Source organism: Bombina bombina, chromosome 1 (assembly GCF_027579735.1).
Source record: "Bombina bombina isolate aBomBom1 chromosome 1, aBomBom1.pri, whole genome shotgun sequence".
In the NCBI taxonomy this organism is placed as follows: domain Eukaryota; kingdom Metazoa; phylum Chordata; class Amphibia; order Anura; family Bombinatoridae; genus Bombina; species Bombina bombina.
The window spans coordinates 1,083,085,300-1,083,229,478 of NC_069499.1; positions in this window are offsets into that span (position 1 = coordinate 1,083,085,300).

A 144,179-nucleotide genomic window follows, 5' to 3' on the forward strand; every position below is an offset into this window, starting at 1 on the left:
AACAGAATTTTATGTGATACAATTTATATATTTTTATGTGTATTGTTTGATAACTTTGTGTATTATAATACACGCTCATTGTCTCTATAGCCAGCATCACACCTCGGCCATTGGCGCTGTACACAAATTGTACTGTCCAAGAGGGGAAGTTATACCTGGCTACTATACTAGTATTAGGTTAAGGCAGGCAGTAAGGTATACATAGGGTTAATTAGGCTATTTAGGTAAAGGTGTGGCCAGCCTTCTTAAAAGACAGCTCACAAAACATCTACCAAACCTACCGCATAATGTTTTCACTAAACCTACCACCCTTCCTATGAGCACCCAAAAATGAATTCCAACCCAAAAGTCAATAATCTATCATTTGTCATCTTTGCTTACAGAGAGCCTCTTTGAGCAATGGGGATATAAAGACAGACAGATTGCAAATATTTTTCCAGGGAGACAGATAGTAGGAGATGTTGTAACAAGGAGAATGGCAGGGGTCAGTTAGGAGAAGACAGGAGGAGAGGTAGAGACAGGGAGAAAGGTATGAGAAGATATAATGACTGAGAGAATGGCAGTGTGACATATTCTACTGTCCAAGAGGGGAAGTTATAGCTGGCTACTATGTTAGTCTCAGGGTAAGGCAGGCAGTAAGGTATACATGGGGTTAATTGCAGGTCTATGGCACAATCGCAAGACCGGTAAGGAGGCAACGTACCGGCGAGCACCTTCTCAAAAACGTCTAAGAACTCTCGGTACTCCTCTGGCAATTGAGATACCGAAGAAGTGCACAAGACTTTAACTGGTTTCCGAAGACAAGTGGAAATACATTGCGGGTACCACGACAAAATTTCAGACCTGCGCCAGTTGAGACTGGGATTGTGCTTTTGGAGCCAGGGATAACCCAGAACAACCAGAAAATGCAGAGAGTTTATCACCTGGAATTGAAGGGTTTCAAAATGGAGAGCCCCAACAGCCATGGACAACGGAGCAGTTTCGTGAGTAACAAGTGCGGGCTGAAGGGGCCTGCCATCAATGGCCTCAATAGCAAGCGTAACGGACTGAGGCAAAACAGGAATCAAGTGCTTTGATACAAAAGCACTGTCAATGAAATAGCCCGCAGAACCGGAGTCAACAAGAGCCTGGGTGACAATGGAGGTGTCCACCCAGGAAAGGACAACCGTGACCAAAGGTTTCTCCTTAAGTGGTTCCGGGGACGAGGATAAACCACCCAAGGTCTGCCCCCGACAGGACCTTAGATGTGAGCATTTCCCGGCCGCGTAGGACAAGACTTCAAAAGGTGGCGCTGTGACCTACAATAGAGGCAGAGCCCCTCCCTCCTCCTAAAGGCCCTCTCCGCCGCGGAGGGACACGTGAATCCCAACTGTATTGGCTCAGCAGTACCTGGTGACTCGGGACCAGGAGGCATGGGAGGAGAGGGAGGCATGGGTGGGAACGAACACGTAGGAGACAACGGAACAGGAGGCTTCCGCAAGTGCTCCTTGAAAGAGGGCCTCTCTCTGAGTCAATTAGGATAAAAAAAGACACCAATGCCTCGAGATCCTCTGGTAAATCTCTGGCAGCAACTTCGTCTTTAATCGCATCAGAGAGCCCATGAAAGAAGGCGGCAACAAGAGTTTCATTGTTACAACCAACCTCTGCGGCAAGTGTACGGAACTTAATAGCATACTGAGCAACAGATCTTGTACCTTGCTGCATGGACATGAGTCGTTTAGCAGCAGAGGAGGAACGAGCCGGAACATCAAATACCCTTCAAAAGGAGGCCACAAATTCAGGGTAATTTGAAATCACAGGTTTATTAGTCTCCCACAAGGGATTAGTCCAGGCAAGAGCTGTGTCAGAGAGTAACGAGATGAGAAATCCCACCTTAGCTCTGTCAGAGGGAAACACCTGAGGTAACATCTCAAAGTAAATGCCCACCTGGTTCAAAAACCCTCTGCACTGAATAGGATTGCCTCCATATCGCTGAGGTAGAGGTGCAGAACCGGACATGCTCCTGGTAGGACTAGGTGCAGCAGCAAAAACAGGAGCAGCCATAACTTGTAGGACACTTTGGTCCAAATGTGCAGTGAGAGTCAGCAGGGTTTGCAGGGCTAGTGCAAATTGATCCAAGCGGTGATCCTGTTCATCCATCCTGGAAATGATGGCAGGTACAGGTGGATTATTAGCACCATCAGGATTCATGGCCTTTGCGTAATGTCAGGGTGCCAGGAATCAGACTGAGACGAGAAGTGAAAAATAATCACACATTTATTAATAACAAAAAAATAATAAAAAGTCCACAAGTCAAATAACAAGCCAGGAGTCAAAACCAGAGCTTGTAGTCAGATGAGCCGAGTAAGGAGCCACAGTGAATAGTCAGACAAGCCGGAATCAGGAACAAGGAAAACAGCAGAGTCAGGAACAAGCCAGGGATCAGGAACCAGGAAGGACATCAGACAGCCAGTTAATACACAGGAACTCTCACAAACAGGTCTGAGACAACGCAAAGGCAAAGCATACTGAAAAGAGGGCCTTTAAATATTAAGTGATGACATCACAATTCTGAGACTGCATCCTGTCTCACACAGATGATGCACACCAATCTGGCCATAAAAGGAAGTGCAGGAAATGAGCAGCATCCCCCACAATGCACCATAGTTAGCAAGAGAGGTGAGTAAAATGGCTGCCAGCAGCACATGGCAATCAAAACAAGGAAAAACCCTGACAGGACCACAGTCTGTAAAGCAATCTTATTGTTTTGCTTGCTTAATATATAAAGGGACCACACACAAGAACACATTGTTACAGTCAGTAAATGAGCTAGTAACAGACAAATAAACATGGGAAGTTATAGGGAGAATGAAAAGAAGAGTGAAAGATGTAGTGGTAGGTAGAGTGCATCAGCTGTTTAGGAGATAAAGAAGTGTCAAAGGAGTGAATTATACCTAGGTCAGGCACATTACAGAAAGGATAGAAACATAACTATTTTCTTAAAAAACAAAACAACAACCATAAAAACCCAGACAAACACAGAAGCAAACGGTTTGCACAAGATGAAATGTTGATATTCATTGAATGTGTATTAAAAAAATAGAACGGCCGACCAAGATGGCCCCAGCTCACTGAGGATCCTCAAACAAGCTGGACAAATGATACCTCAAAATATCCTAAAACAGCTTTAAACATCGGCTTTACTCAGTAGACTGGCGGACAACGGTGCAGAGGCTCCCACAGTATACATTGACAGCTTCAAAAGCATCTGATGCAAGACAACAGCCACTCGATGATCTGAGGCCTATATTTCAAAGGGCGCTACGTCGCACCTACCTGCTCCAGCACTAGTGGCGATCTAACGATACTGAGACTAGAGCAGCTGAGGACCTGCTTAAAAGATTATTCCGTTGGTTGGAGGAACACATGCAGTAGAAGGATACATTGAAACGGAAATCTCCAAGAACACAGCTGCTGACATGAAAAGTAAGGCACGCAGTTAAAATTTAAATATACAGATGATAACTAAAACGCCAAGTCCCATAGCAAATGTAATCTACATGCTGATTGCTTTAATAAAGGCTTAACCCCTTAAGGACCAGCGACGTACCAGCGTTGAGACTGCTCTATTCCACAAAGCCTGCTGGAGGGAGTGCATTAATAGCGTGTTCTTGCTAGACTTGTGCTATTATGTCCTGAAAAAACCCTTAACGACCAGTGACATACAAGGTACATTGGGGCCATTAAGGGGTTAAATAATATCACTCTGTATAAACAGTTAATTGAAGTTTGCACATAACAGAAAGCAGCAAAATACAAGAAGGGCACATTTATTTCTTGATAAACTGAATACCTTGCACTGATAACGCTTCACTAAGCAATATATCCCAGGCAAAGGCCTAACATAACTTATATACCAAAGATTGCATGTGAATCAGTTGGAACCAGAAGCGACCAGTTTCTGTATTTTATAGAACTTTCTTTTCTCACTGTATATGGCTCACGCTGTTCTTAGCTCACGCAGCTATAATACCAATGTTAAATCTGTAAAGACTGTAAATCTGTAAAGACTGATAAATCACAGAAGCAAACACAAAGTGTACAGAACACAGTAAATACTCTTTTTAAGCATACAGACAAAAACAAAAATAAAAAGGGCTTAGAAATAACACAGGCATCTCCTGAAGAGAATTCATGTCATATGGAGGAAGCTTCTGGATGCTCATCTCCTGCTACTCCTGAGCGAGAGATTGATAGCCCTATTACGTATAAAGCAATGGAGGTTCTTATTGAACAGATCAAATCCTGTATAAAGGACAAATGCACAGATTTAAAAAAGGACATTAATGAATTAGGGCATAGAGTCGATTCTCTACAAGAACATGAATATGCCATATCTCAAAATGTAGCATCTCTCTCTTCCAGTTTCTAAACAACATCAACATAAAGCTGAATTAAAAGATAAACTGGATGATTTAGAAAACCGATCATGACGGAGTAACCTCAGGTTTAGAGGAATTCCTGAATCAGTACCAAGCAATGAGATTCAGAGCTTTTTGCGGGCCTTTTTTGCCATGTTAACCAAAGATAATGTAGACAACATGCCTGAGATAGTTCTAGATAGAGCCCATCGCTCATTATGCTCTAAACCGGCAGATGATATGCCGCCCATAGACATAATTGTCCACTTCCAACACTTCCAGCATAGAGAATTCATCTATAGCTATGCCAGGAAACAACAAGCCATAATGTTCCCGGGCCATCGTCTACAGGTGTTTCAGGACTTATTAGCAAGGACTCTTCAAAAACGCAGAAACTTTTCTATCTTAACCACCCATCTACGCACACTAAAAATCCCCTATAGATGGGGGTTCCCGACATCAGTGATCGCTATCCCTAAACCTCAAAGGCGTCTCTGGACTGAAATGTCTACTAACCAGAACAAAAGATGACAAGCTAATTCCGTTGAATACGACAAGGAACCACCATGAGACTGAGCTGTGTCTATGAATTTTCTCTTTAAATTTTCCTAATAGTGATCTCGCGAACATAAAAATTTGGGTTCGCGAACGGGCGAACCGGGCAAAACGCCATAGACTTCAATAGGCAGGCGAATTTTAAAACTCACAGGGACTCTGGCCACAATAGTGATGGAAAAGTTGTTTCAAGGGGACTAACACCTGGATTGTGGCATGCCGGAGGGGGATCCATGGCAAAACTCCCATGGAAAATTACATAGTTGATGCAGAGTCTGGTTTTAATCCATAAAGGGCATAAATCACCTAACATTCCTAAATTGTTTGGAATAACGTGCTTTAAAACATCAGGTATGATGTTGTATCGATCAGGTAGTGTAAGGGTTACGCCCGCTTCACAGTGACAGACCAAACTCCCTGTTTAAAGGGACAGTCTACACCAGAATTTTTATTGTTTTAAAAGATAGATAATCCCTTTATTACCCATTTCCCAGTTTTGCATAACTAACACATTTATAATATGTTTTTTTTTAAATGTACACTATTGTTACACCAGATATGAGTTGCACTGGGGTGACACTGTGCCCTGGCAGGCAGGCACGGAAACGCACACGTGTGAAGGAAACTGACTGCTATTATTTAACACGGTCAAAAAAGTGTTTTTTTTTTTTAAATCTACACTACTGTTACACCAGATATGAGTTGCACTGGGGTGACACAGTGCCCTGGCAGGCAGGCAGGCAGGCAGGCACTGAAACGCACACGTGTGAAGGAAACTGACTGCTATTATTTAACACAGTCAAAAAAGTGTTGTTGTTTTTTTTAAATCTACAGTTCTACACTACTGTTACACCAGAGTTGCACTGGGGTGACACTGTGCCCAGGCAGGCACTGAAATGCACACGTGTGAAGGAAACTGACTGCTATTATTTAACACAGTCAAAAAAGTGTTGTTTTTTTTTAAATCTACACTACTGTTACACCAGATATGAGTGGTGGCACTGGGCAAGTGGGCACAGTATACTCTGTGAGCCTGACACACACGCTGGCAGGCAGGCAACTGCAATTAGATTACACAGGAACAAAAAAAAAAAGCAGACTGATGTTCTAGCCCTAAAAAGGGCTTTTTGGGGTGCTGTCCTTACAGCAGAGATCAGATGAGTCCTTCAGGACTGTAGTGGACACTGAATACACTAGCCTAGCTATCAATTTCCCTATTAAATCAGCAGCAGCTACACTGTCCCTCCTCTCTCTAAGAATGCAGCTTCCAAATGAATCTAAAATGGATGCTGTCCAGGAGGTAGGAGGGTCTGGGAGGGAGGGTCTGCTGCTGATTGGCTGTAATGTGTCTGCTGACTGTGAGGTACAGGGTCAAAGTATTACTCAATGATGACGAATAGGGGGCGGATCGAACATCGCATATGTTCGCCCGCCGTGGTGAACGCGAACAAGCTATGTTCGCCGGGAACTATTCGCCGGCGAACTATTTGCGACATCACTATTTCCTAACAATCCACTGTTATTGTGCTAGTTTAAATGACAATGGACATATTATTAAGCCTACTGATTAAATAGGCTTCTGTTTGTTATATTATTGAAAGTTTGTATGTTTTAGTTGTGTTCCCATAAACCAGACTAGATTACACGAACTATGCATCTGATTAATTCCTGGCTGCTCCAGACCAGCAGTAAAAGTAAGATAGATATTTTACTGGTTTATGTGATTTTGCCTTAAGACATGCTTGTCCTTGAATGTAATGTCTACCTTACTATCTAATTAGACGCTTTGCTACAAGGTTTGGAAATGTAAGCTTAGACTATAGTAACTAACCAGTTTTGTCTGATACGCTCTATATTAAACTCCTTTTGGTAGCCATCTGATACTACATATTAGCAGGTACACTAGTTTTCAGTGAAATTAACTATAGTGCCGCTTTACTAATGTTTTCCTTTTTTTTTTAAATTAAGTTGCTGTTGAATTATTATGTATTGTTTATAAATGTATGTTCACACCCAGTTTGAAACATTCCTCCCTAAGCTACACCATCAAACAGAGACTGATTGGTCTTTACTAAATTAGGCCTAGATTTGGAGTTTGGCGTTAGCCGTGAAAACCAGCGTTAGAGGCTCCTAACGCTGGTTTTAGGCTAACTCTGGTATTTGGAGTCACTCAAAAAAGGGTCTAACGCTCACTTTTCAGCCGCGACTTTTCCATACCGCAGATCCCCTTACATCAATTGCACGCCGGTTCATAAAGCTTAAGTACACTAACACCCATAAACTACCTATGTACCCCTAAACCGAGGCCCCCCCCACATCACTGCCACTCGATTAAATTTTTTTAACCCCTAATCTGCCGACCGCCACCTACGTTATACTTATGTACCCCTAATCTGCTTCCCCTAACACCGCCGACCCCTGTATTATATTTATTAACCCCTAATCTGCCCCCCACAACGTCGCCGCCAGCTACCTACAATAATTAACCCCTAATCTGCCGACCGCAAAGCGCCGCCACCTACATTATAGCTATGTACCCCTAATCTGCTGCCCCTAACACTGCCGACCCCTATATTATATTTATTAACCCCTAATCTGCCCCCTCAACGTCGCCTCCACCTGCCTACACTTATTAACCCCTAATCTGCCGAGCGGACCGCACCGCTACTATAATAAAGTTATTAACCCCTAATACGCCTCACTAACCCTATAATAAATAGTATTCACCCCTAATCTGCCCTCCCTAACATCGCCGACACCTAACTTCAATTATTAACCCCTTTTCTGCCCACCGGAGCTCACCGCTATTCTAATAAATGTATTAACCCCTAAAGCTAAGTCTAACCCTAACACTAACACCCCCCTAAATTAAATATAATTTTAATCTAACGAAATAAATTAACTCTTATTAAATAAATTATTCCTATTTAAAGCTAAATACTTACCTGTAAAATAAATCCTAATATAGCTACAATATAAATTATAATTACATTGTAGCTATTTTAGGATTAATATTTATTTTACAGGCAACTTTGTAATTATTTTAACCAGGTACAATAGCTATTAAATAGTTAAGAACTATTTAATAGCTACCTAGTTAAAATAATTACAAAATTACCTGTAAAATAAATCCTAACCTAAGTTACAATTAAACCTAACACTATACTATCATTAAATTAATTAAATAAAATACCTATAATTACCTACAATTAAACCTAACACTACACTATCAATACATTAATTAAATACAATATCTACAAATAACTATAATGAAATAAACTAACTAAAGTACAAAAAAAAAAAAGAACTAAGTTACAAAAAATAAAAATAATACAGCCAATAGAATGCGAGCTCTATCTGATTGGCTGATTGGATCAGCCAATCGGATTGAACTTGATTCTGATTGGCTGATTCCATCAGATGGGTCCGCGGTGGAGGTCTTCAGGATGGAGCCGGTCGTCATCGGATGAAGATAGGAGATGCCGCTTGGATGAAAATGGTTGCCGGTCCGGATCGCCTCTTCTTCCCGTATATGATGAAGACTTTGGAGCCTCTTCTGGACCTCTTCAGCCACCGGATAATGGATCGCCATCCCCCGCTTGGGTTGGATGAAGATTTTGGAGCCAGGACGGATCGGTGATATCTGGTGAGGTGAAGACAAGGTAGGATGATCTTCAGGGGCTTAGTGTTAGGTTTATTTAAGGGGGGTTTGGGTTAGATTAGGGGTATGTGGGTCGTGGGTTGTAATGTTTGGGGGGGTATTGTATGTTTTTTTTTACAGGCAAAAGAGCTGAACTTCTTGGGGCATGCCCCGCAAAGGGCCCTGTTCAGGGCTGGTAAGGTAAAAGAGCTTTGAACTTTAGTAATTTAGAATAGGGTAGGGCATTTTTTATTTTGGGGGGTCTTTGTTATTTTATTAGGGGGCTTAGAGTAGGTGTAATTAGTTTAAAATTGTTGTAATATTTTTCTTATGTTAGTAAATATTTTTTTATTTTTTGTAACTTAGTTCTTTTTTATTTTTTGTACTTTAGTTAGTTTATTTCATTGTAGTTATTTGTAGGAATTGTATTTAATTTATTTATTGATAGTGTAGTGTTAGGTTTAATTGTAGGTAATTGTAGGTATTTTATTTAATTAATTTAATGATAGTACAGTGTTAGGTTTAATTCTAACTTAGGTTAGGATTTATTTTACAGGTAATTTTGTAATTATTTTAACTAGGTAACTATTAAATAGTTCTTAACTATTTAATAGCTATTGTACATGGTTAAAATAATTACAAAGTTGCCTGTAAAATAAATATTAATCCTAAAATATCTACAATGTAATTATAATTTATATTGTAGCTATATTAGGATTTATTTTACAGGTAAGTATTTAGCTTTAAATAGGAATAATTTATTTAATAAGAGATAATTAATTTCGTTAGATGTAAATTATATTTAACTTAGGGGGGTGTTAGTGTTAGGGTTAGACTTAGCTTTAGGGGTTAATACATTTATTAGAATAGCGGTGAGCTCCAGTCGGCAGATTAGGGGTTAATAATTGAAGTTAGGTGTCGGCGATGTTAGGGAGGGCAGATTAGGGGTTAATACTAGTTATTATAGGGTTAGTGAGGCGGATTAGGGGTTAATAACTTTATTATAGTAGCGCTCAGGTCCGCTCGGCAGATTAGGGGTTAATAAGTGTAGGCAGGTGGAGGCGACATTGTGGGGGGCAGATTAGGGGTTAATAAATATAATATAGGGGTCGGCGATGTTAGGGCAGCAGATTAGGGGTACATAGGGATAATGTAAGTAGCGGCGGTTTACGGAGCGGCAGATTAGGGGTTAATAACAATATGCAGGGGTCAGCGATAGCGGGGGGCGGCAGATTAGGGGTTAATAAGTGTAAGGTTAGGGGTGTTTAGACTCGGGGTACATGTTAGAGTGTTAGGTGCAGACGTAGGAAGTGTTTACGCATAGCAAACAATGGGGCCGCGTTAGGAGCTGAACGCGGCTTTTTTGCAGGTGTTAGTTTTTTTTTCAGCTCAAACAGCCCCATTGTTTCCTATGGGGGAATCGTGCACGAGCACGTTTTTGAGGCTGGCCGCTTGCGTAAGCAACTCTGGTATCGAGAGTTGAAGCTGCGTTAAATATGCTCTACGCTCCTTTTTTGGAGCCTAACGCAGCCATTCTGTGGACTCTCAATACCAGAGTTATTTTTATGGTGCGGCCAGAAAAAAGCCGGCGTTAGCTTTTCGGGTCGTTACCGACAAAACTCCAAATCTAGCCGTTAGTCTTTGCACAATTTATCTTAGTTTTTTCTCTTAACTACACCTGTATTGTTATTTTGTGTGTATATTACCCTAACACCCTATGCCATATACATATCCTGTATAGTTTACAAAAACTACTCAACTATTTGCTAATTTACACTTCCTGGTAACAATAATGACTACATACACTCAAGAAGGACTGATTAATATAGCCAGTCAAAACGTAAAAGGATTTTTATCTGCAGAAAAAAGATCCATAGATTATTATGATTTCAACAAAAAAGGAATTGACATTGTTATGACTCAAGAGACGCACTTTAGAAGACGGAACACACCCAAACTTTCCGCTAGATAAGATGACCAACACTTTTTTAGTTCAGGTCCGGACAGAAAAAACTAAGTTTGTATGGCCTAGATTTGGAGTTTTGTCGGTAAGGACCCGCGTAGCTAACGCCGGCTTTTTTCTGGCCGCACCATAAAAATAACTCTGGTATTGAGAGTCCACAAAAAGGCTGCGTTAGGCTCCAAAAAAGGAGCGTAGAGCATTTTTAACGCAGCTTCAACTCTCAATACCAGAGTTGCTTACGCAAGCGGCCAGCCTCAAAAACGTGCTCGTGCACGATTCCCCCATAGAAAACAATGGGGCTGTTTGAGCTGAAAAAAAACCTAACACCTGCAAAAAAGCCGCGTTCAGCTCTTAACGCAGCCCCATTGTTTGCTATGCGGAAACACCTCCTAAGTCTGCACCTAACACCTTAACATGTACCCCGAGTCTAAACACCCCTAACCTTACACTTATTAACCCCTAATCTGCCGTCCCCGCTATCGCTGACACCTGCATTTTATTTTTAACCCCTAATCTGCTGCTCCGTAAACCGCCGCTACTTACATTATCCTTATGTACCCCTAATCTGCTGCCCCTAACACCACGGACCCCTATATTATATTTATTAACCCCTAATCTGCCCCACACAACGTCGCCTCCACCTGCCTACACTTATTAACCCCTAATCTGCCGACCGGACCGCACCGCTATTATTATAAAGTTATTAACCCCTAATCCGCCTCACTAACCCTATAATAAATAGTATTAACCCCTAATCTGCCCTCCCTAACATCGCCGACACCTAACTTCAAACATTAACCCCTAATCTGCCGACTGGAGCTCACCGCTATTCTAATAAATGTATTAACCCCTAAAGCTAAGTCTAACCCTAACACTAACACCCCCCTAAGTTAAATATAATTTTATTCTAACGAAATAAATTAACTCTTATTAAATAAATTATTCCTATTTAAAGCTAAATACTTACCTGTAAAATAAATCCTAATATAGCTACAATATAAATTATAATTACATAGTAGCTATTTTAGGATTAATATTTATTTTACAGGCAACTTTGTAATTATTTTAACCAGGTACAATAGCTATTAAATAGTTAAGAACTATTTAATAGTTACCTAGTTAAAATAATTACAAAATTACCTGTAAAATAAATCCTAACCTAAGTTACAATTAAACCTAACACTATACTATCATTAAATTAATTAAATAAAATACCTACAATTACCTACAATTAAACCTAACACTACACTATCAATACATTAATTAAATACAATATCTACAAATAACTACAATGAAATAAACTAACTAAAGTACAAAAAATAAAAAAGAACTAAGTTACAAAAAATAAAAAAATATTTACAAACATTAGAAATATATTACAACAATTTTAAACTAATTACACCTACTCTAAGCCCCCTAATAAAATAACAAAGCCCCCCCAAAATAAAAAAATGCCCTACCCTATTCTAAATTACTAAAGTTCAAAGCTCTTTTACCTTACCAGCCCTGAACAGGGCCCTTTGCGGGGCATGCCCCAAGAAGTTCAGCTCTTTTGCCTGTAAAAAAAAACATACAATACCCCCCCCCAACATTACAACCCACCACCCACATACCCCTAATCTAACCCAAACCCCCCTTAAATAAACCTAACACTAAGCCCCTGAAGATCTTCCTACCTTGTCTTCACCCTGCCAGGTTCACCGATCGGTCCAGAAGAGCTCCTCCGATGTCCTGATCCAAGCCCAAGCGGGGGGCTGAAGAGGTCCATGATCCGGCTGAAGTCATCATCCAAGCGGGAGCTGAAGAGGTCCATGATCCGGCTGAAGTCTTCATCCAAGCGGGGCAGAAGAGGTCTTCCATCCGATTGAAGTCTTCATCCAAGCGGGATCTTCTATGGTCATCCATCCGGAGCGGAGCGGCAGGATCCTGAAGACCTCTGACGCGGAACATCCATCCTGGCCGACGACTGAACGACGAATGACGGTTCCTTTAAATGACGTCATCCAAGATGGCGTCCCTCGAATTCCGATTGACTGATAGGATTCTATCAGCCAATCGGAATTAAGGTAGGAATATTCTGATTGGCTGATGGAATCAGCCAATCAGAATCAAGTTCAATGCGATTGGCTGATTGGATCAGCCAATCGGATTGAACTTGATTCTGATTGGCTGATTCCATCAGCCAATCAGAATATTCCTACCTTAATTCCGATTGGCTGATAGAATCCTATCAGCCAAACGGAATTCGAGGGACGCCATCTTGGATGATGTCATTTAAAGGAACCATCATTCGTCGTTCAGTCGTCGGCCAGGATGGATGTTCCGCGTCGGAGGTCTTCAGGATCCTGCCGCTCCGCTCCGGATGGATGACCATAGAAGATCCCGCTTGGATGAAGACTTCAATCGGACGGAAGACCTCTTCTGCCCCGCTTGGATGAAGACTTCAGCCGGATCATGGACCTCTTCAGCTCCCGCTTGGATGATGACTTCAGCCGGATCATGGACCTCTTCAGCCCCCCGCTTGGGCTTGGATCAAGACATTGGAGGAACTCTTCTGGACCGATCGGTGAACCTGGCTGGGTGAAGACAAGGTAGGAAGATCTTCAGGGGCTTAGTGTTAGGTTTATTTAAGGGGGGTTTGGGTTAGATTAGGGGTATGTGGGTGGTGGGTTGTAATGTTGGGGGGGGGTATTGTATGTTTATTTTTACAGGCAAAAGAGCTGAACTTCTTGGGGCATGCCCCGCAAAGGGCCCTGTTCAGGGCTGGTAAGGTAAAAGAGCTTTGAACTTTAGTAATTTAGAATAGGGTAGGGCATTTTTTTATTTTGGGGGGCTTTGTTATTTTATTAGGGGGCTTAGAGTAGGTGTAATTAGTTTAAAATTGTTGTAATATTTTTCTTATGTTTGTAAATATTTTTTTATTTTTTGTAACTTAGTTCTTTTTTATTTTTTGTACTTTAGATGGTTTATTTCATTGTAGTTGTTTGTAGGTATTGTATTTAATTTATTTATTGATAGTGTAGTGTTAGGTTTAATTGTAGATAATTATAGGTATTTTATTTAATTAATTTATTGATAGTGTAGTGGTAGGTTTAATTGTAACTTAGGTTAGGATTTATTTTACAGGTAAATTTGTAATTATTTTAACTATTTTAGCTATTAAATAGTTCTTAACTATTAAATAGCTATTGTACCTGGTTAAAATAAATACAAAGTTACCTGTAAAATAAATATTAATCCTAAAATAGCTACAATGTAATTATAATTTATATTGTAGCTATATTAGGATTTATTTTACAGGTAAGTATTTAGCTTTAAATAGGAATAATTTATTTAATAAGAGTTAATTAATTTCGTTAGATTAAAATTATATTTAATTTAGGGGGGTGTTAGTGTTAGGGTTAGACTTAGCTTTAGGGGTTAATACATTTATTAGAATAGCGGTGAGCTCCGGTCGGCAGATTAGGGGTTAAAAATTGAAGTTAGGTGTCGGCGATGTTAGGAAGGGCAGATTAGGGGTTAATACTATTTATTATAGGGTTAGTGAGGCGGATTAGGGGTTAATAACTTTATTATAGTAGCGGTGCGGTCCGCTCGGCAGATTAGGGGTTAATAAGTGTAGGCAGGTGGAGGCGACGTTGAGGGGGGCAGATTAGGGGTTAATATATATAATATAGGGGTCGGCGGTGTTAGGGGCAGCAGATTAGGGGTACATAAATATAACGTAGGTGGCGGTCGGCAGATTAGGGGTTAAAAAAAATTAATCGAGTGGCGGCGATGTGGGGGGCCCTCGGTTTAGGGGTACATAGGTAGTTTATGGGTGTTAGTGTACTTTAGAGTACAGTAGTTAAGAGCTTTATGAACCGGCGTTAGCCCAGAAAGCTCTTAACTACTGACTTTTTTCCTGCGGCTGGAGTTTTGTCGTTAGATGTCTAACGCTCACTTCAGACACGACTCTAAATACCGGAGTTAGAAAAATCCCATTGAAAAGATAGGATACGCAATTGACGTAAGGGGATCTACGGTATGGAAAAGTCGCGGCTGAAAAGTGAGCGTTAGACCCTATTTTGAGTGACTCCAAATACCGGAGGTAGCCTAAAACCAGCGTTAGGAGCCTCTAACGCTGGTTTTCACGGCTAACGCCAAACTCCAAATCTAGGCCTTAATCTCTTAGACGAAATACCCCTTTTGTACTTATACAGAAACACCAAGATAAAGAAGGCAGAGTACTGATATTGGTAGGCCTCTATTACGGTAACCCGATTACACTAGCAAATATCTATGGCCCAAACAAACCAACTCCCCTCTTCTTCAAATCACTCACTAATGTTTTATTAAATATTTCCAAAGGCCCAATTATATTAGGAGGGGATTTAAATTTCCCAATGAATCCAGCATTAGATACCTCTACCAGAAAATCATATCTTCGCAACAACCAATTTAATTGTGCAATGTTACAGTCACTTACTCTATTTGACACCTGGAGGACAGTACACAAAACATAAGGAGACTACATTTTATTTTCTCACCCACAACATTCCTAATCCAGACTGGATTACATTTGTTATAATCAAACATTTCTAGCAAACCTCATTCACTCCAAAATATCCCATACAGCCTCATTACTGCCTTTAAATGGTCAACTAAATCAAAAAATAAGCTTAACTGGAGACTTAATGACACTATTCTCACAAGCCAAGACACAATAGATGAAATAATAAAATATACTGAATAATATTTTCTCATTAATAGGCTCATAGACACATCAATTACAAATAACTGGGAAGCGTATAAATGCTATATACGAGGCATACTGATAAAGCATAATGCCAAACAACGAAAACTTAGGTCTGCACAGTTCACCTCTTTAATACAAGACCTTAACATTCAGGAACAACTGCATAAGCTCCACTCAGAAACTTGCTAATTTGACAGTAGCCAGGGAAAACTTAAATTCTTAATTCAAAATGCATATATGAGAGCCCTTACTACCAAAACAAAATTTTTCGTAGAAAGCAATAAAGCAGGCCGCCTATTAGCCAGATCCCTCAAAAAACAAAACTACAGAGCATTTATCAGATCTATCATACATACATCAGGCAAACCCCTCAATAAAAAAAAAAACATAGCAGATAGCTGCATATATTTCTATTTTAAATTGTATAATCTAAACCCCACTGTAACCTAAGATAAAATTTACACTATAGATAGTTACTTAGAAACACTAGAGATTCCTTCAATACCAGATGAAGACAGACAGCTGATAGACTCACAAATAACATTACAAGAAATTAAATTCACAATACAAGCACTCCCGGCGGGTAAGTCTTCCGGTCCTGATGGCCTTACAACTAAATCTTATCAATTACTCCAACACCAACTAAGCCCACATCTACTGTATATAATCTCTTCACCTCAATCGACCAAGGCAATGTCTTTTCCCAGTCACTACTCGAGGCCTTAATCACGGTTATCCCAAAACCAGAAAAAACCCAAGGACCAAGTAGGGAATTATAGGCCTATATCCCACATAAAAATATATGCTAAAATACTTGTGACTCGGATGAATATAGTTTTACCAAAGATAATACACCCAGATCAGGTGAGATTTGTGAAAGGGCGAGAGGCAAAAGACAATACAATTAGGGTCCTACACTCGCTGCAACTAGCCTTAGATAAACATAGCCCCCTTACCCTTCTTTCAACAGATGCAGAGAAGGCTTTTGACAGGGTGGACTGGCACTTTGTGGTTGACCCTGTCGAAGTTCGGCTTTTCAAGCACTTTTAATATTTCACAATCATTCCCCATTTCAAATAGCACATGTCAAGGGTGCCCCCTATCCCCTTCACTCTTTGCTCTCACAGTCGAAATCTTAGCTATACAGATCAGGAAAAACCCAGCTATCCACGGTATACAGTACGGTAATATCACCCAAAATTGCTTCCTATTTGCGGATTACATAATTCTCACACTACAATCCCCATCCACCTCATTGCCTGCGCTAATACACACCCTTGAGGACTATAAACAAGCTTTCAACTTCACTATAAATATGGGTAAATCTGGCCAATAGGATTAAGCTTTCATCCTATTGTCTGATCCAATCAGCCAATAGGATTGAGCTTGCATTCTATTGGCTATTCCAATCAGCCAATAGAATGCAAGCTCTATCCTATTGGCTGATTGCAACAGCCACTAGGATTTTTTCACCTTTTAATTCCTATTGGCTGATAGAATTCTATCAGCCAATCGGAAAGTAAAGGACGCCATCTTGGATGATGTCACTTAAAGGGAAACTTCATTCTACAGCATCGATCGGAAGAAGAGGATGTTCCGCGCCGGATGTCTTGAAGATGGACCTGCTCCGCGCCGGATGGATGAAGATAGAAGATGCTGTCTGGATGAAGACTTCTGCCCGCTTGGATGAAGACTTCTGCTGCCTGGATGAGGATGGATGTCCGGTCTTCGAAAACTGTAAGTGGATCGTCGGGGGTTAGTGTTAGGTTTTTTTAAGGGTTTATTGGATGGGTTTTATTTTTAGCTTAGGGTTTGAGCAATGTAAAAGAGCTAAATGCTCTTTTAAGGGCAATGCCCACCCAAATGCCCTTTTCAGGGCAATGGTTAGCTTAGGTTTATTTAGATAGGTATTTATTTGGGGGGTTTGGTTTGGTCGGTGGTGGGTTTTACTGTTGGGGGGTGTTTGTATTTTTTTAACAGGTAAAAGAGCTGATTTATTTGGGGCTATGCCCCGCAAAAGGCCCTTTTAAGGGCCATTGGCAGTTTAGTGTAGGTTAGGGTTTTTATTTTATTTTTTATTTTGTGTAATTTAGTGTTTATTTTTATTTTTTTGTAATTTAGATAATTGTATTTTATTAATTGAATTTATTTTATTCGATTGTAATGTTAGGTTTTAGTTTAAGGCAGGTTAGGTTTTATTTTACAGGTAAATTTGTATTTATTTTAACTAGGTAGCTAGTGAATAGTTAATAACTATTTACTAACTAGTCTACCTAGTTAAAATAAATACAAACTTACCTGTGAAATAAAAATAAAACCTAAGCTAGCTACAATATTAGTTATATTGTAGCTAGCTTAGTTTTTTTTACAGGTAAGTATTTAGTTTTAAGTAGGAATTATTTAGGTAATAATTTTAAGTTTAATTTAGATTTATTTTAATTATATTTAAGTTAGGTGGGTTAGGGTTAGATTTAGGCTTAGGGTTACATTAAGGTTAGGGTTATGCTTAGAGTTAGGTTTAGGGGTTAATATATTTATTTAGTGTTAGTGATGTGGGAGGCCAGAGGTTTAGGGGTTAACTTTAGTATAGTGGCGGCGACATTGGGGGCAGCAGATTAGGGGTTAATAACTGTAATGTTAGGGGCAGTAGATTAGTGGTAATTAGACGTGTTTTTTATGTTAGGGTGTTAGGTTTAAACGTAACTTTTTCTTTCCCCATAGACATCAATGGGGCTGCGTTATGGAGCTTTTGTTTCCGCGATCGCAGGTGTTAGGCTTTTTGTTCGCCTACTCTCCCCATTGATGTCTATGGGGAAATCGTGCACAAGCATGTCAAAACACCGTTTGTATTTGGGTGAGGTATGGAGCTCAACGCAACCATATCGCCTGCACAAGCCGGGTTTTACAAAACCTGTAATAGCAGTGCTATAGGGAGGTTAAATACCGCCGCTTTTGTGGCGGTCGTTAATTTCCCTATAGCGCTCAAAACTCGTAATCTATCTGAAACGTAAGTATTTGGGCTTTATAATCCCAAAAAATGCACAAGATCTACTCCACGATAATTTCATAGCATTACAAACTAACACACGGAAACTATTAGAAACAGGGCACAAACAAGGCCACTTATCGTGGATGGGGCGAATTAATACTGTCAAAATTATAATTTTCCCCAAGTACTTATATGTATTCCAAACGCTACCAATAGCTCTACCTCAATATTACCTCAGAGCTCAACAAAAAATGATAGACTCCTTCATTTAGTCTTATAAAAAACCCAGAATTGCCAAACATACATTATACCTTAGCAAAGAAGATGGGGGTCTCAATTTCCCTAATATAACAAATTACTATAGAGCAGCGCATTTGTCCAGGGTAAAGTCATGGAACCACGCAAGTCCCTCTAAATTATGGATCCAAATTGAAGCTTTCTTATCCAACACTCAATATATGAGAGACATAAATTGGCTCCCTAAATCGTCTAGAATAGATACCTTCCTAAACAACAGATATATCAAAGCTACTTTAGAGATATAGGACAATGTAATCACACATACAAAAGGAATATCTACTCCAGTGTCCCCCTTGACCTTTTTATTAAATAATCGACTATTCTTACAGCATCGCTCCTTTACTCACACAAATCCGACAGAGGAATACCAGAACCTACCTATCTACTTAATAACCAATACTGTTAATGTTAAAGATCATGTCTTATTAAATGTGGAACTAGGGTCCCCATTTCAAAACTGGTACTCCTACTTACAAATCTTACATGCAATCACTACCAGTCCATATAAGCAAGATATCCTGAGACCCCTCACACTCTTTTAAAAAATATGTATCACTCCTACTATAAAAAAGCACACCTCTCTATTATATATAAAATGCTTTGAGATTCATTCCCAGAGAAAAAACCCCACCTATTTAGTGAACTGGAACTCAGAGTTACAATCTAACATTGATGATGACGGATGGAAACGCTGCTTTAAAATGACTCACTCCTCTTCCATTTCACTAACTCCAACTGAACTTAACTACAAAATATTAGCCCAATGGTATCTTACACCTCAACGATTATGAACCATATATCCCAATGCTTCTTCCAGTTGCTGGAGAGGATGTGGAGAGATAGGAATTATGATCCATATCTGGTGGTCCTGTCCTAATATTGCAAGCTATTGGTCACAAATTAGGCTGACCATATTGCCGCTTTAAGAAGGAACACATATGAAAAATACATATGTGAGGGTTCTTATACAAAACCATTTCTTTAAACAGCCCTGAAAACAGCCCTGACATATGTATTTTTCATATGTGTCCCTTTTTAAAGCGGCAATATGGTCAGCCTATCACAAATAGAACGCTGCATCAATCAAACGTTAGACACTAATATTACTCTTAACCCAAATATTATCTTATTTAATCAAACACTGCATCTAGGCTGTATTTACCGTACAAAACTGCTTCACTTTAAGCAAACATGTGCTAAGAGATTAATCCCTAGACTCTGGAAGACACAACAGATCCCCACCTTCTCTCAGTGGGTCTCAGAAGTTGACCACAATATCACACACTTGAGAAAATGCATTATTGTTATATAGGGAAACCCGACTTTATACTTGACATAATATTTCTGTGGGAACAGAGGACATATGGTGATACATAGGCATATTATAGTATTTTGTCCGTACCATGAGAATTATATTAACCACTCACTCCAGGAAAGCTCTTTATACCAGAGTGTAATTGCGACTATTGATCTATGATATATTTTGAAAAATCTGCTCAACATATATAGGATATATCCTACCTTATTTGCTCCTATTGTTCTCTCCCTTTACCCCTCCCCCTTTTTCCCAACCCTACACTCTCTATCCTATATGCACACTATGTTAAATAAGAAAATATAGGTTGTTCCATAGTACTGTATCGGACTTGGAAATGTATGTAATTATCCTATGTACTATTACTGTAAGAATTTATTTGACCCAATAAAAATGAATTAAAGGGACAGTAAACCTTAAAAATAATGTTATATAATTCTGCACATAGTGCAGAATTATATAACATTATTTAAGTGCTATAGTTCTAAAACCCTTGTTTCTCTTTTAATATGTAAAAATTATGGCGCTTTTACAGACCCGCTCTCTGCTCTCTGCTGAGCGGGTCTGTAATATTTAGTCAGCGCATCGGGCCAGCTGTATAGTCACAGCCCGGCCCGACCGCGCCATAAGACTAAGTGCAGCTCGCTCCTGTGACAGGAGCGAGCTGCACTTAGTGCTATGGCGCGGTCGGGCCGGGCTGTGACTATACAGCTGGCCCGATGCGCTGACTAAATATTACAGACCCGCTCAGTAGAGAGCATAGAGCGGGTCTGTAAAAGCGCCGTAATTTTTACATATTAAAAGAGAAACAAAGGTTTTAGAACTATAGGACTTAAATAATGTTATATAATTCTGCACTGTGTGCAGAATTATATAACATTATTTTTAAGGTTTACTGTCCCTTTAAAAAAAAAAAATAATAAAAAAAATTAGAACAATATCAAGCACAGATTATATGACTGTAAATCTTAAACATAGGCATTCAAGCTAAAGTGGTAAAAAAAAGGTGGTGGTGGTCTGTCTATGGAAATATATTTTAATGAACAGGAAGATTTGATTCAACAGTTAAAAACAAAGGCTGCAGTAGTTGAAATTCCCACAAGATTAAAATAACCCATCAAATAATCTGGTAAATTGACAAGGAAAGAAAATATATTCTGTACACTGATTTGGCTGTGCTGTTCAGGTATGTACTGCAAAAATGTTATTTGATATCTCTTATGCATTACAGCTCATTTACTCATTTACATCATTGCCGCCTAGAAACACAAAAGAGACAAGAACATGTACACAACATCCAAATAATCAAAGTACAATTAAAAAACTGTTGCACCACCACCACAGCAACAAAGGGCATTTTATTTTTAAATATTTTATGCCATAGGAAGACTCTCTCTTACCAAGAACAGACTTTGATTAAGTCTTCTGCACACATGCCACTTTGCAACCTTCACATAATGATTTGTGAGAGAATTTAAAATAAAACATATGTCCATTTAGTATGACTACATACTTACAGATAATGGAATGAGCAATATAGGAAATTGGATGGTTACAGCTTTGTATGTCTAATATTGAATATATAACACAATAACAATAAGTTATACATGTATCTGTTATTAATGAGAAAGAAATTAATATACTTAAATGCAACCTCATTTTTATACATGAGATCCTCCTATTATTCAATGGGTCACTCATAGAGCAAATTATACTTGCATATCTTGATGGAGGTAATTTAATGCTATGCAATAGTTCACTCTTTGATCCCTGAACAAAAATAATAATTGTTAGAAGGTTAAATAAAATAAGGCCACTCTTGGATCATCATTTGGCATAGTCATAATACTTGCATACAACTTGACTGAGAATGAAATATTATAAAACAAGCAAATAATTAAATCTAATTATAGTAATACTTCTGCATTATCCTTTGTATTCATAATTAGGAGAGCCCTGGCTTCAGACATTAACTTGTAAGCATAAACACACACACACAAAAATAAACCAATCTGGTACGTTCCCTATTACACTCTAGTTGATGGCATAACTAAGGCAGATGGTACAATGATCCTGCTAAACACATATTAGATTAAGCTAATTGAAGAAAGACTAAACATCTAAGAGCCCAAATACTGTATTGTTAACAAAATAGCAAAGAATACTATGAGGGTGAGCATTGAAAAATGCAGACAGTATACGCTGTCGGCATTTAACATTGCACAAGCATTTCACAAGAAATGCTTGTGCAATGCCACCCCCTGCACATTTGCGGCCAATCCACCACTAGCAGGGAGTGTCAATCATCCCGATCGTGGCAGACAAAAGGTGGCAGACAAGTTAAGGAGCAGCGGTTATTAACTTCAGTTTCCGGATCGCAGGAAACTACATGCGGACTAATTGCCTACTTTCGCATTAAATTACATAGTTTCAGTAGTTAGAATATCTAATCTGGATTTGCTATACTGTCTCGGCCACTGACAGTGCATACTCCAATAATGTGATCAAATAGATACCCTTTATATAAAATATAATCATAAGGATCAGCACTCTGAAATGAGTAGTATCACTGTAATCAATAAAAATGTTCAAGCATAAGGGCTGACTCATAGCATCATCTACCTTTGTTCCCATGTATTTGGTATGTTGATGAGAAGCAGGTATAAGAAATCGAATGAAACAGTCAAATGTGGAAGGGCTTCTATAGAGACAGCTCACAATAGTTATTACTAGCCTCAAAAAGCAATCTAGACATAAAAAACATTGTATATTGGAAAGGTGGAACAGTTCTCTAGTATAAATGAGTATTGACTCTGCGGACAGTGTTTCCTAACAGAATAACCACTCTTACAACTAGAAGTTACCTGTTTTGTGTGCTGGGACAGAGAGAGGAAATGTTTTGACTAACCAGGATCTCGCTATATGTTATTATTAGTTTTATTTGTTTGAAAAATACTAGACAAAAATCAAGCTATTGAAGGGCCGTCATTATTGACCATTTCTGAATATTGTATTCATGTTTGTAATGTCTTGCATGACGTACCTAATTTATGTAATGTTGTTTATTATCTGATAATAAAGCTTGTTTATAAATAAAAAAACAAACAAAAAAAAAAAAACATTGTATATACAGTTATCGAGAGCCCTTAAGGCAAACTTAACACCAGAACATTGTCCTTAACAGTTGGTGATAGCCTTTAAGGTGAACTATAGATAGACACATAGGTCATATAAATAAGCTGCTGCAATATAACTACATGTAAACCAAAACAATTTAACTGCCTTTAAACTCATAATCTATGTAAAATTGAAAGGAACAGGTTTGAGAATATTAAAATGAGCCAAATAAGTAAATAAAGTTGGGTTTCTGCAATCACTGCATATAGCAATACAGACTGTATCAATCAGGTAATAGTTGAATTGTCTCTTATATATACATGACTGGAGGGGGAAGTGCATGGCAGGGAACCATGAAATGGTATAAACTGCAAATCCCTCTCCAATGTCTCTGATTTATTCTACCCCAACTCTCTAAAATAATATGTCCTAAGTAACGCATCCCACTGGGGCAGATAGTCTCCACCGCTGAAGTGAGTTCCAAGCCCTTGCATAGATGTCCTGTTGCAAAATGACAATAAGGCAGCGTTTGCGTGCAGACAAAAATGTTACGGAGTGAGCAAGAAGCGGGGGCAGATAGTCCAACAGGGAACAGCGTCTCACTATATGACTCCATCTCTGCCTCCCCTTTCCATCATTGTTGGACAAGTACAACAGGTCTTCCACAGCAACTGAAGAACTGCCCCAAGATGGTACACTGATCTACTCTGGTGCATTAATAGGTAGGTGGCTATCTTCCCTCTGCCAGGTATTAGAGATTTCCAAATCAGGGCCTTTAGCATAGGGAACATCAGGGAGGAATGTCTCGTGGATGCAGGCTTTAAGCTCGGTAAAATGTTGAGCAAGCCGGAAATCCATAGCTTGCAGAAAGAGCAGTTCTTTGTGTCATCGAAGGCTCTCTTCAAGTCTAGTTTTTTTGTATCCAAGAGTATCTGGTCAGTCTGTAAGCAAGAAAAGGGGGCAAGGACTTGTCTGTTCCTGTAATTATGTTCACATCATTCTTAGTTTTAATATGCTGAGCATTAAAAGTATAATGTTATCCATCAGCTGTTTCTCCAGATGATGAAATAATATAGCGACACGCCTCCCCTCTATTTCATACTATAATAAGATTTAGATCCAGCAGTGATTTTACAAATTCTGATTATGTTTTGAAAGTTTTTGTGTTACTTTAACAAATTAGAGTCATGCTTTGTATATGGCTGTTTCTTTTACAAATCACTTTGCTCTTTGTATTTTCTCTTTTGTAAAATAAAACAGAGCTTCAGAAAGTGGGAGGGAGACCCAGGGTATTTCTGATGCTCTCTCACAATTCTTGTGAAATGCAGTAAGCATTTTAAACAAGCTGGTCTCGCTGAATTATCTCACCAGCAGGTGAAGCTTATAAATTCACATTACACTTATTTAACTGACAGAAAAGTAATATATACTTTACTAGTGGCAAAACAAATTAAATTGTAGTGCAAACATGTCAGTTTAATTTGTATTTGCTGCAAACAGACTTTAAACTAGTCCCAGAAGTTCTCCTGTTAACTTCTCTCTCCCCTGTTAAATTCTTAATGCTTCATTACTTTCTATAGAAGGCATCTCTCATCTCTCTGCATCTTCAAGGTTCCACCCTTTTTCTTATACAATTTAGTCAGTTTAGCCACTGTGAAGTCTGCACTATAATGTTTCTCCAAACTATAGAATTTTTATCGGGCTCATAAAAAGTAATGAAACTCTCTGGGAAACTGAAGCTGTCAGTTTTTTCAGTTTTATTTTAAATAGGAGAAATACAAAGTGCAATGTAATTTGCAAAAGATACACATATGGGCCTAATTTGTTAAAGTTACACAGAAACTGTGAAAGCATAATCAGAAATTTTAAAATCACAATCCTAAATACAATGCTTTATACAAAAAAAATTCAAAATTGAGGACTTCCAGTGAGCGGCATTTAAAATGACCACAGATCTATGTAGCTCTCTGTTGGATCTTGTTCTTTACAGAGGAAGTTTGCTCATACTTAATGCTATCCCTTCTTCCTTTAACAGAATAGCTGTTCGGGATCTCAACAGGATCCAGAAAGATAACTCTTGGCCCCGAATAGCTAACACAACTGACTAATACCTGACAATATTTGGTGAAGTTGAAGGCCTGTCACGTGGTTCAGATCCTCCCTTACTTGACATGGTGCAATGAATATGTTTGACACAGAGAACAGTGAGCTGACGGTAATATAGTTGCTGCCTTATCGGCTCACTGTTTGCCAGCATTTAATATGTAGCAGGCTGTGCAGAATTTACTGAACCAGCTACATGCTTTAGAACTTACATACTAATCAAATCAGCACTCCTGTCACCGTGGAAATACCGGTTGCTGATGCATATATCCCTGTTCAGACTCTATATACTACTGAGGGGATGCCTTTGGGGCCATTGGGAGCTTCCCTGACCTTGAAGGATGGCTTTATATTTGATACTCACAGCAGGTCTGCCCCATTATCTCCGGTGGATACAAAAAGTTAGATTTATCCTGCAGCGTATGCTGAAACATAAGTTAAGAAGCAGCTGTCGTAAGACTGCTGCTCCTTAACTCATCCACCACCTCTGAGGTGGCGGACTGCAATCACCCCGACTAGATACTAGGATCATTGACACCATCCTGCTAGTGGCCGATTGGCCCCAACTGTGCAGGGGGCGGCATTGCACAAGCATTTCACCAGAAATGCTTGTGCAATGATAAATGCTGACAGTGTGTGTTGTATACTCTATCTGTGACATTTGATAAATCTACCCCAAAGTTTCTACATCAGTGACGTAAAAGGGACATAGAACCCAAAATTATTATTTCATGATTCAGACAGAAAAATAAAGTTTTCCGTTGACTTCTTTTGTCAAATTTGCTTTATTCTTTGTTGTAACGATATCTAGATAGGTAGCGTGCACGCCTGGAGCACTATATGACAGGAAAAAGTGCTGCCGTCTAGTGCTCTTGCTAATGTATAACAAAACTGCTACCATATAATACTGCAGTCACGTGTACACTCCTTACCTTCCTGCTTTTCAACAAAGAAGAGCAAGAACACAAAGACAATTTGAAAATAGAAGTAAAAGTTGTTTAAAATTGTATTCTCTATCTGAATCATGAAAGAAAATGGTTGGGTTTTATATCCCTTGAAAGCAGCTACTTCTCTTTTATGACTACTGAATGCAATCTGATTTACTCTTTTTATCAGCATCTCAAAGCCATTTATTTAGTCTTCTATGGATCTTAGTTTTTTTTGTATATATAATTGGGAATGGATTATTCTTTCATGTACCTCTCATGCTCTGCACAATAGGTTTCTCTTCATACGTTGTCTGTATTCAGATTAGTGCAGCGCTTATATAGCTATGAGCAGTATATGCTGTGGTTCAGCCTCTAAGTAATTCTTATACACACTACTAAAACTCTCTGCAATGCTCTTATTAGTTGATTTCTGTGCTGTGAGTAGAAATAACCCTCTTTTTTGTACCAAACAATAGCAATTGTGCCACATTTGATAGTATATTGATGTTTAGGTATGCAGTACTTAGTCCATTATATGGATTGTCATATTAGTGTAATTTTTCCTCATTTGTGCATACACATATTTATTTGTACCTGTTTATTTCATAAAAACAATTTAAAAAAATGGATAGTGCAAAGTTTAAATATAATAAAGCTCAAATGGACATTCCAGCCAAAATTGGGTGTATTTAAAATTTTAAATATAAACATTTTCACAAGAACTGCTGGTGCAATGATAAATGCCGACAGCGTATGCTGTCGACATTTATCGATGTGCAGCGGACATGGTACGCTACATCTTATCATGTCTGCTCGCAATATAATAAATATACCCCTTAGTCTATATGTTTTTCTCATGAGTGACGTAAGGCATTTTCGAAAATATCACTGTTAAATCCCAAAAAAGTAACTTAATTCTCCTACGCCATGTTTTAGGTGATTCATACTGCCTATGGACATGCACATTAACTGTAAAGGGACTTAAAACCTTTCCTGATATAGATAGAAAATAAAATTTAAACAACTTTCCAATTTACTTCTATTATCACATTTTCTTTGTTTTCTTTTTATCCTTTGTTGAAAAGCAGGAAGGTAAGTTCAGTGTGCACGTCGGCAGCCCTATATGGCAGCAGTTTTGCAACAATTTTATACATAGCAAGAGCAGTAGATGACAGCACTATGTCCTGTCATGTGCTTCAGACATGTGCACGCTACCTATCGAGAGATCCCTTCAACAAAGAATAACATGAGAACAACACAAATTTGATAATAGCAGCAAATTAGAAACTTTTTTAAAATTGTATTCTCTATCTGAATCCGGAAAAAAAAATGGGTTTTACATCAATTTAATTATTGCACTCAAATGAGGTCAACTATGTCTTCAATGGTAAAGAATTGTAAAAATGTAAAAAAACAATAATAAAAAAAAAACTTTTGTCAAGCTGCCCAAAAAGGGATTTCCTATTGATTGTAGTAGTTGTATTGAATCATCGCCATGCAACGTATAGTAAACACTTTTGTGGCACAAATATATTTGAAAAATGTTAATGAGTTATAGAAGTGGTTTTAAATGATGTAAAAGCCATGCAATACACTTTGCAAGAGAACAATTGATTTGAATGAGGGTTCTTATCAGCAATTTTAGGATGATAATATTAGCCTTTTAAAAAAGATTTGGTGCATCTGCCAGGCCTCATTTTGTACCAACACAAATGGGACACTTTTCAAATAAACGTCACACACCCAAAGCCATGCAAAAAAATGTTTACATATGCTTTGCCCTCACTTCACCTCATGAAATGTTTTATATTTTTAAGATTGATAAAAATTAATTAAAGAACAAACATTGCAGCCAATTAATTAATTTAATAAAACGTTTGTAATCTTTTTATTTAAAACTTCAAAAAAAGATATGTTAATCCCCACAGTTTAAAAGGCCTTGGTTAGGTAGTAAAATAATAGTCTCAAATATGTCAAGAAATATATTGATTTATCATTTTACCATTGGTTTGTTGAGATGTACTTTGCTAAAATTGGGGTTGAGAATAAAATATTATGTATCCTTTCACTTTATTGCAAGCAGTAAACATCCTGAAAATAATGATTTATTTAGGCTCACTTATCTTTTCCAGCATTTCCTTAGTGGTCTCTCCGGCCAGTTCATGTTTCCAAAGGGTGACTATGTTGCTGCTTTACAAAGGGACACATATGAAAAATACATATGTCAGGGTTCTTATACAAAACATTTCTTTTAACAGCCCTGAAAACAGCCCTGGCATATGTATTTTTCATGTGTACCTTTTTAAAGCGGCAATATGGTCACCCTAGGTATGTAACACACCTATATACATGCTAATGGTAGAAATACTGACTAACAAAATGTTAGAAACACTTAAAGGGATATGAAACCCAATATTTTTCTTTCATGAGTCAGATAGAGCATGTGATTTTAAACAACTTTCTAGTTACTAGGTACTCTTGGTATCTTTTGTTAAAAAGCAGGGACATATGCACAGGAGCCAGCCCATTTCTGGAGCACTATATTGGAGCGGTTTTGCAAGAATGTTATCTATTTGCACTATTTCCTGCCACATAGTGCTTCAGATGCCTACCTAGGTATCTCTTAACACAGAATATTACGGGACTGAAGCAAATTTGATAATGGAAGTAAATTAGAAACATTTTTTGTAAACGGAATGCTGTGTCTGAATCACAAAATAAATGTTTTGAATTTCATATCCCTATAACGAGTGTCTATAAATCGAGCCCCATTAATCAAGTGGATTAGCATTGCAATAATTGTTTCAAAAAGCCAGTGCTTTTTGTATATTAGAATAAATGAATATAAGATGGTAATATTGGAAGATAGACTCATATATAGTATATTTAATATGGTGTAAGAAATGGACTACACTGTGTGACTCTAAACCCTAAAAGTTTGCTCAAAATTCCTCTTCCCCATATTTCTAGAAGAAATGTTTGAAGCAAAAAACTAATGTAAGTAAATTTGTCTTAGTGCTATGCCCCCACTACTTTACATGATGACAATTTTATTTTAATGTAGGAAATTCTGAGTAATGACATTATTTTGTAAGACAGCACAATATATTGATAGTAGCGACCCTTCTCAACCTCACTACCATTTCTAAGTGACATTACTGATTTCATTTATGGCTGTGTAAATCATCTCAAATGACTAACTGCCTTTTTATGATGCAGGTAATATCATCGTTATTAGTTCTTACTGTGTATTACAATATGTTTTACACAACTCCATTAACTTATTGCCTCACAATGATATTTCGATTCAGATGGTTATTTCCTGCTGTAGCAATAAACTTTTAATGTAACACTTAACATGTGGGGTTGCCAGTTATTCAGCCCCCATTATTGATTGGCATGGATTTATGGCTGGGATGAATTGCATGTTAGCTGAGAAAGAAAGAAAGAAAGAAAGAAAGAAAGAAAGAAAGAAAGAAAGAAAGAAAGAAAGAAAGAAAGAAAGAAAGAAAGAAAGAAAGAAAGAAAGAAAGAAAGAAATTATAACTGGTTAAGGAAATGTATGTTTTTTGTTAGCCTTTTAGATATTATAAAAAGAGACAAGTGAGCACACAAACACATTCATAAGGAAAGTCAGACATAGGACCCAATACGCAGCTGCAATTAGCTGCCTTCTAATTACCAAAAAGCAATGCCAAAGCCATATATGTCTGCTATTTCTGAACAAAAAGAATCCCAGAGAAGCATTTACAACCATGTGTTCCATGATTGCACAAGCTGTTTGTAAATAATTTTAGTGAGAAACCTAAAGTTTATGAAAAAAGTTAAAGTAACTGCTCCAGGAGCGAGCTGCATCGAGTGTAATGGTGCGGTCGGGCCGGGCTGTTACTAGACAGCTGGCCAGATGCGCTCTGAGGGAAAACCAGACCAGCTCAGTAGAGCACAGAGGGCGGGTCTGGAAAACCCTCTTTTATTATAAAAGTTCACCAGATATATTATGTTCTATAAAGCTAGCACTCATATAATGTTATATAATTCTGCACTATGTGTAGAATTATATAACATTATTTTTTAAGTTTACTGGCCCTTTAACAATTTTTATTATTTGATCGCATTTGGCTATGAAATGGTGGCATGAAATATACCAAAATGGACCAAAGATCAATACTTTAGGTTGTCTACTAAAAAAAATATATAGTTTTGATAGGTAAATATATATATAAAAAAAGGCTCTATGAGGCCGATTTATCATCAGTCTGTCCGACATGATCCGCTCAGCGGATCATGTCCGACAGACATCAACGAATACCGACAGCATACGTTGTTGGCATTTATCATTGCAGTTCTTGTGAACTGCTTGTGCAATGCCGCCCCCTGCAGATTTGCGGCCACTAGCAGGGAGTTGTCAGTCATCCCGATCGTATAGGATTGGGCGGATTGCTGACCGCAGCCTCAGAGGCAGCGGACCAGTTATGGAGCAGCAGTCTTTAGGTCTTTAGGCCGCTGCTTCATAACTGCTGTTTCCGGCGAGCCTGAAGGCTCGCGCGGAAACGGGCAACAAGCTCCATTCGGCCTCTATTTCTGAAAAATAATTAGCATGGATGTTTTTTGGTGGTTGTAGATGCGTAACAGATTTTGGGGGTCAAAGTTAGAAAAAATTAGTTTTTTTTTATTTTTTCATCATATTTTATCATTTGTTTTACAGTAAATTATATGATATAATGAAAATAATGGTATCTTTAGAAAGTCAATTTAATGGCCAGAAAAACGGTATATAATATGTGTGGGTACAGTAAATGAGTAAGAGGAAAATTACAGCTAAACACAAACACCGCAGAAATGTAAAAACAGCACTGGTCCTTAACGGTAAGAAAATTGAAAAATGGTCTGGTCACTAAGGGGTTAAACAATCTGCATTCTACATAACAATGCATCATTTTAAATATTGACTATTTATGTGTAGGGCCTTAGCTTCTACAGTTGGTTTTAGGTTATGACAGTTTTGGAGTCAATGTTTAAATCATATGCATAGTCATGTACAATGCATATTGTTTAAAGCATTGTATATATCTATAGAGTAAAAGGTATTTAATGATTCTTTCTATTATTTTAAACATAAACATATATTTTTAAATATATATATATATATATATATATATATATATATATATATATATATATATATATATATATATATATGTTTGAAATAATAGCTAGCAACCATTAAATTAATTTCAAGGTAAATCCAATATGCACAAGCATTAAGGTAATTCCCACTTCTGGGGTTGCAAAAAAAACGGTCTGAAAAAATCCAATAGAAAATAATTTAGCAGCACCACCAATTAATGTTAATTTTTTTTTTTACTTTATTGTGCCAACTAAAACAGACAGCGTCGTGACTAAGGACACTAGTCTGAAACGTTGTCTGTTTTAGTTGGCACAATAAAGTAAACATTTTTAACATTAATTGGTTGTGCTGCTAAATTATTTTCTATTAAATTCATGTCAAGATATCTACAATACTTAAAATAATCTACATTGTACATGACAATGCATATTTTGTCAAGGAGATGTGGTAAATGCCAGAAGGCTGGCAAAACCTTGGCGGCCTAGCCGGGCTCCTGGAACAATCGAGCAGGGTACAAGGGATCAAGTTGCCCTTATAGTATTTTCAGTCAATAATTGATGAACAAATAAAATGTAGAAAGTTTTCAAAGCCACACTTGAGAGAGCATCAGTTCACATACAGATGGAAAATGTAAAGGTAGTTAAAGTCCCTGTGTGTGAGCGAGACTAATACACTGTATGTCTGTTATTGATGCCTTGGCGAGTATTATCTGCTAGCTCACAGAGGATTCAGCATGATATCTCCCATAACCGGCATATATAAAACAGGCAGTGATTGTTCACAGAATTCTTCACTCACCCACACCTAGACCTCTGTCCTCAATCCGTGATCCGTGGTTTAGGGAATAAAGCAGCATTAATTGAGCACGGCTGGGAAACTTTCAACTCCGGTAACAGCTCCAGTATCAGCTCATCCCTGCTCTCTGTTACACTTCCATACCACGTGATCAGTAGCAAACCAATCTGTATAGGAGATTCCTCTGTGTGCTGACATCAACGGCTGGAAACTATATAGTGGAGCAGATCCCTGAAATCCACTAATAAAAATATTGAAAAGAAGTCCAGCAGAGCCTCTTGTTGGGAGTAGTTAAAAAGTAAATACTTTATTAAACAAAAAGATAATAAAATCCATGGCCATACAAAAACGTCTGACCGGTTTCGGTCACTAGGACCGTAATCATAGACATAACAAGGTGCATCTGCGTACACAATATAAAGGCTAAGAAATTACCTGATAGGTTAAAACCAAAATGGCTCAAGAATTTAACTCCTGATATACACATAACAAGTTTATAAGAAATTGAGAGAGCATAGGAAACATAAATATATTAATTTACCAACATATAAGGAGAGCTTTAATTCTTAAAAGAACAGTGATTGCTACTTTGGCACAAAGATAAATACAGAGTATGGGAACAAAGGGTAATAATAAGTAACTGATTTTAACCCCTTCATCCCTCCCCATTCACACAGCTATACACCAGACAGCACATAAACATATTGTTATATGGTGATAATAAGTGAGCAATAACAACATGGTCAATATTTATATATATAGTGTATCTATAATCCCAATAAATAATTAAGGTTCTATACGATATATAGAGCAACTAAATATTCATGTAGGCTAAAAATCAGCCCAACTTGTTACATATCCGCACAGCAAGTATGATACAATGAATTTAAAACTATTACTCTATAGATGTATACATATATTATTTAATTTGGGCATATTAAAACATAGTCACAACAAATTAATATTTGACCATAAAAAACAGAAAATGTGTTGCTTAACGAATAGTCACAACATATTAACATATTGCTATACAGTGATAATAAGTAAGCAATAACAACAAGGTCAATATACATACAGTGTATCTATAATCCCAATAAATATATAAGATCCTATACAATATATAGAGTAACTAAATACTCATATAGGTTAAAAAGTGAGTCCAACTTGCTACATATCTGCACAGCAAGTATAGTACAATGAGCTATTACTCTATAGTGCAGTGCTTTCCAAACTGTGTGTCATGACACATTAGTGTGTCGGCAGCAGTGTGTAGGTGTGTCCCTGCTTCAGCACAAAGTTTTTTATTTAAATTTTCTTTTAAATAGTTTTTTGGTTTCCGACTTTCCGCCTTCCTGCTACGCATATCACATGGTTGACACGTGATTGATACCTAGTGGGTCACAGATCATCTTAACCTATTGACGCAGCTCAGTGAGAACTGAAACTATTCCCATTGGCGGCACATTGGCTCCTGACTGCACGTGTAGTCTCCTCAGTCGGCTCGTGAGTGCACGTGTAGTTAGTGAGTAGGACAGCAGTGTGTTTGCAGCACAGGCAGAAGTCAGTCAGACTTCCAGAGCTGAGGGCGGCAGCTTAAATGCTGAGCTGAAGTCAGAAATTCTTTGGGTTTGGTTTTTTTGCAGCTAGCTCCCAGTAGTGCATTGCTTCTCCTGCTCTTGATATATAAATAGGAAGTGGAAGCCTAAAATGCTTGATGATGAAATGCGAGTGTCTTTATCTAATATTCCACCAAATATTCAGAAATTGTGTTCATCCCATCAACCTCATACATCCCATTAAAATAGTAAGTAGCTATTGGTGATATTAAACTTTTTTTTTAATTCTTGCACATACATACTGTTTATTTGTAAATACATTTTGTTATTATATCATTTATGTATGTGTCCGTATCTCTTAAAACAAGTTAGTTTAACCTCCTTTTTGCTAGTACAACTGAATTACTGTGTCGCGAAATGATGTAGGTCTAAAAAGTGTGTCGCCAACATGAGAAGTTTGGAAATCTCTGCTATAGTGTATACATATATTATTTTATTTGGGCATATTAACACATAGGGGCATATTTATCAAGCTCCATATGGTGCTTGATGCCCTGTGTTTCTGGTGAGGCTTCAGGCTCGCTGGATACAGAAGTTATGAAGCAGCGGTCTAAAGACTGCTGCTCCATAACCTGTCCGCCTGCTCTGACATTGCCAGAAATCAACCCAATCGAATACTATCGGGTTGATTGACACCCCCTGCTAGTGGCCGATTGGCCGTGAATCTGCAGGGGGCGGCATTGCAACAGCAGTTCGCAAGAACTGCTGGTACAATGATAAATGCTGAGAGCGTATGCTGTCGTCATTTATCGATGTGCAGCAGACATGATCCGCAATATCGGATCAGGTCCACTCGCACAATGATAATTCAGTCCCATAGCCACAACAAATTGATATTTGACCATATTAAACAGAGAATTTATATCTTAACACATGGTCACAATCTATTTACGTTTGGCCATAATAAACACAAGTTTTATATGTCGGTGACCCTGTGAAGTGAAAACACATCTACCTATGCATATATCCAAAGGTAAAGGGGGGTGGCTAGAACTAAAACTATTAGTGGATATACACAAAACCCATTATCTTTGCCAGAAATTGATTATGTCAAATTCAGAATTGAAGCCGAACGGAATAAGACTCTTCGGCCTTTTAATCTGTTTGATTGCTTTCCATTTGAATGTACTGACATCCTTTCCATGTATCTCTAAAAAATGTCTAGAGAGGGCGGAACAAGCCCTCTCCTCAGAGATATAGGAAAGATGTTCCCTAATGTGGGTACCCACCTCTCTAGTAGTTCTACCCACATAGGACTTGTGGCACTGTGTGCATTCAATCAAATAAATGATATACAGACTTTTACAGTTAACGCATCCTTTGGTATTGAATTCCTTACCAGTATGGCTAAAGGTAAACTTTTTTGAGACCTGAACATGGACACAGGAGATACATGTTCTTCTACCACACTTGTATGTGCCATTATGGTGTAACCAAGAGCCTGGGGAATTATAATCTAGTAGAAAACTGGGGGAAAGCATATTCCCCAAGGAAACATTCCTTTTAGCTACAAACATACAGCCCTTATCAACCGTTTGTCGGCCATGAGTATAGGCAGATTTCTACTGATGATTTTGCAAAGTCTATACTGAGATCTAAACTCTCTTCCTGAAAGAACCCTTTAAAGTACAGTTATGTTTTGCTCTCATAAATTGCCCTTTGGCTATGCCTTTAAAGACATGCCTAGGGTGGCTACTTTGTGCGTGCAAGTGACAATTTGTTAAGATACACATTTTCTGCATTTTCTGCTTTTTATGGTCAAATATTAATTTGTTGTGGCTATGTTTTAATATGCCCAATTGAAATAATACATGTATACGTCTATAGAGTAAGCATTTTAAATTCATTGTATCATACTTGCTGTGCGGATATGTAGCAAGTTGGGCTAATTTTTAGCCTACATGAATATTTAGTTGCTCTATATATCGCATAGAACAGTGCTTTCCAAACTGTGTGTCGTGACACATTAGTGTGTCGGCAGCAGTGTGTAGGTGTGTCCCTGCTTCAGTACAAAAAAATTTTTAATTTAAATTTTCTTTTAAATAGTTTTTTGGTTTCCGACTTTCCGCCTTCCTGCTACTCATATCACATGGTTGACACGTGATTGATACCTAGTGGGTCACAGATCATCTTAACCTATTGGCGCAGCTCAGTGAGAACTGAAACTATTCCCATTGGTGGCACATTGGCTCCTGACTGCACGTGTAGTCTCCTCAGTCGGCTCGTGAGTGCACGTGTAGTTAGTGAGTGGGACAGCAGTGTGTTTGCAGCACAGGCAGTAGTCAGTCAGACTCCCAGAGCTGAGGACGGCAGCTTAAACGCTGAGCTGAAGTCAGAAGTCAAAGTTTTGGTTTTTTTTTTGCAGCTAGCACCCAGAAGTGCATTGCTGCTCCTGCTCTTGATATATAAATAGGAAGTGGAAGCCTAAAATGCTTGATGATGAAATGCGAGTGACTTTATCTAATATTCCACCAAATATTCAGAAACTATGTTCATCCCATAAACTTCATACATCCCATTAAAATAGTAAGCAGCTATTGGTATTAGTAAACTTTTTTTTTAATTCTTGCACATACTTACATACTGTTACTTGTAAATACATTTTGTTGTTATATAATTTATGTATGTGTCCGTATCTCTTAAAACAAGTTAGTTTAACCTGTTAGCTAGAACAACTGAATTACTGTGTCCCGAAATGATGTAGGTCTAAAAAGTGTGTCACCAACATGAAAAGTTTGGAAAGCTCTGGTATAGAACCTTAACTATTTATTGGGATTATAGATACATTATATATAAATATTGACCATGTTGTTATTGCTCACTTATTATCACCATATAGCAATATGTTTATGTGCTGTCCGGTGTATAGGTGTACAAATAGGTAAATTAAGTTACTTATTATTACCTTTTGTTCCCATACTCTGTATTTATCTTTGTGCCAAATAGCAATCACTGTCCTTTTAAGAATTGAAGCACTCCTTATATGCAGGTAAATTAATACATTTATGTTTCCTATGCTCTCTCAATTTCTTATAAACTTGTTATGTGTATATCAGGAGTTAAATTCTTGAGCCATTTTGGTTTTAACCTATCAGGTAATTTCTTAGCCTTTATATTGTGTACGCAGATGCACCTTGTTATGTCTATGATTACGGTCCTAGTGACCGAAACCAGTCAGACGTTTTTGTATGACCATGGATTTTATTATCCTATTCCTGTTGTTTTAAACTATTTGTTTAATAAAGTATTTACTTTTTAACTACTCCCAACAAGAGGCTCTGCTAGACTTCTTTTCAATACTTATAGTATGTTGTCAGCAATTTGATGAGGGATTTTACTTGTTTGGGAGTGCTACCTTCTGGGAAGAATGGGGGACACTTAAATTATGGTTCCCCATTCCTAGTGGGAGTAGCCTTCACTTTGATTCAGGAACATCGACACAAGATCGATATGTTCGAATCAGCGAAGTGCAGGTTGTGTGGAGGGTAGCCTCCATGTTTGTCTCACCAGCTATCAGCTGTTGACACTCCATCACCTGAGGTAGTTAGAGTGGGTTTAACAAAACTAAGTCCTGCTGGCAATATTTAAAGTGTGCCTATACTAAAAGTATTTTTAGTTTCAGTGAGCGGACTGTCTGTGCCATGTAGGCCCACTTTAAAAAGGGCACCCGGCCATGCTAAAATGCAGAAGAGCGGCGATGCGGGTGGTGACATTGCCGCTCACCCTTATCTTTGAATATCTCGACAGACTGTCGGACTTCGAAGCCGACGAGTTCAGTAAGGCAGTTTCTAGATGGTCTGTTGATGCTTTGACTATCGGGGCCTTAGTCTGAACTTCAAATGAGTAGTAGATTTTTGCTGAAAATTTCAGTTATGTCTATTTCCATGCCTCCTATATGATGTGACAGACATCAGCCAATCACAAATGCATATAAATATATTTTGTGAATTCTTGCACATGCTCAGGAGGAACTGGTGATTTAAATGTGTAAATATAAAAAAAGACAGTGCACATTTTGTTAGTGGAAGTAAATTGGAAAGTTGTTTAAAATGGCATGCTCCATCTGAAACATAAAAGTTTAAAATATAATGCAATTCCATCTAGATGGCAGTATTGCTGGACAAAACAGTAGGGATGGGCGAATGTGTTTATATCCGAATTCGAATGTTAGAACGAATGTTATTGTAGAAATTAAATTTACATAATAGAATGTTGATAAGAACGAATATTCTTAAAAAATCGATTCTCAAATGTTATTTACAGTTTTCGAATGTCACATTCGAATTCGAATGTTACATTCGAATTCGAATGTTACATTTGAATATCACATTCGAATTTGAATGTTACATTCGAATATCACATTCAAATTCGAATATTACATTTATAAAACACAATTGTAGACTAGAAACACTATTTCGAATGTCACATTCGAATCGAATATCACATTTAAAACACAGTATTAGACTAGAAATAATATTTCAAATTCGAATGTGACATTCAAATTCAAATGTAGCATTCAAATTCGAATATTACATTTATTAAACACAGTTGTAGACTAGAAATATTATTTCAAATTTGAATGTCACATTCGAATTCAAATGTCACATTCGAATTCGAATGTCACATTCGAATTCGAATGTCACATTCGAATTCGAATATTACATTTCGAAATTGAATGAATACATAGCTAAACATTCTATTATTTGAATGAATATTTTCGAATTTTATTGAAAAATTCGAAAACGAAAATTCGAAAAATAGAATATTAGAATGTTATATAATCATTCGAAATTTGATTTGAACGAACGAATGTATCAAAATTCGTTTTAAATTTCGAATTTTTAGAAACATTCACCCATTCCTAAAAAACAGGCATGTGCCCTCTGTTTCCTGACTAAATGTTTCTCTAAGTTGCTGCCTGCACCACTAAGGGCAAATTGATAAAATACTGAAATTATGCACCTAAAAAGTTGCAAGCACATTTGTGACAGATTGCATGAAGTTCAAAACGTAAAAGAGTCTTGTTACTTGCAAATGGAAATTTCAACGCTAAGCGAACAGATATCCTGACGCAGAACTCTATTCACTAAATTAATTATGCGTTATGCACTAGTTTTGTAACAGGTAATTGTTATAATTATTCATCCTATTAAAAGAGATTACGTTTATTGCGTGATGTAAGTGCAGGGATTAAATTAATAAAGTTTCTTTTATTCAACCCGTTAATTTGACCATTATTTTCGAGAATGGTTGTTTTTTGTGCTGTATTTTCTGCCCTTTTCTAGTTGTTTTTTCTTATTTTTCGATCTTTTATTGTTCCATATATTTTGTTATTTTTTTTAGACTTGTGGCCGATTTCTAACTCCAGAAAAAGAAAATTTTCCATTGCAACTCTGGAATAACAACAACATGCAAATTTGTGACATTAAAAACAGTGAATGTTACATGCACCACTTTTCACAAATATGTGAGAACTGCAAATGAATAGAGGCATTTTAAAATGCCAATAAAGATTAATACAAAAAATAGGCATTTCCAGACAATTTATTCTCATATATTAAAGACTTGCGAATTAACATCGATTTGTACGCACTTATGAAAAGTTGCACATTTATTGGCGGATAACCCTTTATAAATACGATGATATAATTTGTAGGGGTTTTTTTGGCAATACATTTGAGAATTTTCTTATTCTCACTTTGATAAATTGTCTCCTAAGTGAGTGTACCTATTGTAATTGGCAGCTATTCTTTAAGATATGTCTTGACAGTTCATACAAAAGTACTATTTTATCTGACAGTTTACAGAGCTACTTTGTTGGTAAATGTTAAAAAATATTCAGGTAGCAATTCCATGCATTCTATTAACTTATTATAAGTTTTTAAGACCTGATGCCTTTTTTCTATTTTAATCAAAATGATTGCATCACCTCTTCTGTCACATAAATATTGGTGCATTGTATATATAAATGCTAAGCATTTCATTGAGTATTGCATTAATTGTCCTCTTCCTGGCAGCTTATATAGTATCAATGTGCTTGGAAATGCCCTATGCACTGAATTTATCGTTTAAGTAATATTGTCTCCACTGGCAAATTATACAGAGGTTTAAAAGTGGTTCCCAGTAATGTTTAAATAAATTCACTACTCAAGCTTTGGGTATGAGGAAGATCACACCTTTGTGTCTATTTCTCTCCACATAACGGGAAATGTTGGATTATTCAGAGTGTTTGAGGATTTAAGTGCCAAAGTGTTAAGACAAAGCAGAGAAGCTGTTCTGTTTTTTTTCTTTTCTTTTAAATATTTTTATTAAGATGCACTGTAACACTGTATTTTCTAATTATCTCTAGTTATTCTCTTATTTCTATTATTGTTAGGGGGGCTTTTAGCTCAAACTGTAACTCCCCATAGATTACAAATGAACCGCACAAATATTACTGCTATTGAGCACTAAAACAGCTGAATCCATAGAGCTCCTGTTATTGCGCTCGTATTACAAGTTGAAAGTAAAAAAGAGTGAGAGTGAAAAACTCAGGCATGCTAATATCTGGGGGTTGTACATTGCGGTGCGCTAACTCTATGGGACGTGTTACAAAAGCCTCTTCTGGCTTTTTCTTGCCCACTAACCCAATAGAGTGCTAGGACAACAGGGCTAAAAACAAATGTGTATGAAGAATACTTTAATTATCTTTGTTCTTCCCTTAGAAATAAATGTTATTTTTACTTAAATATATATACAGTATCTACATATGTATATATTAGAGATGTGCATTTGTTTTTTTACAAATGCAAATTTGTAATGAATATCAGATATACATTAATTTTCAAGAATAAAGAATATATATTAAAACAATCCGTTAGTAATTATTCAAATTTATTTTTAAAGGTTAATACTTACCTATATAATGTCCTGGGGAGCCACGCTTATCCAACACTTCTCCACAGGAGAAGGTCCTTTAACACAGGCTCCGCCACCCTATTCCTCCTATTAGCGTGACCCTAGACTCTGTGAAGAAGTGTGTCTGATAAGCGCGGCTCCCCAACGTGCTATAGGTATAAATCCTACAGATTACGCTACTACCTGCAGAAAAGTTACATTTACAGCAATTGCAAATGTTAACAAATATTCAGTATTCATTTTGTTTAAATAGTTTATCAAACAAATATTCTGAAAAAAAGTAAAGAAAAAAACATATTACAGATAAACACATGTATACACATATATACATACACACACACACACACACACACACACACAAAAATAAAATAAAATATATATATATACAGTTTATACAGGGAGTGCAGAATTATTAGGCAAATGAGTATTTTGACCACATCATCCTCTTTATGCATGTTGTCTTACTCCAAGCTGTATAGGCTCGAAAGCCTACTACCAATTAAGCATATTAGGTGATGTGCATCTCTGTAATGAGAAGGGGTGTGGTTTAATGACATCAACACCCTATATCAGGTGTGCATAATTATTAGGCAACTTCCTTTCCTTTGGCAAAATGGGTCAAAAGAAGGACTTGACAGGCTCAGAAAAGTCAAAAATAGTGAGATATCTTGCAGAGGGATGCAGCACTCTTAAAATTGCAAAGCTTCTGAAGTGTGATCATCGAACAATCAAGCGTTTCATTCAAAATAGTCAACAGGGTTGCAAGAAGCGTGTGGAAAAACCAAGGCGCAAAATAACTGCCCATGAACTGAGAAAAGTCAAGCGTGCAGCTGCCAAGATGCCACTTGTTACCAGTTTGGCCATATTTCAGAGCTGCAACATCACTGGAGTGCCCAAAAGCACAAGGTGTGCAATACTCAGAGACATGGCCAAGGTAAGAAAGGCTGAAAGACGACCACCACTGAACAAGACACACAAGCTGAAACGTCAAGACTGGGCCAAGAAATATCTCAAGACTGATTTTATGGACTGATGAAATGAGAGTGAGTCTTGATGGGCCAGATGGATGGGCCCGTGGCTGGATTGGTAAAGGGCAGAGAGATCCAGTCCGACTCAGACGCCAGCAAGGTGGAGGTGGAGTACTGGTTTGGGCTGGTATCATCAAAGATGAGCTTGTGTGGCCTTTTCGGGTTGAGGATGGAGTCAAGCTCAACTCCCAGTCCTACTGCCAGTTTCTGGAAGACACCTTCTTCAAGCAGTGGTACAGGAAGAAGTCTGCATCCTTCAAGAAAAACATGATTTTCATGCAGGACAATGCTCCATCACACACGTCCAAGTACTCCACAGCGTGGCTGGCAAGAAAGGGTATAAAAGAAGAAAATCTAATGACATGGCCTCCTTGTTCACCTGATCTGAACCCCATTGAGAACCTGTGGTCCATCATCAAATGTGAGATTTACAAGGAGGGAAAACAGTACACCTCTCTGAACAGTGTCTGGGAGGCTGTGGTTGCTGCTGCACGCAATGTTGATGGTGAACAGATCAAAACACTGACAGAATCCATGGATGGCAGGCTTTTGAGTGTCCTTGCAAAGAAAGGTGGCTATATTGGTCACTGATTTGTTTTTGTTTTGTTTTTGAATGTCAGAAATGTATATTTGTGAATGTTGAGATGTTATATTGGTTTCACTGGTAAAAATAAATAATTGAAATGGGTATATATTTGTTTTTTGTTAAGTTGCCTAATAATTATGCACAGTAATAGTCACCTGCACACACAGATATCCCCCTAAAATAGCTATAACTAAAAACAAACTAAAAACTACTTCCAAAACTATTCAGCTTTGATATTAATGAGTTTTTTGGGTTCATTGAGAACATGGTTGTTGTTCAATAATAAAATTAATCCTCAAAAATACAACTTGCCTAATAATTCTGCACTCCCTGTATATATAATCTATCTTCACTTGGGATAGTGACTGGCTGACAAGGCCTGTTGCTCGAGAGCTCGGCTACAATCCCGAAGTAATAGATGCTGATCGTTATGAACTCATAACATATTTGTCTTGAAAAAGGCCCAAATTGGGGCCGGAACGTTGACAATTAAATTGTAATTTGTACCATTTGGAAATAAAGATCATTTTTATTTGCAAGAAAAAAGTCCTGTGAGTGCCCTCCTAAATGAAGATAGATGATATATACATTATTGAGGATAGCACCCAGGTAGTGAGTGCACGCTGGAGGTTGGAGTGCTGGGCTAACGGCTAATTAATATATATATACAGTATATATATATATATATATATATATATATATATATATATATATATATATATATATATATAATTATTATTTTGTTCTCCCTTTTGTAATTTTTTGTAATTCTTTTGTAATTTTTTGTCATCTTTTGTATTCTTTTGTAATTCCTTTTTTAGTAATCTTTTTTGCTTCCTTTGGTATTCTTTGATGGAGCACATGTAGTAGTACCTCCCTATAATATGACAAGTGTGTCGACCCTTGGTAACTGTTAACAGTAGCTGCCTCCTGTAGCTGCCTTATAGCAATAACCTCTAGTTACCAATACCAAGAAATGATGTTTTGGTCCCATTTTTACTAAGTTTATACTCTTTTCGGCTTAATCCAGTACTACATAGATTGACATAATTTTTCTTACTATGATAGACATATGTACTAACAGTTTTTCCTTGCCAGTTTATTCCTCCTCTTTATCTCCTGTGCCATCTTTGCTCTATTCCCCCTTGTTCACACTCACTGTTGTGCAAGCCTGGCCTTAAAGTTAAGGGCTCAATACCCTTCTAGGCCTCCTGGTTAATACGTAGTTTTACCTAGTATAGAAGTAACATAGCCAGTCCTTTAGTCTAGATTACAATATTTGGTTATTTATATTTATTTTTATAGCCATTCAGCTTCGCTCCACAATGTTCAGGTATTGTGTTCTTTTCCCTTTCACCACTTATTATTCCATATTTTTATTTAATTTTTTTCCATCTTTCTCTTTTTTTCTCCCTACCTTATTTTTCTACCTTTTTCTACTTTCTTTTATTTTATCTACTTTCTTTTGTTTCATCTCTTGCAATAAGGTCGTTCTGTTGCTCTAAATATTCTTTGCCCTATTATGGTCCTGTTCCGCATATAAGGTTTTTTAAGTTACCAGGTTGCCAGGCCACTTAAATACGATCACTATATTTATATTAGTACACCATTATTGTACTTCATAACATAATTACCATTCGTATACATATTACACGTATCACCTTGGCAACAATTTATGTTTACACTGTTGTTAGCCAATGGTGTTCTGATATGCCGCCGGAGCCTTACAGAGCAGTCATTTCCGATTTTCGGAACGCGGTCTCCGCGGGAGCTGGCGGCATACAGACATCACCCTTTAAATAGTAGCACTTGGTAAGTACACATGTTTATTCTTTTTCTCACTTGTCTGATGACGGGGTAACTCCCTGAAAACGTTTACATGATAAAATAAACACGATTTTGTATCACGCCGAGTGCTCTCTTTTGGATTGATTGCTCTATACTACGTGGGATGCACCCCGGTTTATGCTTCGTATAGTGAGTGCTGGACTTTTGCACCTTTATATATATATATATATATATATATATATATATATATATATGACATAAAAGACTATGTAAAACCATACTAGCCTATATAACAAACAATAAATATATGAATAATAATATATACTTATAATGATGATAAAAAGTCCAAAAAGTCCACAGGAATTATTAAATTCCAAAAGAAGGCAGCAGATCCAAAAGAAGAGTGAAGACTCCCTGGTTATCTTCACCAAACACAATATACACAAAAGACTAGGTGTCAGCGCCTTCCTTCTGTGATCATTAAGGACAAAGATGTATATACACAGTTGTGGGGTAGTATATCCCCTATCACCACACACTTACTTTTGACGACCTCAATCTGTATGAGGTAAGTAGCCACCGTATATGCAAAAAAGCCCAGCTTGCTGATGTATCCAGGTCCGAAGTGCAGAAAATGGAAACCGGAACAGTTGCTCAGCTGTGCAGGAACTGAGGTCTCAACACAGGATATCCACAGGGTGCCTCAAGATAGTAGGTGAAAATAAGCACATAGGTAAAGTTGTATCCTTGAGCAGCGTCCAATGAAGAAAACAGCTTGTTTCATTCCATTACATAGGAACTTTTTCAAGAGTATCTCTTATATATATGTGTGTGTGTGTGTGTGTGTGTGTAATATACTTTATTTTATTATGTTTTTAACTTTTATTCTAGAGCCCTACCACTTACTTCATGCCTCAAGTCATGCTAAGTTTTTTTTGTGCTCACCACATAACTTTCAACTTGTATTGTGAGTAATGTTTAGCATCCATTGAAAGTATAAGTTGCACTAAAGGGATGTTGGCAGCGCTAAACATTCTCTAGTAATTCTTCTTTACCCTGGACTTGTAATATCAACTAATCCTAGCACGGTCCTGCGATAAAAATGGTGTACCCTGCAGAATCAATAATGCTCCACTTGTAATCTAGGCCGCCATGTAGTAAAATCATATTTGTGATGTACTTTCATTATATATTTTACAATTTCCCTTTAATTTACCTGTTTATTCCCACTGCTTCCTGAGAGGCTGAAGGACATCCTGCAGGTTCTAGAACACTGACCCTGCAATGTTTTACACAGTGATTGCTTGATCATTGTTAGAAGTCATTTATATCTGTCCTATTTGGCCACAGCAGAGGAGTATGACTTGGGAATGCAAAACATATTGCAAACTACTGTATATGATAGTTTTAAATGTTTTTTGTTTTTTTTAAATATTGACACAGATCTAATGCAGTGGTTAATATCTGGTAGATACAATGCACTGTGCTTATTTAAAAATAACTTTACTGATTGTTTTTCTTTTCATATCAGTTAGTACAGACAGGGTTTCAAGATGTCCTCCACAAAATTACTGGATGTCCTGCAGAGGATTAGGGATGGGCACATGGTGGCCCCGCTCTAAACCTTCCCATATTTGTCTCAAATTAACAGTGATTGTATCACTTACTGCCAGTAACAAACTACACAGTACCCTTCCAAGCTGCTAGAAATACAAATAAATTAGTGATTTTCTCTTTTTGTTACAGGACATACAAAGAAAGCAGTGATTTCACACACTTGACTGCCAGTACCACATACAGAACATCTCATGGTTGCTAGTAAAAAGCAAAAAGCAGAGATTGTACCCCAGTGACTACCTATATATAACACACATATATGTTTTTTAAATGTAGCACTTAAGACACTGACAGTATTGTTAAAAAAGAAAAAAATTGCTACAACAATAATTATTTGTTGATATGTTTTTGCCACAATTTAACTGTTAAGAACAGTTTATTACCTTTGCTTCTTTGTACAATCAATGGGGCAGATTTATCAAGGGCCGAATGGCCCCTTATGCACCTGTTTCTGCGCGAGCGTGCCGGAAATAGCAGTCTTAAGACCGCTGCTCCTTAACTGATCCGCCTGCTCTGAGGCTACGGACATCAATCTACCCGATCTCATACGATTGGGCTGATTGACACCCCCTGCGAATCTGTAGGGGCCAGCATTGCGCAAGCAGTTCACTAGAACTGCTTGTGCAATGTTAAATGCTGACAGCATATGCTGTTGGCATTCAGCGATGTCTGGCGGACATGAGACACTACAGCGTATCATGTCCACCAGACAATGATAATTCGGCCCCAATGTGTTGACTTTAGATATATTAGAATTGAAAAGCAAGTTTAAGTTTGCGATATAATAATAGGGAAATGTTATCGGATTTGTGGAATGATATTGTCAAGATATTTAGTATTTTAATAATGAATTAAGTCCGTTTCTGTCTAATATATACCTGGTAAACCCATAAAATCCTTGTAATATATACTTTATATACTGTAAGTTACAATGTATGTGTTACAGTGCTCAAGAGAACTTCCTAGAACATACCACTAGATGGGGCACAGGTTACATTATAGGTTAACTGGTATTACAATGGTCTTTAGGTCTTGGCAACATAATACAAAAAAATGAAATGATTGATAGAAGATGTCACACACAAGTGTGTATTTGTGTTTGTGGGTGTAGATGATAGATCGATAGACAGACAGACACACAGACAAAAGCCTCTGAGACCAGCACTTTCACTTGTATAAGTGAGTTGTATATAAACACATACAAACAGCTGCAAGGGAGTCATGGCCATATAATACAAATATTAAAGGAAAATGGAACCCTTTGGACTTAGTACAAAAAAAGTTCAGTATTTATTTTTGGGTTATAAGCCCTTTCACAAGAAAAAAAAGAATGTGGTAAACTGCAGCATATTTGAAACATATATGCATATTGGTTGAGCATATTTATTTTTGCCCACTTTATATCTGTCTGTTTTTCTATTTGATTGTGCAGTTCCAGACACCAATATCAGGTATTCATGACAAATAATCAAGTTAAATGCTCTATTCCAGAAGTAGAAATATTGATCAGGTGCTTCTTCCAAAATAAATGAGTGTATAAGAAAGATCTGTACATTATGAGGATACATTATATACAATAACATATAGTTTACATTGGTCTTTGCTATCTCACTCATCATTTTAAATAATAGAATACAAATATATATATATATATATATATATTTCTCACTTTATCTTAAAGTAAAACCTTAACATCTACAGTATATTTAGTTTGTTCCATCTAATATAGGTTATTTTAAAATGAATTACATTTTTAATGGATCTTTCTGCTCTTAAGACATATTCCAGATGTTTATTGGTTGACATGAACATGCCTCTCTCATCATAAAATATGAAAAAAAATGTTTAAAAAAACGGGGGGGGGGGGGGGAAATCACTTTTATTTATCTTTACACTTATTTAATATAAAACACTGTTTTGTTATTGTCCTTTTCTTTATTTAATGTCCCTGTATATTTGCACCTGTAAAATAGGACCAAGAGTAAACAACATCTTATGTCATTTAGGCAATATTTACATATTATAATATAGCTTATACATGTAACTTAAAAGTAATTTTTATTATGTTTGTATACATAAGACTATTATAAAAATAGTACAGTTATCAGAAAGGTAACCGTTGTTTTAAATAAATATAGAGACACGTTAGCATTTTAGAACACAAAGATTTAGGCAGAGAAGTTTGTGACTTAAATGTGGGGAAAGTTATAGTTTTAAATAAAAAAATTATTTTTTAAATAAATAAAAAAAGTTTGGATTTTGGAATTCCAGATTTGGGGATTTGTACCTGTATATAAAAATATATTATTAGTCAAACTTGATTTATTGAGTTTTATACTTATTACTTTATACAACTTTATTGTTTTTTTATAACTATTATATATACCAGTATTATTATGGATTAAAAGTTGTTTTGCCTTTTCTTTGCAAATCCAGTGAGTGCAGTCTCTCTTTTTTGGTTTATATTCTAATATTTTTGGTTCTGGCACCCTGGTGGTTGACTCTGTGGAAGTGAGAGTGCAGATACCCTTTGTGTGTGCACTCATCCTCAAAGGAATGTTGGCTGCACGAGGCAGCTAAAAGAATGTTGGCTGCACGCGCAGCCAAAAGAATCCACCTGGATGCAGCGAAGCTTTATCCCGCTGGATACTGAAAATGGCAGGGTGGTGAAAGATTTCGTATTCTTTCACCACCCTGCCATGTTTGGAACCCACCTGGATGCAGCATAGGCAAACGAAGCCTTAAAAAAAAAACATGCAACCGCCCGCATGAACTAACTAAAAAACACGTAACCACCTGCAAGAAATAAAAAATAAAAAAAAACGCCTGCACGATGTATTAAGAAAAAAAACTAACCGCCCGCAGAAAGTATAAAAAACTAAAACTAACTACCCGCACTAACGGCTAGATTTAGAGTTCTGCAGCCAAAGGGGTGAGTTAGCTACGCGTGCTTTTTTTCTCCCGCACCTTTTAAATACCGCTGGTATTTAGAGTTCACAGAAGGGCTGTGTTAGGTTCCAAAAAGGGAGCGTAGAGCATTATTTACCGCCACTGCAACTCTAGATGCCAGCGTTGCTTACGGACGCGGACAGCTTCAAAAACGTGCTCGTGCATGATTCCCCCATAGGAAACAATGGGGCCGTTTGAGCTGGAAAAAAACCTAACACCTGCAAAAAAGCAGCGTTCAGCTCCTAACGCAGCTACATTGTTTTCTATGGGGGAACACTTCCTAAGTCTGCACCTAACACCCTAACATGAACCCCGAGTCTAAACACCCCTAACCTTACACTTATTAACCCCTAATCTGCCGCCCCCACTATCGCTGACCCCTGCATATTATTATTATTAACCCCTAATCTGCCGCTCCGCACACCACCGCAACCTACATTATAGTTATGTACCCCTAATCTGCTGCCCCTAACACCGCCGACCCCTATATTATATTTATTAACCCCTAATCTGCCCCCCACAACGTCGCCACCAGCTACCTACAATAATTAACCCCTAATCTGCTGACCGGATCTCGCCGCTACTCTAATAAATGGATTAACTCCTAAAGCTAAGTCTAACCCTAACACTAACACCCCCCTAAATTAAATATAATTTAAATCTAACAAAATAAATTAACTCTTATTAAATAAATTATTCCTATTTAAAGCTAAATACTTACCTGTAAAATAAATCCTAATATAGCTACAATATAAATTATAATTATATTGTAGCTATTTTAGGATTAATATTTATTTTACAGGTAACTTTGTAATTATTTTAACCAGGTACAATAGCTATTAAATAGTTAATAACTATTTAATAGCTAAAATAGTTAAAATAATTACAAAATTACCTGTAAGATAAATCCTAACCTAAGTTACAATTAAACCTAACACTACACTATCAATAAATTAATTAAATAAAATACCTACAATTATCTACAATTAAACCTAACACTACACTATCAATAAATTAATTAAATACAATACCTACAAAAAACTACAATTAAATAAACTAACTAAAGTACAAAAAATAAAAAAGAACTAAGTTACAAAAAATAAAAAAATATTTACAATCATTAGAAAAATATTACAACAATTTTAAACTAATTACACCTACTCTAAGCCCCCTAATAAAATAACAAAGACCCCCAAAATAAAAAAATGCCCTACCCTATTCTAAATTAAAAAAGTTCAAAGCTCTTTTACCTTACCAGCCCTGAAAAGGGCAATTTGCAGGGCATGCCCCAAAGAAAACTGCTCTTTTGCCTGTAAAAAAAACCATACAATACCCCCCCAACATTACAACCCACCACCCACATACCCCTAATCTAACCCAAACCCCCCTTAAATAAACCTAACACTAAGCCCCTGAAGATCTTCCTACCTTATCTTCACCATGCCAGGTTCACTGATCCATCCACCAAAGTCTTCATCCAAGCCTCTGAAATCTTGATCCAAGCCCAAGCGGGGGCTGAAGAGTGACGTCCATCCTCCGGCTGAAGTCTTGATCCAAGCGGGCAGAAGAGGACATCCAGACCGGCAAACATCTTCATCCAAGCCGCATCTTCTATGTTCTTCAATCCGATGACGACCGGCTGATCTTCAAGACCTCCAGCGCGGATCCATCCATCTTCACCGACGACTTCCCGATGAATGACGGTTCCTTTCAGCCAATCGGAATTTGAGGGACGCCATCTTGGATGACGTCCCTTAAAGGAACCGTCATTCGTTGGGAAGTCATCGGTGAAGATGGATGTTCCGCGTCGGCGGGATGAACATGGATCCGGAAGAAAGAAGATTGAAGATGCCATTGATAGAAGACTTCAGTCGGATCATGGACCTCTTCAGCTCCCGCTTGGATGAAGACTTCAGCCCGATGATGGATTTCTTCAGCCGCCGCTTGGATCCAGACTTCAGCCGGAGGATGGACGTCACTCTTCAGCCCCCGCTTGGGCTTGGATGAAGATTTCGGAGGCTCTTCTGGACAGATCGGGACCCGGTGTGGTGAAGACAAGGTAGGGAGATCTTCAGGGGCTTAGTGTTAGGTTTATTTAAGGGGGGTTTGGGTTAGATTAGGGGTATGTGGGTGGTGGGTTGTAATTTTGGGGGGGGGGGTATTGTATGTTTTTTTTTTACAGGCAAAAGAGCTGAATTCTTTGGGGCATGCCCCGCAAATGGCCCTTTTCAGGGCTGGTAAGGTAAAAGAGCTTTGAACTTTTTTAATTTAGAATAGGGTAGGGCATTTTTTTATTTTTGGGGGCTTTGTTATTTTATTAGGGGGCTTAGAGTAGGTGTAATTAGTTTCAAATTGTAATATTTTTCTAATGTTTGTAAATATTTTTTTATTTTTTGTAACATAGTTCTTTATTATTTTTTGTACTTTAGTTAGTTTATTTCATTGTATTTATTTGTAGATATTGTATTTAATTAATTTATTGATAGTGTAGTGTTAGGTTTAATTGTAGATAATTGTAGGTATTGTATTTAATTAATTTATTGATAGTGTAGTGTTAGGTTTAATTGTAACTTAGGTTAGGATTTATTTTACAGGTAATTTTGAAATTATTTTAACTAGATAACTATTAAATAGTTATTAACTATTTAATAGCTATTGTACCTGGTTAATATAATTACAAAGTTGCCTGTAAAATAAATATTAATCCTAAAATAGCTACAATATAATTATAATTTATATTGTAGCTATATTAGGGTTTATTTTACAGGTAAGTATTTAGCTTTAAATAGAAATAAGTTATTTAATAAGAGTTAATTTATTTAGTTAGATTTAAATTATATTTAACTTAGGGGGGTGTTAGGGTTAGGGTTAGACTTAGCTTTAGGCGTTAATACATTTATTAGAGTAGCGGTGAGATCCGGTCGGCAGATTAGGGGTTAATAATTGTAGGTAGGTAGAGGCGACGTTGGGGGCGGCAGATTAGGGGTTAATAAATATAATATAGGGGTCGGCAGTGTTAGGGGCAGCAGATTAGGGGTACATAGGGATAATGTAGGTTGCGTCGGTGTACGGAGCGGCAGATTAGGGGTTAATAATAATATGCAGGGGTCAGCGATAGCGGGGGCGGCAGATTAGGGGTTAATAAATATAACATAGTGGTCGGCGATGTTAGGGGCAGCAGATTAGGGGTACACAGGGATAAAGTAGCTGGCGGCGGTGTACGGAGCGGCAGATTAGGGGTTAAAAAATTTTAATAGAGTGGCGGCAATGTGGGGGGCCTCGGTTTAGGGGTACATAGGTAGTTTATGGGTGTTAGTGTACTTTAGAGCACAGTAGTTAAGAGCTTTATAAACCGGCGTTAGCCCAGAAAACTCTTAACTACTGACTTTTTTCTGCGGCTGGAGTTTTGTCGTTAGATTTCTAACGCTCACTTCAGCCACGACTCTAAATACCGGTGTTAGAAAGAGCCCATTGAAAAGATAGGATACGCAAATGGCGTAGGGGGATCTGCGGTATGGAAAAGTCGCGGCTGCAAAGTGAGCGTTAGACCCTTTCATGACTGACTCCAAATACCAGCGGGCGGTAAAAACCAGCGTTAGGAGCCTCTAACGCTGGTTTTGACGGCTACCGCCCAACTCTAAATCTAGGCCATACGTATTAAAAAAAACTAACCACCCACACAAAGTATTAAGAAAAAAAATAAACATTTTCTCCCAAACTAAGTATTAATAAATAAAACTTAACCCTTAAATCGCTAAACTCCCACAACAGAAACTACCTAAACTTTACACCACCAAACCCCCACAACGCCAACTAAATAAATTACAATATTAACACCTTAACCACCAAACCCTACAACACCAACCAACTAATTTTACTATTAACCCCTAAACTAACAAACCTTCACATTGCAATAAACCTAATTAACCCCTAAACCACCAAACCCCCACATTGCAATAAACCTAATTAACCTATTAACTCCTAAACGCCAACCCCCTACAATGCAAATAACTAATTATTAGCCCCCTAACCTAACACCCCCTAAATTGACCCCAATTACTACTAAATTACAATTAAAATAAAAAATCCTAACATTAAATTACAAAAAATTCATCTAACATTACAAAAAATAAAAAAGTCTAACATTACAGAATTTTTTTATCAAAATTATCAAAAAAATAAATAAATAAACCTAATCCCTATGGAAATAAAAAAGGCCCCCAAAATAAAAACACCACCTACTAAACTAAACTACCAATAGCCCTTAAAAGGGCCTTTTGTAGGGCATTGACCTAAGTTAAACAGCTCTTTTACGTTTAAAAAATATTAAGTCCCCCCTTACAGTAAAAAAACCCCCACCCACCAAACCCCCAAAATAAAAAAAAACTAACACTAAAAAAACCTAAACTGCCCTTTGCCCCTAAAGGGGAATTTGTATGGGCATTGCCCTTAAAGGGGCATTCAGCTCTTTTACTGCCCTTAAAACGGCATTCAGCTCTTTTAAAGGCCCATTAAAACCCTAATCTTAAAAAAAAAAAAAAAAAAAAAATATAAAAAAAAAATCAAGTCTAACCCCCCGATACGTACTCACCGTTCCTGAAGTCCGGCAGAGAAGGTCTTCTTCCAGACGACTCCATCATCTACTATCTTCATCCAGAGCGAAGGCAGCGCGGAGCGGAGGTGCGGAACTGGCTTTCCCGATGCACGGATCCTCAGCAGCGGTTCTCATCGGCGGTCCTCAGTGGTGGTCTTCAGCAGCGGCGGTCCAAAGCGGTTCAGCAGCGGCGGTCCATCATCCTCCACACACTGAAGATTAAATGCAAGGTACCCCATATTTATTGGTGTACCTTGCATTCCTATTGGCTGAAATTTTGAAATCAGCCAATAGAAGGAGAGCTACTAAAATCTTATTGGCTGATTTGAACAGCCAATAGGATTTCAGTAGCTCTAATCCTATTGGCTGATTTCAAAATTTCAGCCAATATGAATGCAAGGTACCCCAAATTGAATGCGGTACCTTGCATTCAATCTTCAGTGTACGACGGACATCGGATGAAGAGGAGCCTTCACGCCGCCACTGAGAATCCACACATCGGAGAAGACAGCTCCACACCTCCGCCCCGCGCGCCTGGAAGAAGACCTTCTCCGCCGGACTTCAGGAACGGTTCAGGAATGATGAGTACCTATTTGGAGCTTAAACTTAGGCTTTTTTTTATTTTTTGGGGTGTTTTTTTTTTTTAGATTAGGTTTTTTTTTGGGCTGGAAAAGAGCTGATTGCCCTTTTAAGGGCAGTAAAAGAGTTTAATGGCCTTTTAAGGACAATGCCCATACAAATGGGTAGTTTAGTTTTTTTTTAGTGTTAGTTTTTTATTTTGGGGTGTTTGGTGGGTGGGGGGTTTTACTGTTAGTGGGTAACTGGTAATTTGTTTAGGAAAAAGAGCTGTTTAATTTAGGGCAATGCCCTACAAAAACCTATTGGTAGTTTAGTATTAGATTTTATTTTTGGGGGGATTTTTTTATAGGGTTATTAGTTTAGGTTTATTTTTTTTTATTTTGGATAGCTTTGTGTATATGTGTGTGTGTGTGTGTCAAACAGTATGTATTCTTCATCTTTTCTAATATTATCATAATATCACTAATTGTAAAGTAAATTATTAGTTTTTACTATGCTGTATATGTCACACTTATTTTACAGTAATCCAACAGACCTATGATATAGATTATAAATAAAAAAAGTATACATAGAAAGCAGAGGTCTCTTCATTGGTGCCTACAATCATGATACTTATCACCCTTTGCAGATGCATTAAAAGGAAATATATAACCTGTATAAAAACAAAATAATCTGCACATATTTCCATGTGCTGTTTGCTTTTATTTTTGATATGACTAATATCAGATACATCTAAATCATATTGACATTATTATATTTGTTTCCCTAATTAATTACTGGAGGAAACACAAAAAGAAAAAATACATATTTTGTTTGCATTTTTAATTTAAATGTTTTAATTTACATAGCTGATTCCTTTATTCAAGCAGATGTCAACATCTACCCTATGGAAGTCAACAAATGTTTTAGGTTCTTTCTGATAGGAAACCAGTATATAAATGTTGTTTTATATGATGCTTGAAGAATCAGCATTTAATGCTTGAATTTAACTGAAGTTCCAAAAGCATAACTGTTGAAAGGATAGAACAAACAAGTATAGTATCTATTTGTCTGTCTGTCTACCTTTATACAATTTTCCCATCTTTTGTTAAAACTGATCATACTGAGGTAGGTACAGGTGCCTGAACGAGTCTCAAAACAATATGGCAGCATGTTTGTAACAATCGGCTAGATTATGAGTTTTGCGTTATGAGTAAAAAAACAGCATTAAGCCTCATAACTCTGCTTTTTTTGTTACGACTCTTGTAGGTACAGCTGTCCCGCACACTTTTTTGGCCGTACCACAAATGAACTTACGCAATGTTCGTAAAAAAGGGAAGCCTCCCAGAGTTGGGAGATTGCAGGTTTGTGTTGGGATGTTTCTGCGGATAGCAAGTGTTTTATTGAAAAAATAGTCAGCAAGGTCTTGAGCACTGAATGCAGATGAGGGGGTGGTGAAGGTGGATAGAGGAGAGAGTTGAAAATGGAGAAGAGTCTTTTAGGGTTTGAAGAGTGAGTGAGTGGATATAAGAGAAGTAGGTTTGCTAAGCGAAGGGCAGAGGTGTAAGCGTAAAGAATGAACTTATAGTGCATGAAATCAGGTTCAGAGCGGGATTTCCTCCAGGCACGTTCAGCAGTGCGGGAGCATTTTTGTAGGTGGCATGTTTGTTGGGAGTGCCAGGGCTGGAGCTGACAACATGGGGCTTTGTGAGGTTGGGGTGGAGAGAGAGTGTCAAGTGCAGCAGAGAGAGTATTGTTATAGTGGGTTATAGCAAGGCCAGGGCAGGATATCGTGGAAGTGTGGGGAAGGCGCATTTAAATAAGATTGGAGAGTTGGGGAGGGGGAGGGTCCACAGTGTGCAGATTTCTACTAGTGCGGGGACGAGAGGGGGAAGTAGGTTTAGCATCTATATTAGGATTAAAGGTGAGCAGATGGTGGTCTGAGATGGGAAATGGGTGACAGGCAACAACAGAGAGAGAGCAGAGATAGGAGAATACCAGATCAATTGAGTGTCCATTGTGGTGGGTAGGGAATAGGGTGGATTGTGAGAGGCCGAAGGAGTTAGTGAGTGAGAGAAGTTTAGAGGTATTGTAATAGGCTGTGGTTTAAAAGCACAAAACCAGCAACTTCATATACACAAAAAAAACTGAAAATGCAATTTCTCATACATTTTATACTCTGCAGCTGGTATAACAAGTAATTGAAAATACATTAATATAAAAATAATTTTACAGTGTACTGTCTCTTTAATGTAATTAAAGTGACAGGTCTCGTGGACGTGGGTTGAGAGTCTAATACCCAAGCTGTAGAGTCCATAAGTAATTGGGTGAGATAATTAAAAAAAATACAAGCACCTGATTTCCAGAAACTTTTGCCTGGAGAACTTTCCTACCAAATGCTCAGGAAGTTTAGCAATTTTCAATCTCCAAGCCTTCAAGTTGAGAAATTTGAGATCTTGATGATAAAAGGAACCTTGTGACCGAATGCCAAGAGACCATAGAGGAAAGCTGGACATCTGTACTAGATCCGCAAACCAAGTTCTGGGGAGAGTGAACACACTGGAGTATTCAAAGTGAAATTGTAGGAAAAGAATGAAAAATAAATTAAAAGTGTAATGCAAAGATTTTAAATTATACATAACTAAACATTTTTGGGTAGATAAACTTTTCTAAAAGAGTGTGTCCATATAGGGAGCACTAGCAGATGTTTTAGTGAGCTGGACGCCCATTTTTAGAATTTCTGTATAATTTTATATTTTTTGAATATATATTTTGTAATTTATATTCTGGAACGTGTTAGTTTTTGTAAAAAAAAAAATCCTACAATGTGAACACTGATAAGATTAGGACAGGCAGTGACTATTATCTAAATATAGGTAGGTCAATACAGGTTTTATTAGTCTCTCTATAAATGCATGATGTCTGAGGGACTGATGGAAAGCCAACATAATACTTTCAATGTCAGATATGTTTGCTCAGTCGAAATCCTTAAATATACATTGAATTGCTACATTTGCTAAAATCCATATCAAAGATCTTTAGCAAAATATGTGGTAATATGCTAACAGGGGGAACAGGCTTCCTTTTAATCCCCAAGCAAATATAAACTTGGACTTGGGTGTGTCAGTTCATCTAATGTCATACGGTACAAGTTAAGCCGAAAACACTGGATGTTCCTAGAGTGAGAATTTTATTTAACAGATTTGGGGAGTCACACAAAAAAACAGGAGTATCATCCCTTAACTAGATTTGGATATTGATTTGGAGCATTAAGTTTCATTAAATTCCTATTCTGTATAAAATAAATTTACTGTAATATTTCAGTTAGCTTCTTTTCAAACTCCTGCCACTGGTCTGATCTCTGAGCACTTTTTTTTATAATATTTAGGTCAGATAACTATACAGTCAATAATACACTTTATCACCTGAAACTTTAAATTCTGTAGAAGTCCTTGTCTGAATACTAGTACCACAGGGGAAGGGAGACTGATGTTTTACTGAAGCTATGTGCATGTGAAAATAAAAAATAAATAAAAAATTTTATACATATATCGTTCCTGTGAGTGTGCTTCTCTCTGTGTGTATGTATATATATATATATATATATATATATTATTTTTATATATATATATATATATATATGTATATATATATATATATATATATATATATATATATATAAAAATATTTACTGTGCGGCCACTTTATTAGGTACAGCTACCTAGAAGCATGTTGACCCTCCTTTAGCCTTCAAAACAGCCTGCATTTTCCAGTATTCATTGCTCCAGTGCTGGTGTTGTTGTGCCCACAGAAGGCGTGCTCTCTTGTTTTTTATTTATAACAACGACACCCGACGTGGCCGCCGGCTGTTGTAGTCCATCCTTGACAAGGTGCGTCTAGTGGTGCATTGCAATATGTTTTTCTCTGCACCAAGGTTGAATTCTAATGAGATTCATGAAATTGTGGCCTATCTTGCTTGCACAAGTCTAACCATCCTCCTTTGACCTCTCTCTTCAATGAGCGTTTTTCTTCCACAGGACTGCTGCTGACTGGATGTTTTTTGTTCATTGCACCATTCTCGATAAATCCTTGAAATTCTGGTACTTGAAAAGTTCAGGAGTACTGTTGTTTCAGATACACTTCATCCAGCATGTCTTGCACCCACTATCACGCCACATTCAAAGTCCATTAGATCACTGCTCTTCCCCATTCTCGCTGTAGTATGTACGCTTAACTGATAGTAGGAAGGTTGTTCTGCTATATTTATACCAAAACTGTGGCCACATGACGTGCAAGGTAGTGGAGCAAACTATTTGTGTGCACAGTAGGGCTGTACCTAATAAAGTGGCCGCACAGTGTATATATATATATATATATATATATATATATATATATATATATGCATTATTATTTTACAACTTGTTTAAGTTTATACAGATTGAGATGGAAGCTATGTATTAATTTTACGTATCACTTAAATGTCCCTTTAAGTAAATCTTTTATATGTAGAAGTCAATAGACTGGATGTGCAGCCTTTGATTGGATGCAATGACTCAACCACAATGTTAGATGAAGATTTTGCATTTTGTAAACCTTTCATTAATATGGGATTAAGTGCTTAACTAGCACAGTAATTTTATTGTATATATATATATATATATATATATATATCATAATGTGGCCATCTTTAACATAAAAGATAGAATTTAAAAAAACATGCTCATATAGGACCAGATTACAAGTGGAGTGCCAATTAATGCTCTTGCTCGAGCGTTAATTGCTCTAGAAGTAAGCTTTTTCTGCTCGTCAGATTACGCTCGTGTTATGAGTTAAAAGTTAACTGTTTTCGTTCAAGTGCTAACCCAACGACCGCAAAAAGCCGAACATTGCGTGCATGTTCACGTATTCCGCCATAGAAGTTGTGTGGGGACACCTCATCAAACAAAAGAAAAGTCTGTATTTGGTTTGATAAAGACCCATATACGGGCCGAAATGCGTCACCTTTACTCCAGAAGTCCGGTAAAACTGTTTCTATCTGTTTGGAGGTGTGTGCTAAGGTATCCAGCTATCTGCCAGGAATCTTATGGGCATTTCACTCTAACATCTTCAGCAGCTTTTTGGATATCAGCTCCACTGGCATTTCTCTGTAAACTGGATAAGTCGTCATCCTAAACAAGGCCCCTTTTTTGCCAATTGGAGGTTAGAAGTTAATAGCTTATTTAGACCAGATTTATCTGCTCCCCATTTTTTCCCACTTTATATGCCACTTTGAAAGTAGATTTTAATCTATATAAATAAAATTACTAGTTTTAGAAATAGTAGCATCCTCAGAGCTCCTTTTCCTTACTCCCCTTTATTAATGTTAAAATGTATATGGAGTGGGTAGCATCAGAAGAAATAATCTATATCCCCCTGTTATTTCTATAGTTATACCCTAATCCTGTTATACCACTAAGTAGTGCCATTGTCTCCTTTTTGTAATAATAGTGTAACTGTACTTTGTAATGTATTTTTGATGTGTTTTGTGCAACTTTTTAGTTTAGAAAAACAGTTAACCAGAGCTCTGAAGTCGCGGTAATCATTCTAGCGTAAATTGTGATTGTGCTCAAGCAATCACATTTACTTTCAACTCGCAATACCAGCGGTAACCCCGACGAGTGCAAACACTCACGATAAACCCCATATCTCTTTCGCGCAAAGTTTGAGCTCCACTCGTAACCTGCCCCATAATGTTTCTACAATGTAATAACTTAATTTCAGCATATTCAAAAATTAATATTCATATATATATATATATATATATATATATATATATATATATATAGAGAGAGAGAGAGAGAGTTTGTTAAATTTACTTTGAAATATAGCAAATCTTTTGTCTTCTTAATTTGAGCAGCCTTCTAAATTATATGATGATTTGCCAGTGTTGTCTATGGATATTGTGCCCCCTCAGCGATCTAGTAAGCTCTTATAATGTCTCTTTAAGAATGGGAGGTTTCTCACTATGTGGGGAGGTGGGTATAATTGAACAGCCTATAAATATGTCACTGTGTAAGTGGAAGACTAAGGTCTATGAGTAAGGCATAGCCGAAACGCGTAAGACCTAGTTCTTTCACTCATTTTTTTATGTATTGCTTCTGTTTATTTCCTTGAATAAACTGCATTACCTTTCTACATTCGTGCCTGCAACTTGTGTTTTTAAAGCAGGTTTACAAAGTCACAATCACATGTTAACATTTTCCACCTTCGGTATTGAAGGATATAAGTACTGAGACAATTGTATTACTATATTTTCAAAATAAAAAACTTTGGTCTTCGTTCTTTCCACATTCTCTGTCCCGGTTAAGCCATAGTGAAGAACAGGTAAGTACCCCTAACGAAATATAACGGCTAAAATTGTTCCATATGTGTTAAAGGGATAGAAAGGTCAAAATTAAAATGTTTATACATTTATTTAAATTTGAAATAGATGCATTGTTGTAATATACTTCTATTAGCAAAAGTGGTTCTATTAAAAGTTATTAGTATTTTTCTGTGGCATACGCACATACTGTATCCAATGATGGCTATGCATTAGTATTCAAACGCTATGGCTGCTCACATTGCTGGTGGTGCTGTGTATTGCTTCCGTGAAGGCATAATACTGGTGCATGGGCCCTCACAGGATATGTGCATATGCCACAGAAAAACAGTAATAACTTTTTCTAGAAGCATTTTTTCTAAAGGAAATATATTGCAAAAATGCTTCTATTTCAAATTGAAATACACATTTCAATTTTGACCTTTCTATCCCTTTAATGGCAGCTAAGGAGAGAAAGTACAATGTAAATTTGATGCAAGTTGAACACAAAAAAGGGTGTTAAATTCATCAGCTATTTGGTGTCAGGGCTATTTGGAGTCAGGGAGCTATGGGATCAAAATCACTAACTGTGTTTTACTGATACAAAGCGGTTTAATTGTCACTGGAACTGTGTCATAAAGGGGTTTAATCATTACATTTTAAGTTTCTGGCACAAAGGAGATCATTCTCTGCTTCTACCTGGGAAGGGCCAAGCAGGTACCAGTTGTGGGTTTTGCTACAACCATTTAATGTACACTAATACATGATATTAGAAATGGATAGATAAATAGATAGATAGATAGATAGATAGATAGATGGGCCTAATGATCTAAAACTCTCCGACATGGAGAGAAATCACACAACATTTTTGGGGGCTTTTTTTGGAGCGCTATATTTAGTTTGTATTTGTTCCTTCTTCACATACAGAACACTGCATAGCGAGATAAAGAGCTCTCAAGCTAAAATTTGTCTTTATAAAATTCTTTGAGAGACCTTGCATAATCTCGCCAGAGTGGAGGGCTTTAGATCATAGGCCCTTTGTGTGATCTTTCTCCATGCAAGCGAGCTTTTGATTATTGAGCAAAAAGAGAGAGTCTGGTGTTATCTACAGCAATGCCATATAATAATTTGGTGTAAAGGCAGATGAAACCCACATTTTTTTTTCATGATTTAGAAAGAGAATGCAATTTTAAACATCTTTCTAATTTACTTCTATTATCTCATTTGTTATATTCTCTTAATATTCTTTGCTGAAAAGCATATCTAGATATGCTCAGTAGCTGCTGATTGGTTGCTGCACATGGAAGCCTCGTGTGATTGGCTCACCCATGTGCATTGTTTTTTCTTCAACTAAGGATATCTAAAAAATGAAGCAAAATAAATAATAGAAGTAAATTGTAATGTTGTTTGAATTTGTATTCTCTATCTGAATCATGAAAGAAAGATTTTGGGTTTAGTGGCTCTTTGACCTTTAAAGGCTACATCGGCAAAACTTTTTTTAATTGCATTTAAACTTAACCCAAAACATTAGTAATTTGCTTATAATTATTCTTGTAACTACATCCCCTCCCCACAGGTGCCTCAGAATAAATGTTTCGGATGATATTGCTGTGTGTGTGTGGTATGGGGGGGGGGGGTCAGCCCTCTCTGGCACCTAACGTTTCTTAAAGGGGCCGTCTAGTCCAAAATAAACTCTCATGATTCAGATAGAGAATGTAATTTTAAAAAAAAATTCCAATTTACTTTTATCACCAATTTTGCTTTGTTCTCTTGATATTCTTAGTTGAAAGCTAAACCTAGGAGGTTCATATGCTAATTTCTAGCCCTTGAAGGCCGCCTCTTCTCAGGGCATTTTGACAGTTTTTCACCAGTAGAGGGTATTAGTTCATGTGTGTCATATAGATAACACTATGCTCACGCACGTGGAGTTCAGGTGAGCCAGCTCTGATTTGCTAAATTATATGTCTGTCAAAAGAACTGAAATAGGGGGGCGGAGCCAACTGCAGAGCCGATAGGACGTGTTCTGGTGCAGCTCCCAGGCCCTGGATCCTAATTTAGAGGTCTTTCCACACTTTATTGTGATCTTTTTAAACCCTGAATCTACGTGGATAGACCTAAGAACTGATAGTGCATTCCTGTGAACTTTTAGGGGTTCGGAGAGCTTGCACCAGCCTGCCATCACTGCTATACAGTAAAGAGCTGAGAAGGAGAGCCGCCATCTTGCAGATCTATAACCACATGCTCCCTTCACAGGCAGTTGCAAACCTTCTATTTCTCAAGAGTTCCGATCTATCCTACACTATGAAGATTCCACCTTATTTCTTAGAGGAGCTGAGACATCTACTTGAAAGCCATCATGCTAGCCTGGCTGACAAGCTGTACGCTGCCCCTCAGAGAAATGGCGGCTGTTGGCCTCGGCAGCCCGACTTAGCTGAGCCCATCTTAAATAACCGAGATGGGAGTGGCGCTGTGGAGTCCCGGCGCTTTCCCCCTGACTGCAACTCAGTAATTGAGGAACGGATGGGCGACACATTACAAACACCAGGCCATCTTGATTTACCGGCGACTAGTGGGGCAGTAAGTATCACCGCAGTTGCGGACACCCTCCCTCCCGCCAGTGCAATCCCACCTGCAGCTCTCACTCTAGACTTGGCTCCCGGTCATAGTAGCGGGTCCCTGAGACTGCACGGCACACCTATAGCTACGAAGTCACTAGAGGTGCAAATCCCCCTTAAATGCATACCGCTCTATTATTTGACCCAGGCACCGTCCGTCCTATCACTCCACAAGCTGACTCTCTCCTTGATGCTGATTGACTGTGGGGTAATTTTGGCTTTGAAACTGGCAGACATTTTCTCAGCACTGGGCAGACGCGCTCAGTTCTCCTTAGCTACTGCGGTCCAACTAACGATCCCCAGAGGAATTGGCTAGATGTACTGTTCTGCCAATTAATGAGTCCACCAGGCTTTGTGGGGTCACAGCAGAGCTGCTTGTTTTGGTAAAAAACGCATTTGACTGCCTTTGGATCATTCGAGTACTCTTGGAACATTTGAAGCCTGTAATATGTTTAATATGCATAATGTTAGCCCTCTGTTTTATTCAGCATAAAGCGCTGGTTTGTCACTCTGAGCGGATGGTACCTTTATTGTGCATTCATAACTCTTCCAAAGCAAAGACATTTTTTAGTGCTCCCACACTGACTGGCTGCAATGGGCTGAAGTCTTAAGTTCACCACGATGTTAAAGACTTACTGGTCTTGATAATATTTACTAAGTTACAGACTTTGATATCTGAAGTGGACTTGCAATATTAAGTTGTCTTATTCAAAGGGGAGGGCATGGGATAAATATTGTGATTCTTTTTTTTTTTTTCTCAATAGTTCCACATACGTTTGCATGATGTTAAGCCTGTTGTTGGTTTTTAAATTTCTCTTCTACCAGCTCTTCACCATTAGTTACTAGTTTATTACTCTTGCCCTAGCATCTTGAGTCAGGCACAGCAATATAATCTTATAATGTTACCTACTAGTCCCTTTAGGATACCCCTTAAGTATATAGCCACATATTTACTTATGTGGATACTAATAGGAGCCTTAGTTCCCCAACAGTCAAAACTTGGACTCAGTGCATATTTTAACTGCAGTAGGTATACCCAGACACGCTTTTTACACTGTATTTACCCTGAAAATTTATATACTTATATGCGTGTTCAACTGTCTGTCGAGATCCTATGCCTAATACCGCGGGGCATAGGGCCCATGCCCCGTGGTAGACCTATTCTCTATTTGTTTTTTTTTCATGAAATTATGATTTGGACTGTTGGGGAGTGTTCTGTTTGGCTTACAGGTATATTGTATGAGGATCCTACATATCTGTTTTGGCGTTTAAATTGATACTACACAATGTGCTGAAATACTATTCTGATCGCCATATTTACGGGAGGCTATTGGGTGATCTGATGTTTCTTCCACCCAAGTAATTAAGATGTCTGGTACATTTATTGGAAATAAGCTTTTCCCTCCATATGACGCATATCTTGCTTACTTTACCTGGCTTGTATATAAATGACGCCATCCTCACCCCCCCCTCCATCCACATATATATAGAGATACGTTAGTGCGGTATCTGAGTTAAACCCAGAAGATACTATAGCTTGCACTGAAGAGCTATTATGTCCTATGCAGGGTCCTCTGCATTTGCGGAGACCATATCTCTATCTATAGCGCTAGTCTTAACAAGTAGTGGACTAACTAAGCTAATGGCAAAATCTATATTATGACGCACCAGCCAGCGTACTTAAGGTTATCACTATTGTTTTCTCGCTTCATCCTGCCCTATTTGTATAGCCTGGCATTCACTATGTTTTAAAACCCCCAGTATTTTATGTTCAGCAGCTTATTGGACTATTAAATACCTGCCATTCTCCCATGATTATAACTGTTGTTACATGGTTGAACTTAAATATATTTATCCATTGGTCCTTAATTAAGGCACGGTAGTTAGTACACTAGGCAGCTGTGATATATTATATATGCTCGCCTGCCCTTCTTTTCATCCGCAGAGTCCTTAAGTTACTTACTTCATTCATCTTACTCTTATTACCACCTCCTCCCCCCCCCCCCACCACCATAAAGTACCTCCTTTTATAGGAGAACTACCTACGCGGCTTGTCTTTTCTATGCCGCATCTCTATCATAGTTTTCTCTCAACAGCACCATATGTCTTTACTTAACAACAACCCTTATTGGACCACACCCTAACTACCTTCTTTAAAATTTATTCTAATCTACCATAGGTCCAAGAGAGACTGTTTTTATCATTCTATATTACTATAAAGTTGAAAATGAGGTTTCCGTTTTGCCTGCTACATACAAATATAGAGATGTTGCTTTGGGTTTTCTCGTGAAAAATCTTTAACTATATGTGACTGTGGTATAGTTTTGAACTCCTAAGTAATGTCATAGTTTAAAAGATTGTTTCTAAATACTTGTGTAACATGTTTATTTGATGTTGTATTGTCAATAACCTCAATAAAAAATCTTTAAAAAAAAAAAAAAAAAAAAAAGAACTGAAATAAGGGGGCAGTTTGCAGAGGTTTAGATACATGATAATCATAGAGGTAAAAAGTGTATTTATATAACTGTGTTGGTGGTGCAAAACTAGGGAATGGGTAATAAAGGGATTATCTATCTTGTTAAACAATGCAAACTCTGGTGTAGACTGTCCCTTTAACATTGCCTGAGATCAAGGTTTTGCACCATGCTCTTGCAGATGGTTTGATTTGGCATGCTTGCAAACTCCACTAGCAATATCCTGTCAGACACATTATGCTTGGTTAGGTCTCACCCATCACATAATAGACACATATTGTTGTGATACAGTATATCTAAAAAAATCCAACTTTAAAAAAAAAGTGGTGGCTATCATTGGATGTAATTTGTTGCAAAACCCATAAGAGATTTTTTTTCCAGCTTGATAACAGTAAAAGAAAGTTTGCAGAGAGGAATATGTCTGATCTTTTTTAGTATTGTTGAATATGCATATTACAAATTGGCATTCCAATTTGTCTTCTTTCTTAATGTTCTAGTTTTCTGCATCTAAGTACTTTCAGAAAACAAAATAGCTGATCTTGATAAAACTAAGTCTATACCTACAATGTGTTACATTTATCTAATTTTAATCATGATGGTTGTTCAGACTAGAGAACATCTGTTTCTGTAAAACTTGTATTCTGTAAGAATATGCATAAACTATTATCTCAGTTTCTAATATGAAAGGGACATTAAATTAATTTTTCTTTGTAGCATCTAAAAAGATGTATTTAAAAATGAAGAATTGATTTTTTTAAATAGATGTTACTCTGTTACTCTGTTATTTTAAAAATCTTTTTCTATGTTCACCAATAATGCTTTGAGATTTGTCCTTATCCGGCAGTGAGCAGTATTTGTTTTACATTTTCAAATAGTGCTCTTGGAAATAGACAATGCAAATATTCTATAAAGTAATACAGCAGCACTTTAAAGAGGAGTCAGAGGGCAAAAAAAAGTAAAAATATACCGTAATTCACCTTTATTTGGACATAAGTTAAAATTGGTACAAGGCTAGCAAACTCCCTGACTAGTTTCGTGCTCCATTTATCACTTAATCATAGGGTGAGTTTGCTCTGTGCACACTCCCTATTTAAAGGGAAAGTGCACCTGTTGATAATTCAATGGCCTATATTTATCAAAGTCTGGTGGACCTGATCCGCTAGTGAGGATCAGGTCCGCCAGACCTTGCTGAATACGGAGAGCAATACGCTCTCAACTGTTCATCATTGCACCAGCAGCTCACAAGAGCTGCTGGTGCAACGCCGCCCCCTGCAGACTCACGGCCAATTGGCCACCAGCAGGGGGATGTCAATCAACCGGATCGTACTCAATTGGGTTGAATTCCGGCGATGTCTGTCCGCCTGCTCAGAGCAGGCGTACAGGTTATGGAGCAGCGGTCTTTGTGACCGCTGCTTCATAACTGCTGTTTCTGGCGAGCCTGCAGGCTCGCCAGAAACACGGGGCATCAAGCTCCACTCTGAGCTTGATAGATAGGCCCCTATGTGTTAATTAAAAATACAACATCACACAAATATCTAAATTTCTATACAACTAAATTGATATTTCTTAAATACAATTACTATGGCACTGGAAAACAGTGAGCAGTGAAAAAAATTAGGTGAAACAATATGCACATGTATATAAACACCTGACGTTTTTGATATATGTATACGTGTACTTATATACACCCTACATACAACATGAAACAGAATTTTATCAAAATTATAAATACAAAGGATTAAGTCAATTATATGTATTTTTGTCATTTTAGGAACAGTGCATTTAAAATCCCATAAATGGCTATACCAATGGCATCAAACAGAACTCTCAGTGCATTTATGCTATGCAAGTATGTAAATTTAAAAACATAGAATATAAAATATATAATATATATAAGCACTAAAAAAGTCCCTAATATTACTCGACAAAATAGTATCCCATTTGCGATTCAAGCCCAGGGGAGTGACAGTCTTCAATTTATATATCCAATATAGTTATTGTTTGAGTAATAATTTACATCTGTCACCTCCCCTGGGGGGGAAACATTATGCGATCAATAACTTGAACTTTCATATCAAAGACATTAGTCATATGAGTCAAGTTAAAATGCCTAGCCACTGCAGATTCCTTTACATACTCTCTGGTGTCCCTTATATGCTCCCTAATCCTGGATCTCAGTTCTCTGGTTGTTTGACCTGTGTACTGCAACTTACAATATTTGCACTCCAAGAGATATACTACAAACGTAGTCCTGCAATTAGCATAAAATTTGTGCAAAAATTATTCCCCCGTTACAGTGCTATTAAAACCATTCCCAACATGTAAGAAGCCACAAGTGACACAAGGACCATGACCACACCTATAGGTCCCTTTCTTTTTAATCCAGTTACTTCTGTCAATATAATCAGAGCAAACTAAACTAGGTGACAGTCTAGAGGACAATGTTAGCGGTCTTTTTGGCACAAATTTACAAGTACCAATATAAGGTCTAAGTGTAGCATCCTCCTCAAGTAAATGGAGATTTCTCTTCATAATAGAACATACTTGATAGAATTGGCTTGAATATTCTGTCAAAAAGACCACTGTTTCCTGGGTTATTGGATTTTCTAATACCCCTTAAAAATTTACCACACACTACATAGCTAAAAGCAATATCAATTTTTATAAGTTAAAATCAATTAAATACCTAACCCCTTCTTGTGGTCATTGTCTATCATTAACACATGAAACTTCATATTCAACTGATAATTATGGCTTCTTTTCTATTGCATTTCAGTCCATTAAACTTGGTTCTGTTTGAACTAATTAAGCTGGCACATTACTTATGCTGTAAGCCTGGTTGTTATATTATTGCATTGGGTAAGCATGTGAAAGATAAATAGGAACAGACTTTTCTGGGGTGTCAGCATCAGTGGCAATAGTGGCTGGTGATTTTAAAGTTTTGTGGGGTAAACAAAAAACCCATGGCAGCTTCTCAAACTCCACCAGTTTTGCTCTCACCCAGACAAAAAGTGGATAGGTGAGCACATAAGAATCAAGACCCCAGATATTGCCATATTTATTCACTGGGGGGTAACTATAAACAACATCAATGTTGAACTATATACACATATATGTGTGTGTTTATATATATATATATATATATATATACAGTATATATATAATATATATATATATATATATATATATATATATATATATATATATATATATATATATATATATATATATATACAAAATATAGAATTAACCCCAGAGGTCTAAGGGTAACCAAAAACACCAGCTTTGATATTGAAGATGTAGAATACCAGACCGAATGGGATACTGCCTTAGAGGATAGCTCCTTTACCATGCTAGATATCATCACGAGATATAGACAATACAAAGTTAAACAACTAAGTGGAGAAATTATGGAATAAGGAAATAATCTAGAATTACAAAAAAGATGATGTCTATTATAAGGAGCTTGATGAAAAATATAGAAATAGAATTTCTAAATTTGAGGGGATCCTGGAAACCAAAAAGAAGAAATAATTTCTTAGAGACTTCCATGAATCAAAGTTAGATAATCCCGAGAACAATATAGTAAGTAATGTTGAGGAAGAAGATGACCTCTGGAAAGATGTAGAACGTTCAGACAATTAAACTGATATTAATCCTCTTTGTAGGGAGGTAGCGACACCAGCTAAGCCCCAAATACATTCACATGTAGACAAAGATCACGTGCCCTAAGCGTGAAAACACGGACTTCTTTTTCTAATAGACATTCTAATTGAAATTCAAAATCAAACATAAAACATAATGAATACCCTTCCAACTATTGGGAAAACAAACAGGAATATAGACAATTCAGAAATATTCCATATAATAATTATCAAAGTAACTACCATAATAATCATAGGAGATTCTATAATCATGAAAATCCCACTCCTAATAGGAGATACTCATATAAAGATACACATGATTTTACCAATGGGCCTCATATACAGAAACACAAAGTTCAACAATATAAAGACCCTAGAACTCAGACTTTTTTAGGGGTAGAGCCATACACAAAAGACCTCCGACATACACTAAATTCTATAAGGACTCCACCCATAAAAAAAAAAAAAAACAGGTTACAACTAGTAAATCTCAGACCGGATTAATTTACACTCTAATCTTAAACCAAATTCTACCTTTTTCCCGGTTCAGTCCAAGGGCAATTTCATTTCCACCTATAGTGAATTGGTATTAAAAGTTATGTGTTTCTTATAAAATCAAAAAAGACAATTTGAAATTACATAAAAAACTAAAAGAGAATACCAGTATTGTAATTAGGGAAGCTGACAAGGGCAGAGGAATAGTGATCCAAGATAAAGATGACTATCTAAATCTATATTTATGAAAATAATTCATTTAAGAATAATATCATCTGGTTGGGTCTATTTATTGACAATATTATACTAATCTGGGATGGTGATGCAGATAGTATCCCAACTTTTATAACATATCTCAATAATAACTACATGAATCTCCAATTAACCCACAAAATGGATAAACATAGCATTGAGTTCTTAGATCTTACTCTCTTCACAGAAGGAGATAAAATTCTCACTAAAATCTTCCGCAAGGACACTGATAGCAACAGCTACCTATCAGCACATAGTAGCCATTATCCCCCGTGGATAAACAATATTACTTATAGCCAATTTTAGTGCCTTTGCCGAAATTGTACCAAACTAGATGATTACGACAAATAATCTTCTCTTTTAAAAGAAAAATTTATATAAAAAAAGTATCCGAAAAAACTCCCGGACAACGCCATAAAAAGAGCCAGGGTTTTAGCTAGAGACTCATTATTGACAAAATCCAATCCCAATCAAGTGGGGGAAGTCCAACATACAGCTCACTCCAAATACAAGTTAGGCCTTATCACCACCTACAATGAGGCAGCTCCAGATATTAAGAAAATCTTACAAAAACATTGGCCTATCTTCAAACAAGACAAGCTTCTACAGAATATTATAGGGGACAAACCAGCTGTAACTTTTAGAAAAAATAAAAATATTAAAAATTATACTGGCACCCAGTAAGCTAAAAACTAAAGAAAATACAGGGAATTGGCTAGAGAGAAGTACTGTAGGGTTTTTAAAATATAATAGGAGCAATTGCTTGAGCTATACACATGCTTATGGAGGTAATAAACCCACAAAAACCTTATCATCTACTGCCAATAATAAAACATTGTACATTAAAACATCTAACCAACTGCAAAACCACTGATGTAGTCTACATTCTGAAATGCAATTGTGATTTGCTGTATATAGGATGCACAAAACGCCCCTATAAAAAGAGGTTAGCGGAACACATCTCAAATATTGAAATGTCCTTTAAAGATCACAGTGTTTCGGAACACTTTAGGACTGTACATAATAGTGATCCAGATTGTCTCAAGGTCTCAATATATTCCTCCTTTGAAACAAGGAGGAGATAGACTAATTAAACTTCGACAAAGGGAAACATTCTGGATACACTATTTCAATACTCTTACCCCTCGTGGCCTAAACAAAGATATTGACATTGTAGCATTCCTTTAATCTCCTTAGCCCATTTTTACTCATCAACTTATTTGCATATTTGCTTTATTGTTTTTCTATGAATTGCATTATTTTTTATTATTATTTTAATCATACTGAACTTCATATGGAGATATAGGAACGTTCCCTAAACATATACACATTTTTTTTGTAGAAAGGATCCAAAACATTTTTTATTGCATATTTTTTTGTACAATATGATGTGTATTTTTAATATGAACCTCTGTTTTTAGCCAAACATTCTTAGCTATTTAAATTATATCATTTTTTACAAAACATTAATAGTACTGGTATATTGTCAATTTAAACTTTTGCATTCATATATGTATCAGTTTAGGTATTTTATTAGGTTAAACCTTTGAAGACTTGGACCTGCTTCTTTACAGAAGCTTCACATTGTTATTACGTAAAATAGTTTCTTAAAAAAAAAAAAAAAATAATATTTGTAAAAATATAACACTTTTAATAACGACTTGCCAGCATTTTATAAAGTGTATATAGATTGCAGCATTAATGCTTGGTTGTCGTTACATTTATTTATCTATATATTTTTTCATATTTTTTTTAATTCTATTATACTGACCCTGTATTTAGGTATTCACATACCTTTTCTATGCTATGTATATATAGTGATTAATTGCCCTGTTCTTATGTATTTGTTTGTACACCATCTGTATATTCATTGTATACCAATTGTGTAGGGAACAGATTTCTCAGAGTTCTACAGGGAGTGCAGAATTATTAGGCAAGTTATATTTTTGAGGATTAATTTTATTATTGAACAACAACTATGTTCTCAATGAACCCAAAAAACTCATTAATATCAAAGCTGAATAGTTTTGGAAGTAGTTTTTAGTTTGTTTTTAGTTATAGCTATTTTAGGGGGATATCTGTGTGTGCAGGTGACTATTACTGTGCATAATTATTAGGCAACTTAACAAAAAACAAATATATACCCATTTCAATTATTTATTTTTACCAGTGAAACCAATATAACATCTCAACATTCACAAATATACATTTCTGACATTCAAAAACAAAGCAAAAACAAATCAGTGACCAATATAGCCACCTTTCTTTGCAAGGACACTCAAAAGCCTGCCATCCATGGATTCTGTCAGTGTTTTGATCTGTTCACCATCAACATTGCGTGCAGCAGCAACCACAGCCTCCCAGACACTGTTCAGAGAGGTGTACTGTTTTCCCTCCTTGTAAATCTCACATTTGATGATGGACCACAGGTTCTCAATGGGGTTCAGATCAGGTGAACAAGGAGGCCATGTCATTAGATTTTCTTCTTTTATACCCTTTCTTGCCAGCCACGCTGTGGAGTACTTGGACGCGTGTGATGGAGCATTGTCCTGCATGAAAATCATGTTTTTCTTGAAGGATGCAGACTTCTTCCTGTACCACTGCTTGAAGAAGGTGTCTTCCAGAAACTAGCAGTAGGACTGGGAGTTGAGCTTGACTCCATCCTCAACCGAAAAGGCCCCACAAGCTCATCTTTGATGATACCAGCCCAAACCAGTACTCCACCTCCACCTTGCTGGCGTCTGAGTCAGACTGGAGCTCTCTGCCCTTTACCAATCCAGCCACGGGCCCATCCATCTGGCCCATCAAGACTCACTCTCATTTCATCAGTCCATAAAACCTTAGAAAAATCAGTCTTGAGATATTTCTTGGCCCAGTCTTGACGTTTCAGCTTGTGTGTCTTGTTCAGTGGTGGTTGTCTTTCAGCCTTTCTTACCTTGGCCATGTCTCTGAGTATTGCACACCTTGTGCTTTTGGGCACTCCAGTGATGTTGCAGCTCTGAAATATGGCCAAACTGGTGGCAAGTGGCATCTTAGCAGCTGCACGCTTGACTTTTCTCAGTTCATGGGCAGTTATTTTGCGCCTTGGTTTTTCCACACGCTTCTTGCGACCCTGTTGACTATTTTGAATGAAACGCTTGATTGTTCGATGATCACGCTTCAGAAGCTTTGCAATTTTAAGAGTGCTGCATCCCTCTGCAAGATATCTCACTATTTTTGACTTTTCTGAGCCTGTCAAGTCCTTCTTTTGACCCATTTTGCCAAAGGAAAGGAAGTTGCCTAATAATTATGTACACCTGATATAGGGTGTTGATGTCATTAGACCACACCCCTTCTCATTACAGAGATGCACATCACCTAATATGCTTAATTGGTAGTAGGCTTTCGAGCCTATACAGCTCGGAGTAAGACAACATGCATAAAGAGGATGATGTGGTCAAAATACTCATTTGCCTAATAATTCTGCACTCCCTGTATTTATCTGTCACATCAGGTATTCCGCTTATAATTTATCCATCTGAGGGTGTGTCATATACACTTCCCCTTACCTCAGCATTGACAGTTCACTATTGGTTAGTAGCGTGAGATGTGTGCCCAATAGACAGTAGCCTCTATGACGTACCTTGTGATGCTCTCCAATCGCCGGCAGAACTGGGAGCCCACTAACCACGCAAAGCAGTATTTTAAGCTGCACGGGATGCCCCTCCACATTTCCTCTGACAAAGAAGGCGCTGATCTTCGAAACTCGTAAGGTTCATGGTGGGCATCCTGTTTCTGTCTCACGACTCGTAGATGATACTTGTGATTTTAAGCTGTTTTCTTACCTCATACGAATGAGGTAACTGATGTAAGGATCTCTGTTTTATGATTATTTTGCTCAATAAACAATAAAGCACTATTAGTGCACTTTGTTTTGCTTTCTTTCTCCCTATTTGATTGATTGAGAATTTGACACCGTTCTGGGGACACGACTCAGCCAGGGCATAGAAAACCTAGGTCCAGCTCCTGTCTCCCTCTCTACACACAGAGGCTCAATCTTTTGATATTGTCTCCTATGCGGACACCAACATTACGTTCTGGGCTTCTACTTACCTCATACGATTAAGGTTACTTCTAGTTAAGTAGGAACTACCTTCAGGGGGAGGATATTTGGGATCTGCCAGTACCTTTACTATCCCCACTCACTCAACCTCCAAACTTCACAGGACTGTGTGTTCTTCTCTGTAATTGGGACTTCCTGCAGCCTTTTACTGACATTGCCAGCACTCTTTGTGTGACGAAATTGTATAACATTTTATCCCCTTTTGTATCTGCTACTTATTTATATACCTACGCAGTTCTGTATATAATCCTATTTATTTAACTGTGGGTTTTTCGTTCTTTTCATTTCATACGTCACATTTACTCTATATTATTATATCCATAGAGCTATAGCTTGCTCCACTTTGTTTTTTTTGGGATTTACATTTATTTTTACCTTGTATGTGTTTTTGGATATACTATTTGCATTCATTGTGTTTTTTGGGATTTATATTTATCTTATTTTATTCTGAATGTGTTGTTGGATATACTAATTGTATCCTCTACTAGTGGTTTGTTTTTCACTGTGCTTTGCGCATGTATATATATATAATTCCAGGCAGAGTATGACACTCACACATCTTTGACGGGGTGCTGCAGCAGGCAAAGCATACAAAACAAAAAGAAGCAGGCACTCACTGGTATTTAAATAAAGGATATATTTTAATTCCACAAGGTGTGATGTTTCGGAGTATTACCTCCTTCTTCAGACATAACAAGAAAGTGAAAACAGCAACCTCTATGTATACACATGTGTGAACATAAAACCACCTACTAATCATAATCAAGTGATTTGAATCAGCTGGAAGCATCAGGCGCATGGCATGAGTCACTAGGGGCGTCGTCCGTAGCCTTAGTAACTAGCCAAACAAATTTAAACTAAACAACGTGGCTAATTAGATAAAAACATTGTTGCTCTTATGCTAACACTATACATCCATAATCAACAACTACAACTTAATATGTGCGGACTGTTGAGGTACTCATAAATACAACGGCAACTTCTATGGCCATAAGCAAAAGTATAATGACTAAAATACTATGCAGTCATATATCTATGCGGGCAAATTACATAAGTCTGAAAGGGAATATAACTGCTATCAACATAATATGAAGAAAAAGAAAGAAAAAAAAAAAAAGGAGAAAAAAAAGAAAAAGAAAAACACATAGTAAAAGCACAGAATAAAGAGCAATAAAAATGAGCAATAAAACAAATGAGCATGACATAGTATGACACTTAGACAAAAGAGAATGACATAGTACGACTCTTAGACAGAAGAGACGAATGTAGAGGAGGAAAAGAGTAAGGAAAAACAGGGGGAAAAACATAGTAAAAAAACAAGGGAAAATCAGGAAAAGACAAAGGGAAACAATTTACAGGGGGAACACAAGGGAATAAACATGGGAATAAATAGTATGCTAGGGTGTACTACCCAAAATACAAATAGCTATAGCTACATGAAGCTATACCATTCTATTTTTGTATTCAGACCCTTAGGGCTCAGAGTTTCAAGCTCAAATGTCCATCTCGCTTCCCTTTGCAAAAGTATTTTATTGCAATCTCCTCCTCTTTGTAGGGATGGCACGTGATCAGTGATGGTGTAGCGCAAGTCTGCTACATTGTGTCTACTCTGTAGAAAGTGTCTGGCCACCGGCTGGTCCGTATCTTGATTCTTAATCGCTGTGCGTATTGCACTTCTATGATTCGCCATCCTGGTTCTTAGGTTGTCGTTTGTTTTACCAATGTAAAACAAGCTACACGGACAAAACAGTAAGTAGACTATATACTTGGTTGTACAAGTCATCCTCTGCTTATGTAGATACTTCTTTTTGTGCCTTGGGTGCTGAAAGAATTTCCCAGCTTGTAGCCCATTGCAGGTAGTACATCCGCTGCATTTATAACAGCCTGGTTTGTTCTTTTCTAACCATGTTTTGGAGCTATAGCAGTGTACGGGATCAGTATTTTGTAGTATATCTTTGAGTGACTTTCCTTTTTTAAAGCCTATTCTATGTACATTCATCAATTTGAAAGGAAGTGTCTTGTCTGATCTTAGTATCTCCCAGTTATTTCTCAGTATGGTAAAGAACGTATTCTTGAATAGGTGGTAGCCATTTTCTCTTTCTTGTTACCTTCTTCTTGTGTATCTCCAATGATGCCTTTTTTAACCGTTGAGATGTGTTGTTGTAACAATTTACATGTGAGTGCCTGCTTCTTTTTGTTTTGTATGCTTTGCCTGCTGCAGCACCCTGGTCAAAGATTTGTGAGTGCCATACTCTGCCTGGAATTGTTGTTACTTTGTTTTGGGCACCCGATTACTAAGAGATTTCCTTATATATACTGCTTGACTATTATGCTGACTAATATCTATATAATAACATATCACAACAAGGAGGAATAACCATACAAGGAGCTGAAGGTTCAGGGCTCCAGGGAGCTAGTGTTTTTCAGTACATGGATGAGGATGCAACAGAGATTTTATTTGAGGCACTGACTACAGGCCCCACCAATAAACCTGTCACACACATACTGTCACACCCGCTGAAGCTTAAAAAGAAAGAGAAAGATTTGGAACTGCATGGACAATATTTGTCCGAATACTATAAAAAAAGATTTTTACCTAGGGGTTTTATAATTAAGAATGTCCCTACCCTGGGAAGAGTAAACCCTGCCTTCTGTGAGCGATGGTGCAACATTTTAAATAAGTGTGCACTTGATCTAATGCTACTTGTTATACAAGAGGTTAGAAGCCTGCTAATACAAGCTAACATTTCACCAAAGAAAACACCACAGCTCTATCCCAGAATGAGGATGAAGAATGGGAGACTAAACTACAGACACAGCTGGAGCAATATCAAAAAGAACTAACAGCATTTAAGAATATAAAATGTGAAGCTGTACTGGAGGATTACAGAGAACAGAAAGTCTACAAATAGCTACTCAAGCCAGAAGAGAGACAGAGGCTTAGAGAAATCCGCTCAAGAAGATACAGGGCAAGGAGGCCATGGAATCTAGCTACAGTAGACAGCTCAGGAATGGGCACAGATTCAGACAGCACATCAGAACAAGATATTCTGACAGGTATACAAAGAGAAGGAATAACAACGAGGTCAAAAAACGCTGGAGAGGATGCCCCACCCGAGGAGGGGGCATTTCAAGAATAAGAAACAGACCCCCGAGAAGGAGATGAATGAACAGATAGTGGTAAATATCAGCCAGAGACTACTGTCAGAGGACGAACTGTTGCTCCAACAAAAAGGCCTTTCGTTTGTCCCAACTAAATATACAGACAGATTTGACCTCCATATTGACATTCAGCACTTCCAGCGGACATTAAGACTGAAATAATTCTTTGACTCAACAGAGAAAGAAAAGGTTGTGGGTCTAAGGAAAAGAGGCACATTTGACCTGAAAAGCACTAACGCCCCGATCCAGACATTTTGTAAAAAACTGAAAACAGGGGGCGGAGCCTAGCCATTAACTAAGATGGCCGCAATCTAGTAGAGCTCTCTAGTCCCCAGTGTATATCGTATAGATTCTGAATGATCCCTGATCACCCAAACTAATTGCAGGACCTGATATTAATACCCAAGCTCACTGGCTTCCGGTAATATAACTTTTTGGGTCACACGTCAAGCCTTCATGAAGGATTACACAGAGGAGGAGTGGAACACAGAGACGGCATAGGAACTTGCCGCCGAACACCCGGCACTTCAAAGAATACCCCAGGTACCTGTCACACACACTCTATGGGTCTTGCTCATCGTGCCTGCGGTCTCTACTAACACCTCTCTGCTCCTAAAGCCCCACCGCAATTCCATAGCGGCACTCACAGAGAACGGGCCGCAACCACGTGGTTGAGTCGGGATGCCTGAGGACGTACCCTGCACGTCCTCTGTGTGGAAAGCAGCTGGAAGCGATCCTGATCGCTTCCAGCTGCTTTCCGGTTATTGCAGTGATGCCTCGATATGGAGGCATCCTGCAATAACCTTACATGGCCTTCCGGTGCAGAGAGAGCCACTCTGTGGCCCTCTCTGCACCGGACATCGATGGCCGGTATCGTTGGTGGGTGGGAGCCGGCTTGGGAGGCGGGTGGGCGGCCATCGGTGTGTGCTGTTTAGTCAAGGGGGGCGGGATCGGGGGCGGGAACGTTAGGGGGCACGCGCGGGCGCGCGCGCGTGCACGGAGGGTGGCGGGCGGGCGCGTGCACGGGCGGGAGCGGGTGGGAACCGCTACACTACGGCAAATATCTTTAATAAGAAATGCCCAAATCTTTAATAAGAAATGCCAAAATCTCACAAAAAGAGATCGTGGAGGGGTGGGGGGTTGGTTTGGTGTGGGGGGAAGCTACACTACAGAAAAAATTTGTAAAAATTAAAAAAAAGCATGTTTTCTTCTAAACTGGGTACTGGCAGACAGCTACCAGTACCCAAGATGGCGCAGATTAAGTTAGAGTGGGAGGGTTATAGAGCTGTTTGGGGGGGATCAGTGAGGTTAGGGGCTAAGGGGGGATAGTACACAGCAGCATATGTAAATATGCTTTTTTAAAAACACACAAAAAAAACAAATATAGCTTTTATTTTAGTACTGGCAGACTTTCTGCCAGTACTTAAGATGGCGGGGACAATTGTGGGGTGGGGGAGGGAAGAGAGCTGTTTGGGAGGGATCAGGGGGTCTGATGTTTCAGGTGGGAGGCTGAGCTCTACTCTAAATGTGATATTAACCCTGCAAGCTCCCTACAAGCTACCTAATTAACCCCTTCACTGCTAGCTATAATACACGTGTGATGCGCAGCGGCATTTAGCGGCCTTCTAAATACCAAAAAGCAATGCCAAAGCCATATATGTCTGCTATTTCTGAACAAAGGGGATCCCAGAGAAGCATTTACAACCATTTGTGCCATAACTGCACAAGCTGTTTGTAAATGATTTCAGTGAGAAACCTAAAATTGTGAAAAATGTTACGTTTTTTTTAATTTGATCGCATTTGGCGGTGAAATGGTGGCATGAAATATACCAAAATGGGCCTAGATCAATACTTGGGGTTGTCTACTACACTACACTAAAGCTAAAATTACCCCAAAAAGCTCCCTACATGCTCCCTAATTAACCCCTTCACTGCTGGGCATAATACACGTGTGGTGCACAGTGGCATTTAGTGGCATTCTAATTACCAAAAAGCAACACCAAAGCCATATAAGTCTGCTATTTCTGAACAAAGGGGATCCCAGAGAACAATTTACAACAATTTGTGCCATAATTGCACAAGCTGTTTGTAAATAATTTCAGTGAGAAACCTAAAGTTTGTGAAAAAATTTGTGAAAAAGTGAACAATTTTTTTTATTTGATCGCATTTGGCGGTGAAATGGTGGCATGAAATATACAAAAATGGGCCTAGATCAATACTTTGGGATGTCTACTAAAAAAATATATATATATGTCAATAGATATTCAGAGATTCTTGAAAGATATTAGTGTTCTAATGTAACTAGCGCTAATTTTGAAAAAAAATGGTTTGGAAATAGCAAAGTGCTATTTGTATTTATTGCCCTATAACTTGCAAAAAAAGTAAAGAACATGTAAACATTGGGTATTTCTAAACTCAGGACAAAATTTAGAAACTATTTAGCATGGGTGTTTTTTGGTGGTTGTAGATGTGTAACAGATTTTGGGGGTCAAAGTTAGAAAAAGTGTATTTTTTTTCAATTTTTCCTCATATTTTATATTTTTTTTATAGTAAATTATAAGATATGATGAAAATAATGGTATCTTTAGAAAGTCCATTTAATGGCGAGAAAAACGGTATATAATATGTGTGGGTACGGTAAATGAGTAAGAGGAAAATTACAGCTAAACACAAACACCGCAAAAATGTAAAAACATAATTTATGCTTACCTGATAAATTTATTTCTCTTGTAGTGTATCCAGTCCACGGATCATCCATTACTTATGGGATATTAACTCCTCCCCAACAGGAAGTGCAAGAGGATTCACCCAGCAGAGCTGCTATATAGCTCCTCCCCTAACTGCCATTACCAGTCATTCGACCGAAAACATGCAGAGAAAGGAAAACCATAGGGTACAGTGGTGACTGTAGTTTAATGGAAAAATTACCTGCCTTAAATTGACAGGGCGGGCCGTGGACTGGATACACTACAAGAGAAATAAATTTATCAGGTAAGCATAAATTATGTTTTCTCTTGTTAAGTGTATCCAGTCCACGGATCATCCATTACTTATGGGATACCAATACCAAAGCTAAAGTACACGGATGACGGGAGGGACAGGCAGGCTCTTTATACGGAAGGAACCACTGCCTGAAGAACCTTTCTCCCAAAAACAGCCTCCGAAGAAGCAAAAGTGTCAAATTTGGAAAAAGTATGAAGAGAAGACCAAGTTGCAGCCTTGCAAATCTGTTCAACAGAAGCCTCATTCTTAAAGGCCCAAGTGGAAGCCACAGCTCTAGTAGAATGTGCTGTAATTCTTTCAGGAGGCTGCTGTCCAGCAGTCTCATAGGCTAACCGTATTATGCTACGAAGCCAAAAGGAGAGAGAGGTAGCCGAAGCTTTTTGACCTCTCCTCTGACCAGAATAAACGACAAACAGGGAAGACGTTTGTCGAAAATCCTTAGTTGCCTGTAGATAAAATTTCAGGGCACGGACTACATCTAGATTGTGTAGCAGACGTTCCTTTTTCGAAGAAGGATTAGGACACAAAGATGTAACCACAATCTCTTGATTGATATTCCTGTTAGTGACCACCTTAGGTAGGAACCCAGGTTTAGTACGCAGAACTACCTTGTCTGAATGAAAAATCAGATAAGGAGAATCACAATGTAAGGCAGATAACTCAGAGACTCTTCGAGCCGAGGAAATCGCCATTAAAAACAGAACTTTCCAAGATAACAACTTGATATCAATGGAATGAAGGGGTTCAAACGGAACCCCCTGTAAAACATTAAGAACTAAGTTCAAACTCCATGGTGGAGCAACAGTTTTAAACACAGGCTTGATCCTAGCTAAAGCCTGACAAAAAGCTTGAACGTCCGGAACTTCTGACAGACGTTTGTGTAAAAGAATGGACAGGGCTGAAATCTGTCCCTTTAAGGAACTAGCGGATAAACCCTTTTCTAAACCTTCTTGTAGAAAAGACAATATCCTCGGAATCCTAACCTTACTCCATGAGTAACTCTTGGATTCGCACCAATATAAGTATTTGCGCCATATCTTATGGTAAATCTTTCTGGTAACAGGCTTCCTAGCCTGTATTAAGGTATCAATAACTGACTCAGAAAAACCACGTTTTGATAAAATCAAGCGTTCAATTTCCAAGCAGTCAGCTTCAGAGAAATTAGATTTTGATGTTTGAAGGGACCCTGGATCAGAAGGTCCTGTTTCAGAGGTAGCGACCAAGGTGGACAGGATGACATGTCCACTAGATCTGCATACCAAGTCCTGCGTGGCCATGCAGGCGTTATTAGAATCACTGATGCTCTCTCCTGTTTGATTCTGGCAATCAAGCGAGGAAGCATCGGGAAGGGTGGAAACACATAAGCCATCCCGAAGGTCCAAGGTGCTGTCAAAGCATCTATCAGAACCGCTCCCGGATCCCTGGATCTGGACCCGTAACGAGGAAGCTTGGCGTTCTGTCGAGACGTCATGAGATCTATCTCTGGTTTGCCCCAACGTCGAAGTATTTGGGCAAAGAAGTTCCCACTCCCCCAGATGAAAAGTCTGACGACTTAAGAAATCCGCCTCCCAGTTCTCCACTCCCGGGATGTGGATTGCTGACAGGTGGCAAGAGTGAGACTCTGCCCAGCGAATTATCTTTGATACTTCCATCATTGCTAGGGAGCTTCTTGTCCCTCCCTGATGGTTGATGTAAGCTACAGTCGTGATGTTGTCCGACTGAAACCTGATGAACCCCCGAGTTGTTAACTGGGGCCAAGCCAGAAGGGCATTGAGAACTGCTCTCAATTCCAGAATGTTTATTGGTAGGAGACTCTCCTCCTGATTCCATTGTCCCTGAGCCTTCAGAGAATTCCAGACAGCGCCCCAACCTAGTAGGCTGGCGTCTGTTGTTACAATTGTTCAGTCCGGCCTGCTGAATGGCATCCCCCTGGACAGATGTGGCCGAGAAAGCCACCATAGAAGAGAATTTCTGGTCTCTTGATCCAGATTCAGAGTAGGGGACAAGTCTGAGTAATCCCCATTCCACTGACTTAGCATGCACAATTGCAGCGGTCTGAGATGTAGACGTGCAAAGGGTACTATGTCCATTGCTGCTACCATTAAGCCGATCACCTCCATGCATTGAGCTACTGACGGGTGTTGAATGGAATGAAGGACACGGCATGCATTTTGAAGCTTTGTTAACCTGTCTTCTGTCAGGTAAATCTTCATTTCTACAGAATCTATAAGAGTCCCCAAGAAGGGAACTCTTGTGAGTGGAAAGAGAGAACTCTTCTTTTCGTTCACCTTCCATCCATGCGACCTTAGAAATGCCAGTACTAACTCTGTATGAGACTTGGCAGTTTGAAAGCTTGAAGCTTGTATCAGAATGTCGTCTAGGTACGGAGCTACCGCAATTCCTCGCGGTCTTAGTACCGCCAGAAGAGCACACAGAACCTTTGTGAAGATTCTCGGAGCCGTAGCCAATCCGAATGGAAGAGCTACAAACTGGTAATGCCTGTCTAGAAAGGCAAACCTTAGATACCGGTAATGATCTTTGTGAATCGGTATGTGAAGGTAAGCATCCTTTAAATCCACTGTGGTCATGTACTGACCCTTTTGGATCATGGGTAAAATTGTCCGAATAGTTTCCATTTTGAACGATGGAACTCTTAGGAATTTGTTTAGGATCTTTAAATCCAAGATTGGCCTGAAAGTTCCCTCTTTTTTGGGAACCACAAACAGATTTGAGTAAAACCCTTGTCCTTGTTCCGACCGCGGAACCGGGTGGATCACTCCCATTAATAAAAGATCTTGTATGCAGCGTAGAAACGCCTCTTTCTTTATTTGGTTTGTTGACAACCTTGACAGATGAAATCTCCCTCTTGGGGGAGAGAATTTGAAGTCTAGAAGGTATCCCTGAGATATGATCTCTAACGCCCAGGGATCCTGGACATCTCTTGCCCAAGCCTGGGCGAAGAGAGAAAGTCTGCCCCCCACTAGATCCGTTCCCGGATCGGGGGTCCTCGATTCATGCTGTCTTAGGGGCAGCAGCAGGTTTCCTGGCCTGCTTGCCCTTGTTCCAGGACTGGTTAGGTCTCCAGCCTTGTCTGTAGCGAGCAACAGCTCCTTCCTGTTTTGGTGCAGAGGAAGTTGATGCTGCTCCTGCTTTGAAATTACGAAAGGAACGAAAATTAGACTGTCTAGCCTTAGGTTTGGCTCTGTCTTGAGGCAGGGCATGGCCTTTACCTCCTGTAATGTCAGCGATAATTTCTTTCAACCCGGGCCCGAATAAGGTCTGCCCTTTGAAAGGTATATTAAGCAATTTAGATTTAGAAGTAACGTCAGCTGACCAGGATTTTAGCCACAGTGCTCTGCGTGCCTGAATGGCGAATCCGGAATTCTTAGCCGTAAGTTTAGTTAAATGTACTACGGCATCTGAAATAAATGAGTTAGCTAACTTAAGGGCTTTAAGCTTGTGTGTAATCTCATCTAATGGAGCTGATTCAACTGTCTCTTCCAGAGACTCAAACCAAAATGCTGCTGCAGCCGTGACAGGCGCAATGCATGCAAGAGGTTGCAATATAAAACCTTGTTGAACAAACATTTTCTTAAGGTAACCCTCTAACTTTTTATCCATTGGATCTGAAAAGGCACAGCTATCCTCCACCGGGATAGTGGTACGCTTAGCTAAAGTAGAAACTGCTCCCTCCACCTTAGGGACCGTTTGCCATAAGTCCCGTGTGGTGGCGTCTATTGGAAACATCTTTCTAAATATCGGAGGGGGTGAGAACGGCACACCGGGTCTATCCCACTCCTTAGTAACAATTTCAGTAAGTCTCTTAGGTATAGGAAAAACGTCAGTACTCGCCGGTACCGCAAAATATTTATCCAACCTACACATTTTCTCTGGTATTGCAACTGTGTTACAATCATTCAGAGCCGCTAACACCTCCCCTAGTAATACACGGAGGTTTTCCAGCTTAAATTTAAAATTTGAAATATCTGAATCCAGTTTGTTTGGATCAGAACCGTCACCCGCAGAATGAAGCTCTCCGTCCTCATGTTCTGCAAATTGTGACGCAGTGTCTGACATGGCCCTAATATTATCAGCGCACTCTGTTCTCACCCCAGAGTGATCACGCTTACCTCTTAGTTCTGGTAATTTAGCCAAAACTTCAGTCATAACAGTAGCCATATCCTGTAATGTGATTTGTAATGGCCGCCCAGATGTACTCGGCGCTACAATATCACGCACCTCCCGAGCGGGAGATGCAGGTACTGACACGTGAGGCGAGTTAGTCGGCATAACTCTCCCCTCGTTGTTTGGTGAAATATGTTCAATTTGTACAGATTGACTTTTATTTAAAGTAGCATCAATACAGTTAGTACATAAATTTCTATTGGGCTCCACTTTGGCTTTAGCACATATAGCACAGATATCTTCCTCTGAATCAGACATGTTTAACACACTAGCAAATAAACTAGCAACTTGGAAATACTTTTCAAGTAATTTACTATAATATGAAAACGTACTGTGCCTATAAGAAGCACAGAAAAAGTTATGACAGTTGAAAATTAATAAACTGAAAAGTTATAGCATCAAATCTTTGTAAAAAACACAATTTTAGCAACGGATTGCTCCCATTAGCAAAGGATAACTAACCCTGATAGCAGAAAAAAAAAAAAAATACAGAAATAAACGTTTTTTTTTATCACAGTCAACTACAATCTCACAGCTCTGCTGTGAGTGATTACCTCTCTCAAAACAAGTTTTGAAGACCCCTGAGTTCTGTAGAGATGAACCGGATCATGCAGGGAAGACAATAAACTTCTGACTGAATTTTTTGATGCGTAGCAAAAGCACCAAAAAAGGTCCCTCCCCCTCACACATAACAGTGAGAGAGATCAGTAAACTGTCATAAATTAAATAAAACGACTGCCAAGTGGAAAAAAATAGTGCCCAAAACATTTTTTCACCCAGTACCTCAGAAAATTAAACGATTTTACATGCCAGCAAAAAACGTTTAACATTAATAAATTGAGTGTTATTAAAAAGCCTGTTGCTAGTCCCTGCAAATTAGGCTAAAGTTTTATGCATACAGTATAATTCCAGTGAAGTGCCATTCCCCAGACTACTGAAGTGTAAAATATACATACATGACAGCCTGATACCAGTTGCTGCTACTGCATTTAAGGCTGAGTTTACATTATATCGGTATGGCAGAATTTTCTCATCAATTCCATTGTCAGAAAATAATAAGCTGCTACATACCTCTTTGCAGATTAATCTGCCCGCTGTCCCCTGATCTGAAGTTTACCTCTCCTCAGATGGCCGAGAAACAGCAATATGATCTTAACTACTCCGGCTAAAATCATAGAAAAACTCAGGTAGATTCTTCTTCAAATTCTACCAGAGAAGGAATAACACACTCCGGTGCTATTATAAAATAACAAACTTTTGATTGAAGGTATGAAACTAAGTATAATCACCACAGTCCTCTAACACATCCTATCTATTCGTTGGGTGCAAGAGAATGACTGGTAATGGCAGTTAGGGGAGGAGCTATATAGCAGCTCTGCTGGGTGAATCCTCTTGCACTTCCTGTTAGGGAGGAGTTAATATCCCATAAGTAATGGATGATCCGTGGACTGGATACACTTAACAAGAGAAAATAGCCTTGGTCCCAAACGGACAGAAAATGGAAAAGTGCTGTGGTCATTAAGGGGTTAAATTCCTTAAAAATTATGTTTCAGCACCGGACATACAAATTGAACGGGCACATAGAGCCCTGCGTCCCAAACCTCCAAGCAGGGCCCCTCCTAGGGACATAATTAATACATTTTTATCTTTTCGGGATAAAGAGGACGTATTAAAGTTGGCCAGAGCAAAGCACTTAATTACATTTAGGGGCACAGAAGTTCAGATCTATTCAGATCTTTGTCCTACAACACTGCAAAAGAGGAGGGACTTGAGGTATATCACATCAGTCTTGAAGGAAAAAAGAATCCCATATAGATGGGGATTCCATACCTGCCTAATTGCTACCAAAAACAACATCTCACATATCCTCAGAGGCCCGGACGACCTCCCGAACTTCAATCAAACGCTTGGTCTGGAGATTGAGCCTCCCCGACATGAAGATGTTGCTCAATGGGCTCCTATTGAAGTTGGACACTGAGTAATTCAGCAGTTCCGTGGTTGATGCACTAAGGGTCATTAGGTTCTTTGAAACTGAATACCTGATCTATTCTGACCTAAATACTCAAAGGCCTTATATAAGGGACAAAGTGTTATACTCCTTTGGGGGAACTCTCAGGTCGTATATAATGTATAATTTTATCACTACCTGACCTATTTTTTCTTTGTTTCAGTTTTAAGTGGTTCAAAGGAGGAGTTGCCTCACTCTCATATATTGTTATGCACTGTTATAGCCATTTTGATATGTGTTGCTTTTTCAGCTTAGATTATTATTGATAATATTGTTCTTACATTGTTCTCCACCTACCTATACTATAGTGGGAGGGAAGGGGGCCTTAATGAGGTTAATTGTGGGCTGGGGGAGAAGGGGTGGCGAGGGGAGGAAGGGAAAAATAGATAGGGGGAGAGGGGAGGAGGGGGAAGGGGGGAAAGAAAAAAAACCGAAAAAAAAAAAACCAAAAAACTGAAAACAGAGCTGAACCACTCCACCGAATCTCAAAGAGATAGTGTAAGGTTTAACCTTACTAAGAATGAAAGAACAGCTATGAAAAACTGACTGGGATAATACTATAGTGGTGAGAAGGGCCAACAAGGGAGGTGCTATAGTAATTATGGACTACCACTACTATCAGGAGGAAATCAACAATCAGCTGAATGATAACCAGACATACTCCAAATTACCAAGAGACCCAACCTCAAAATTCAAGTCTGAAATAGACGAATACCTGAAGGGAGCTTTTGCGGATAACTGGATCGATCAACAGACTCTATCATACCTAGTAACAGACTACCCAAGGACACCAATCTTTTACACCTTGCCAAAAATCCATAAGGATCTAAGAAAACCACCAGGACGTTCCATTGTATCTTCAGTAAATTCTGTCTTACAACCCCTTGCTACTTATGTAGACAGTCTGTTACAACCTTTTGTCCAAAATATGAACACATACATTAAAGATTTAGGAGAGGTGATCAAATCCCTTAAAAACCTGGAAATAAATACCAATGATGTGCTAGTGACCTTGGATTTCACTAGCTTATACACGGTTATCCCTCACTCCGAAGGCCTGGCAGTGATCAGAAGACAAATTCTGAAATACCCCTATATAGGACCAACCATGGAATTCATTCTGGACATACTGGAGATTTGCCTCAGGAAGAACTACTTCTGGTTTGAACGACAGTTCTATCTACAATTGATGGGGACAGCAATGGGGTCCAGCATGGCCCCATCATACGCTAACCTATTGTAAGGAAAGTGGTTGCAGTAATTGCTCATGCGACACTTGCTTAAACTTGTGTGACTTTGCCTTTAAGAGAGTGAAAGCATAAGACACTTGCACTAACTTGTGTGACTTTGCCTTTAAGAGAGTGTGCCTTTAACAGAGTAAAAGACATTAATTAACTTCAAGTAGATGACACTGAATTTTACTAAGTCATGCTACAAGTGGTAAACAACCGATGGATGCTAATGATAAGAAGTCAAAACCCAGACAGAACAAGGGTGTAACCTTGGCAGGGGTCACTTACTGACATTAAGGAACACGTTGGTATAGGGGCTAATGCCATGGTAATATTGTTAAAAGATTAATTATTATTAATTGCAATAGGCTAAGTAATATTAATTGCAATAGGCTAAGTAATAAAGCCATTATGATGTTTAGCTATTAATTATATCTATGGAAAGATTGTTAAAACTATTATTGATGTATTTGACAAAAGTAACTGCATAAGACCACATAATCAGATGTGTAATGTTAGGTAGAAAAACATGTTTGTTTGAAACTAAAGATGACGGCATTGCAGTTTAGGAATACGTCAGAGATAGTACCTGGGCATGCCCTGATAAGCTTGGTTGAGGCTAAGACAGACTGGCCAGATGTCTTGGGCCATAGCCAACCTCAGAGGGAGCGGTCTCAGGATCTGTGGAGTTGCGCCAAAACTGTTACACAAGTGAACAGTATAAAGAGGGGTACATCTAGGCAATCTGGAGTCTGAGTCTGAGAGTCTGAGTGTCTGAGCGTCTGTGTATTTTTTGTGTGTGTATTTGAGTGTATTTTTTGGGACCTGTGGATGGACGCATCTTCAGTGTTGTTTCCCGCTGATCGCCTGTTTTTCTCCTGGTCCAACGATTGCCCCGATGTCCCCTCCCATTGCGCCCCAGAAGCGGCAGGATAGGATGATGCAACCAGAGATCACGGTGATGTATTAATTTGTTTGTATAAAACTAGCTAGACTTGTTTTAGTGGTAATATAACATAAGATTGTTATTAGTCGTTGCGCAGGCAACTGAATGTAACTAAAAGCTGCATAGATGATTATATGAGTATTGCAATTGTATAGAGTATTATAAGTATGAATAGTGGTTTGTGGTATTTTGTTTCCATGATTATGTTGCAGAATAAACCATCATTGTTATTATAAGATTGTGAAAACCTGTGTAATGTGTCAGTCATTTCCTTGCTGAAAAGTGATATATGATAACATCATATCCTGAAAAAAGAATCACATAACATTATTGGCGTAGTCGGTCGGCAGGATACATAATTGTTTATCACTTGAGCAAAGAAACTGACAGTTTTTTTACTGAATGTGCAGAGCTGATAGACGCAGCTCCGAGCGAAAGTGAAACCCCTTTGTAGATAAAATAATAAGCCAGAAAAATATATAGTTGTATCTTGCACGGTCAGGAGTATATATATATATGTTTCTGGATTAGTTAGAATTGAATTGTTAATTCCTCAAATGAGCCATGAAAGCTGTGTAAATAAACAGATATTTCATGGACATAGTCACAATTGTCACCTTGGAATGAAATTAATTGATATTGCACAGGTATATACATATTAACGTATATTGTTATTGTTACTGTGAATTTATTGATTGATGTCAGCAATAATTGAAGGTATTATGAAAATGTTTAGGAAGAAAGCACAAACGGTTCCCCCTTCACGACCTCAAAATATTGCGGCTTGGGAGGGGACCCCATATCAGGAATTAGCAGGGGAAGTCTTGTCTGGGACTGACCTCCCAGATAACGCTGAATTTTTTGACAAAATAGAACCTTGTGAAGTGTTGAATAGATTACAGAATGTAAAAGTTAAGACAAATTCAGACACAGAAAGGTTACATAAGAAATTATGGGTGTTATTACAGGCATACAGAAAGACACACGAGCAGTTAGAGGAAGCTGTAGAGCAGACGGTGTGCCTGCAGAGTCAGAATAAATTGCTATTAAAAAAGAGCCAGTGTTATGAAGATGTAGCTCAACAGGCTGTGGTTAAGGTAGCCAGGGCCAAAGTAAAGCGGAAGGGTGGTAGGTTGAGCAAAGGTAAGTTACAATCAGTATTACAAAGCGGGGCTAATTGGGACCCTGAAAGGTGGGACGGTAATATTTGGGATAGTAGTGATCCTGGAGAGGAGTGGGATGATAGGGACCCTCACAGGGTGACTGCTCACCCTGTTACATGGCGTAAGGTTTATCATGGGCCTGAGGGTGCAGAAAGAGTAGACACAGTAGAGGATTACACGCAGCAAGAGGTGTTAGACATAATACGGCAGTATCAACAGAAACCGGGATAGGACCTCATAACTTGGCTCGTGCGGATGTACGATCAAGGAGGTCATAACGTGACATTAGATAGTCAGGATGCCATGAAATTCATACAGATCACTAGCGATCAAGCCATACAACAGGTCCTGCGAATTGGACCTGGCCTGGCCGCTGATGGTATGTTGACGCAGGCATCATTGTTGGTTCAGTGTGCATATGGTGCCAGGGACAAATATCCCACAGAAGGGGATTGGCCCACTGAGGATAGGACATGTCATTCCATTAAGGAGGCCATCCAATTATTAAAGGAATTGGCTATGAAGCATGCGATATATAATGGACACCTGTATGCCCCATATCGCGAGCTACTAACCAATGCCATGAGAAACTATTTGAAACGTGGGGCTCCCCGAGCATACAAGTCAGTAATCATGACGTTACTGATAAATCAGACAGGGAATCCCATTTATGAGGTAATGGATGCAATAAGACAAATAGGGGAGCTAGGGGAATGGGATGCCCCAGTAAAGCCTGATAAAGGCAGCGGGCCGCCCCCTCCTAGAGCCAATGCTCCTCCCCGACTGTCAAGGAAAGAGATGTTCACAGAACTCCTCAAAGCAGGGGTAAAGAAGGAACAAATAGATGGGATAGAAACTAAGGAAATGTGGAAGTTATATCAACAGCATGTGGGCAAAAGGATAAATGTGCAAAATGGAAAGTCCGGTGACCTCATAACAGGTACCGCAGTCGCCCCTTCTGCCCCCACGCTAGATGATATACAAAGGCCTACCACAGGGGAAAGCAAAGAGACCAAGGAGATACTGCAGCTGATATGTGATCAGTTGGAAAGTATAAAAAAGGATAGTAAAGAAGCAGCAACTAAGACCCGGTTATATCCTAGATTGCCTTTGCCTCTGGGATATGGTTACCAGGGAGGGATGAGAGAGAATCAGGTCCCCATGGCCCCGGCTAACACCCCAGAGGCCCAAGAACCTGAGTTGGATGTGCTATCTGGCTCCCCACCTGGGAACGAAAAGACTACCAGATATACTCAAAGGAGGTGTGGGGGAAGCAGATATGGCAGGAACTCAGCAGATTGGTTAAGGAAAAGACAGTGACTATTTACCATGTAGATGCCCACACAAATCAGGATTCACTAGAACGGCTGTTCAATTCTATTGCAGATAAGGCAGCCAAAGTCTCCACTGTGGAAAGTGAGGATGTGGATGAGGAGGCTGACAATAAGGGTGTGGCCCAGTGGGCCCACCAAAAAAGTGGACACCTTGGAGAGAGAGCGACTCATAGGTGGGCATTGCAAAGGGGTATCAAGCTATCTATGGAAGTAATAAAAACAGAGATAGCAAATTGTCCTGTATGTCAGCATGTCAGGAAGCGACAGATTCCTGGCATGGTGCAAGGACATATCAAAAGAGGCAAGCTGCCGGGCCAGATCTGGCAGATAGATTTCATAGGACCTCTTCCCTCCAGCAAAGGCTGCCAGTACGTGTGCACGGCTGTGGACACGTACTTAGGCTACCTCATAGCCCACCCATGTAAGCAAGCAACTCAGATAAACACCATTAAGACCCTAGAATTAATCACAAAATTCTATGGCACTCCATTGCAGATACAGAGTGATAATGGTACTCATTTTACAGGACACATGGTACAGGGATATAGTTCAGAAAGGTACATACAATGGATATACCATATACCCTATTATCTCCAAGCAGCAGGATTAATTGAGCGAATGAATGGTTTGCTAAAGCAGCAGTTAAAGAAGCTAGGGGATCGTACCTTGCAGAAGTGGAGGGACCATCTTGAGGAAGCAATTAATGTGTTAAATAACCGTCCTATTACAGAAAGTGAGACCCCACTGTCTAGGATGATAAGCAGACAGGAGTACACTGAGTGTCGAGATCAACATGCTGTGGTAACGTGTTGGGAAACTAGCCCTGGGGGTTTAGCGCCAGATAAATTGCTCCCTCCTAGTGGCGGGATATACTTGACCATCCAGGACCAGGTAACAATATCCCCTGAGAGCTCCCAAACCATATCAACAGGGATAGGGGTCCAAATACCTGACAAACATGTGGGTTTCATAGTTCCAATGCCCTCTCTCATAGTCAGAGGTATTAGCATAGTGGAGAAAACGCTAGACCCTGGAAGAACTGAGGAAGTGAAGCTCACCCTCCTCAATAGAGGAAAGGAACAGGGAGACATGTCAGCATTAGGAGTAGTAGCAAAGCTTATAGTTACTCCCACCTGCAACAGTGAGATAGCGGAACAGGAAACTGCAGAAACTAGGGGAAGGGTGGGCATAGGGGCTAAGGTCTGGTTGAAACAAGAAAAGGGACCCCCCGTGCCTGCAGAGGTGATAGCTAAGGGAGATGACAATGTGGTAATTGTGGTAAAGCAAGGGAGCAATGATTGGCTGCATGTGCCTGTGGGCAAGTGCTATTTACGGAATTAATTTGAAGTATGTTTCCTTCCTAGATTCTTGTTGGCATGGCTGCTATTGTAACCGGTGCTCTGTTGGGACTTCTTTTGGCCGCATGCGTAAGCCAAGCACTGATGAGCCAGAGGATGAAACGTGAGGTGTCCGGTGCCAGCTATCACACCTTCTATGAGGGAAGCATGACCGTTCCGTATTGCACAACATGGGCATCCTGCTCCATCCCATTTACCTTTGATGACGACGTAACCTGTTTGACAAAAAATGAATATGGAAGTTGAATGTTCCTTACCAAGCGGGAAAGGGTGGTATTTGAACTATCAGAAGAAGAGACAATTACCTGTGACATCCCTTCCTCCACTGTACATTGTGTAACTAAAGATTTTTGTTCTGCTGCAGTGACCAGGGAAGACTGTAAGGAGTCTAAGGAGGATGAGAGCTGGACAATTGTTTTACAGGATGAGAACTTAATATTTGAACTGCAAGAAGGGGTTGGGTTGATTTGTGAAAATCCCAGTATGCCTTCCACTTCCCCAAAACTAACAGTGGGGATTCAGGAATGCATTTTAGGTTGTAAAACATCCATTGATACACAGGTTCGTGCTGTAATGTTAAACATATCATACACTGATGGGGAACCAGAGGGACTGACATATGTGTGTAAATATACAGGAAAAGAGTCATCTGAACCTCTTTTAATGTATATCAGGAGACCTTTAATGGATGGGAAATTATTAAACAACAGACACAAGGGAAAAAGGGACCATGCACGGCGCCATTTAGGCTCCCTGCATGCCTCCTCATGGGAACTTGATAATACCTTTGTAAAAACTGCCAAAGATGTGTTTAATGTGACAAATGTTCAGGGACCATGTTGGGTATGTGGGTTTGTGCCTCACGGGCAGACTAGGGGTTACCCTTATCTAGGTGTACCTTTAACCATGAGTATGCTTGCCGATATGATTGGGAATAAGACTGTGACAGGTCTTAACACACCAGGCAGGGATGACTTGCTGGATAAGTTGCATCTAGCTAATAATGTGACTACAGGTGCTATTATGTTTCAGAATCTAGATGGGGATATATATAGTACTAATAACCTAACCCAGCTACCTGACATGATAATGTTAATGTATAACATAGGACGGCTAGTTAAAAATAGGACAGGGGTATTCAACATTAAACTTAAATTCTATGACTTCTCATATTTGACATATGCCCATGAGAAATGGAAGACTAAGTTTGGTGAGCCCAGAGACCTTATTAAAGACTGGTACCAGCTTAATAGGGAAACACTAGCAGGTAACACACGGACTAAGGATGGGAGGAAGCGATTGAATAGAATACGTCCTCCTTTTGTTAAACTGCCAGTGGGATATTATTGGTTGTGTGGGAGGTGGGCAGTAAAGGTAATACCTTGCACCCATTATGGCCCATGCTTTTTAGGATATATATTCCCTGCTTTTAACATAACCACCACGCTTCCACCACCTATATTGCATAGAACACGAAGATACCTTGACCTGGACAAAATACACAATGGAGTTAAAATTAGTGAAGGTATGCGCCTGCTTGCAACATTTGTCCCTCATTATGCGGCTGCTACAGCCCTCACTAGATTAAACACGCTAGCTGATTTAGTAGATGAAGCTTTTAACATAACTGGGGATGCAATAAAGCTTTTAGCATTGGAACAGGAACAAATTAGGATGGTGGCATTACAGAATAGAATGGCTCTAGACTACCTCCTAGCTGCAGAAGGAGGAGTTTGCCAGATAATCCACCAGCAATGCTGTGTGTACATAGAAGACAATGCAGGTAGAATCAAACATGACCTACACAGATTAGAAGAAGTGCAAAAGCACATACTTGAGGTACATGACGATTCATTTAGCAAATGGCTTAAAGACTTTGACTGGACTTTTGGACTGGGGGGATGGCTTGGAAGCTTAGGCAAAACTATAGTTAAATGGCTATTAATAAGTCTGGCTTGCTTGTGTGCGATATTCATTATAGTAAAAATGTTTGGATGTTTCTGTAATACATTAGGTAGGATGTGTTTTAAACCAAAAGACAATATTACTTGAGTGGATAAGTCTTAATTATTAAGGTATGTGTTTAGAAACAAGCAAGGTGTCACATGACCAAGGGGTGGAATGTAAGGAAAGTGGTTGCAGTAATTGCTCATGCGACACTTGCTTAAACTTATGTGACTTTGCCTTTAAGAGAGTGAAAGCATAAGACACTTGCACTAACTTGTGTGACTTTGCCTTTAAGAGAGTGTGCCTTTAACAGAGTAAAAGACATTAATTAACTTCAAGTAGATGACACTGAATTTTACTAAGTCATGCTACAAGTGGTAAACAACCGATGGATGCTAATGATAAGAAGTCAAAACCCAGACAGAACAAGGGTGTAACCTTGGCAGGGGTCACTTACTGACATTAAGGAACACGTTGGTATAGGGGCTAATGCCATGGTAATATTGTTAAAAGATTAATTATTATTAATTGCAATAGGCTAAGTAATATTAATTGCAATAGGCTAAGTAATAAAGCCATTATGATGTTTAGCTATTAATTATATCTATGGAAAGATTGTTAAAACTATTATTGATGTATTTGACAAAAGTAACTGCATAAGACCACATAATCAGATGTGTAATGTTAGGTAGAAAAACATGTTTGTTTGAAACTAAAGATGACGGCATTGCAGTTTAGGAATACGTCAGAGATAGTACCTGGGCATGCCCTGATAAGCTTGGTTGAGGCTAAGACAGACTGGCCAGATGTCTTGGGCCATAGCCAACCTCAGAGGGAGCGGTCTCAGGATCTGTGGAGTTGCGCCAAAACTGTTACACAAGTGAACAGTATAAAGAGGGGTACATCTAGGCAATCTGGAGTCTGAGTCTGAGAGTCTGAGTTTCTGAGCGTCTGTGTATTTTTGGTGAGTGGTCCAACGATTGCCCAGATGTCCCCTCCCATTGCGTACCAGAAGCGGCAGGATAGGATGACGCAACCAGAGATCACGGTGATGTATTAATTTGTTTGTATAAAACTAGCTAGACTTGTTTTAGTGGTAATACAACATAAGATTGTTATCAGTTGTTGCGCAGGCAACTGAATGTAACTAAAAGCTGCATAGATGATTATATGAGTATTGCAATTGTATAGAGTATTATAAGTATGAATAGTGGTTTGTGGTATTTTGTTTCCATGATTATGTTGCAGAATAAACCATCATTGTTATTATAAGATTGTGAAAACCTGTGTAATGTCAAGAGAATAGAGAGACGCACTCACTGAGACAGAACAATAGCTAGAAAAACTTCCATGCTTGTCCACAAGGCCAGTGCCACTCAGGGTGCAGTCTCTTTTTGCACACTATGCCTTTTCACAGAGAAAAAATATCCTGTAGCATATCAGTCTGATCCTGCCCAATGACAGTCCAGCACCGAAATACCAGGCAATTCTTCTCTGAACAAGACAAACAACAACCCCAGACGTACGTTTCGGCCTCTCTTGGGCCTCGTCAGTGAGGTGCAGTTGCATATCTCTAGGGCATGTGTGCAAGGAGTCCAACGTCTGGTTTCCCCCTTTTACTCTTAGGGAGACCTAAGAGTAATTTACATAAAATCAAGAGAATAGAGAGACGCACTCACTGAGACAGAACAATAGCTAGAAAAACTTCCGTGCTTGTCCACAAGGCCAGTGCCACTCAGGGTGCAGTCTCTTTTTGCACACTATGCCTTTTCACAGAGAAAAAATATCCTGTAGCATATCAGTCTGATCCTGCCCAATGACAGTCCAGCACCGAAATACCAGGCAATTCTTCTCTGAACAAGACAAACAACAACCCCAGACGTACGTTTCGGCCTCTCTTGGGCCTCGTCAGTGAGGTGCAGTTGCATATCTCTAGGGCATGTGTGCAAGGAGTCCAACGTCTGGTTTCCCCCTTTTACTCTTAGGGAGACCTAAGAGTAATTTACATAAAATCAAGAGAATAGAGAGACGCACTCACTGAGACAGAACAATAGCTAGAAAAACTTCCGTGCTTGTCCACAAGGCCAGTGCCACTCAGGGTGCAGTCTCTTTTTGCACACTATGCCTTTTCACAGAGAAAAAATATCCTGTAGCATATCAGTCTGATCCTGCCCAATGACAGTCCAGCACCGAAATACCAGGCAATTCTTCTCTGAACAAGACAAACAACAACCCCAGACGTACGTTTCGGCCTCTCTTGGGCCTCGTCAGTGAGGTGCAGTTGCATATCTCTAGGGCATGTGTGCAAGGAGTCCAACGTCTGGTTTCCCCCTTTTACTCTTAGGGAGACCTAAGAGTAATTTACATAAAATCAAGAGAATAGAGAGACGCACTCACTGAGACCGAACAATAGCTAGAAATACTTCTGTGCTTGTCCACAAGGCCAGTGCCACTCAGGGTGCAGTCTCTTTTTGCACACTATGCCTTTTCACAGAGAAAAAATATCCTGTAGCATATCAGTCTGATCCTGCCCAATGACAGTCCAGCACCGAAATACCAGGCAATTCTTCTCTGAACAAGACAAACAACAACCCCAGACGTACGTTTCGGCCTCTCTTGGGCCTCGTCAGTGAGGTGCAGTTGCATATCTCTAGGGCATGTGTGCAAGGAGTCCAACGTCTGGTTTCCCCCTTTTACTCTTAGGGAGACCTAAGAGTAATTTACATAAAATCAAGAGAATAGAGAGACACACTCACTGAGACAGAACAATAGCTAGAAAAACTTCCGTGCTTGTCCACAAGGCCAGTGCCACTCAGGGTGCAGTCTCTTTTTGCACACTATGCCTTTTCACAGAGAAAAAATATCCTGTAGCATATCAGTCTGATCCTGCCCAATGACAGTCCAGCACCGAAATACCAGGCAATTCTTCTCTGAACAAGACAAACAACAACCCCAGACGTACGTTTCGGCCTCTCTTGGGCCTCGTCAGTGAGGTGCAGTTGCATATCTCTAGGGCATGTGTGCAAGGAGTCCAACGTCTGGTTTCCCCCTTTTACTCTTAGGGAGACCTAAGAGTAATTTACATAAAATCAAGAGAATAGAGAGACGCACTCACTGAGACAGAACAATAGCTAGAAAAACTTCCGTGCTTGTCCACAAGGCCAGTGCCACTCAGGGTGCAGTCTCTTTTTGCACACTATGCCTTTTCACAGAGAAAAAATATCCTGTAGCATATCAGTCTGATCCTGCCCAATGACAGTCCAGCACCGAAATTCCAGGCAATTCTTCTCTGAACAAGACAAACAACAACCCCAGACGTACGTTTCGGCCTCTCTTGGGCCTCGTCAGTGAGGTGCAGTTGCATATCTCTAGGGCATGTGTGCAAGGAGTCCAACGTCTGGTTTCCCCCTTTTACTCTTAGGGAGACCTAAGAGTAATTTACATAAAATCAAGAGAATAGAGAGACGCACTCACTGAGACAGAACAATAGCTAGAAAAACTTCTGTGCTTGTCCACAAGGCCAGTGCCACTCAGGGTGCAGTCTCTTTTTGCACACTATGCCTTTTCACAGAGAAAAAATATCCTGTAGCATATCAGTCTGATCCTGCCCAATGACAGTCCAGCACCGAAATACCAGGCAATTCTTCTCTGAACAAGACAAACAACAACCCCAGACGTACGTTTCGGCCTTGCACACATGCCCTTAGAGAGATGCGACTGCACCTCACTGACGAGGCCCACAAAAGGCCGAAATGATCGTCTGGGGTTGTTGTTTTCTCTTGTTCAGAGAAGAATTGCCTGGTATTTCGGCGCTGGACTGTCATTGGGCAGGGTCAGACTGATATGCTACAGGAAATTTTTTCTCTGTGAAGGGGCATAGTGTGCTAAAAGAGTATGCACCCTGAGTGACACACTATAATAAAATGAACAGGCACGGAAGTTTTTCCAGCTTTTGTTCTGTCTCAGCTGAGTGCATCTCTCTCTCTCTCTTTATTTATGCAACCTGTGTAATGTGTCAGTCATTTCCTTGCTGAAAAGTGATATATGATAACATCATATCCTGAAAAAAGAATCACATAACACCTATTCATGTCAGAGTTTGAGAATAACAGGACTGAATGCTTCAATAGACCAGAGATCTTATATTTTAAGAGATATATAGATGATCTGCTGATTATCTGGAGGGGCAGCGAAGATGGTTCGATGTATTGAACAGCGAGCACACTACCCTGAAATTCAAAATGAACTACAGCAAAACAGAAATAGAATTCCTAGAACTGAAAATATATAAGGATAACAACAAACTGGGTACAACCCTATATAGAAAACCGACCAACAGGAACTCACTCCTAGAAGCTTTAAGCTGCCACCCACCGGCACTTAAAAAAGCGCTTCCAAAGTCACAATTCTATAGGGTACATAGGAACAACACGAATACTGAACAGGCAGAAATTCAAACCGAAGAAATGAGACAGAGCTTTATTGAAAGGGGCTACCATAACAAATTGTTACAACAACACATCTCAACGGTTAAAAAAGGCATAATTGGAGAAGGTAACAAGAAAAAGAAAATGACTATGACTACCACCTATTCAGCGGACAAGAATAAGTTCTCTACCATACTGAGAAATAACTGGGAGATACTAAGATCAGACGAGACACTTCCTTTCAAATTGATGGACGTACCTAGAATAGGTTTTAAAAAAGGAAAGTCACTCAAAGATATACTACAAAATACTGATCCTGTACACTGCTATAGCTCCAAAACATGGTTAGAAGCGAACAAACCAGGCTGTTATAAATGCAGTGGATGTACTACCTGCAATGGGCTACAAGCTGGGAAATTCTTTCACCACCCAAGGCACAAAAAGAAGTATCTCCATAAGCATAGGATGACTTGTACAAGCAAGTATATAGTTTACTTACTGTTTTGTCCGTGTAGCTTGTCTTACGTCGGTAAAACGAGCGATGACCTAAGAACCAGGATGGCAGAGTATACACAATGTAGCAGACTTACGCTACACCATCAATGATCACGTGCCACCCCTACAAAGAGGAGGAGATTGCAATAAAATACTTTTGCAAAGGGAAGCGAGATGCACATTTGACATTTGAGCTTGAAACTCTGAGCCCTAAGGGTCTGAATACAAAAATAGAATGGCATAGCTTCATGTAGCTGTGATGTGCAGAATGTGGGAGGGCTGCAGTTAGAGCGGCCCAAACAAGTATAATAAATTGCTTTAGCACATCCATTCTTTTTTTACAATAATATGTATAGGATACTGGTGTTGCTAAATGCTTTCTAGTAATGTCCAAGAACACAGCAGCACTCACCAATTAAACAAAACTTCTGTCTTTATTGGGACATCAAGATAAAATAGACAACGTTTCGGACCTCTAGTCCTGTCTGCACTGAACCATTATAGCCAAAAGATGGAGATACTCTTAATAATAATTATAGTAGAACAATTATTTATTTGCCTAAATATATTAGCAATCATGTGAAGGAAAAATATAAAGATTATGATAAAAAATGAGAGGATAACAAAATGTATTATTATTATTTATTTTTTTTAGTTGTATTTTAAATAGCGGGGCAGAGCCCATGGTGCCCATATCTACAATCCTCCACTAAATGTATTACAAAATATACATTGCCAAATGAAAGAAAAAAGGGTGGCTAATTGGTTTTAGTATTGAAGATAACTTGCCTAATGGGTTTCAATAAATTGTTTTCTCCTCCGTTCTTGACATGAAATTAACACAATTATACAATTTTTCATAAATTTATATTTAACATGTCTTAAAAGTTCAAGCATATAATTGTAATCATAACACATAGCTGACAGTCTGATGATTATATTTTAGTTTTGTACAAGTTTCTTTGTATATATTGATTCAAACTACTTTTTTTTCCAAAACAGGAAAAAAACATAAAGATAACATTGAAAACAAACAAACAAATAACATATACTATGAGAAACAAGTCAAAATGGAATTTCAAGTAATCAAAGCTGTTTAGTGAGATACATCCAATAAGATTTTGCTTTGCGAGGTAAAAAAAAAAAAAAAAAAGAATGTACTGGTCAGCCCTCATGGAGTTCTATAAAAAAAAAAGAAAAAGTGGGCTGTCCCTGCAAGTGGCGAGATGTTTCCCATACAAATAATGAAAGCTATTTTCTAGGTAAAAGTTAACGATGGAGGGTGAAGTACAAAGCAGGAAACTAGCTTGTTTTAAAAAATGAATATTAAGCTTAATACAAATCAAATAACAATATTTTCAGTGCACTGTACCTTAAAGGGAAAGTCATCACCAGAATTTTTGTTGTTTAAAAAGAAAGATATTCCCTTTATTACCCATTCCCCTGTTTTGCATAACCAACACAGTTATATAAATACACTTTTTACCTCTGTGATTACCGTGTATCTAAGCCTCTGCAAGCTGTCCCCTTATTTCAGTGCTTTTGACAGACTTGCTTTTTAGCCAATCAGTGTTGACTCCAGGGTAACTTCATGTGCATGAGCTCAATGTTATCTGTATGAAACACATGAGCTAATGCCCTCTTGTGGCCAAAATGCATTCAGATAAGAGGCAGTCGTCAAAGGCTAAGAACGTAGCATATGAACCTCCTAGAATTAGCTTTCAACTAAGAATACCAAGCGAACAAAGCAAAATTTGTGATAAAAGTAAATTGGAAAGTTGTTTAAAATTAAATTCTTATTTAAATCATGAAAGTTTTTTTGGACTTGACTGTCCCTTTAAATCCACTGTTATTTTTTATGAATAGGTTTACCTTTCAGAATAATTTTGCTCAAAACTAGCCACTTTTTAACTTGTGAGAAAAAATAGTGGTAAATTGTTTATAGATTTACTCTGGGATTTGAGATAAAATTTCATTTGCGCTCATGGAACACCCATGTTTAGCCCATTTTACAAAAAACAATTAAGCTTTGTATTTTGTACTTTTAAGTATAATTTTCTTGCTTTTTTGTGCACATCCAGATTTACGATTTACACTGTACATACTGTAGTTAATACGATTTATTTCTGTGTAATTTACCTACAAATTTAATGTTTTTTATAAAGTACGATTTTTGGTGAACAATTTTTTTACTAATTTTGATGCATATTAACAATACAATTTTTTCCTGCTTATTTTTGTATAAATGGTTCAATTATTCGTTTTGTAAGATTTTAAAATGACAAATTTTATTGTGCACTTTTGTAATGAGTGCATCTCCTTCCCATATGAAAATGCAGTATATACCCCTTAAAGAGACACCCTGTTTTAAGTGGCTTTATATTATTCCACCAGGGAGATAGAAGGGCTGGCGAGCATTCTTATAGAATTTCACCAGCCCAGGTGAGGCCTGTGTCTGTGATTTAATCTATGCAGTCCCTTCACTTGGAATGTGAAGTAGAGTGAGCTTTAGAACGTGAGGTCCACAGAATAACATAGGTAATGGACAAAACAGTCAAGTCTTTGTATTATCATATTTTAGATGTTTGATGTAGTTTAGTGTAAAATATAGTCATACAAACTGCATTTTGAAGTAATCAAAATACTGCAGGTATTTAAAAGTCTTATTAACAATATAGCTGCTATGCAGTGCATTGCAGCACACTCTTGCAGTCATGGTGGATAACCCTCTTCCTATGAAAATTTCTAGCCATAATCACAACCCTAACTCAGAGGCCCTCATTTATGAAGGTGCATATGCATCTTTGAAGCCATTGCAGTGCACATCTGCAACCAAAAGTCTTAAAACCATTGCTTCTTAACTTGTCCCCAGTCTCAGAGGTTGCCAAATATCTCAAGCATCTCAGACTTATTCATCCAGGATGACTGACAAGCCCTGCTCTCCAGCAATTGGTTGTGTGAGAGAAAGGGCCTGGCTTTGTTTGTTTGTGAAATGTTAAATGCCTGTGGACAGGTTACCTGTCTGCCTAATAAACCTTGATAATGTGGACCTACCCCTTAATCTAAGTCAAATCTTAGATAATGCTGCCACCCACTAGCAGTAGCCTGTCATCCCCAAGTTAGAGTTGATAAAGCAGAGTGCTCTTGTGTGGAGAGAACAGCATCTGATTGGTTGTACCACCTGTTGGCTTAAATGAGAAAAAAATAAACTTTTCTCAGGAGGGTGCACATGCATGTAAATAAAATATAACCTGCAGAGATGCTAACAAGGCTTTTAAAATACAAATTAAAAACTCTGATTAACATATTAAAAATAAATAAAAAAAATTATACAGTATATATATATATATATATATATACAGTATATATATATATATATATATATATATATATATATATATACAGTATATATATATGTGTGTGTGTGTGTGTGTGTAAATTATGGGCCAGATTACAAGTGTAGTGCTAATTGCTAATTAATGCTCCAGCGTAAATTGCGCTAGAAGTGAGCTTTTTGCACTTGTCGGGTTGCGCTCATATTATGAATTAAAAGTAAAGGGGTCAATTTATCAAGCTCTGTATGGACCACTGCTCCATAACTTGTCCGCCTTCTCTGAGGCGGCGGACAGAAATCAACCCGATCAAATATGATCGGGTTGATTGACAGCCCCAGCTAGCGGCCGATTGTCCGCGAATCTGCAGGGGGCGGCATTGCACCAGTAGTTCACAAGAACTGCTGGTGCAATGATAAATGCAGACAGTGTATGCTGTTGGCATTTATCGATGTGTGGAGGACATGATACGCTACATTGTATCATGTCCGCTCGCACATTAATACATTTACCCCAAACTGTTTTTGCTTGCGTGCTAACCAGACAAGCGCAAAAAGCCGAACTTAGAATACCTTGCATGCGTTCACATATTCCCCCATAGAAGAATGGAGAGTAAAAAGTGGAAAAAAATACCTCACTCTCGCGCAAACCCAATCACATATTCTCATGTTTGCTAAACCGACATGAAAATATGAATATTTCACATTTAAATGTTCTTTACATAGTAGAATATATTCTATTTATTCACAAATAAATATTTCTACATACAGTATATCTGATGGTATTTTGTACTTCTATACCTTTATCTATAGATGATTATATATAGGTATAGATACACAGATATAAATATATACTATATATATATATATATATATATATATATATATATATATATATATATATATATATATTCCACAAAACAAATGCACTCAAAGGACTTCAGTTAAAGTAAATTCTCAAATTTAATGGAACGTTTTCGGGGAAAACTTCCCCTTCATCAGCATGATAACATAATGACAAACTCACACTTAAATACAATAAGTAAAATACAAAACTTAATGACATGATACCAAACCTGTGTGTACCCTCAAAAAGCGCCAAAATACTGTGTTTGGAATGCAAACCATGCGTTCCAGTGCAATCTGAACCAGAAGTGAATACACATTGTGTCACTTCCGGTATATCGGATTATATACAAATGTTACATCCAAATAATTATAATTACATTTCAAGGGTGTAGGACAGTGAAACAAGATCAAACACAAAGATCTTGCAATTACAGTGCTTGCTTAATTTATAATTGTCCTTTTATATTTCCCTTTTCATATGCACTGCTCGCTGTCAAAAAGTGTTATCATTCTTCCCCTGTGAAAAGTGAATACAAATTAATACCTGTGTAATCATTCTCTCTTTATATCAACCTCTGATATGTTGATGTAGGTAAATTCAATGGACCGCAAATAATGTGTCCCACTCTACCGAGAAACTGGAAGTGACGTATGGTGTTCACTTCCGGTTCTTCCGAACCTGTGCAAATAACTGTGCTGCCAACTTTACATATTTCTATCATGCCCGTGTAAACACAAACCATATCAGTCACTAGGTGAAGTACCACCATCAAACAGTGATAGGTATCAAGTGGATCTCTGCTGTGAAGCTACTTAACACAAACATGGAGCAAATCACTAATACTATAATGATCTCCACCACATCTATCCACTCTTATATATTTATAGTCTTTACTCTTGTATTCTCATAAATGGACACTGATGAATATTAAGTTCCTACTCCTGAAGGAATAGTGTCCCCTTGGACTGTGTGTCCCCTTGGACTGTCTGATGGGGCCCCGAGAAATGAAACACCCTATATGCCCCAAAACAAAACTACCATAGTTGGCATAATAGAACATGTGGGAACCTAGATGCAGTTAACTGATATAAAGCATTAGATAATGGATGTAGCATACAACAATTTAATGAAAATTAAAAACTCTGTTTAGATTGCTAAAATAATATAAAAACAAAAAATATTGCTGTTGCATCACAAATGGAACTTATATATAAAGCCTGTGACACTTCCCACTTGTTGCATGTGTATAACTATATACAAACTTAATTTTCTGCAATTTAATACATATAGTGGATATATAGCAAATTTCACTTAAAATGTATGGCCATGGGAATCAAACACAGATTACACAAGAGACAGGGGTGCAGGCACCAATCAGTAGCTAGCTCCCACTAGTGTAGGATATGTGCGTATTTATTTTCAATGTGGGATGCTAAGAGAACAAAGCACATTTGAAAATAAAAGTGAATTTAAAAGTGATAAATACATATATACACATATAAATGCATATGTATACATACAGGGAGTGCAGAATTATTAGGCAAATGAGTATTTTGACCACATCATCCTCTTTATGCATGTTGTCTTACTCCAAGCTGTATAGGCTTGAAAGCCTACTACCAATTAAGCATATTAGGTGATGTGCATCTCTGTAATGAGAAGGGGTGTGGTCTAATGACATAAACACCCTATATCAGGTGTGCATACTTATTAGGCAACTTCCTTTCCTTTGGCAAAATGGGTCAAAAGAAGGACTTGACAGGCTCAGAAAAGTCAAAAATAGTGAGATATCTTGCAGAGGGATGCAGCACTCTTAAAATTGCAAAGCTTCTGAAGCGTGATCATCGAACAATCAAGCGTTTCATTCAAAATAGTCAACAGGGTCGGAAGAAGCGTGTGGAAAAACCAAGGCGCAAAATAACTGCCCATGAACTGAGAAAAGTCAAGCGTGCAGCTGCCAAGATGCCACTTGCCACCAGTTTGGCCATATTTCAGAGCTGCAACATCACTGGAGTGCCCAAAAGCACAAGGTGTGCAATACTCAGAGACATGGCCAAGGTAAGAAAGGCTGAAAACGACCACCACTGAGCAAGACACACAAGCTGAAACGTCAAGACTGGGCCAAGAAATATCTCAAGACTGATTTTTCTAAGGTTTTATGGACTGATGAAATGAGAGTGAGTCTTGATGAGCCAGATGGATGGGCCCGTGGCTGGATTGGTAAAGGGCAGAGAGCTCCAGTCCGACTCAGACGCCAGCAAGGTGGAGGTGGAGTACTGGTTTGGGCTGGTATCATCAAAGATGAGCTTGTGGGGCCTTTTCGGGTTGAGGATGGAGTCAAGCGCAACTCCCAGTCCTACTGCCAGTTTCTGGAAGACACCTTCTTCAAGCAGTGGTACAGGAAGAAGTCTGCATCCTTCAAGAAAAACATGATTTTCATGCAGGACAATGCTCCATCACACGCTTCCAAGTACTCCACAGCGTGGCTGGCAAGAAAGGGTATAAAAGAAGAAAATCTAATGACATGGCCTCCTTGTTCACCTGATCTGAACCCCATTGAGAACCTGTGGTCCATCATCAAATGTGAGATTTACAAGGAGGGAAAACAGTACACCTCTCTGAACAGTGTCTGGGAGGCTGTGGTTGCTGCTGCACGCAATGTTGATGGTGAACAGATCAAAACACTGACAGAATCCATGGATGGCAGGCTTTTCAGTGTCCTTGCAAAGAAAGGTGGCTATATTGGTCACTGATTTGTTTTTGTTTGGTTTTTGAGTGTCAGAAATGTATATTTGTGAATGTTGAGATGTTATATTGGTTTCACTGGTAAAAATAAATAATTGAAATGGGTATATATTTGTTTTTTGTTAAGTTGCCTAATAATTATGCACAGTAATAGTCACCTGCACACACAGATATCCCCCTAAAATAGCTATAACTAAAAACAAACTAAAAACTACTTCCAAAACTATTCAGCTTTGATATTAATGAGTTTTTGGGTTCATTGAGAACATGGTTGTTGTTCAATAATAAAATTAATCCTCAAAAATACAACTTGCCTAATAATTCTGCACTCCCTGTATATAGACATATAAATATACATCTTTAGACATGTATATGCAAGTATTTCTGTTAAAGCCATTTTCCTGCCTTTTTTTTCTAACACCTTAGAACTGATATATTTGAGCCCTTATAACTATTGTGTAATTTTTTTTTTTTAAATAATTTTTATTAGATAGTATTATTATGAGTGTAACTATACTTTGTAATGTATTTTTAATGTGTTTTGTGCAACTTTTTAGTTTCACTTAACAGTTAACCATAGCTCTAAATTTGCGATAAACATTCTAGCGTACATTGCGATTGGGCTCAATCCATCACGTTTCCTTTCAACCCGCAACACCAGCGGAAGGCAAACACCCACAATAAACCCCTTATTGCTTGCATGCAACCGTTTGCACTCCACTTGTATTCTGGCCCTATGTCTTTCTATAACAGTATCAGATATCACCGCAGTGCAAGTTTGCTGCTAAAAACATGGGCATTTCAGGACAGGCGGCCAGGGGAATACATCAATGATATCTTCTAATAATGTGTAAAGTATTCAATCAGAGTTCGCTCATGTAGTATTTGACCTGTGGAACACACAAAAGTAAATATTTTTGGTTTAGATTACAAGTGGAGTACTCATTTATTACGTGCACCAAATGGGCAAATTTGCCCGTTTGTGGGAGCGCGATAAATAACCAGCCATTACAGGAAAATCAGATCTCTGGTTAATTTTATAAATGAACCTCAAATGCCCCCAAAATCAAGTGTTAGTTTTCCTTTAAAAAAAAATAAAAAATGTAGCATTTAAAATAAAAAATTGCACTTAGCAGCTTTTGGGGGTTAAAATTGGCAGCTGTGGGTTGTTAGAAAAAAAATTGCCTTTATATTGCGGTCTATGGGAACTGTGTGTTCCCTGTAAATATATTTATATATGCTTATATACATATATATTTATGTGTTAATATGTGTATATACACATATTAACAATTTTATATATATGTATATAATCATATACATAGATATTTACACTTTGCTGCCAACGCTGAGCTTCTTACCCCTTTCGCTGTGAGAACAATGCTCCTATAGGAGCCTATGTAATTTTGCTCTTATGAGCGCAATCGCGTTTGCATTGCTGTCAACTTGTAATACCACCGCACATTAGCATGCGCTGGTATTACTCAATGGAGCGCAAATACTGCTTTCGCAAAAGCAATATTTAGCGCTCCATTTGTATTCTGGCCCTTTATTATTCCTTTGCTTTCCATATATAGGTAATCTCAGACTACATCTAATTGATGTTATATTGTTAACTGTAAACAATACCTATTTTATAGATGCAAATAAAATATATAAAATTATATCAATCTATGAAATATGTTTTAACCTATAATCAGCCTCTATATGTAGTGCAACAATTTTGTGTCTATCTTTACAGAGTATCCTATATTTGACTATTATTTAAAGATAATAGTTGGTGAGGCACATGTAATGTTAAAATTGCATTGGTTAACAGGTTTTTTAACATAGAAAACAAAATATAAAGATATTTACATTTCCTCGGCAGAAACAAAACTTAGGTACTGTATGTCCACATTCTCAAAGTATAAAGGGCTTCCTTTGCAATAAAGAATTGTGGATAACCCATGTAAATAAGCTCTTGTACCTTTTTATTTACTTGTGTATTTATTGTTTGTTTTAGTAAATCTTTTTACCCCTTCTATAAAGTACCAGAGCATTTACCTTTAGATGTGTGTGTTCAAGGAATATATTTTAATGCATCTAATTCAAACACTGCTTCCATTATGAACAATTATGTAGATTCCAGATAAAAAGAAAAAAAACAAAAAAACACTTTAAAGTGTTGAAACAGCTGGAACTGTACAAAAAAAATACAAAATGTCATGACAATTAACAGACAGTAATATTGGTAACATGGAGGATGTTAATCTAGAGTTCTTTGATTGCCTTCTACTGGATCAATATAAATAAGACATGGATCAGAGGAGATCCAATTAAGTTGAACTTAATTTACTACTACCTATATTAACCTCAATAAGAATGTTAATATGTGTATTACATTTTAATTCTTTTTTTTTCTCTTTAATTGATCTTTTTATGTCCATGCATGTTGCATTAAGTTGAAACCAAATACATATCAAGACAATCTAATCTAATAGATTGGTCACTGGTTACATGATTAGGTCATTATGAGTAAAGAAAAATAAAACATTATACTAACTGTATACATTTTAGAGAGCCCCTTTCTTTGAATTAAAATAATAACAATAATAATAATATAAAGCAATCCATAAATCAAGCCTCAATACTAAGCAGAATATCTATTTTGGTAGAGAGATTCTGTTTTATATTTTTTATTTACATGCATCTGATGGAAAAGATTTTATGCAGGAGTCTGCAAAATTACCGTATTTTTCGCTCCATAAGACGCACTTTTTTCCCCTTCAAAAGTAAGGGGAAATGTCTGTGCATCTTATGGAGCGAATGTGACTGGCCTTTGATTAAAAAAAATGAAGTGAATCACATCGCACAGTGTCAGGAGTGAAAAACTAGTAATAGTTAAGGAGATTTTGCTACTATGCTACTTTAATCTCTCTCAGTTGAGCAAATTGCTATAAGCTGACCGGAACTTGTACCGGTTAGTTAGACAAATGTGCTTGTTTGCTGGAGGAACGGCTTACTTTGGCTGTGAGAGGCAGCAGCGAGTGCTACAGTGACGTAGTGAATGTGGGTGTGTACGGGTCCTCCAATCCGCTCCCTGGAATTGCTGACAGGCTAGACTCTGTGTGAAAATGCCTGATCCGCGGTCTTGGAGTTAGAGATCACCGGAACTGTAAGTTTGATAGAGTTAGAGATCACCGGAACTGTAAGTGTTTGATAGAATTACAGTAGCTCTTATCTCGGGGAGGATGACAAAGTTTCTTCTGCAGCCGTCCTCAGAGCAGCAAATGGCAACCAGGAGCGGTTGAGGTAGCGGAGGTGGTGAACCGCAAAGCAGGTTAGAAAGTAGAAATCCCGGATTGATAGCTACCAGACTCCGGTAGTTTGTCAGAAGGAAGGTGTTGAACCCCAAAGGGTTTTAGGGAGTATGAGGATATCAGAATTAATTTCTACTAGGATGGGGCCTGGGGGGGGGGGTCTCTCTGACTCTGAGGCGGCTGAAAAAAATGACTTCCTGTCTTGATAATAATTATATTGGCATCAATTGATGGTTGAACTGCAGGCAAGCAACCAGCACCCAGGTTCTTTATTCCACACTGTTGACTGCTGTTCTAAACCATTTGATTCAGATTGTTTTTTTTTCTTGTTTTTTTCCTCTAAAAACTAGGTGCGTCTTATAGTCAGGTACGTCTTATGGAGAGAAAAATACGGTATATTAAAGGGGCATCATTGTATTCTAGAATGTTTTATCATCCATATTTAAGTGCAGCACTTTCTTTTGCCAGAAAAATGTGATGTAAAAACTGTATACATTTTAATTTAAACTTATACAGCAGTCACAGTTGGATACAGGGATGTAGGAAATAACAAAGTTAAATCTGGAGAAAAAGTGTGACCTACTTGTACAGAATATTCTTATGGTCAGTCAAAATTACTAATGGTGTAGTTGTGACACCAATTTTGGAGTGCAAGTTTAATAATCAGCAGCTCATCATTTCTCACATCATACAGGAGATCAGAAGGGGAAACTTTCTGGAAAAGAATGCAACAGGGTGAATATGAAAAGTAGAAGGATTTCTCTGGGAAAGAATAGCTTCTGCTCCAACCTCCGAGACATCAACTGTGAGAATATATATCTGAGAAGGATTGGCATGTTGAAGCGCTGGTGAGAAGGCATATTTAAATCTGTGGAAGACAAGACAGGCAGAGTCAGACCAATCCTTACAATTAGATACTTTGCACGTCATGGCAAAGAGGGGCACAGATGGTAACTAAATTCTTAATAAACTTTCTAAAGTCGTTTGCTAAGCCAATGTCAGGGTTTGTTCCCTGTTTTGTTTGCCATGTGCTGCTGGCAGCCATTTTACTCACCTCTCTTCCTGACTATGGTGCATTGTGGGGGATGCTGCTCATTTCCTGCACTTCCTTTTATGGCCAGACTGGTATGCATCATCCGTGTGAGACAGGATGCAGTCTCATAATTGTGATGTCATCACTTATTATTTAAAGGGCCTCTGTTCAGTATGCTTTGCCTTTGCGTTGTCTCAGACCTGTTTGTGAGAGTTTCTGTGTATTACCTGGCTGCCTGACGTCCTTCCTTGTTCCTGATCCCTGGCTTGTTCCTGACTCTGCTGTTTTCCTTGTTGCTGATTCCGGCTCGTCTGACTATTGGCTTTGGCTCCTGACTTGGCTCATCTGACTACCAGCTCTGGTTTTGACTCCTGGCTTGTTATTTGATTTGTGGACTTTATTATTATTTATTATTTTTTGCTATTTATAAAGGTGTGATTATTTTTGCACTTCTCGTCTCAGTATGATTCCTGGCACCCTGACAGCCAAGAAACCTCTGCAAACTCTTAAGTGAGATTGGAGGAGGACTTTAACTCTTTCAGGATTTATTTCAAAGCCTTCTTGAGATATCATGTAACCCAAGAAGAGCACTCTAAATTGGTGAAAGGAATACTTTTACATAATTTTACATAAAGACGATGAGTTCTGAGTCATTGGAGAACCAATCATACATGCTTCATGTAGTCTTCAAGAGAGGAGGAAAATAACAAGTTACCATCTAGATAAAAAAACATAAATTGATTTGAGTATTATTGACAAAATTTAGAAAGACAGCCAGGGCATTACATAGCCTTAATGGCATCACAAGATATTTATAATTCCCAATTCTGGTATTAAAAGCCATCTTCCATTCATCTCCCTTATGCTTTCTTATAAGGTTGTATGCTCCTCTTAAGTTGAGTTGAGCAAAGATTTTGTATACATTAAGATTTTCAAATAATTCTGTTATGTGTGGAAAAGGGGAACCTTGTTCAACTCCCAATAGTTTATGCAAAGACGTAAACTTCTATCCTTCTCAACAAAGAAAAACCCAACACCAGTGGGTGAGGATAATGGGTGGATAAACCCATCAAGATTCTCAGAATTGCAGTCTTAAAGAGCATTTGTATATGGTGTTGAAAAAAAGTAGATTTTATCTCTGGGTAGAGTGGATGCAAGAAGTAGGTTAATATGGCCGATGAGGAGGAAGGACTTCAGCTTTAGACTTACTTGACATAATAATAAGGAATTTCTGATATGACAGAAAAGGAAGCCAGTTTTTCTTTGTTTTTTTTTTTACATTTCCGGTTCAGGAAGATAATGTCCTAAGCATTTGTTACCCCAGAAAAATAACGGATGGTGAAGCCTTCCTTAGCCAGGAAAGCCCCAAGAATAAAAAAATTTTGGAAGAAGAAACAAGCTCAAAGACTGATTCTTCAGTGTGGATAAGTTGAACAAGACATGATCAAGATAGATAAGGTTTGAAACATATAATGGACTTGATCAAATTTAGCATCAAGATTACTGAAGTTGTGCTGCATGTGCTTTCAACAACTGTCCTTGTTGTGAGACAGCTTTACAGGAACAAACTCCAATGGTGACAGCATACATGTTTATTATATTTAAACAGACAACATTATAGCGACGTTTCAGGAAAATATTCCTTAATCATGCTTTACATTATTACACATTATTGTTACTTATATACACTACTTTTACTAGATGGTGACAAAATGTTATTTTAAACATTAACTTTTTCATTACTTTTTCAATATATGCAATAAATATACTATTTAGTAACTATTCTACCTAGTTATTACTTTTTCAATATATGCAATAAATATACTTATACAGTTAGCACCAGCAAATGCGTAATACATATTAAAAAATCAGTTACAACTTATTCAGACTCTAGCAACAAAACTTTACAATATCTATTGGATATCTAGTGGTATTCTGTTAGAACTGTAATAGTCTGCTGAGTAATACTGCCTCAACACAATGGATAAATACCAGGGTGTGACCAAAAAGACACTTAAATGGTCAAGGCAGAGTCAACAGGCCAGGGTCATTACAAAATGGGCAGCAAAAATACAGAATCATAATTCAGAAGAATTGTCTATGAGGAAGTACAAAGTCAGGATACTACATAAACAGATACTGCACAAAATCACTGGGCAAGAGAGTAGAAAAAATGTGCTTAGGTCAAGGTCCAGGAAACAGCAAAAAAGATTCAAGTACACCCACAAGATGAAGGCAACCCAAACGCATATAAATAAAAGGGTGCCAAAGACGGCATACAAAAAATTTCAGTGGAAAATGTGAGATGATACAACAGCATCAGTATTGAAAACACCTAACACCCTAACATAAACCCTACGTCTAAACACCCCTAATCTGCTGCCCCGAACATTTTTCCCGACACCTTCATAATGTTATTAACCCCTACTCTGCTGCTCCCGATATTGCCACCAGCAAAATAAATTTATTAACCCCTATTCACCCACTCCCTGACATTGCCGCTACTAAATAAAGTTATAAACCCCTAAACCTCTGGCCTCCCACACCACTGTCGCTACCTATTAAGCCCTAAACCACCAGCCCCCAAATTGCAATAACCTAAATTAAACTATATTAACCCCTAAACCTAACCCTAAACCTAACCATAACCCTAAACCTAACTTTAACATAATTAAAATAGACCTAAATTAAAGTTACAATTATTAGCTAAATAACAACTATTTAAAACGAAATAAAAACTTACCTGTAAAATAAAAATGAAACCTAAGCTAGCTACAATATATCTGATAGTTATATTGTAGCTAGCTTACGGCTAGATTACGAGTCTTGCGTTATGATTAAAAAAGCAGCGTTAAGCCTCATAACACTGCTTTTTTTACTACCGCTGCTATTACGAGTCTTGCAGATATAGGGGCACCGCACACTTTTTTGGCCGTACCGCAAATCAACTTACGCAAATTCTGTATAGTCTTTTTTCAATGAGACTTCCATAGTGCCGGTATTACAAGATTGTCCTGGGAGGCCAAAAAGTGAGCGGTACAGCCTATCCCGTCAAGATTCGTACCACATTTTAAAGTCAGTAGTTATGAGTTTTATACTACAAAGCTGTAGCATAAAACTCATAACTAAAGTGCTAAAAAGTACACTAACACCCATAAACTACCTATTAACACCTAAACCGAGGCCCTCCCGCATCGCAAACACTAAAATAAATTTATTAACTCCTAATCTGACATCGCCGCCACTATAATAAACATTTTAACCCCTAGACCGCCACACTCCCACCTCGCAAACACTAGTTAAATATTATTAACCCCTAATCTGCCGCCCCTAACATCGCTGCCACCTACCTACATTTATTAACCCCTAATCTGCCACCCAAACATCGCCCGCCACTATACTAAATTTATTAACCCCTAAATCTAAGTCTAACCCTTACCCTAACACCCCCTAACTTAATTATAAATAAAATAAATATAAATAAAAATTACTATCATTACCTAAATAATTCCTATTTAAAACTAAATACTTACCTGTAAAATAAACCCTAAGCTGTTTTATTTTACAGGCAAGTTTGTATTTATTTTAACTAGGTGGAATAGTTACTAAATAGTTATTAAGTATTTAATAACTACCTAGCTAAAATAAATACAAATTGACCTGTAAAATAAAACCTAACCTGTCTTACACTAACACCTAACCTAACCCTACAAATAAATAAATTCCCTAAATTAAATACAATTAACTAAATTCAATACAATTAGCTAAATTACAAAAAAACAAACACTAAATTACACAAAATAAAACACAAATTACAAGATCTTTAAACTAATTACACCTAATCTAATAGCCCTATCACAATAAAAAAAAACACCAAAAAAAAAACAAAACCCTAGCCTAAACTAAACTACAAATAGCCCTTAAAAGGGCCTTTTGTGGGGCTCTTAGCTCTATTGCAGCCCAAACTCCTAATCTAAAAATAAAACCCACCCAATACACCCTTAAAAAATCCTAACACTAACCCCCGAAAATCCACTTACAGTTTTGAAGAGCTGACATCCATCCCTAAAATAAATTCAAACTTGCCTGTAAAATAAAAATAAAACCTAAGCTAGATAAGATGTAACTATTAGTTATATTGTAGCTAGCTTAGGGTTTATTTTACAGGTAAGTATTTAGTTTTAAATAGGAATTATTTAGTTATTAATAGTAGGTTTGATTTAGATTTAATTTAATTATATTTAAGTTAGGGGGTGTTAGGGTTAGACTTAGATTTAGGGGTTAATAAATATAGTATAGTGGCAGCGAGGTTGGGGGTGGCGGATTAGGGGTTAATAAATGTAGATAGCTCAACGAAGCCGGGAGAAGTCCTCAATGAAGCCGGCAGAAGTGGTCCTCCAGACGGGCAGAAGTCTTCACCTAGACGGCATCTTCTATCTTTATCCTTCCGACGCGGAGCGGCTCCATCTTCAAGACATCCGGTGCGGAGCATCCTCTTTAATCGACAGCTTCTTCTATAATGACGGTTCCTTTAAATGACGTCATCCAAGATGGCGTCCCTTAGATTCCGATTGGCTGATAGAATTCTATCAGCCAATCAGAATTAAGGTTGAAAAAATCCTATTGGCTGATGCAATCAGCCAATAGGATTGAGCTAGCATTCTATTGGCTGATTGGAACAGCCAATAGAATGCAAGCTCAATCCTATTGGCTGATTGGATCAACCAATAGGATTGAAGTTCAACCTTAATTCCGATTGGCTGATAGAATTCTATCAGCCAATCGGAATCTAAGGGACGCCATCTTGGATGACGTCATTTAAAGGAACCATCATTGTAGAAGAAGCGATTGAAGAGGATGCTCCGCACCGGATGTTTTGAAGATGGAGCCGCTCCGCGTCGGAAGGATGAAGATAGAAGATGCCGTCTGGGTGAAGACTTCTGCCCATCTGGAGGACCACTTCTGCCGGTTTCGTTGAGGACATCTTGCCGCTTGGATGAAGACTTCTCCCGGCTTTGTTGAGGATGGATGTCGGCTCTTCACAACTGTAAGTGGATCTTCGGGGGTTAGTGTTTGGATTTTTTAAGGGTGTATTGGGTGGGTTTTATTTTTAGATTAGGGGTTTGGGTTGCAATAGAGCTAAATGCCCTTTTAAGGGCAATGCCCATCCAAATGCCCTTTTCAGGGCAATGGGGAGCTTAGGTTTTTTTAGTTAGGGTTTTATTTGGGGGGTTGGTTGTGTGGGTGGTGGGTTTTACTGTTGGGGGGTTGTTTGTATTTTTTTTACAGGTAAAAGAGCTGATTTCTTTGGGGCAATGCCCCGCAAAAGACCCTTTTAAGGGCTATTGGTAGTTTAGTTTAGGCTAGGGGTTTTTTTTTTTGGGTGGCCTTTTTTTATTTTGATAGGGCTATTAGATTAGGTGTAATTAGTTTAAAGCTCTTGTAATTTGTTTTTTATTTTCTGTAATTTAGTGTTTTGCTTTTTGTAATTTAGCTAATTGTATTGAATTTAGTTAATTGTATTTAATTTAGGGAATTTATTTTATTGTAGAGTTAGGTTAGGTGTTAGTGTAAGACAGGTTAGGTTTTATTTTACAGGTCAATTTGTATTTATTTTAGCTAGGTAGTTATTAAATAGTTAATAACTATTTAGTAACTATTCTACCTAGTTAAAATAAATTCCAACTTGCCTGTAAAATAAAAATAAAACCTAAGCTAGATAAGATGTAACTATTAGTTATATTGTAGCTAGCTTAGGGTTTATTTTACAGGTAAGTATTTAGTTTTAAATAGGAATTATTTAGTTATTAATAGTAGGTTTGATTTAGATTTAATTTAATTATATTTAAGTTAGGGGGTGTTAGGGTTAGACTTAGATTTAGGGGTTAATAAATATAGTATAGTGGCAGCGAGGTTGGGGGTGGCGGATTAGGGGTTAATAAATGTAGATAGGTGGCGGCGATGTTAGGGACAACAGATTAGGGGTTAATAATATTTAACTAATGTTTGGAGGCTTGAGTGCGGTGGTTTAGGGGTTAATATGTTTATTATAGTGGCGGCAATGTCCGGAGCGGCAGATTAGGAGTTAATAAGTATAATGTAGGTGTCTGCGATGTCGGGGGCGGCAGATTAGGGGTTAATAAGTGTAAGATTAGGGGTGTTTAGACTCGGGTTCATGTTATGGTGTTAGGTGTAAACATAAAATGTTTTTCCCCATAGGAATCAATGGGGCTGCGTTACTGAGCTTTACACTGCTTTTTTGCAGGTGTTAGACTTTTTATCAGCCGGTTCTCTCCATTGATGTCTATGGGGAAATCGTGCACGAGCACGTATAACCAGCTCACCGCTGACTTAAGCAGCGCTGGTATTAGAGTGTGGTACGCTCACTTCTTGCCTTTTATGCCGGGTTTCTGAAAACCTGTAATACCAGGAAAGTGAGCGGTGACAATAACAAGCAAGTTAGTACCGCACCCCTCATAACGCAAAACTCGTAATCTAGCCGTTAGGTTTTTATTTCACAGGTAAGTTTGTATTTATTTTAACTAGGTAGACTAGTTAGTAAATAGTTATTAACTATTTACTAACTACCTAGTTAATATAAATACAAACTTACCTGTTAAATAAAACTAAAACCTAAGCTGCCTTACACTAAAACCTAACATTACCAAAAAAAACAACTAACATTACAAAAATAAAAAAACTACCATTACAAAAAATAAGAAACAAAATTATCCAAAACAATACAAATTATTCCTATTCTAATACCCTGTTTAAAAAAAGAAAAAAAAAACACCCCAAAAGAAAAAAACCCTAATCTATAATAAACTACCAAGGACCCTTAAAAGGGCCTTTTGTAGGGCATTGCCCTAAAGAAATCAGCTCTTTTTCTAAAAAAGAAAAACAAACACCCCCTAACAGTATACAAACCCCCACCCCCCAAACCCACAAAATAAAAATAAAGTTAAACCTAATCTACCCATTTCCCTGAAAAGGGCATTTGTATGGGCATTGAGCTCTTTTGCTGCCCATTAAAATAAAAAAATGGCTATTCTAAAAAAAAAAACAAAAAAAAAAACCCCAAAAAAAAAAACATTACGCAAAATACCAAACTAATTATACAAAATAATAAAAAATATTCCTATTCTAATACCCTGTTTTAAAAAAAAATCTAACACAAAATAAAAGAACCGGAATCTGTAATAAACTTCCAATAGCCCTTAGGGCCTTTTGCATTGCATTGCCTTAAAGAAATCAGCTCTTTTGCTACAAAATAGAAACAATAACCCCCTAACATTACAAACCCCCACTAGCTCTTTTTCTTGACCTTAAAAGGACATTTAGCTCTTTTAAGACAAGCCCAAACCCTAATCTTAAAAAAAAAACACTCCAAAAAACCTTAAAAAAACCTAACACTTCTTTAGGTACTCACAGTTGCTGAAGTCCGGCTTGAACGATCTTTATCTCAGCGGCTCCATCTTCATCCAGGCAGCTCCATATTTATCCATCGAGGGACCAGCATCTTCTTCATCCCTGCGGATGCGGAGCGGTCAATGCACGGAGGAGGTCCAGGCGGAGGTCCATCGATCCAACGTGAAGGTCCTCTTCATGCGATCGTCCACCGCACACTGAGTATTCAAATGCAAGGTATCCCTTTTATACTGGGGGTACCATTGCATTCCTATTGGCTGAAAAATGTATATTAGCCAATAGGAATTAGAGCTTGTAAAAGGATTTAAGCAGCTCTCATTTCTATTGGCTGATTTGAATGAGAGCTTCTTAAATCCTATTGGCTGATTTGAACAGCCAATAGGATTTTAGCAGCTCTAATTCCTATTAGCTGATTTAAAATTTTTCAGCCAATAGGAATGCAATGGTAACCCCAGTATAAAAGGGGTACCTTGCATTTGAATCCTCAGTGAGCGGCGGATGATCGCATGAAGAGGACCTCCACATCGGATCGATGGACCTCTGCCTAGACCTTCTCCTGGACCTCTGGACCTCCGCTTCTGCGCATCGACCGCTCCAGCTCCGCAGGGATGAAGAAGATGCCGGTCCCTCGATGGATGAAGATGGAGCTGTCTGGATGAAGATGGAGCCGCTGGGATGAAGATTGTTCAAGCCGGACTTCAGCAACTGTGAGTACCTAAAGAGGGGTTAGTGTTTTTTGGGGTGGGTTGTTTTTTTTTAGATTAGGGTTTGGTCTTGTCTTTAAGGGCAATAAAAAGAGCTGAATGCCCATACATCTTTTAAGGGCTATTGGTAGTTTATTGTAGGCTAGGTTTTTTTTTATGTTGGGGGGCTTTTTAATTTTGATAGGGCTATTAGATTAGGTGTAATTGTTTTTATTTCGGATAATTTTGTTAGCTATTTTTTATAATTTAGTATTTTTTTTATTTTTTGTAATTTAGTATTTTTAATTTTTTGTAACTGTAGATTTAAAGGGACACTGAACCCAAATGTTTTTTTTGTGATTCAGAAAGAGCATGCATTTTTAAGCAACTTTCTAATTTACTCCTATTATCAATTTTTCTTCGTTCTCTTGCTATCTTTATTTGAAAAAGAATGCAACTAAGCTTTTTTTTGGTTCAGACACTGGACAGCACTTTTTTATTGGTGGATGAATTTACCCACCAATCAGCAAGAACAACCCAGGTCGTTCACCAAAAATGGACCGGCATCTAAATTTACATTCTTGCATTTCAAAAAAAGATACCAAGAGAATGAAGACAATTTGATAATAGGATTAAATTAGAAAGTTGCTTAAAATTTCATGCTCTATCTGAATCACGAAAGAAAAAATTTGGGTTCAGTGTCCCTTTATTTTTTTTAGTAGTTTTAGTTTTTTTTAATGAGTAATTTAATTTATTTACGCCTAGATTTAGAGTTCTGCGGCCAAAGGGGTGCGTTAGCTACACGTGCTTTTTTCCCTCCGCATCTTTTAAATACCGCTGGTATTTAGAGTTCACAGAAGGGCTGCGTTAGGCTCCAAAAAGGGAGCGTATAGCATAATTTACCGCCACTGCAACTCTAAATACCAGCGGTGCTTACGGACGCGGCCAGCTTAAAAAACATGCTCGTGCACGATTCCCCCATAGGAAACAATGGGGCCGTTTGAGCTGAAAAAAAAACTAACACCTGCAAAAAAGCAGCGTTCAGCTACTAACGCAGCCCCATTGTTTCCTATTGGAAAACACTTCCTAAGTCTGCACCTAACACCCTAACATGTACCCCGAGTCTAAACACCCCCCTTACACTTATTAACCCGTAATCTGCCGTCCCCGCTATCGCTGACCCCTGCACATTATTATTAACCCCTAATCTGCCGCTCCGTACACCGCCGCAACCTACGTTATCCCTATGTACCCCTAATCTGCTGCCCCTAACACCGCCGACCCCTATATTATATTTATTAACCCCTAATCCGCCGCCCCCAACGTCGCCGCCACCTACCTACACTTATTAACCCCCAATCTGCCAACCGGACCTCACCGCTACTATAATAAAGTTATTAACCCCTAATCCGCCTCACTCCCGCCTCAAAAACCCTATAATAAATAGTATTAACCCCTAATCTGCCCTCCCTAACATCACCAACACCTAACTTCAAGTATTAACCCCTAATCTGCCGACCGGACCTCGCCGCTACACTAATAAATGTATTAACCACTAAAGCTAAGTCTAACCCTAACACCCCCCTAAGTTAAATATAATTTTTATCTAACTAAATAAATTATTTCTTATTAAATAAATTATTCCTATTTAAAGCTAAATACTTACCTGTAAAATAAACCCTTATATAGCTACAATATAAATTATAATTATATTGTAGCTATTTTAGGATTTATATTTATTTTACAGGCAACTTTGTATTTATTTTAACCAGGTACAATAGCTATTAAATAGTTAATAACTATTTAATAGCTGCTTAGTTAAAATAATTACAAAATTACCTGTAAAATAAATCCTAACCTAAGTTACAATTAAACCTAACACTACACTATCAATAAATTAATTAAATAAAATACCTACAATTATCTGCAATTAAACCTAACACTACACTGTCAATAAATTAATTAAATAAAATACCTACAAATAAATACAATTAAATAAACTAACTAAAGTACAAAAAATGAAAAAAGAACTAAGTTACAAAAAATTAAAAAATAATTTACAAACATTATAAAAATATTACAACAATTTTAAGCTAATTACACCTACTCTAAGCCCCCTAATAAAATAACAAAGCCCCCCAAAATAAAAAAATGCCCTACCCTATTCTAAAATAAAAATTGAAAAGCTCTTTTACCTTACCAGCCCTTAAAAGGGCCTTTTGAGGGGCATGCCCCAAAGAATTCTGCTCTTTTGCCTGTAAAAAAAAACATACAATACCCCCCCCAACATTATAACCAAACCCCCTTAAATAAACCTAACATTAAGCCCCTGAAGATCTCCCTACCTTGTCTTCACAACGCCGGGTATCACCGATCCGTCCAGAAGAGGGTCCGAAGTCTTCATCCAAGCCCAAGTGAGGGCTGAAGAGGTCCATCATCCGGCTGAAGTCTTGATCCAAGTGGGAGCTGAAGAGGTCCATCATCCGGCTGAAGTCTTGATCCAAGCGGGGGCTGAAGAGGTCCATCATCCGGCTGAAGTCTTCTATCAAGCGGAATCTTCAATCTTCTTTCTTCCGGCTCCATCTTCATCCCGCCGACGCGGAACATCCATCCTGGCCGACGACTTCCCGATGAATGACGGTTCCTTTAAGGGACGTCATCCAAGATGGTGTCCCTCGAATTCCGATTGGCTGATAGGATTCTATCAGCCAATCGGAATTAAGGTAGGAAAATTCTGATTGGCTGATGGATTTATTTTACAGGTAATTTTGTAATTATTTTAACTAGGTAGCTATTAAATAGTTATTAACTATTTAATAGCTATTGTACCTGGTTAAAATAAATACAAAGTTGCCTGTAAAATAAATATTAATCCTAAAATAGCTACAATATAATTATAATTTATATTGTAGCTATATTAGGGTTTATTTTACAGGTAAGTATTTAGCTTTAAATAGGAATAATTTATTTAATAAGAAATAATTTATTTAGTTAGATAAAAATTATATTTAACTTAGGGGGGTGTTAGGGTTAGACTTAGCTTTAGGGGTTAATACATTTATTAGAGTAGCGGCGAGGTCCGGTCGGCAGATTAGGGGTTAATACTTGAAGTTAGGTGTCGGTGATGTTAGGGAGGGCAGATTAGGGGTTAATACTATTTATTATAGGGTTTTTGAGGTGGGAGTGAGGCGGATTAGGGGTTAATAACTTTATTATAGTAGCGGTGAGGTCCGGTCGGCAGATTAGGGGCTAATAATTGTAGGTAGGTGGCGGTGACGTTGGGGACGGCAGATTAGGGGTTAATAAATATAATATAGGTGTCGGCTGTGTTAGGGTCAGCAGATTAGGGGTTCATAGGGATAATGTTGGTGGCGGCGGTGTGCAGTCGGCAGATTAGGGGTTAAAAATATTTATTGGAGTGGCGGCGATGTGGGGGGACCTCGGTTTAGGGGTACATAAGTAGTTTATGGGTGTTAGTGTACTTTAGAGCACAGTAGTTAAGAGCTTTATGAACCGGCGTTAGCCCAGAAAGCTCTTAACTCCTGGCTTTTCTCTGCGGCTGGAGTTTTGTCGTTAGAGTTCTAACGCTCACTTCAGCCAAGACTCTAAATACCGGCGTTAGAAAGATCCCATTGAAAAGATAGGATACGCAAATGGCGTAGGGGGATCTGCGGTATGGAAAAGTCATGGCTGCAAAGTGAGCATTAGACCCTTTCCTGACTGACTCTAAATACCAGCGGTAGCCCAAAACCAGCGTTAGGAGCCCCTAATGCTGGTTTTGACGGCTAATGCAGAACTCTAAATCTAGGCGTTGATTAATTGATAGTTATTTTAATTTTAGTATAATAAATATGTTAGTTTAATTTATTGTTTAAACTTAGTTTTTTTAATTTCACAGGTAAATTTTTATTTATTTTAGGGATATTGTAATTTTAATTTAAAGTTAGGGGTTGTTAGGTTTAGGGGTTAATAGTTTAATTTAGTTTTTTTGTAATATGGGGGGCTGTTGGTTTAGGGGTTAATAGGTTTATTTAGTGGCAGTGATGTGGGAGGCCAGAGGAAGGTTAATAACTTTATTTAGTGGCGGCGATGTCGGGGAGTAGCGGAATAGGGGTTAATATCTTTATTATAGTGTGGGCGATGCAGGAGGGCCTCAATTTAGGGGTTAATAGGATAGGTAGTGTATGAGTGTTAGTGTACTGTGTAACACTTTAGTTATGAGTTTTATGTAACAGTTTTGTTGCGTAAAACTCATAACTAGTGCTCTCAGATTGCGAAACAGATCGTGTCGGTATAGGCTGTAACGCAAGCTTTTTAGCCTCACCGCAAAACTCGTAATGGCAGCGCTATAGAAATCCCATGCAAAAACATAATTTTTTTGAGTGCGGGACTGATGTTGCGTTACAGGCTAAAAGGTTTGCGGTACAGCTATACAGACAAGACTCGTAATGGCTGCATTGCTGTTTTAATGCTCAAATGGCCATTTTTTCAGTGTTAAAACCCGAACGCAAAACTCGTTATCTAGGTGAAAGTATATAGCTAGTCAGAGATTTGCTTTATGTATTAAACTAGAAAACATTTTTTCATGTTTTTAGAGATGTGCATTTGGGTCATCCAAATTTTGCTGATTTGTCGAGTCGTTTGATGTACGAACAGCTGAATAAATTATTGGATGAACGGGATGAAAAACGAATGATTGCTTGACAAAATCGATTTATTCGTTCTTGTGCCAAAAAAAAGTGCCAGATTGAGGGAAGCAGTTATATTGTTTGGTTAATAAGCTCTTTTTTTGTTCTAATGTACAAGGGTCTAATCATTCATTTGTCCATCGTCCCCTGTCCAGTCCTGCCATAGTATTACTTATGACTGAACAGCCAGTCAAGCATTAAATGCTTGATTTTACTCGTACAGGAGTTGTATGTTCTTTAAGATTGAAAGATACATTTTTTTAATAGTTTGAATCATATAATGTAAGATTTTTGTTAATATTAATTGTCTGTTTTCTATTCCTATTGGAAATAATGACAACAAATCCGAATCCAATATTCATCCGAATCGAATGTCTTTATGGATGAAATTCGTCCAAACCAAACTTTTGAAAAAAATCTTTCAGATTAAATATTTTTTTTTTGTCATCAACACAGATAATTTTAAAAGGGATTACAGTAAATAGATACTAGTCATAAGTATGTATTCAAAGCAAAGATCAGCCTTAGAAAAATATGTAAATAACTTTTTTACAATTATATTAGTTGTTTAAATATTGCAAATAATATTGTAATGGTTACTTACAATCTCCTTTCTGCTAAAAACAAAGGTGACTACTCTATACTCATCTTACTTGACCTCTCTGCTGCCTTTGAAACTGTTGACCATCCCCTTCTCCTAGGGACTCTCAGCCCTCTTGGGCTATGGGACACTGACCCCTCCTGGATTCACTCTTATCTCTCTAACAGATCTTTCTCCATTTTTATTTGCTGGTGACTTCTCCTCTCCATTGCCTCTGTCTGTTGGAGTACCTCAAGGCTCTGTCCTGGGTCCTCTTCTCTATTTACACTTCTTGACTGGGTAAACTCATCAACAGCTATGGCTTCAACTATCACCTCTATGCTGATGATACCCAGATCTACCTTTCCACCCCTGCAATCTCTCCTTCTGTCAATTCTCACATTAGCGACTGCTTATATGGCATTTCCTCATGGATGGCCTCTCACCACCTAAAAATAAACATGTCCAAGACTGAACTACTTCTAATCCCCCACTGTAACTCTACTCCAGTTTCTAATTTTTCCATCACTGTTGGCGGCACCACTATCTCCCCATCACCCCAAGTCCACTGCCTCGGAGTCACACTTGACTCAATTCTGTCCTTCATTCCCCACATCCAATTGCTTTCTTCATCCTGCCGCAACCACCTATGCAATATCTCCAAAATGTGTCTGTTTCTGAGTGCTGAAACTACTAAACAGCTAATCCACTCCCTGGTAATTTCCTGACTTGACTACTGTAATAACTTTCTATCTGGCCTCTCTCTCTCCCACCTCTCTCCCCTTCAATCCATCCTAAATGCATCTGCAAGGCTAATCCACCTCTCTCGATGCTCTGTTTCTGCTGCACCACTCTGTGAGTCCCTTCGCTGACTTCCCATTCACAGCAGAATTAAATTCAAAATTCTCACCCTGACCTACAAAGCCCTCACCAATGGTGCCCCACCCTACCTATCCTCACTCATCAACAAATATACTCCAGCCCACCCCCTAATATCAAACAGTAACCTGCTTCTTGCGTCCTCTACCATCACCTCCTCTCATGCTAGACTACAAGACTTCTCTTGTGCAGCACCAACCCTCTGGAATGCACTTCCTCGAGCTGTCAGACTTGCCCCTAACCTCTCCTCCTTTAAACATTCCCTAAAGACCTTTTTGTTCAGGGAAGCTTATCACCCGACTCATTAACAAATGAACTTCACTTACCTAACTATCTACCTTTGCAGTCCCCACCTCCTGTTTCCCATCCTCCTACCCAACTAGATTGTAAGTTCCCACGGGAATAGGGCCCTCAATTCCCCCTGTATTTGTCTGTAAAATTTTGCCTCTTATTATATTGTTTCTCTGTTGTACTTTTATCCTTGTACCCATGGGCAGCGCTGCGGAATCTGTTGACGTTTTATAAATAAAGAATAATAATAATAATAATAATAAAGTAGTATCGTTTCAATAAAGTAAATGGGAGGCGCCATGTTTAAACTAATTTTCTATTTTTCTTTGTGAAAAAAGATTGTGTCGAAATCTTTTTAGATAATCCTATGTTCCACAGCTTTCTTTAGACAGTATATTTTATTGCTTACTAATTGTCATTTATATATTTATATAGACTCAATGGAGTTTAGAAAACTAACCATTTTTAAAGTTAAATTACAGGAAAAAGGGACAAAATAAATAATTAAAGTATATTTTAGTTTCTATCATATTGTTTAATATCACTGTAAGCATTGCTCTCTTGTTAGATAGTTACTGTTGTAGTGATTGCTAATGCTCAGCATGGGTCCTCACCATAATTATGTTTGTTCCTAGTTCTGACTCATGATCTTGGTGTAGGGTTTCTGGATATTTTTTGTTACCCATGCCTAAACACAGTGCTTTATCTCTATATTTCAACAAAAAAAATATATTATTTTTTTACCTTTTTTTTTTATATTTAAGAGAGTGGTGCTGTCAATTTTGTGTTTGACAGATACACAAAGGTCAAAATCGTATCACATTTCCTCCCTCTTCCATATTAGAAAATACATAACAAGCCACCTAGATATATCTAGTCTTTTTCCTAACTCTAGTCAATCTCTTAAATGTCTTTCTTTCTTCTCTATCTCCGGTCTACTAATTCACACAAACACACACAGAAACACAAGATTAAGCTTTGGCCTTTCTTCGGCCTAGAAAATATTCAGTGCACACCAGACTAGTTGCAATTCATATCATGATTTCATCTAAAAATTACTCCCTCAATTTGTAATTTTAAAATGCTATATAATGTTAATATTAAAACTATATCATTATTGTGAATTTAAATGTTAATGTCATTGATTATCCTAAAAAGACAGTGTTATTTCACAGGATTTTAATACTATTTCCAAACAGTTAAATATAAAACCATAGTAAGGTCTGATTAGGACATAAATCTTTTCTTCTGGAAAATCCTGTCACTATAATCTTACAGTGTTCCATCACAGTAACAAAACTTTATTGTTATGTCATGCCTTTGGGTACTACTGCTAAATCTATGAATATTGTCAGCCATTAGCCTGCAAATAATGTCTTCGGACAGCAGACTTATAGCCATTATTACACATATTATTTAATTCTATATTTCATATCAGCGTGAGTGACAAGATTTGAATAGTTTCATAGTCTTTGGTTTTATATCATCTGAAACTAAATGGCAATTTAATACATTTTTGTCACTTTATGGCACTAGTGCATTTGAAGTGCAAACTTTTCTATCTGAAATCTCTGCCACAGTTTCATGCATATGGAAATTAACATTTTAGCTTTAATGCAAGTAATCTGGGTTTTTTGGGAAATTGGAACAATCTCTCTTTGTTAAACAAAGATGTTCACTGAATGAAAATGTTGATTTATCTCTTCTTACTTATCACTCATTTTGCTAATTTTCTTCATTTTCTTTTGCTAATGTATCTTTTAAAACTAATATTCTTTTTTATGTAATGTTAAATGTTAGGACCCAAAAACACTGTTGTTGGGTGCATAAGCATTAACTGATGTAATGGCCTTATTTTATATATGACCAACCAAGTTAATAAATCTACCCAATTTGTCTTTGACTTTATGAAGCAGTTGGGAGGGGATATTATGTTTAATCAAATTGCCCACCCCATTAATGTTCCCTATATTAGAAGCATAAAATAATTCCCCAAATTTGCAATGGAAGGTTTTTGGCTCCACACTCTTTATGAAATAGGTTATTTGTGAAAATACTATGGCCTCTAGTTATAAATGTGTCTACTTACCTTCATTCGCCGGCCCCAATACGCTCGCCTAAGCTCGCCTAACATCGCCGCCGTGGACCTGAATACGTTCACCAAAGTTATCAAGAAAGCTGTCAAAAAGTTGCGCACCAAGTACGGTGCGATGAGCAGCGGACTGTTGTTAACTGACAGTTATCAATCTCACTTTCTTTCTTGCTCGCTTTCTTGCTAGCCTGTCACTAAGCACCCACACTATACTATACTGGTTTACCCCCTATACCGCCGCTCCCGGAGCCCCCACACCTAAATAAACCTATTAACCCCTAAACTGCCGCTCCTGGACCCCGCCGTCACTATAATAAATATATGAACCCCTAAACCCCCGCTCCCAGACCCCACCACCACCTACATTATACCTATTAACCCCTAATCTGCCGCCCCCTATACCGCCGCCACCTACATAAAGTTATTAACCCCTATCCTGCCGATCCCGGACCCAGCCGCAAATAAATTAATTGTTTAACTCCTAAACCTCCGCACCCGGAGCCATCCGCCACCTACATTACATTTATTAACCACTATCCTGCCTTCACCTACACCACCGCCACCTACAGTACATTAATTAACCCCTAATCTACCCCCCTACACCGCTGCCAATATATTAAAAGAATTAACCCCTAAATTTAAGTCTAACCCTAACCCTAACACCCCCCCTAACTTAAATATTATTTAAATTAATCTAAATAAATATTCCTATAATTAAATAAATGAATCCTATTTAAAACTAAATACTTACCTGTAAAATAAACCAAAAGATAGCTACAATATAACTAATAATTACATTGTAACTATTTTAGGGTTTATTTTTATTTTACAGGCAACTTTGTACTTATTTTAACAAGGTACAATAGCTATTAAATAGTTATTAACTATTTAATAACTACCTAGCTACAGGGCTGGATTGGCCTACCAGGATACCAGGAGATTTCCCGGTGGGCTGCAGCAGCTGGGGCTGGAAAGCTACAATTTAAAGGGCTAACTAATGGATGCAACTGGGTTGTAGGGGGCCTATATAACATCAATCTGACATTTTTATTTAATACAAAGTAATATAATTTAATTCTGAAAAAAATATTGGGGAAGGAGTGTCCCAGTAATCCCCTTTGAGAAAAATGGGGCATGTGCATTCTACCGACTCAACAGAAAATAGGGCTGGTCTTTATATTTTTCCAGGGCTGCTTTTTATTCCCAGTCCGGCCCTGCCTAGCTAAAATAAATACAAAATTACCTGTAAAATAAATCCTAACCTAAATTACAATTACACCTAATACTACACTATCATTTAATAAATTAAATTTATTGACTACAATTACCTAACATTAAATAAAATTAACTAAAAATAACTAAAGTACAAACAAACCTCTAAATTACAGAAAATAAAAAAAATTACAAGAAGTTTAAACTAATTACACCTAATCTAAGCCCCCTAATAAAATAAAAAAGCCCCCCAAAATAATAAAATTCCCTACCCTATACTAAATTATAAATAGCCCTTAAAAGGGCTTTTTGCGGGGCATTGCCCCAAAGTAATCAGCTCTTTTACCTGTAACTAAAAAAAATACAACCCCCCAACATTAAAACCCACCACCCACACACCCAACCCTACTCTAAAACCCACCCAAACCCCCCTTAAAAAAACCTAACACTAACCCCTTGAAGATCACCCTACCTTGAGACGTCTTCACCCAGCCGGGCACAAGTGGACCTCCAGAGGGACAGAAGTCTTCATCCGATCCTGGCAGAAGACGTACACCAAATGGTAGAAATCTTCATCCATGCGGCATCTTCTATCTTCATCCTTCCGGAGCGGAGCCATCTTCTATCCAGCCGATGCGGAGCCATCCTCTTCAATTGAAGTCCTAACACTGAATGAAGGTTCCTTTAAATGACGTCATCCAAGATGGCGTCCCTTGAATTCCGATTGGCTGATATGATTCTATCAGCCAATCGGAATTAAGGTAGGAAAAATCTGATTGGCTGATGTAATCAGCCAATCGGATTGAAGTTCAATCCGATTGGCTGATCCAATAAGCCAATAGAATGCAAGGTCAATCGCATTCTATTGGCTGATTGGATCAGCCAATCGGATTGACGTCATTTAAAGGAACCTTCATTCAGTGTTAGTACTTCGATTGAAGAGGATGGCTCGGCGTCGGCTGGATAGAAGATGGCTCCACTCTGCAAGGATGAAGATAGAAGATGCTGCATGGATGAAGATTTCTACTGTCTGGAGGACCTCTTCTGCCCTGATCGGATGAAGACTTCTGCCACTCTGGAGGTCCACTTGTGCCCGGCTGGGTGAAGACGTATCAAGGTAGGGTGATCTTCAAGGGGTTAGTGTTAGGTTTTTTTAAGGGGGGTTTGGGTGGGTTTTAGAGTAGGGTTGGGTGTGTGGGTTTTAATGTTGGGGGGGTTGTATTTCTTTTTTTTACAGGTAAAAGAGCTGATTACTTTGGGGCAATGCCCCACAAAAAGCCCTTTTAAGGGCTATTTGTAATTTAGTATAGGGTAGGGAATTTTATTATTTTGGGGGGCTTTTTTATTTTATTATGGGGCTTAGATTAGGTGTAATTAGTTTAAACTTCTTGAAAAATAAAATTATTTTCTGTAATTTAGAGGGTTTTTTTGTACTTTAGTTATTTTTAGTTAATTTTATTTAATGTTAGGTAATTGTAGTTAATTAATTTAATTTATTTAATGATAGTGTAGTGTGAGGTGTAATTGTAACTTAGGTTAGGATTTATTTTACAGATAATTTTGTATTTATTTTAGCTAGGTAGTTATTAAATAGTTAATAACTATTTCATAGCTATTGTACCTAGTTATAATAAATACAAAGTTGCCTGTAAAATAAACCCTAAAATAGCTACAATGTAATTATAGTTATATTGTAGCTATCTTAGGGTTTATTTTACAGGTAAGTATTTAGTTTTAAATAGGATTCATTTATTTAATTATAGGAATATTTATTTAGATTAATTTAAATAATATTTAAGTTAGGGGGGTGTTAGGGTTAGGGTTAGACTTAGGTTTAGGGGTTAATTCATTTAATATATTGGCGGCGGTGTAGGGGGGTAGATTAGGGGTTAATCAATGTACTGTAGGTGGTGGCGGTGTAGGGGGGGGCAGATTAGGGGTTAATAAATATAATGTAGGTGGCAGATGGCTCCGGGTGCAGCGGTTTAGGGGTTAAACAATTCATTTATTTGCGGCGGGGTCCGGGATCGGCAGGATAGGGGTTAATAACTTTATGTAGGTGGCGGCGGTATAGGGGGTGGCAGATTAGGGGTTAATAGGTATAATGTAGGTGGCGGCGGGGTCCGGGAGCGGCGATTTAAGGGTTCATATATTTATTATAGTTGCGGCGGGGTCTGGGAGCGGCGGTTTAGGGGTTAATAAGTATAAAGTAGGTGGTGGCGGTGTAGGGGGTTAGATTAGGGGTGTTTAGACTCGGGGTACATGTTAGGGTATTAGGTGCAGACACTTCCCATAGAAATCAATGGGATATCGGGCAGCAGCGAACATGAGCTCTCGCTGCTGTTAGACTCCTATTGACTCCTAAGGGATTGAACACCAGGTACTCTGGGCCGGAATAGTGGCGAGCATACCTGGTTGTTCTTTGATAACTTCCAAAAGTAGTCAGATTGTGCCGAACTTGCGTTCGGAACATCTGGAGTGACGTAACCATCGTTCTGTGTCGGACAGAGTCCGGCGGATCGTAGGTTATGTCACTAGATTCTACTTTTGCCGATCTGTAGGGCTTAATAACTATGGCGAATCAGCCTCGCCACAAATACGCTGCGGAATTCCAGCTTATTTGCGGTTGACGGCTTGATTACTAGAGGCCCATGTCTCCTTTCTTTTCAAGAAAGTCTCTAAGGGCATTATTATATTTTCTATTTGGGTTATTCATCCCGTTTGTGTTAACTGCAGTGTTAATTTTGACAGCAAATTTTGATTTAGTTTTAGTCATGGGGTGAATTTACTAAGTGTTGGACCGCTGCTCCTTAACTTATGTTTATGGCAATCCGGAAAATTGGGGTGGAGAAAGCAGCATCCACTGCTTATTAAATGTCCCCCATGGTCTTTTGACTAAAATGCCATTTAGTTTTAGTCATAATTATATCATCTGATTTGTTTTAGTTTTATTTTTTTTTTTCATTTTTATTGAGTTTTTTGACATAACAAAATGCTTAAAGGCACGTTACATTGATTAATATGGCTGACAACAATGTATGACTGTTCTGAGGATGGTCATTGGGGCATATTTTTTTTCAAGCTCCATACGGTGCTTGATGCCCCGTATTTCCGGCAAGCCTTCAGACTCGCCGGAAACAGAAGTTATGAAGCAGCGGTCTAAAGATCGCTGCTCCATAACCTGTCCACCTGCTCTGAGGCGACGGACAGAAATCAACCCGATCCAATACGATCGGGTTGATTGACACTCCCTGCTAGCGAATCTGCAGGGGGCGGCATTGCACCAGCAGTTCACAAGAACTGCTGGTGCAATGATGAATGTTTGACAGGGCATACTATCGGTATTTATCAATGTGCAGCGGACATGATCCGCAATATCGGATCATGTCCGCTCGCACAATTATAAATAGGCCCCTTTGTCTCTTTAGTCGTCTGAATACAGTTTATATTGTACATATTCTTCAAATCTTTGCTTAGTCCTTGGTAATTTCAACCAATTAACAATCCATATTCTGTAATGGAGGCATAGCAATTACCATTTTGTAATTTATGAAAGACTGCAGACTGTAGATTCCAAAAAGTCGCTATAGCTTAACATAAAGATGTATCTAATTACATATCATCGCCAGCCTTTAACAACAAAAGAAGAACTAAATTTTACAAAAAATCAAATAACCATTAACAACATAGAATAAAATGCATCTAAAAACCTACTCAATGCATAGTAAAGTTGACTGCTAAGCCTTATGGTCCCAGCTGGGTGAGTTATGTAACAGGAGTAAACTTATCGTATGATTGTATGTATCTAGTTGTCGCTATATATAAATAATTCACAAAGGAATTGAATATCATGGAAAAAGGACAATTTCCCTAATTTTAGATAATAGAATCTCTCTAATATTAAGTTTTTATTAAATAGGTTTTTCCATTCAGTGGTTGTAGGGATCTTTGTGGATTTCCAATATCTTGTAATTAATTGTTTTGCTGCATTAAAGGAATAGTCTAGTCAAAATTAAACTTTCATGATACAGATAGAGCATGCAATTTTAAGCAACTTTCTAATTTACTCCTATTATCAATTTTCTTTGTTCTCTTGCTATCTTTTTTTTTTTTAAAAAAAGCAGGAATGTAAGCATAGGAGCCAGCCCATTTTTGGTTCAGCACTTGGGTAGCACTTTCTGATTGGTGTCTAAATGTAGCCAGCAATCGCTACCCAGGTGCTGAACCAAAAATGGTCTGGCTCCTAAGTTTACATTCACATAAAGATTCCAAGAGAACAAAGAAAATGTGATTATAGGAATAAATTAGAAAGTTGCTTAAAATTGCATGCTCTGTCTTAATAATGAAAGTTTAATTTTGACTAGACTATCCATTTACGCATTATTTGAAAAATATGTTTTCTTAGTTTACATGTAATTTGGTTAGGATGGTATAACAGGGTCATTTCAGGATTAGGAATTAATTGTGTTTATAGAACTACATTAATGCATTCAAATATTTTGACCAGTATAATTTAATGGGTGTGCAGTCCCACCATATACTGTATGTCTCGTGTCCTTCCTGGGAGCACCCTCTCCAACATTGCCCAGAAGGCTTTCTGTATATGTGTTTAATTTTAGCTGGAGTTAGATACCATCTCCTCATGATTTTAATGTTAGTTTCTTTCGCATGTGAGGAATGAGCTGATTGCATTAACTTCCCAAATCTAATAGACCAGTCTTGAGGTGATGTGTTTGTATTCAATTCCCTGTCCCATTCCCCGGTATAAGTGGGAAGATGTGTAAAATTGTTTGCTAAGACAGACTTATATAAAGTGGACACTACTTTGTGTGCATTCTCTTTGGAGATACACATTTGTTCAAACATAGTAAGGGGTCGAAGAATATCTTTTTTAAATCAATGTGAAAATATAAAGTGTCTTATCTGATGGTATCGGAACCAAGATGAAATAAATGGAAGTTCTAAAGAGTCTTAATGTTGTTTGGTCTTTAAGTTGTTTCTGTCCGTTATCAAATATATAGGTATAAAGACCTCTAGTGTTATGTCCGAAGAGGTCACAGCTTTTAGGCCCGGTGGAAATTCAGGGGTTATGCAGAAGTGTGATGAGGGGTGAATATTTAGTTAAGATTTTGCTAAATGACTTAAGAATGAACATCCAGTCAGTCCATGTCTCGTTAGTTATGGAGGAGGAGGAGGATATAGTTGTTTGTTGTGAAAAGAAGGGTTCCAACAAATTTTACCCAAGTGTTTAGCTATTGACATTAAAGTTTCTATCTGAACCCATCTTTTAGAGTTTTCTTTCTCATACTTACACCAATCAGTAACTCTTTGGAGAGAGACTGCTAACTTATAGGAACGGAGATGTGGGACACCCAAGCCACCTTTTTTCAGTAGTTTGTATATAGTGTTTTTTTAATACATGGTGGCCTACGAAGCTAGACATAGTCGTTCAAATATCAATTTCTCTTGATATGCCTTGTATGGGGACTGTCTCAAGAATATAGAATGCTTTAGGAAGTAATATCATTTTTTCAGTCTGTATCCTACCAGACCAGGATATATTTTTCAGCAGCCAAGAAGAGGTTAGAGATTGAAATTCTGTATTTAAGTTCCCGTAATTATATTTATGTAGGTTCGATTTATGAATTATATGAATACCTAGGTATTTAAAATATTTTGTTTGCAGTTTAAGTGGACAATGAGATTTTAATATCATCTAGTATTTGCTGTGACAGGTTAATGAGAGATATTCTGACATATTAACAGAAAAAATAGATATGTTTCCGAAGTGGGATAGTTCCGCAAGTGTATATCGTAAAGAGTTTAGAGGATTCATAAGAGTTAATAATAGGTCATCAGCATATATGGCTAAATTGTGGTTTTGTTGTCCTATCTCAATCCCCTGAATCTGCTTGTTTGCCCTGATCTTGATTGCTAAAGGTTCTAATGAAAGAATAAATAATAGAGGTGAGAGGGGGCAGCCCTGGTGGGAGCCATTTTGGATTTCAAATGCCTCAGATAGTGTACCATTAACCTTTACCTGTGCTGTTGGGTTGGAGTAACGTGCAAGAATTTTTTTGTATAAATGATATGGGGAAATTGAAATAAATTAGCGTTGAGTATAGGTAAGTCCAGTCTAGCCAGTCAAATGTCTTTTCGGAGTCAGTGGACAGGGAAATGGCTGAGGTTTCCGTTGAGGTGATATGTTCAAGGAGATTAAGAATTTTGACTGTGTTATCTTTTGCCTCTCTATGCCTACTTGAATCCTGATTAATTATTTGAGGGATAATTTTGTTTATTCTGGATGCTAGAATTTTGGCATAAAGTTTTAAGTCAGTATTTAGTAGGGAAATTGGTCTGAAGTTGGCTGGGGTATTTGGAGGTTTGCCTGGTTTAGCCAATACAGAGATATTCGCTTGAAGCATAGTATCTGGAAATGGTAAATCCTCAGAAATAGAATTGAATAGAGACGTTAGGTAAGGAATAAGATATTTTGAAAAAGGTTTTATCATATAGACCAGAGAATCCATCTGGGCCTGGAGCTTTATTTTGTTTTAGATTTTGTATTGCTTCTACGACTTCTGTGGGTTGAATTAACTGATCCAACATTTCTTTATGTTCTGATGTTAATTAGGGAAAATGAATATTGTCTAAGTATTGCTGACTAAGCTGAAGGTGAGATTGGTTATTTCTGTTTGGAAACAGGTTGTATAATTTATGATAAAAGAATTTAAATTATTCTGCAATAGCATGTGTATCTTCAGATTGTCTGCCTTGTGTGGACTTGATGGAGTGAATATATGTTTTTTGTTGTTGTTTTTTTAAAGCCTTAGCAAGTAATTTCCCCGACTTGTTGCCTTCCCTATATAAAGGCCTGTTGAAAAAACAGCATTTGTCTTTGAGATTTTATGTGTAGAATCTTGTTCATTTGGTCTCTTTTATTCATTAGATTCTCAAGTATTTAGGTGTCATTAGGGGAATTATTGTGAAGACAATCTAATTCTGCTATTTCTTTAGCCAAGGAGAATAATTCTTCTCTTTTGTTTTGTTTATTTGGGCTTTGGTCTTAATAAATTCTTATCTGATGGTGCTTTTATGAGCTTTCCAGAGGTTAGCTATGTTAACATCTGGAGTATCATTAATGGAGAAATAAGACTTTATATGTTTAGCAAATTTTAATCCGAGTCTTCTCAAGCAATAAAGTCTCATCTAATTTCCAATGATACGCTTTAAGAGCAGCTGAAGGCCAGCTAATTGTGCGTGCAACTAGGGAATGAACTGACCATGTTTGATATAAGATAGACCTATATGTTCAACTAATATATAGTCGAGATTGGAGTAATTTTGATTCGGGTGGGAAAAGAAAGTTAAATCTTTTTTTTTGAGGATTTATGTATCTCCATGTGTCGTGGAGTTTTAATTCTTGTGTCTGGATTAGTGCAGTCTATAGAAGGATTTAGTGGGGTGTTTAGATCTCCAGCTATTATCAAGGCACCTCTAGCATGGATGATAATTGAGTTTGTAACCAAATTAATAAACCTACCCTGATGTTTATTAGGAGCATAAAGATTTAATAGGGTGATTGGTTTTACAAAGGGAAGAACTGTGACACATAAATACCTTCCTTCTTTGTCAGATTCTATATGTATTTTCATGAATGAAATGGATTTATGTATCAGGATGCTAGCTCCATTTATTTTTTAAGTGGGTTGCTGAGGGTAATGTGGGGAGAAAAATTTGGAGATGTGTTTAGATTTAAAATGTGTTTCTTGGAGCATTAAGATATGACCCCCCCCCCCTCTTTTTAAAGGTCTAAAATGGCCATTCTGCTTGTATTGGGACAATTTAAACCTTTTGAGTTTTGTATTACAATGATAAGATCCTGCTGTGTGTTATTATTCATAATAGGTCAGTAATATTGGTGCTGTACATAACAATTTTGACAACCAACATATTTTTTGTATTGAGAAATAAATTAAGTACATATAACTATACAATAACAGAAACTTCAAAGAACAAGGGATACATTTTCCAAAAACTGTAAAAGAAAAGGTTAACATATCACAAAAAGAAAAGGAGAACTAATCTTCCAACTGGTTGAGAACTATTACATAACAAATGTTATGAAGGATTCAGTGAGATACCACCATATCTTCATGTCCTTATAGCTAGAGCAGCCTATATTTCCTTCTAAGCAATATATAAATGCAGGATAAAAATTGCTATAACCAATCTACTAAATAACTGAGTACAAATATGATCTGTGATCTCTGATCAGCACTCAAACTTTGTGGCTAATGAAAGGTAGCACATTTTTCAAAACTTTAAAAGAATATCATAGGAAGATCAAGACTCAACCCTTCTTGGATACTTGGGTTTGTGAAGCAGATAGATGTTTGCGTGTCCTCTTTTGCTGGACTTGCTGCCATTCTTTCATTTGTGGGAGAGGAGTGGAGCTGCCTTCAGTTGTTTGTTCCGTGTTGGAGGAATAAGTGTCTCCTTCTTCTGGAAGCTGGATATTGAGATCCTTACAGACAGACTGTATGTCTTCAGGTGTAGAGCATATGATGCGCCTTCTTTTCCACACAATGATCAGGACTAATCATCTATTAACCTGGGGATAGATTGAGATGCTTACTATACAAAGAGGCCAAACAGATATGGAAATGAAATACTATGTATACAAAAGGCCTGAATAGGGAATTTAATTTGATTACCTTTATTTGAATTATCAGGCATTTCACTGCCAGTGCTTAGTGTATGACAAACAAGAAATAATTGGTGCAATAGTTGAAGGGGCAGGAGCCAAAAACATTGCTGTATGTTATAGCTATAATAAAGTTCTTCACTTTTGTCTAAATACTGGAGTGCAATCTCATCTGTTCCACTAGCCCTTGGATAAAGTTATCTAGAGGAGAGTTTGAAACAGACTCTGGAATCCAATGTATTCTTAAGTTGTTCCACCGACTCTGTTATCCATATCCTACAATTTACATTAAAGAGACTATGGGGCCTATCTATCAAGCTCTGAATGGAGCTTGACGCCCGTATTTCTGGCGAGCCTGCAGGCTCGCCAGAAACACCAGTTATGAAGCAGCGGTCTAAAGACCGCTGCTCCATAACCCTGTCCGTCTGCTCTGATGAGGCGAACAGGAATCGCCGGAATTCAACCTGATCGAGTACGATCGGGTTGATTGACACCACCTGCTGGCGGCCCAATGGCCTCGAGTCTGCAGGGGGCGGGGTTGCACCAGCAGCTCACAAGAGCTGCTGGTGCAATGCTGAATACGGAGAGCGTATTGCTCTCCGCATTCAGCGATGTCTGTCGGACCTGATCCATACTGTCGGATCAGGTCCGACAGACATTTCATAAATAGGCCTCTATATGTTGGACTCTTGTACATTAGTCTGTGCGGAAACTGAATCCAACAAATTGTTCAGAGTCTCCCACAAATTTCAACTCGCTATCCTTTATCTGTAATCTGTATTTTGGCAGATGGGCCAGTTCTATCTCAAAGTGCCATGAAACCCACATTTTTCCTTTCAAGATTCAGACAAAACATACAATTTAAAAAAAAAGTTTCCAATTTACTTCTATTATCAAATTTGCGTTGTTTTCTTATCTTATTCTTTGTTGAAGAGATATCTAGAAATGTAGCATGCACATGTTTGGAGAACTACATGACAGGAAATAGTGCTGCTATCTAGTGCCCTTGCTAATGTATAACATTCTTGCAAAATTGCTGCCATGTAGTACTGCAAACACGTGCACACTTCTATCTTACAGTTCTGCTTTTCAACAAAGGATACTAATAAAATGAAAAACATTTTATAATAGAAGTATATCCAAAAGTTGTTAAAAAATGCATGCTCTACCTGAATCATGAAAGAAAAGTTTGGGTTTTATATACTTTTAACCCCTTAGTGAACCACAGCACTTCTGTCCGTTTGGGACCAGGGCTATTTATACATTTTTGCAGTGTTTGTGTTTAGCTGTAATTTCCCTCTTACTCATTTACTGTACCCACACATATTATATAACGTTTTTCTCGCCATTAAATGGACTTTCTAAAGATACCATTATTTTCATCATATCTTATAATTTACTATAAATTTCTTTTTATAAAATATGATGAAAAAATGGAAAAAAACACACTTTTTCTAACTTTGACCCCCAAAATCTGTTACACATCAACAACCACCAAAAAACACCCATGCTAAATAGTTTCTAAATTTAGAAATACCCAATGTTTACATGTTCTTTGCTTTTTTTGCAGGTTATAGGGCAATAAGTACAAGTAGCAGTTTCCTATTTCCAAACTATTTTTTTTTTTTTTTTTTAAATTAGCGATAGGGTTCGCTGGGGACTAAAAGTTCGCTGGGGGCTAAAAAGGCCTTATTTTTAGGGGGCGCATCCCAGTTTTCCAACTTGGAATTTTCACATCTGTCATCATGCACCCATGTCCAATTTGGGACATTTCTGAAGCAGGCCAGTGTAATTTACCCTCATCAAACCATATATTTTTGAAAAGTAGACACCCTAGGGTATTTGAAATGTTGGTATTTTAACACTTTCCATGCACTAATTCAACCACCAGTCTTTGTCAAACGTTTGGGTAGTCATTTGTTTGTGTTATTTTTCACACTCATTGTACTTTAGGCATGGATTTTCAGTTCCTGTTATGTGTTAATGACAAAAAACACCTCAATATGTGTTCAACAACATATCCTGAGTACAGTGATACCACCTATGCATAGGTTTGTTGGGTTGTTTGGGGTTTGCAATGGCAAACTTCTTACATGTGTTTGTGATTTTTTTTAAATTTAACATATCTTCTTTGACTATCTTCTTTTGGGGGGCCTTTTTACATACTCTAATTTATTTGCTCGCCATAAACATGCATATATTTCAGAAGTTGAGACCACAAGGTATTGTATATGGAGTGTTTTGATGCCTTTGATGCAACTGTTTTAGCCAAAACAAATGGAGAAAGTGTGTGATGGTATTTTTTTATTTTTACACACACATTGCTTTTTGGCTATGATTTAGGAGAGCCTGTTGTAAGTTATTGCAAGAAAACACTCCAGGTTGTTTTCTGCAAGACCTCCTGAGTACACCTATGCCCCGAATGCAGGGCTGCCATCAGGGGGCGACAGGGGTGACTCCTGTCAGGGGCCCAATGAGCCAGGGGGGCCCCATGAGGCAATTTTTTTTAATTTGGGCAGCCACCAGTGGGTACTACAGCAGAGTGCTAATTGAGCATGGGAAATGTTATTACAAGGAGTAAAGTATTAGCATTTGAGAGGATTTCTTAGTGTGCACTAAACCACTATGCACAGTGTGAGACAGACTTGGCACTTTGTACAATGTGTGCCTGAGTTAGACGGCAGATCACTTTCATTTGCAGAGGAGGTAGTACTTACTTAGCAAATGTTTTTTATTTCTTTGTGCAATTTGTGCAATTTTGGATTGTAAGTAACTTCAGTGTGGTAGTAGTTGTTTGGTGGGGCTAGGGGTCCATAAAAACAAATTTTTTAGCAGCAGTGTATTTATGATTATTTGACAATGCTGTAGAAATTCTATATTTAAAACCATGCAGAAATGTTTCCTCCTCAATACACAAATGGTAGATGCCCTTTTGGCAGATATGCATTATATATATATATATATATATATATATATATATATATATATATATATAAAAAACATTCCAGTTTACTGCCCCTTTATGCAAGGACTTTCCAGATGCAAGGAGGCATTTTATCTAAGATTTTTACATCTGCATAAAATGTTATACTCTCAGACTAAGATTGCTCAGTGTTTGAAATGAGACAGGTTAACTTAAAACTGTTCACTTTACACTACAGCTTAATTTTGAAATACATACCAACAAGCCTAAATCCTGCATTTAACCAGATCTAATGATATGAGTACCACAGCGTATGGTCCCACCAAGACCATATAGAGTACAGCATTTTCAAAATCCATAAGTACAGCTGACAGCTAGGAAAATTTGTACACTATATTTGAAGTTGTGTCTTGGTTGGGGAAAATGGGGAAAAAACAAACAAACAAACATGTCAACCTTTTAAAGGTATTTTTCTTCATCTAGCCATCTACCCAGTTAATTAATGTACAAATTTGAATTCACAGAATTATTTTTGTTTGCACATTTACAAATATGATTCTTTAAAAAGTGATCTCTTAATTTCTAAACATTTTTTTATCATGCATGTCACACACTGTTGAGATAGGGGATGCAAGGTGCATAAATGTTTCCTCCTGTGAGTGTTTCTGTGGGTGTCTGTGTTTATGTCTTTGTGCTTTGGTTTGTGTCTCTATGAGTGTGTATGTATTTTTTATCTGTGGGTCTCTCTGTGAGGGTGGGTGTGTATGTCTTTGTGCATTTTCTGTGGATGTCTGTGAGGGTGTGTGCATATGTCTTTGAGCTTTTTCTGTGGGTGTCTCTGTGAGGGTGTGTGTATGTTTGGCTTTGTGTATTTTCTCTGGATGCCTCTGTGAGGGTGGGTGTGTATGTCTGTGTTTTCTGTGGATGTCTCTGTGAGGGTGTTTGTGTGTGTGTGTGTATGTATGTATGTCTGTGTTTTCTGTGGATGTCTCTGTGAGGGTGTGTGTTTTATGTGGGTGTCTCTGTGAGGGTGTGTGTATGTCTGTGTGTTTTCTGTGGATGTCTCAGTGAGAGTGTGTGTATGTATGTCTTTCTGTGTTTTTTATGTGGTTGTCTCTCTGTGTGCGTATGTCTTTGTGTGTTTTCTGTGGGTGTCTGTGTGTGTGTGTGTATGTCTTTGTGTGTTTTCTGAGGCTATATCTGTTGGTGTTTCCTTGGGTGTATGTGCAAGTTTGAGTTTGTGTGTGTGTGTGTGTCCATTGTCTGTTCCTTTTTAGGACATTTTGACCTTACTACTAATTATTCACATCTTTCTACAGACTTTGAGACTAACAAGACCTTTCCGGAAGTAACCAATCCACCATTTAACCTTTAAATTATTGTTTAGGCAGTTCAGGGCCCTTCCTTTCAGCCACTGCATGCTGTTGTCATAATTTAGTTGTCATCTTCCTTTACAAAAAGATAATCAGAACTCCATATTTTGTTTTCCTAAATCTCCTTTTTTTTTTTTTTTTACAAAACTGTAGTTTACCTCATTACTTGTCAGGTCAATGTAAACAAGTGCTAAGTGTCTGTTTGGGTGTCTGTGTCTGAGTGTGTTTCTTTGTGTGTCTGCTAAAGTGTCTATATGTGAATCCTTATGTGTGAGTGTGTTTGTGTGTTTCAGTGTATGAGTGTGTCTGTGTGTCTGTGTATGTTACTACCTTTACAACATTTCCAAGTTTAAATAGACAATTAAGAATAAAGTGCATATACGTTTTAGTCACTTGGTCAAAAATTGCACATGTCAAAGGAGGGGGGGGGGGTTCCCCGATCAATGGTTGAGTCAGGGGCCCCAAAATTTCTAGTGGCGGCCCTGCCCCCATGCATAGGCTTGCCAGGATTTTGGAAAGGTTCTGTAACAATTTTATGACTTGTAATTTTAGTTAAAGGGACACTGAACCCATTTTTGCTTTCTTTCATGATTCAGATAGAACATGCAATTTTAAGCAACTTTCTATTCCTACTCCTATTATCAATTTTTCTTTATTCTCTTGCTATCTTTATTTGAAAAGCAAGAATGTAAGTTGAGAAGCTGGCCAGTTTTTGGTTCACAACCTGGGTTGTCCTTGCTGATTGGACAGCACCAATAAACAAGTGCTGTCCAGGGTACTGAACCAAAATTGTCTGGCTCCTTAGCTTAGATGCCTTCTTTTTCAAATAAAGAAAGCAAGAAAACAAAGAAAAATTGATCATAGGAGTAAATTAGAAAGTTGCTTAAAATTACATGCTCTATCTGATTAATGAAAGAAAAAAAATGCGGATCATGTCCGACAGACCTTGCTGAATGCGGAGAGCAATACGCTCTCTGCATTCAGCATTGCACCAGCAGCTCTTGTGAACTGCTGGTGCAACGCCGCCCCTGCAGATTCATATTCATGGCCAATCAGCCGCTAGCAGGGGGTCTCAATCAACCCAATCGTATTGGGTTGAATTGCGCAATCTCTGTCCGCCTCCTCAGTGCACGGGCCCTCAAGCTCCATACGGAGTTTGATAAATGGGCCCCTAAGTATTTTGTATGGAGTGCTTTGATGTCTTTGATGCAACCGTTTTAAGCCAAAAAAAATGAAGAAAGTGTATGGTTGTAATTATTCAATTTTCATTTTTACACACACATTGCTTTTTTACTATGATTTAGGAGCTCTTGTTGTAAGTTATTGCAACTGCAAGACCTCTCGAGTACACCTATGCCCCCCATGCATAGGTTTGCCAGGATTTTGGGAAGGTTCTGTTACAATTTTATGACTTTTATTTATTTATTGCCATGAAAGTGTATATATTTGAAATGTTGACACTCCAAGGTATTGTATATGGTGTGGTGTGATGCAACCGTTTTAGCCAAAAAAAATTGGAGAAAGTGTATGGTGGTAATTCTTCAATTTTCATTTTTATACACACATTGCTTTTTGACAATGATTTAGGAGAGCCTGTTGTCAGTTATTGCAAAAAAAAAAAACACTCCTGATTGTTTTCTGCAAGGCCCCCTGAGTACACCCATGCCCTCATGCATAGATTTGACAGGGGTTTTGGTAAAATACAGACCAATTTTAGAACTTATAAAAAATAGAGTAGTGAAATGAAATGTAAAAATCTGGCACAATAAAAGTAAAAAAAAAAAAAAAAAAAAAAACTGTAACAGTGAACATAACCAAAAAAAAAAAATAAAAAAAAAATGGGGGGGTTTAAAAAATAAAATGGGTAGCCCCCAACTCTGCTCTCTCCCATCACTGCCCATGGAGCAGGTGCATCTTGGTACAAAATCCCTGAAATGATCTGTAGCTGAAACTGTAAAAAAGTCTGTTTCATTCCGGGGTTTGTTTTTTTGAACAGCAAAAAAGCATTGTGAGTGGCAATCTGAATTAAGTAAATTGCAACCTTTTTGTACCAGGCCCTTGTCTTCTGCATAATTAGGTAGGGCTGCAGCAGCTGATCTGCCAGATCAACCCCACCCAGGTTATAAGCCTTGATGCACACTGGCTTCATTATGCTCTCAGCTCTGCCATGTACAGAGACCTCCACAGTCCTCTCTGTGTGCATGATGATAAGAAGGTATACATCCTTATTGTATCTGTACTTAAGTGCCAACAGCTCCTCTTGGCGCAGAGCTAAGGTCTCCCCCCTTTGTTGCCGGGAGTGTGCAAGTTGTCCTGAGAAACCTGCATGGTTCTTTTTAATTGTACCGCAAGCTACTGTATCAAACCAATACAGTAGCTTGAAATAAAGAGAACTTGTATAGAAATTATCTAAATACAAATGGTACCCTTTGTTCATCAAGGGTAATATCAGGTCCCAGACAATCTTGACAGTGGTTCCCATATGTTCTGGGCAACCTGGAGGGTCAAGGTGGCTATCCTTTCCCTCATACACCCAGTATGTATACCCAGTCTCGCTCTCACAGAGCTTATACAACTTTACCACATACCTGGAGAGCTTGGAAGGAATATACTGCTTGAATCTCAGCCTTCCCTTATACTTCATCAGGGATTCATCCACATATATATTCCTTCCAGCTGTATAAGCCTCTGCAAAACTGGCAGCAACGTGGGTAATCAGGGGGCGAATTTTATACAGCCTGTCAAATTTGGGATGCTCCCTAGGGGAGCACAGGTTGTTGTTGCTGAAGTGCATGAAATGCAGAATCATTTCATACCTTTTCCTCGACATACACTGGGAAAAAAATGGGGGTAAAGCAGATGGGGCTACTGCTCCAGTAGGAGCGAATAGAGGGGTTCTTTATGATGCCCATCAGCATAGTCAATGCCCTGAATTTTTTTAATTCTGGCACATCGATGGGGGCCCATTGCTGCTTTGCCAAATATGAGTCAGGCTTTGCAGCACGAAACTGATGGGCATATAAATTAGTTTCGGCAACAATGTTCCCCAATACATCATCACCCAGAAACACCCCCAGAAACTGTTGGGGGCTAAATCCTGCAACATCCATATTGATGCCAGGATTTTTTGTGAAGGGTGGGATATCTGGCCTCTGGTGATGAGGCGTTACCCACTCTTCAGCGGCAAAGGCAGCAACACGTCTCTTTCTGGCAAGGGGGCTAGCAGGGGGGCTAGAAGCCACAGATACATCACTATCAGTTGAGACTGTATCTAA